The sequence below is a fragment of the Trifolium pratense genome, linkage group LG4, assembly GCF_020283565.1.
Source record: "Trifolium pratense cultivar HEN17-A07 linkage group LG4, ARS_RC_1.1, whole genome shotgun sequence".
NCBI classification, from domain to species: Eukaryota; Viridiplantae; Streptophyta; class Magnoliopsida; order Fabales; family Fabaceae; genus Trifolium; species Trifolium pratense.
This window is the reverse complement of record NC_060062.1, coordinates 25543053-25663071: the sequence shown is the minus strand read 5'-3', so window position 1 is coordinate 25663071 and position 120019 is coordinate 25543053. Positions and strand designations below refer to the sequence as shown.

At 33.0% G+C, this 120019-nt stretch overlaps 9 protein-coding genes, 1 long non-coding RNA gene and 2 pseudogenes across 15 annotated transcripts; all 12 read left to right on the top strand.

Moving 5' to 3' along the window:
* The first annotated feature begins 4197 nt into the window (after positions 1-4197).
* On the top strand, positions 4198-44626 carry LOC123921127 (probable LRR receptor-like serine/threonine-protein kinase At3g47570). 3 transcript variants are annotated; one of them, XM_045973542.1, is made up of 2 exons: positions 4198-7010; positions 7300-8002. In XM_045973542.1, the coding sequence occupies exons 1-2, from the start codon at positions 4334-4336 to the stop codon at positions 7653-7655; spliced, it is 3033 nt and encodes a 1010-aa protein (XP_045829498.1). In that variant the 5' UTR covers positions 4198-4333; the 3' UTR covers positions 7656-8002. The 3 variants fall into 3 exon arrangements, with proteins under 3 accessions (XP_045829498.1, XP_045829499.1, XP_045829497.1); XM_045973543.1 differs by lacking the exon at positions 7300-8002 and adding an exon at positions 44133-44626 and having other exon boundaries at positions 4299-7010; XM_045973541.1 differs by lacking the exons at positions 4198-7010; positions 7300-8002 and adding exons at positions 41172-43989; positions 44133-44626.
* LOC123921129 (probable LRR receptor-like serine/threonine-protein kinase At3g47570) lies at positions 22232-26208 on the top strand. 2 transcript variants are annotated; one of them, XM_045973546.1, is made up of 3 exons: positions 22393-23157; positions 24601-25134; positions 25450-26074. In XM_045973546.1, the coding sequence occupies exons 1-3, from the start codon at positions 22452-22454 to the stop codon at positions 25803-25805; spliced, it is 1596 nt and encodes a 531-aa protein (XP_045829502.1). In that variant the 5' UTR covers positions 22393-22451; the 3' UTR covers positions 25806-26074. The 2 variants fall into 2 exon arrangements, with proteins under 2 accessions (XP_045829501.1, XP_045829502.1); XM_045973545.1 differs by having other exon boundaries at positions 22232-25134; positions 25450-26208.
* On the top strand, positions 38389-40314 carry LOC123921136. Its single transcript, XR_006813965.1, has 3 exons — positions 38389-39210; positions 39298-39435; positions 39901-40314. It is a non-coding gene; the product is annotated as an uncharacterized LOC123921136 (long non-coding RNA).
* A 3408-nt stretch (positions 44627-48034) lies between the features above and the next one.
* LOC123921126 (probable LRR receptor-like serine/threonine-protein kinase At3g47570) lies at positions 48035-51447 on the top strand. The gene is made up of 2 exons (XM_045973539.1): positions 48035-50724; positions 50840-51447. The coding sequence occupies exons 1-2, from the start codon at positions 48054-48056 to the stop codon at positions 51190-51192; spliced, it is 3024 nt and encodes a 1007-aa protein (XP_045829495.1). The 5' UTR covers positions 48035-48053; the 3' UTR covers positions 51193-51447.
* Positions 51448-54442: 2995 nt separating this feature from the next.
* LOC123921125 (probable LRR receptor-like serine/threonine-protein kinase At3g47570) lies at positions 54443-61508 on the top strand. The gene is made up of 4 exons (XM_045973538.1): positions 54443-56092; positions 56180-56317; positions 56783-60871; positions 61015-61508. Exons 3-4 carry the CDS (start codon positions 58189-58191, stop codon positions 61368-61370), a joined length of 3039 nt encoding a protein of 1012 aa, XP_045829494.1. The 5' UTR covers positions 54443-56092; positions 56180-56317; positions 56783-58188; the 3' UTR covers positions 61371-61508.
* LOC123922360 (LRR receptor-like serine/threonine-protein kinase EFR) lies at positions 54479-55909 on the top strand. The gene has a single exon (XM_045975084.1). The coding sequence runs from the start codon at positions 54479-54481 to the stop codon at positions 55907-55909; it is 1431 nt and encodes a 476-aa protein (XP_045831040.1).
* A 3679-nt stretch (positions 61509-65187) lies between the features above and the next one.
* On the top strand, positions 65188-68164 carry LOC123921124 (annotated as a pseudogene).
* A 3123-nt stretch (positions 68165-71287) lies between these two features.
* On the top strand, positions 71288-74920 carry LOC123921123 (probable LRR receptor-like serine/threonine-protein kinase At3g47570). Its single transcript, XM_045973537.1, has 2 exons — positions 71288-74128; positions 74371-74920. Exons 1-2 carry the CDS (start codon positions 71452-71454, stop codon positions 74724-74726), a joined length of 3033 nt encoding a protein of 1010 aa, XP_045829493.1. The 5' UTR covers positions 71288-71451; the 3' UTR covers positions 74727-74920.
* Positions 74921-76272: 1352 nt separating this feature from the next.
* On the top strand, positions 76273-80041 carry LOC123921121 (probable LRR receptor-like serine/threonine-protein kinase At3g47570). 2 transcript variants are annotated; one of them, XM_045973536.1, is made up of 3 exons: positions 76437-76929; positions 77037-79197; positions 79483-80041. In XM_045973536.1, the coding sequence occupies exons 1-3, from the start codon at positions 76927-76929 to the stop codon at positions 79836-79838; spliced, it is 2520 nt and encodes an 839-aa protein (XP_045829492.1). In that variant the 5' UTR covers positions 76437-76926; the 3' UTR covers positions 79839-80041. The 2 variants fall into 2 exon arrangements, with proteins under 2 accessions (XP_045829491.1, XP_045829492.1); XM_045973535.1 differs by having other exon boundaries at positions 76273-79197.
* A 16838-nt stretch (positions 80042-96879) lies between these two features.
* LOC123921122 lies at positions 96880-99882 on the top strand (annotated as a pseudogene).
* A 3097-nt stretch (positions 99883-102979) lies between these two features.
* LOC123921120 (probable LRR receptor-like serine/threonine-protein kinase At3g47570) lies at positions 102980-106612 on the top strand. Its single transcript, XM_045973533.1, has 2 exons — positions 102980-105820; positions 106063-106612. The coding sequence occupies exons 1-2, from the start codon at positions 103144-103146 to the stop codon at positions 106416-106418; spliced, it is 3033 nt and encodes a 1010-aa protein (XP_045829489.1). The 5' UTR covers positions 102980-103143; the 3' UTR covers positions 106419-106612.
* A 1352-nt stretch (positions 106613-107964) lies between these two features.
* On the top strand, positions 107965-111733 carry LOC123921119 (probable LRR receptor-like serine/threonine-protein kinase At3g47570). Of its 2 annotated transcripts, XM_045973532.1 has the most exons (3): positions 108129-108621; positions 108729-110889; positions 111175-111733. In XM_045973532.1, exons 1-3 carry the CDS (start codon positions 108619-108621, stop codon positions 111528-111530), a joined length of 2520 nt encoding a protein of 839 aa, XP_045829488.1. In that variant the 5' UTR covers positions 108129-108618; the 3' UTR covers positions 111531-111733. The 2 variants fall into 2 exon arrangements, with proteins under 2 accessions (XP_045829487.1, XP_045829488.1); XM_045973531.1 differs by having other exon boundaries at positions 107965-110889.
* The last annotated feature ends 8286 nt before the right edge of the window (positions 111734-120019 follow it).

Sequence of the window (120019 nt, the reverse complement as noted above, 5' to 3'; positions counted from 1 at the left end):
ATGAATAAAACACTCCATATTTATAGCAAAATATATGCCTAAACATTAGTAACAAATCTGTTTTTAAAATAAAACAAATCAAAGTCAGAATGTCCTCCAACAAAATTGAATACGTGCTCATAGGCGCGCCGTGCTCCCATGGAAGTGCGCCTGGCGCAGCAGGCAGTGAGTTCCTGCTCATAGGCGCGTCGTGCGCCCATGAGTCTACAGATCCAAAACTTACAAAAAAACCTGACTTCTTATAACCGAGATTTCAAGGCATACTCAATAGGCGACTGCTATGTTTTTTAAACAGTGTTGATCCACATAAACTCTTGTGCTCTATCAGGTTCGGTTTCACTTCTTAAGTGTATTTGTGACTTGTGAGTAGTCATTCAATTTTGAAATTGTTAGACTACATGAAAATATATAATTGGATTTTTGGTTGTAATGTTGAGAATAATGCCTAAATATTTTTTTGGAAATTTTATATTTAAATATGTTTTAGTTTTATATTTAAAATAAGATGATATTAGGATTTAAGATTTATATTTAGGAATTCTTTAGAATTTATAGGATTAGTTTGTTATTTAAATATATAATTTGTTTCTATGTATAGAGCCATATAGTTATGAATAATATATGAGAAAGAAAAAAAGAACATGAAAGTAATTCTCCATGTAACAATATATTTTCTCCGCATAAACATAAAAATATATCCACCAAATTACACAATACCAAAATCATAAAAAACCTTATTGGTAATTGGGTTTTGAGTTTAATAGTAATTTAGTCTGTTTAGTATTTAATATCATAGTAGTAGATGGTTATGTATAAAATAAAGCTTTGAATTTGTAAGGATGAAGAATCGGTACATTAGAAAAAGCCACCGCATAAAAAAAATTAAAAAAATTGTTTTGTGATATGGAGTTTGTTATTTGGCCACCGCCTGCTTATTGTACTTGGAGAAAGGATCATCTCAATTTTTTTTCCTCAATTTTCTTTAATTTTTACATCTTAACCATTTACCAACTTTACTTTAATTTTTTTTAATTAAAATATTATCACATGTTTTTATCTAAACATTGTTTCCTCAATTTTATTTCTAATGGAGAGAATTCATTCTCCTTAATTTGGTTTCTATTTTAATTAATTTATTGGAGGTTTATTTTGCTAAACACGGTTGCGGGCTATCCTTAGGGATTAGCCCATTTTGATGGCTATAGTCATGTGTGTGAATTTTTTTTTTTTATCCCTACATTTATCTCTTTATCCCAACATATTTTAAAATATTCCTATTATATCCTTATCTTACTTTAATATATTTTAAAATATTCCTATTATATCCTTATCTTATTTTAATATATTTTACTACACCCCTTCAAACACTGTTCCGATAAACTTTTTCTTTTCCGGTATGTTAAAAGTATTCCGGAGAAAAATTTGGAATCGTTCTCTTATTTACCAGAACACTTTAAAAAAGTGTTCAGGTGTGTATTAAAGTGTTTCAGAACCCTTCTATTTCCTTAATCTCCTCTTTCGCAATGTCTATTTCATCACTCACTATTCCTTTCTTCTCTTGTCTTGTTCCTCTCTTACCACCTTAGCCTTTCAATGTTTCTTGTTCACCTTTCTTCATAAATTTTCTTCAAAGATACCATTTTTATCATTGCAAAAAAAGTGGGTATGTTCAAAATTCAATTTTTGATTCTTGGGTAGTTTTGTTTTTGAGATGGGGTCAACAAAGCGGCATGTTGTGGGATGAACAAGAAAAATCCATGGTTGGAGCTGTTCTTGGTGGTCGAGCTTTCGATTTTTTTATAACAAACTGTTTATCAAATGAGACTGTTAATTGTTGTTAGTGCTACTGATGATTCTCTTCAAAACAAGCTCTCTGATCTCGTTGAAAATTCATCTAATTTCAACTGGAACTATTGTTGTGTGTTAATTGCTCTCAGAACTTTAATACAAACCGAAACACTTTTTAAAATGTTCCGGTAAAAATAAAAACGATTCCAAATTTTTCTCCACACCGGAACACTTTTGAAAAAGTATTCCGGTAAAATTAACATGCCGGAAAAGAAAAAGCTTAACCGGAAGAGTGTTTGAAGGGGGTGTAGTAAAAAATAAAAAAATATACTAAAGTAAGATAAAGATATAATAGAAATATTTTAAAATATGTTGGGATAAAGGGATAAATGTAGGGTTAGGAAAAAAAAAAATTTCACGTGTGTCTAGCGAAACATGAAGGAGATTAAGCAAATGATACTTTTCCATTCCGTTTTCCACCATCTAAAATACACTTCAACCCTATCCTTTTTCCTCTCTTTAAAGGATGGATTTGTTTAACACCTTCTCACCAGGGGCCAAGCTCACCACAGAATGTTGCTTCCCATTGCTTCTATCAAGAGGTGGAATTTACATCAACTTGATGTAAATAATGTTTTTTGTAACACCTCGGACCTTTTTTCTACGTATTTAGTAAACAATCCCGGCGTTGTATCTCACAATCTTCGCTACCCCTCTTTAGCAGAGTTTTTATCTTCCGTGAGAGTTTTTAAATTCAAGTAAATGTTCAATCCATTCCCATGTACCTTAAGTTTTCACGGATCAACTTGCGGGGCAATTTGTAAGAAACTTCTTAAAAAGATTTGAAAGAAATTACGGAGTAACTTTCAGGGTAACTTGTAAGAAACTTCTTAAAAAGATTTGATAGAAAAGTTACACATGTATATTGTGTGATTATGGAATTTGGATCCTGTCATGAGTGGAATCTACTTTTGCATGGAAAATATATTCTTTTTTTGAGTGGAATCTACTTTTGGATGGAAAATTATATTCTCAGAGCATTCAGAATGGAGCTCCCTAAATTTGAGTACTTAATTGAGTCACACGTGTACACATTACTCATTTATTATTTTTTAATAATAGTACCTAGTAAGTACTCAATCCCTCCAACCCAGCGCCTCTTAAAAAGTTCTAAATGAGTCCCACTAATAACTTTATATCTCATCAATAATACTACATTTTTATAAGTAAGTCACACAAAAATATATTATAACGAGGAGAGAGAGGGTACCTATTTGAGAAGTAGTACCTATTAGAGCATCCACAATGGAGCACTTCATTTTTTAGTACTTAAATGGTCCCACATGGACACATCACCAATTTATTATTTTTTTAATAATAGTACCCAATAGGTACTCAACCCCTCCAATGGAGCATTTCTTAAAAAGTTCTAAAATGGGTCTCATCAATAACTTCACATCATTACAATATATTTAATTATCTATTTTATAATAGAAATTGATTGAATTAATGATAAAGTTACAAAATTAGTATGGACTATTTTTTTTTATAATTCGAAAAAATAATTAAAATTCGAAATTTAATTTAAAATAATATTACCAAATTTTAAGAATTGCATAATTAAAAAATAATTTAAAATAATTAATAAAATGGTAATTTTGAGAGGAGTAGAATCCTTCAATTTGGTTTTGATTTATATGATAGGAGTATTTATTTTTTTTCCAACGGTAAAAAGAAACAAACAATGACTACCAACGTCTATATATGGTACGTTGACATTAAATTTTTATGCCAATTTAAAAGTTGTGATTTTTTTATTTTTTGAATATATTAAATAAAATGGGTCCCATAAAAAGAAGAGAGAGAGAGTACTAAAATGTGTACCTATTAAGTACTAAAATGTGTTGTGCTCCAATGGTAGTACCTAATAAGTACCATGAGTACCTAATAGGTACTATACCATTGGAGATGGTCTTAGGTACTCAATGGGTTTTGCTCCAATGATAGTACCTAATAAGTACCTATATACCATTCGAGATAGTAATCTTGGAAGAAACTGATGTAATTACTTATTGAGAAGATCCAACTTCCTTATTTTTTTGAAGTAAATAAATAATACAATTTCTATTTTATTTTTTTGACTAAATAATACCATTCTAATAAATGACAAGTTATTGGAAATTCACAAATACAAATGGAAAACTGAAGTTCGAATTCAGGTTATCCGATCCAACAATTTCAGTATTTTCGTCGGTTGAGTTAAAATTTGTGAACAATTATGTATATTTCATTTCTACTAGTATAACTCTTTTCTGCATCTTAGGTAGTCAATTTGTGAGTCAATGATGGTGTGCTCTCCGCGTTAGTGGAATTAGCCATGAGGGTTTCACTTGTCATATTCGAGTCTACATTTTTGATAGGGTGAGCAAGTACTTTATATATCTAATAAAAATAAACTAATCTAGTAAAATAAACTAATCTTTATATATCTAATAAAAACTCAAAGCTGCATATTTCTAGTAAAATATCAAAGCTCCAATAGAAAATGAGGTCTTTTATGACGTTTCTTCTCTACTTTGGTTTCCAAATATTGGTGTATTGCATGCCATTTGCAACAGTTGCTCTTGCTTTGAGTTCAAAGACTGATAAGCTTGCTTTGCTTGCATTGAAAGAAAAGCTTACAAATGGTGCGCCGGATTCTCTTCCATCATGGAATGAGTCTCTACATTTCTGTGAATGGCAGGGTATTACATGTGGTCGTCGTCATATGAGAGTCGTTGCCTTGCATTTGGAAAATCAAACATTGGGTGGTACTCTTGGACCATCCGTGGGAAATCTAACATTTCTGAGAATGCTACAACTTACAAATGTTAACTTGTATGGTGAAATTCCAAGTCAAGTTGGTCGTTTAAAGCGATTGCAAGTTCTTAACTTAAACATCAACAATCTTCATGGTGAGGTTCCTATGGAGCTCACAAATTGCACGAATATCAAGGCAATTCTTTTGCGCAGCAACCGACTCAGTGGAAGAATCCCGACATGGTTTGACTCAATGATGCAACTTACTCTGTTGAATCTTGCTGCCAATAATCTAGTTGGTACTATTCCACCTTCGGTAGGAAATGTTTCATCACTCCAAAAATTATCATTTGCAGAAAATCACTTGAAAGGAAGCATACCTTATTCTTTGGGCATGTTGGCAGGTTTAAAAATACTACTTCTACGTTCAAATAATTTGACAGGTGAAATCCCTCATTCTCTTTACAACCTATCAAATATTCAAGTTTTGGATATTGGGGGAAACAAGTTATCTGGTAGTCTTCCATCAAATATGCATCTTGCTTTTCCCAATCTTAAAGAATTCTATATTGGAACGAACCAAATAAGTGGAACTTTTCCGTCTTCATTATTAAACCTCACTGAACTACAAGTGTTGGATATACCACACAATACTTTTGTTGGGTCAATACCTCTTACTTTGGGTCAATTAAATAAACTTGAATGGTTTAATATCGGAGGTAATAATTTTGGGAGTGGAGGAGCTCATGATTTAGATTTTCTTTCATCGTTAACCAACTGTACTCAATTGTCTGCGATATATATTTATCGCAATAGATTTGGTGGTGTGTTGCCAAACCTTATAGGAAACTTTTCCACCCATCTCGGTTTGCTTCATATGGAATATAATCAAATACATGGAGTGATACCAGAAAGAATTGGACAACTAATTGGTTTAACTGACTTAGAAATTGGACACAATTTCCTAGAGGGAACAATTCCAGATTCAATAGGAAAGCTTAAGGATATAGGATCATTGGGCTTTCATGATAACAAATTTTCCAGTAACATCCCTATAGTCATTGGTAATCTTACTATGTTATCCGAACTAGATCTATCTAGAAACAAATTGGAAGGAAGCATTCCAATTTCATTAAGAAATTGCACCCAAATGCAGAAGTTAAGTTTCTCTAGTAACAAATTGAGTGGTCATATTCCCGATCAAACATTTGGCTATCTAGATGGTTTAATTTATCTTGGCTTGTCCAACAACTCCTTCACCGGCCCTATTCCTTCAGAGTTTGGTAACTTGAAACATATTTCGCAATTGTATCTAAGCTTAAATAAATTGTCTGGTGAAATTCCTAAGGATTTAGCTTCTTGCATAGATTTGACACAACTTGTGTTGGGTGGAAACTTCTTCCATGGAACTATACCTTTGTTCTTGGGCTCCTCTTTAAGATCACTTGAAATCCTAGACCTTTCTAGCAATAATTTCTCAAGCATAATCCCATTTGAACTAGAAAATCTAACATTTTTGAATAAGTTGGACTTATCATTTAACAATCTCTATGGTGAGGTTCCCTTAGGAGGTGTCTTTAGGAATCTCACAACAATTTCACTAACTGGAAATAAGAATCTTTGTGGAGGGATACCTCAAATGAAGCTTCCTAAATGTTTTAGGGTGCCTTCCAAGAAACACAAAAAATCTCTCAAAAAGAAACTTATCCTCGTTAGTGTAATTGGTTGGATTTTGTTCTCTTTCATAGCTTTTATAACTGTCCATTTCCTTTTGAGAAAAACCAAAAGGTTACCTTCTTCACCATCTTTGCAAAACGGGAACTTGAGGGTTACTTATGGTGAATTACATGAAGCAACCAATGGTTTTTCTTCATCTAACTTGGTAGGAGCAGGAAGCTTTGGATCTGTTTACAAAGGATCACTTCTCCACTTTGAAAGACCTATTGTTGTAAAGGTGTTGAATCTTCAAACACGTGGAGCAGAAAAGAGTTTCATGGCAGAATGCAAAGCTCTAGCAAATATGAAGCACCGGAATCTTGTCAAGGTCCTAACTTGTTGTTCAAGTGTTGATTATAATGGTGAAGACTTCAAAGCTATAGTTTTCGAGTTCATGTCTAATGGGAGTCTAGAAAAGTGGTTGTACGATAGTGAAGCGTCTGGTAATCATAATCTCAGCTTCACACAAAGGGTAGACATTGCTATTGATGTAGCTCATGCTTTGGATTATCTTCACAATGACACAGAGCAAACTGTAGTTCACTGTGATGTTAAGCCAAGCAATGTTCTTCTTGATGATGACTTTGTAGCCCACTTGGGAGACTTTGGCTTAGCTAGGCTCATTCATGGAGGGATAGGACATTCAACTAATGATCAAGTTAGTTCCTCCACAGTAATTAAGGGAACTATAGGATATGTTCCTCCTGGTAAGTTCTTTCTATATTCATGTATATTCGAGGTTGAATATTCTAGTCAGTATGTGACAAAAAATTTGAGAGTATGATTGAAAAACACATCCTTTGTAGTATAATATTCGCAGTGAATTAATTCATTTTCATATCTCTATTTAGCTAAGAAGCTATATTATTTTAGCCTCACTATGATAATTGTCTCATTAAAATTTATTCTACAGAAAAAAGTATTTTTAGGATTGATATGCGATAGAATTTTATTGTACATTTTTGCCTGAATAGTTTTTATTCGTTGTTTGAAAAGAGTATGGAGCAGGTGGTCCAGTATCACCGGAGGGAGATATCTACAGCTATGGGATTCTGCTTTTGGAAATGCTCACCAGAAAGAGGCCAACAAATAACATGTTTTATGAGAATCTATGTCTACACAAATTCTGCAAGATAAAAATTTCAGAAGACATTCTTGACATAGTGGATTCATGTTTGCTTATTCCATTTGCCGAAGATCAGACACGGGTTGTGGAAAACAACACTAAACAATGTCTAATGATGTTTGCTGAAATAGGAGTTGCATGTTCTGAAGAATTTCCTTCTCAAAGAATGCTCATAAAAGATGTTATAGTGAAGTTGCTTGCTATTAAACAGAAGTTGTCCTGCTAATTAGCACTATTACTAATATGATAAGAAAATAATGGTGTTCACTTACTTGTATCATTGACAAGTTTTGTATTCCTCATGTGTGTTTTCATTTTATTCGGTTATTTCCCATTTCGGTTCCTATATATGTAATTAGTGGAATAAGAACTTATATGCTGGTATTATATTATACATATGGTAATGTTTTGAAATGTCATTAGCTATGTAAGGGATTGTGTGGGAACTTTGGTTCAAGAAAGCTTTTGAAACATATTTTTATTATTTTAATATAAAAAATTTAAAAATAAAATAATGTGATATTTTATTGTTATTGAAAATAAAAATAAATGTACAATACTTTCTCATTCTCATTAAAAGTGTGATGGTAAAATTAGTTGAGCTCATTTTAATGGTATAATTACTTTTTTTTTTTGTCAAGTTAATTAATGGGTCATGTTAAACAGTGCCCTCCAACACTTGTTAAACATACCAGAAAAATGAAATAAAAGATAAAATTAATGTGTTGAATGCACAAATTTTAAGATAGATCGACTACAAGAAAAACAGGGATTTGTGGCGGCCAAAAAACTTGGTAGGAAACGTTTGTGGCGGACATTTTCCGCCGGAAAAGACACAGTTAGTACGTTTGTGTGGGCCAAAAGCCGCCGCAAAATGCATTTTCTTTTAAAAAAAATGCATTTTTAAGAAATACGGATTTTTTGTTTTAAAAAAAATATATTTTTTTTTGCTAAACTTTTCAATTTTTATTTTAAAATTAGTGAGACAATTTATTTTTGCACTTTAATTTAGTTAGGAATTTTTGTTAAACTTTTCAATTTTTATTTTAAAATTAGTGAGACAATTTATTTTTGCATTTTAATTTAGTAAGGAATTTTTGATAAACTTTTCAATTTTTATTTTAAAATTAGTGAGACAATTTATTTTTGCATTTTAATTTAGTAAGGAATTATTGTTAAACTTTTCAGTTTTTATTTTAAAATTAGTGAGACAATTTATTTTTGCATTTTAATTTAGTAAGGAATTTTTTATAAACTTTTCAATTTTTATTTTAAAATTAGTGAGACAATTTATTTTTGCATTTTAATTTAGTAAGGAATTTTTTATAAACTTTTCAATTTTTATTTTAAAATTAGTGAGACAATTTATTTTTGCATTTTAATTTAGTAAGGAATTTTTGTTAAACTTTTCAGTTTTTATTTTAAAATTAGTGAGACAATTTATTTTTGCATTTTAATTTAGTAAGGAATTTGTAGAGGGAAGGGAGATATGGTAATTCTAGAGAGAAGAACAAATTGAGATGTGAAAGTTGTATGAACATTGAAAGGAGATTGTTTAGAAAAAATTTTCGTAAGAAATTTGTAGAGAGAAATGAGATATGATGATTGTAGTGAGAAGAAAAAATTGAGATGTGAAAGTTGTAAGAAGAATGAAAAGAGATTGTTTATATAGAAGAAAAAAATTGAATTTTGAATTTTACCGCTGTGTCATTTGCGTGAGCATAATTTCCGCCGCCAACGATATCACAACCTAGACTGGAATTTGCGTGGGACAATTTCCTTACTAAATGCTGCTTTCCGCCGGAAATACTGCTTTTTCCGCTGAAAATTTACAAAGTCCGCCGCAAATGTAAAATAGCCACCGCAAATTTACAAAGTCCGCCGGAAATGCTACCAAAAATTCAGATTTTCCCCCCTTTAATTTGCATGGGCTTTTTAGTCCGCCGAATTCTTGTAGTGAGAATTTTCTTGGGGAGGGCAAAATCGTCCCCGCCCCACCCTATTGCCATCCTTATTTGAGAGTATCTTTTTGTAGAGAATGAAGAGTGAAATTTTATAGTAATTAATTTAATTTTGAGAGTATTTCGTTGTAAAAAGGATTTCAAGAATCTTTATAGATCCTCCAAAATATTCCACCAATTTTTATATTTTGAGTTCCTTAATATTATATGAATTTTTTTGTCAAGTAGCCTAGTGCCTAGAAATTCCATCTTTAAGGTGGATAAGTGGGATGATCGCGATTCAAACCCCGGCCCCTTGCATATATAATGCAATGTCTCTACCAACTGAGCTAAGCTCACAGGGACAATATTATATGAACTTTATAGTATGAAAAATAAATTCCCCCACTAAAAATAAGTATCCTTATTTCTGTTTCTCTTTATCTCTTTCATTATTTTCTAAAGCCCTCTTCTTCTTCTTTTACTTTTGATAAAATTCTAAAGTCCTATTTTCTCCTCTAAACTTCCTAAAGCCTTAATCAACTTTGATAAAGAAACAAAAATGAGTGACTTTCAAATAATCACTTTCAAATTCAATGAAACGTCTAATTTTTAAAGTCAAGTCATTCCATGTCAGTCAACCGGTCAACCCAACAACACATGGCCCCTACGACTCCCCAACTTGTACATTGGGCTAAAGTTAGCTTCAGGATATATTATCCCGTACGTATACCTCCTATAAATTATGCACTATAAAGTATTATTAGTTGTCAAAATATATTTTTTATTCTTGAAATAAATTAACGTCTTCTTTTTATTTTTGTGTGATGATAGTTATGTTGGGGAATTAACCTAAAACAAAGAGCACAGAAAAATGAAAGATGAATGAAGAATGAAAAATCTGAGAGAAAACGACTTATTGAAAACTAAGCAGAAATTGAATAAAGGAAAAGTAAAAATCTTATTCTTTCACAAAGGGCCTTATTTGTTTTATATATAAGTTTGTTACTTCAACTAAAAATAACTGTCTAACTACCTAGGACAAACAAAAATAACTGAATTAAAGCCGTACAAAAGAAACTAGCTAATTACCTCTAAAAAGCTAAGAAAACAAAAACGTGCATCAGAACCAAAACAGAGTTTCAGAGCTTCATATGCTTCAGAACTTATATCAATCTTCAGAGGTTGCAAGATTGAGAGGTTGTGTTGCTTCAGAGTTTGATAAAATCTAGTGGTGCACAAAACTTCTCTTTATATATCTAATAAAATCTCAAAGCTGCATATATCTAGTAAAATATCAAAGCTCCAATACAAAAATGAGGTCTTTTATGACGTTTCTTCTCTACTTTTGTTTCCAAATATTCAAAAAAAAAATCAAAAAAAAAAATCTCTTCTGTTGGACTACAATCTCTTCAATTCAAAAAAAAAAAATCAAATCATATCATTTATGAAGTATTTTATCTAAACTAAATTTTTAAAGTAACATTTTTTATTTCTTAATAAATATTCTAAGGACAAATGTTAGCAAAATTCTTGTAATTATATCATTTTCTGTACATTGGAAAACAACATAAAAAGTGTCTTGTGATGTTTATTAAAATAGGAGTTGTGTGCTCCGAAGAATTTCCTACTCCGCAAATTAAACAGAAGTTGCACCTCCAGAAACTATTATTAGTGAGATAAGAAAATAATTGCGTAGTACCTATTAGGTACTCATGGTACTTATTAAATATCTATTAGGGCCCGTTTTGATCAGCTTATATTTGAGCTTATGCTACTCAAATAAATAAGTTTTCATATATTATTATAAGTTTGTCAATGTAGTTTATGAAAAAAATAGCTTATAAAAATTTAGTTTTTGTTAGTGGAAACATATAAATTAACATAAAACTTTATTTATTTGTATAAATTGTTTTGTACAAGTTCAAAAATAAGTTAATACAAACCGACCTGTAATAAACTTTGATAAAGAAACAAAGTAGCATTAACCATTTGTGTGTTGTCTTCCGATAATTATTATCAAGTCTTTCAATCCAAAGTCAGTCAACCCAAGTCATGGTCCCCAACGACTCCCAAACTTGTCCATTGGACTAAAGTTAGCTTGAGGATAGGTCAATTCTATCGTGAAAGACTTCACATGTACAGATTACGAATATTATTATAACGAAATTTATAAAATCTATTGTTATATTAGAAGTTTATTTGATCATATAGATCATCTATGGCTGGAAATGAGTCGAGCCGAATCGAACCTGTCTGAACTCGATTTGACTCAATAAGAATTAGTTTGACACGAACTCTTTTTTAAGCTCGAGTTTGGCTCGTTAAGAGTTCACAAGCAGTTTGCTTCGGCTCATTAATTAGGTTCAGTTCATGTTCAGTTCATTTTCAACTCGAAACTCAACTCAAGAGTTCGACATGAATTATTTTTCTATTTATTTTCCATTTTCTATTATTGTTAAGTGTTTGTCTTAGTTTCTTTAAAGTATTATATATATATTATCAATTATCTAAATATATAAAATTAATTATATATCTGTAAAAAAAAATCAATCCTATAAATATAAATGTATAAAATCAAATATATAAATTTAAAATCATTTTTGAAGGGTTATTTAAAAATATATTTTGAAGTGTTATATATATAATCAAGTCAGCTCGTGAACCACTTGATGTCAGATTGACTCTCTCGAACCAGATTAAATTGGTGGTGTAGCCCAGAAAAAAAAGTTAGTTCGTGAATCAAATGAGCTGAACTGAATTGGTTTGGATCGTCGGTTCAAGTGGATTTTTCTGATCCGCTTACACCCCTATGGAGCATGGAGTTTGGATTCTGTCATATCATATATGTGGAATCTAACTTTTGGTGGGGATCACCCTGTGCACGCGTATATTCTCGTAAGATAATTTCTCTTTAGGCCACCTGTGTTTCTTTTTAATCTCCGAAAATCCAATTTTGCTCTTAAAAAAAATCGGTTCGCAGAAATCGAAGTTTTTTGTAGTTCAAATTCAGGAAAAATTCGGTAAACACAAATCCAAATTTTTTTTATTGAAGGGCAAAAAAATAAATCCAAGGAGTGAAAAGCAAAAGACTGGGGCCTGAAGATAAATTATCTTCTCGTAACTAATGAATCTGTTCCGTGATGTCTAATGAATAGAAACTACTAATGAAGTAGTCTATTTAGGCCGGATACTATAATCGGAATTTTAATCCTGACTACTCTACTTATGTGTATGAATTTATAATAATTTTATCATTTCGTCTATTAAAAAAAAATCAAACTACTCTTTATTTATATTTCATTTCAAAAAATGAGGTCAATTTTTATTATAACTCATTCCGGTCAAGTAATTAAAATTTGTATAGAGAAAATAACAATTCATTATTCCCTTCAGTTGGAATTAACTACAATCTCTATATTTATTATAAATTTGAATAAAAAATAAAATCTAAAGATATATGAGGTGAGAAAAAGACCAAAAACTAAATATAATAGTACAAAAAATAAAATAAAATAATAGTTATTGGAAATTCATAACAAATGATAGGACCGAATTTCAAACTTCGGTTATTCGACCTAACGTACAATTTCAGCATTTTTGCTGGTTGAGTTAAAATTTGGGAACAATTATGTATATTTCATTTTTTTTTTTTTTGGTGAATATGTATATTTCATTTCTACTACTATATAACTCTTCCTACGGACGGAGTATAATTTTGTGGAAAAAAAAAAGTCATGGTCTATCATATATATATATATCCTCTGGCTTCTATTGATCAGGTTATCTATAAGTCATGTGGTCTCTAATTGCTACGTTTGGAGATATATGATTGGAAAGGTCTGTTTCATCTCAACCACATGTATAAATAATTAGAAACACAATTTTAATTTATTTTTACACATGTAAAATCTTGATGCATTCTATTTAAAACAATATGCAAGTTTTTGAAACAAATTGAGGTACGATATCATGTAACAAGATTGAGAGTACAAAATTCAAAATTCAAAATTCAAAATTCCAAGCCAAAATTAGTTCACTTCATTTTAGGGGGCGTTTGTTTCATCGATTCAAAATTTCTTTTAGGAAAATTATTTCTTGGAATATCATGGCCCGGGAATTTTATTCCCGGGCATTAATAAAAAAATGTGTTTGGATAGTATTTTAAATTCTTGGGAACATTTCATTTTTAATTTAATAAATATTTAATTAATTTTTTTTTTAAAGTAAATGCTATATGTGATAATCGTGCATGAGTAGTGGAGGGACATGCAGTTACACATAAAACTGATGGCACTAGTACAAATATGACATATTACACAAGTAGTTTATATCTGACGAGCATATGTCAGATGTAAAATGCTATATCGAGTAGTCTTTTCATCTGGTTTCAATGTCCACAGATGTGAAAAATAAATAGACAAGACTTTTTACATCTGGCTTAATTGTACCAGAAGCATAACTAAACGCGGTGACAATCTTGTAATTAGGATGTTGCCGATGATGAGGCTTAGGAGCTAGCTAGGTTAATTTGTGTGATGTTACAATGGATTCACATTAATTATGATGTTTTGAATTGTAATGACTTGTATTTTGCTTGAATGTTATAACATTTTGGATGAATGAGTTGGTATTTTGCTTGAATTGTAAGACTTGGTATTTTATTTGAATTGTAATGACTTGGTTGAATGTAATTGTATTTTGGTTGAATGTTGAATTGTAATGCTATTTTGGTTTTTTTTAATTACAAAATAGGATTTAAAATATATAAAAAAAAAAAAACCGCAGATTTTGAAAAAATAAAAAATTAAATAAAGTTACTATTTCACATCTTGTGACTTGGTCAGATGTAAAAGGTCTAATTTAATTTAAAAAAAAATTGGTCAGCTGAAACACGAGAACAGAGGTAAAAGGGGATAATTTTACATCTGGCGAATGTCAGATGTAAAAAGCGTAAACTTACTACATCTTGTACGTCTACCTCTGACTGGGTTCAGATGTAAAATTAGGTTTTGGCCAGATGTAAAAAGTGTTTTCTGTACTAGTGTGAGAATGAAAGATTCCCAAGCTAATAAGGGGAGAATTAAGTTGCTCGACACATAGGAATAAAATAATATTTATGTAAGGGTATAGAAGTAGTCACCTTTCAAAAATCTTTATAAATCCTCCAAAATCTTCCACCAATTTTTATATTTTGAGGTTCATAATATTATATGAATTTTATATTTTATGAAAAATAAATTCCCCCACTAGCTAAAATAAATATCCTTATTTCTATTTCTCTTTCATTATTTTCTAAAGCCTCTTCTTCTTCTTTTACTTTTGATAAGTCCTCTTCTCTCCTCTAAACTTCCTAAAGCCTTTATCAAATTTGATAAAGAAACAAAAATGAGTAACTAATAAGCTCATTAACAATTTGTGTGTTGTCCTCCAATAATCACTATCAAATTCAATGAAACATTTAATTTTTAAAGTCAAGTCTTTCATTCCAAGTCGGTCAACCCAACAACCCATGGCCCCAACGACTCCCCCAACTTGGATGTTTTTTCTCCCCACCCCCGTGATTCTCTTATCCTCTGAATTTCCAATTTTTTTCTTGCAAAAAACTTCGGTTTATAGAAATCAAAGTTTTTTTTTTCCTTGAAAACAAATTTCGGTTTATAAAAACCGAAATTTTCTCTGAATTTGTACTAGAAAAAATTTGGTTTCTGCGAACCGAAGTTTTTTGGAAGTGCAAAATTGGAATATTGGGGTATAAAAGAGTCACGGGGGTGGAGAGAGAAAACATCCCCAACTTGTCCATTGGGCTAGAGTTAGCTTGAGGATTAGAATTTTTCACTTGCCCATGTCTCTTTTCTCCTGCTGAATTTTATTTTTGCTTTTGAATTAAAATTTTGGAACGTGTTTTTTGAATTTCTTTTGCCTTGAATAAAACTTCAGAACGTCTTTTCCATGTTTGAACTACAAAAATTTCGGAAAATGCATTCCGGAATTTTTATTCACGGGCAAAAACTAAAATTCGGGGAAAAAAATCTCCTAAAAAAATACTTCTTCTATTCCTTTTTAAGTGCCGTTTTTTTACCACTTTGCATTATTCACATAATCTGTTTTGACCATAAATTTTTATTAATATATAAAAACAAATGTTAACAAATAAAATATTGTGATGATAAAAAAAAATATTGTTCAATTTGTCTCGATGAATATTTTCAAAATATAAATTTTTTATAATAAATAATTAAATATATTAGTTATCAAAATTGCACATTGACATGTGTGCAGTGGTCTATAAAGCACAGACACCTCTATGATTAGGCGTGTCGCGGTGTTGGACACGTGTCGGTGTTCGACACTCGTATGACACTCTTCCAACATGTCTCGGATCGCTCAAATAAGTGTCCCAAAAAAATTATTTTTTCCTTTACTCCGACACTCCTAATTAAGGTTGATGTTTGACACCTGTAAGACACTCATGCAACATGTGTCGGACAAGTGTTCTAAAAGAAATTATTTTTCTTTGTTTCTACTCTTCTTAGAAACATATAAGACATCTTATAAGGGTTATAAATGTGTCGAAACGACAATACTTATCAAATATAGATTACAGAGATTACATTTCGATTGCAATATTTTCAGTTTTTTTTCCATAGTAGATGAATAAATAAATGTTAAATACTAACGTATCTTGTTTTAAAACTTTTTCTGAATGAAATAATTTGCTCAACTTTGATGCACAAGTATATATTTTGATTATCAATTTGGATTTTTTATAAATATATAGCAGTGTCGTTGTCCTATGATTTTTACATTAACAGTGTCGGCGTGTCCGTGTTCGTACTTCATAGGGAGTGGTTAAAAGCAACACTTAAAAAGGGATGGTACTCATCTTTTATTTTTGGTTTAAATAATTTTTGGTGCCCTTATTTTCAGGAAAAAAAAAGTTCGGTCCCTTATTTTACAAATCAGTTTTTTTCCCCAATTTACCTTTATTCTAAATTTTGGTCCCTCATTTCATTTTTGAATTAATTTTTGGGTAAATAGGGTTTTACCCCCTGCAAAATAGGTCAGTTTTGCGTTATCCCCCTGCAAATTTTTTTTTTATGATTACCCCCTGTAAAATGAAGATTCCATCATTTACCCCCCTCAGTCGACAACATGGATGTTGACTGGACAAAATTGATGACGTGGGATGCATGTGTGGCTTTTCATTCATTTTTTATTAAAGTTTTTGTGCCATGTAGATAAATAACTTAATATAATTATTAATTTTTCAAAAAGAAAAAGAAATTAAAAAAAATTGTTAATAGAATTTATTTATAAACATTCTTCTTCTTCTTCTCAGTGTAATCACAAATCAAATCCCACACAATCAACAAAATCTTCTTACCCAAATTTCTCTCAAATTTCACATCTTATTAACAACCCTAAATTATTTCTCTTCTATAACCACAACTATATATACGATACAAAACTAAGCCAAAGTAACAAAAAATTTAAACTTTCCAAAGAGTGATGAAGATTTGGGTTTGAAGATGATGAATAAGTAAGTGATGAAGATTTAGGTGTTGAGTATATTGGTGTGTTGATTGATTTTTCTTTTCCTAGAGAGGGGATAACTTTTGTTGTTGTTGATTTTTTTGGAGAGAAGGATGAAATTATAGCAATATTGAAGAAGATGAACCTTCAACCCCAATTACTATCGTTTTTTTCTCTTTTTTTTCCAGTTTTTTTTAATTAAAAAAATAATAATTATACATTCATTAATGAATTGACAATAAAAAAATAAATATAAAATAAATTAATTCCACTTGTACGTGCCATGTCATCAATTTTGTCCAGTCAGCATCCATGTTATCGACTGAGGGGGGTAAATGATGGAATCTTCATTTTACAGGGGGTAATCACAAAAAAAAAATTGTAGAGGGGTAACGCAAAACTGACCTATTTTGCAGGGGGTAAAATCCTATTTACCCTTAATTTTTTATGTGACTTATTCATTTACGATGCAATATCGCCTATAGGTTACACTGAATTTATCTACTACTAGTCAACATGCCCGTGCGTTCGCACGGGTCAATAATTATAGATCAATAATATTATATCAATTTTGACTAATAAACAAAGTAATTCATACGCATAGAAATCGAAAATATTTATTGTCTAATTTATTTCTATCAACTTACATAAATATGAAAGTACAAACAATACTACAAATTACAGAAAATTTCCTTATAAACGACATTTGAAGTGATATTTAAGGTTGCCGTCATCATCAACGATTAAAATCTTCAAACCATTTCTCGATGTAACTCTTGACACACCAACGTATAACTGACCATGCAAAAATACTGATTGCGGAAGATACACTCCAACATTTTTCAGTGACTGACCCTGACTCTTGTTAATAGTCATGACAAATGAAACAGCGATAGGAAACTACCGACGTTGAAATTTGAAAGGGATTCTGACGTCAGATGGTGTTAAGGATAATCTGGAAATATAAATTTTGTCGCCTATGTTGCTTCCTTATATTATTTTTCCTTCTATAATAAATTGTCTCATCTTTGTAACAATCAACCGAGTTCCATTGCACAACCCATGAGCTGGATATCCATATTTCTCAACAACATAACATGAACTCCAACTTTCAATTTTAACCTATGATTTGGAAGGCTCGAACAGGTAATTGTATTTAAAAATTCGGGAATGTGTATATCATCCGGCCTGTCGAAACCAGAATTATAATTTTCTGGAGAATCGTAGCTCAAATATATACTTTCTCTTCACCGTCTATCAATGACAACATGTACTCATTAATCAAGTCAACAATAAATTTTTTTGGAGTAAATATGGCTCTATCATGAAAAAATATAGGATCTTTCATATTGTCAATTATAGATGGATATATGACAGTAACAATTAGATCATCTGAGCTTGATATCAGAATATCATCTGGAATACGCAGGTTAATGTCAACATCATCTATGTCTCCAATGTTTCTACCACCAATTCCCAAAATCCAATATGAGACCCTCCAACATTTTTGGAAGCATCACTGCACCCTATAAAACAACACATAATAGAAATTTTAGCAAAAGAGATTTTTGAGTTTCACCTGAAATTCTGGTTAAATTCATATAAGCAAAACCTAATTTATAGCAATGAACGGTAAAGTGCAACTGGATACATACCAATATCAATATGTAGCTACAATTTTTTTTCAAAAGTTCGTGTTTCTTCAATATAAAAGTACGCATAAATCAAAAGTTTTGTTGTCTCGTCTCTGATATTGCAGGGCAGTGGTTTGTATATACATTGTCGGTTTGGATATGACTTATTGGTATAGCTTTTTGAAATTTTAGTGGTTGATGCCCTTGATTTTGTATATCAGGTTTTTCAATTTTTTTTCTCCTCTGTAACCTATAGTGTTTTTAGCATCCCTTGTGCTACAACACTTTTCAGTTTATATAATATTAGCCATTTCAAAAAAAAAAAACATAAATAAAAAGTCATATTAAATGAAACACAAAGAGCTAATCACTAACTAAATACAAAATCATGAATTGTGTTGTGTGTGAAATTATTTGAAATATTCAGTATCACATTTTTATATGAATCGTATCAAAAGATAAAAACACGTAAACTGTATTGTTAGCATGCATGCACCCTATAAAAATAACACACAATAGAATTTAGAATAGAACAACATTGAGAATTATAGTAAAAAAAATCTAATAAAAAATTTAGAATTGTACTAACTTCGGTTACTCAAAACTCAACGCAGTAGGTCCGATATTTAACTTGTAATTCATTAACCAACTTCTCCTGATCAGATAAAGGATTGAGATTCAAAGAACCTGTTTAAATATATATAATAATCAATAAAGTTAGCATAAAATTTTGAAACAATATCGATTTCAGAAATAAAGATGATAAATCACAAAACAGAATGAAAATTGATGCACACATCTGAGTAAATTAAGTGTAAGTGTGATGAAGCTGTTAACATCAGTCATTGAAATGTGAAAAGAATTTTTTTTTTGATGTCAATATTGTAAAAGGTGTTAGTATGAATGATATTCTTTGATAATATATATAAGTGTGATGCTCCACAAAGAATTTTTACATCAATAGTTTTTTTTTTTTTTTCCTTTTCATTCTAATTGTGACTATAAATATGAGCTAAAATGATAAGGATACAATATGCTTCAAATTGTTTTCATCATCATTAATGTCTAATTATTATTTGAAACATAATAGCCATGGTATAAATGGAAATTGAAAATTTGGTTTTGCATTGCTAAAATTTGGTTTTACCAAGCAAACTTGACGCAGGAATTAAATCCAACATATAATTATTTATTGTGTCGACTATTGAATTTTTAGGAGCTAATATAGCTCTATTTTGGAAATACGTTATATCGTTCATGTTTTGTAAAAGTTGGGGATATGTGCTTTCGACGATAGAAGCAAGAGGACCACCTGAATTTGGAATCAATAAATCTGATGGAATGCCAAGTTCTAAATCATCTTCGTTGTCATCTTCAATTTCTCCATCGCCAACACCCAAAACCCATTCAGAAAAGAATTTTCTTTGATCCGGAAAGGTTAAGATACGTTGTTAGCAAAATAAACAAATGTGAATCAGTGATTTTTCGTAATTAATAATATAGTCACGTTGATATATATCTGGAGTCAACTACTATTTGCATAAATATCACATTTGATATATATTTGCAGTAATACGATCAACCATACTCCTCAACATGAACAAACTTTTAAGTTCAGAAAGACATAAAAAAAGAAATATTTTCCTTAGCATGTTTAGTTAAAAAAAATTATCTTTTAAGTCCAATAATTTTTTTATTTCCCTAAAAAAAGAAACTAATAAAATGGTTAACATGTTTAGTTAATTAGTAAAAAATATTGAATTAGGATAAAAAAATGTAAATTTTTTCAAAAAATAAAACACTAAGAAAATATATGATTTGATGATTTGCTAGATTTCTAATTATCGGTTTTTAATTGTTTAAACTGTGCAATATAATTTGATTGTGTTTAATTGTTGTATGAAATCTTTCCTATGAAAATCGATGGTGCTTATCAATTATTGCACATAATTTTAATCACAATTGGTATATTTGTCATAGTGGTTGAAAATATTGCCTTGCATTGGAGGAGCGGGGGTTCGAATCCTACTCAAGAGAAATTTGTATTATTTTTTAATAAAAATTGCAAGATAAAAGTGGAGGAAAAACAAATTAGGTTTAGGGTTTGCTTGTGTATACAAGCTTATAATACAATACATAAGATATAAGAAGATAAAAAGAGACATTTGATGACGTATCGTCACACTCTCATATCCATGCTTATTTAAGGAACATTAGACTTGTTTTATAGGTTTTTAATGAATAAACCAAGAGAAATCAACTCATAAGCAAGATTACTTGGATTACAAGAAAGCAGGAAATTATGCAGGAATTCATACATTTACACTACGCTGGGGGCGTCAAGCATCACGCGCGGTGTAGAAAGCTCACCAAGATAAGATTCCATCCTGCTTTAACTACGCGCGGCGTGGGGACCTGTCCACGCGCGGCGTATTTACCTGTTCAGAAGATGGTTGCCACTGTCAACATCACGCGCGGCGTGAGAAGAGCCACGCGCGGCGTGATAGGAGAATTGAACTACGCCGGGGGCGTGGTACCAATCACGTGCGGCGTAATTACTTGCTGAAGATCAAGTTCTCCTCTGACTTAATCACATGCGGCGTGAGGCAGTTACACGCGCGGCGTAGTGTGGAAGAAGCAACCACGCGTGGCGTGATGGATCTGACGCGCGGCGTGGTTGCAATCTGTATATATTGAAAAGCCATTTTATGGAAAAGGGTTCGAAATTTTGGAGTTCATCACTGATTTTCTGAGATCTTGTGCAACAAGTGGAGTCCGATCCTGCATTCGAGTGGATAGATTCAAGAGATTCAGCAGCATGGGAGCTTTCCTCATGAAGTTGAAGCTTGGATTTGCTCAAGAAACCATGAGGAGCTAAATCCCTCATAGATGTTGGATCTAAGGATGAACTAGGCTTTGTAATCCCATGTAATCTGTTCTATTGTATTGAATCTCTTGTACCAAAGTGTTATTTCATTAATTACTATTCTTAATGCATTCAATTTCTGATCAACTTTGCAATGATTTTAGATTCTAATTATGTATGAGAATATGAGTTAGAATCCGACATGAATTCATGAAGCATTTGAGTGTTTCCGGTCGAGAGATTGAAACATAGAGTGTAGCACACGATCAACGCGTTTTCAATTACTCCGTTGTCGGTAGATTTCATCCGAGAGATCGGAGAAGTATCGACAAAAGATAGGGTGAATTTATCAAGAGATTGAGATTCATCATATTGTTGATCTAGTTGTAACACTTGAGTGATTCAATACGATATAATTGATTGCATGCGATTATTATAGCTTAGGTAGTTCCGATGATCCAACCTCACTCGTCTACTATTTGAATTCCAGACGTTTTCTTACAAACCAAATTACTCAATCAAACCCCCAAAATGTGTTCTAATTTTAGTATGTTCATAGACACAGTGACTTTGATAGGATCACGCAATCCCTGAGGATCGATATCTTTTATTACTCAATTGACGAAATTGTACACTTACAAATAGTCAATCAACATCGTAACTTTAGTATCTTAACATGTGTGTAATCAATTTCTCATAAGGGTTTTTAAGAAGAAAAATTAACACAAATTTATATTTTTTTAATTCTTTAACTTGTCTACTTAAAACATTTGTTAGCAAAATCCATAGTTAGAAAATATATTTTTGATTCTTGCAAAAAATTAACGTCTTCTTTTTATTTTTGTGTGATGATAGTTAGTCCACAAAGACATTTCAAATCTTTATCAATTCCAAGTCAGTCAACTGGAATAGACATTGGTTCCCCAACTTGCCAAATTCACATACTTCTCCCTCTTTATAATTCATATCTCAAAGGTGCATATGAACAACAAGGTATTATTTGGTTACCGATAATACAAATTCAACAGTAGTATATATATAGCAAAATGATGACTTTTAAGTCGACCTTTCTACTATGCTTTGCTATCAAAATGTTGGTCTACAACTGCCTTCCAATAGCAACAACAGTTGCTCTTTCTTTGAGTTCAGAGACTGATAAGCTTGCTTTGCTTGCTTTAAAAGAAAAACTTACAAACGGTGTACCGGATGCTCTGCCATCATGGAATGAGTCTTTACATTTCTGTGAATGGCAGGGTGTTACATGTGGTCGCCGTCACATGAGAGTCTCTGCTTTGCGTTTGACAAATCAAACATTGGGTGGTATTCTTGGACCATCTTTGGGAAATCTAACATTTCTCAGGGAGCTCAACCTTACAAACATCAACTTGCATGGTGAAATTCCAAAGCAAATTGGTCGTTTGAAGCGGTTGCAACTTCTAAACTTAAAAAACAACAAGCTTCAAGGAGAGATTCCTATAGAGCTTAGTAACTGCACAAATATCAAGGTAATTAATTTGCTGCAAAATCAACTCACAGGAAGAGTTCCCACATGGTTTGAATCAATGAAGAAACTTACTAGATTGTTTCTTGGTACCAATAATCTAGTTGGTACTATTCCATCTTCCCTGAAAAATCTTTCATCACTCCAAAGGTTGTCACTTACAGAAAATCACTTGGAAGGAAGGATACCTTATTCATTGGGTAGGTTGTCGAGTTTGATACTATTGTATCTAGCTTCAAATGATTTGTCAGGTGAAATTCCTCATTCTCTTTACAACCTATCAAATATTAAATATTTTGATATCGGGGAAAACGAGTTATTTGGTAGTCTTCCATCAAATTTGAATCTTGTTTTTCCCAACCTTGTAGACTTCATGGTAGGAGAAAACCAAATAACTGGAAATTTTCCATCTTCAATATCCAACCTCACTAAAATCGAAAGAGTTTTTATAGGAGAAAATTATTTTCATGGGCCAATACCTATTACTTTGGGCCGATTAAATAAACTTGAATTGCTTATTATTAGCGTAAATAATTTTGGGAGTGGAGGGGTTCTCGATTTGGACTTTCTTTCCTCGTTAATCAATTGTACTCGATTGTCAAAACTAGAGTTTCATCAAAATAATTTAGGTGGTGAATTGCCGGAACTTATAGGAAACTTTTCTACCCAACTTAGTTGGCTTGACATGGGGGATAATCAAATATATGGAGTGATACCGGAAAGTATTGGACAACTTATCGGTTTAACTTACTTAGGCTTTGAAAACAATTCATTTGAGGGAATAATTCCATATTCAATTGGAAACCTTAATAATCTAGTAAGTTTGAGCTTTCAAGAAAACAAATTATCTGGTAATATTCCTATAAGTATAGGCAATCTTACTATGTTGTCTGAACTATATTTGAATAAAAATAAATTAGAAGGTAGCATTCCATTTAACCTGAGATATTGCACCCAACTACAAATATTAAGAATTTCTGATAACAAATTGAGTGGTGATATACCCAATCAAACATTTGGCTATCTAAGTGGTTTAATAGGTCTTGACCTGTCTAGCAACTCCTTAACTGGCACCATTCCTTCAGAGTTTAGTAGCTTGAAACATCTTTCAGTATTGTATTTACACTCAAATAAATTGTCTGGTGAAATACCAAATGAACTTGGCGCTTGTTTGTCAATAACAGATTTATATTTAGAGAGAAATTTCTTTCATGGAAATATACCTTTGTTCTTGGCCTCCTCTTTGAAGTCCCTTGAAAACTTAAACCTTTCTAGAAATAATCTCTCGAGCATAATCCCTCGTGACCTAGAAAATCTAACATTTTTGAATACCATGGACTTGTCGTTTAACAATCTATATGGAGAGGTTCCCTCAGGAGGTGTGTTTAGCAATGTATCAACCATTTTTCTAACTGGAAATAAGAACCTTTGTGGAGGAATACCTCAATTGAAGCTTCCTCCATGTTTTGATTTGCCCTCCAAGAAACACAGAAAACATCTCAAAAAGAAACTTATCATCATCGGTGTAATTGGTGTGGGTTTGATTTCTTTCATAGCTTTTATAATTGTCCATTTTCTCACGAGAAAGCCCAAAAGGTTACCGTCTTCACCATCTTTGCAAAATGAGAACTTGAGGGTTACTTATGGCGAACTACATGAAGCAACCAATGGATTTTCTGCATCTAACTTGGTAGGAACCGGAAGCTTTGGATCTGTTTACAAAGGATCACTTCTCCACTTTGAAAGACCTATTGTTGTAAAGGTGTTGAATCTTCAAACACGTGGAGCAGCAAAGAGTTTCATGGCAGAATGCAAGGCTCTAGGAAAGATGAAGCACCGAAATCTTCTAAAGATATTAACTTGTTGTTCAAGTATTGATTATAATGGCGAAGATTTCAAGGCTATTGTGTTTGACTTCATGCCTAATGGGAGTCTAGAAAACTTGTTGCATGATATTGAAGGGTCTGAAAATCATAATCTCAACTTCACACAAAGGGTAGACATTGCTCTTGATGTAGCCCATGCACTTGATTATCTTCACAATGGTACAGATCAAGTTCTAGTTCACTGTGATGTTAAGCCAAGCAATGTTCTTCTCGATGATGACATTGTAGCCCACTTGGGAGACTTTGGCTTAGCTAGGCTCATTCTTGGAGCCACGGGACATTCAAGTAAAGATCAAGTTAATTCATCTACAATTAAGGGAACTATAGGATACCTTCCTCCTGGTAAGTTCTTTCTATCCCTTACTTGTTACTTTTCTTCATAACGTTGACTTGTCATCCTATGATTAAAGGTTGATTAAATAGTCTAGTGATAATCAGTAATCTGACAAAATCTGAGAGTATGATTGAAAAACACATCCTTTGTAGTATAATATTCGCGTTGAATTAATTCATTGTCATATCTCTATTTAGCTATATGAAGCTAAATTTTTTTAGCCTCACTATAACAAATTGTCCCATTAATTCATTGTTATAGAATTTTATATATACACCTTTGTTCAATTTTGCCTAAATAGTCGTTATTTGTTGTTTGAAAAGAGTATGGAGCAGGTGGTCCAGTATCACCAGAGGGAGATATCTACAGCTATGGAATTTTGCTGTTGGAAATGCTCACTGGAAAGAAGCCAACAAATAACATGTTTTATGAGAATCTAAGTCTACATAAATTTTGTAAGATGAAAATTTCAGAAGACATTCTTGACATAGTGGATTCATGTTTGCTTATTCCATTTGCCGAAGATCAGACACGGGTTGTGGAAAACAACACTAAACAATGTCTAATGATGTTTGCTGAAATAGGAGTTGCATGTTCTGAAGAATTTCCTTCTCAAAGAATGCTCATAAAAGATGTTATAGTGAAGTTGCTTGCAATTAAACAGAAGTTGTCTTGCTAAGCACTATGTCTTACTAATGGTGTTCACGTATGTATGCTAGACAAGTCTTGTAGTCCTCACGTGTGTTTTCATTTTACTGTGATATATACGTAGTGGGATAATAATTTGTGTTTGTATTTGGTTGCATTATATAATACATATGGTATTGTATTAAAATGTCATTTGGTATACAAGAGATTGTGAGGGAACTTTGGTTCAAGAAATTAAAGCTTTAAAATAATATTTTTATCAATTTAATAAAAAAAAAATAAAGTGATATTTTATTGTTGTGAAATTATTATTTTTCAACAATATTTATACATAAAAAATAAATAGAGAAAATAATTTGATTAATACTCAACTTTTTTGACGCAATTAATACTCAACTTAAAAATATGAATGTAATAATCTACAAAAAAAAAAATGAATGTAATGTGAGTTTGTTTAAGGGTTTATAATTTATGAATAATAAAATGTAATTCGATATAAATGGGGCGGGTTCGGGGACGAATTCGGGGTGGGAATCAATATCCCCATTATCCGTCTCAAACCCATCTTTTAAAATCGCGGAAAACCCAAACCCGAACCCAAACTCAGTCAACTCGGATTTTACCCATCAAAATTGAGGCGAGGCGGACGAGTTATTTTGCCCTGCCTAATTAATAGACTTTATAAAATTGGGTTTTTAATGACATTTAGAACTAGGGTTTGGGCTGCCTATAACTTCGGCAGGTCCTTACTACACCTATGTAAATTAATGTCACATACACCTTCATAGATTACAGTCCACGGTAGATGAATTTACATATGAATTATAGAATTTATAAAGTTAAGTAGTTTATGGTGTATAAGCTTCTTCCTTAGATGTTTTCTTTCCCGACCCCCCTCATTTCTTTTATACCCCCCAAAAATTCAATTTTGCCCCTTGCGGTTTGAAACATTTTTGCCAAAAAACTTCGGTTTATATTCACCGAAGCCAAATATTAGACCATTTCGGTAACTGCGAACCGAACATTAGCGTTTTCGGTACACAGAAAACGAACGTCAGCTTGTTCGGTACCTGCGAACCGAAATGTCATAGATTTCGATACGTTGGTCGCTGAAATTAGGCCATTTTCGGTAGCAGTTTACCGAAATAATTGTTTCGGTACCTGCGAACCGAAATGTCCCAGATTTCGGTAAGTGGTTACCGAAATTTATCAGCATGTCATATTATTTCGGTTCGTATAAACCGCAGTACCCCCCAAGAACAAAAACGAAAATTCAGGGGGTAGAAAAGAATTGAGGGGGGTTGGGAGAGAAAACATCTCTTCCTTATGCTTCATGCATAAATAATGAAAATTACTCAACGCATCCCCCCATTTACTCCACGCACATCCATATGTTACCTCATTACTCGCACGCCCCCATTTACTCTGCGCGCCCCCATATGCTACCTCATTACTTTCGCGCCCCCCAAATTACTTGTGCGCCCCCCATTTGCTTAGCGCACTCAATTACTTGCGCGCACCCCCAATTTTTTTTTCTTTTTCTTCCCTAGATTTCTTACGAGCCCCCGGTTTTATTTCCTCACCAAGATTTCTAGCGCGCCCCCCAGTTTTTTTTCTCCTCTAGATTTCTAGCGCATCCCCAAATTTCTAACGCGCCCCCCATTTCCAATTAAATAATAACTTTTGTTTTTTTTTGAAGAAGCCAAAATGATATATATTAACAATAACAGTCTCCCTAGCACAAGACGTACCGAAAAAGACTAAAAAATTACAAAAGAGTCAGAGAAATACAATCGAAATAAAATCATACAAGGCCCAAACACAACAATGGACTAGACCACCAGCTATGGTAGTTCAAAGCTAACGTGATGTTCGTTGTCTTCAACCACCTAAAAGAGAAAAGCTTGATCTTGTCCAATAAAATATGAGGTGCGCCCGTTGAGCCCTTGAACAACCGATGATTTCTCTCTGTCCATAACACCCAAACACAAGCGAGTCAAACAAGCTGCAAAAAGGACCGTCTCGCCTGAGATCCACCTGATGAAGCCGTGAACTGAACAAAATGATCCCGCAGAGAGGTGGAATCCACCAAGGAACTGCCAATCCATGCGCGAACTAAATCCCAAAGCGATCCAGCAATACTACAAGATAGAAATAAATGATGAGCCGACTCAGCCGCTCCACATCCAAAAACACACGTGGCAACCGTAGGAGACAAAATGCCACGAGTAACCAGGTTTGCTCTCGTAGGCAACCTGTCCCGTAATAAACGCCATGCAAAGATGGAAACCTTCAAGGGAACCTGAGAGTGCCATATAAGATTATCTGCATCGTCCAAAGTAACTGAATCCTGAGACGTCAAAAGCTGATAAACTCCCCCGACCGTATAACCTGTGTCAGGGTCAAGTCTCCATTGCCACCTGTCAATTGTCTGATCCTGCAAAGAAATGTCATGAAGTAAAGACTGACACTCCCTCAACATCTCCTCCTCCCACGCCCACAACCGTCTCCGCCACTCCCATGCCCCACCATCTTCCCCCCAACCTAAAGCAAACATCTCTGCGACCGAGCGAGATTTGGTCACCGCCAACTCAAAAAGTCGTCCAAACCGCTCCCGTAACGAAATCCCCTCCAACCATGGATCGGTCCAAAAAAGAGTATCTGACCCATCCCCCACCCTCCTCGAAACATGCTCCCTAAACCAACTACCTCCTCGCTCACCAATACCTTCCCGAATCCGCATTATCTCCCTCCACCACACCGACGCTCTCTGACCATCCGCCCGAAGACTACCTCCCTCAAGCCCATACCTAGCTACCAGCACTCTAAACCACAACCCCTCTCTGTCCACCAGCATCCTCCAACACCACTTACCCAACAACGCTATGTTGAACTCACGGAACTGTCTAACCCCCAAACCTCCATACTCCTTACGTAAACAAACAGATTTCCAACTAACCCAAGAGATTTTCCTAGAATCCTCACAACCCCCCCCAAAAAATTTTTAATGAAAATAGATTCAATAGAGGAAATAATATCTGAGGGAGCTTTGAAGAAAGAAAGGGCATAGACAGGTAAAGAGGTCAAGACAGACTTTAACAGAACCAGACGACCACCAAAAGACAAAAAACGGCTCTTCCACCCAGACAATTTGTTCTTTAAACGAGTCAACATTGGTTCCCAAAACACCAAACGACGCGGATCACCCCCAATTTGAAGACCCAGATAAAGGAAAGGAATCTTTCCCACTTTACAACACAGAGAAGACGCAGCTTCGCATAACCAGGACTCAGGGATATTAACGCCAACCAACATACTTTTATTAAAGTTAACCTTCAAGCCAGACATAGTCTCAAAAAGCACTAAAACAACCCGCAAAGCCCGAACATTTGCCCAACTTTTTACCCCCATCAAGAGAGTATCATCAGCAAATTGAAGGTGCGACACCGAGACCGACCCCTGACCACCAATACTATAACCTGTAAACAAATTTCGAGCCACCATAGCTTCCATAAGCACGTTAAGGCCCTCAGCCGCTAGAAGAAAAAGGAAAGGAGAGAGCGGATCACCCTGCCGAAGCCCTCACCTAAGAGGGAATTCATCAGTCGGACTACCATTAACTAGCACCGAGGCCGTAGCCGTACAAACACACTCTCTAATCCACTTCCTCCACAAAGTCGGAAATGTCATTCTCCCCATAACAGCATCAAGATACCCCTAATCCACCGAATCATAAGCTTTCTCAAAATCAACCTTGAACAACAAAATATCCTTTTTAGACTTTCGCGCTTCATCCACCACCTCATTAGCTGTAAGAATACCATCAAGAATTTGTCTGTTCTTCACGAACGCAGTCTGGGACTCAGAGATAACACTACCAACCACTTGACGCAACCTATTAGCTAAAACCTTCGCCAAGATTTTATAGAGGCATCCGACAAGCGAAATAGGGCGAAAATCACTCAGCCTCTGAGGACTATCCGTTTTGGGGATCAGAGCAATGAAAATGGAGTTAATACCTTTCGTCAACTTGCCATTCCAGTGGAAATCAGAGATAAATCGCATTACGTCGCCTCGAAGTTCGAACCAGAAATCTTTAATAAAGCCGAAATTAATACCATCAGGGCCTGGACTTTTATAACTATCACAATCCCACACAGCTAGCTTCACCTCAGTCTCAGAAAAAGGTTTGGTTAAGCCACCAATCTCCATCGGATCTAACTTCTTAAACTGAAGGTCGTCAACCCCAGGCCTATCCACACTAGGAGCCTGAAAATGAGACTCAAAATGCGAAAACACCGCTTGCCTAATAGGATTAACACCCTCCAACGACACCCCATCTACCTGAATGACAGACAAAGCATTCCTTCGACGACGACTGGCCAAAACTGAATGAAAATACTTAGAATTAGCATCCCCTTCCTTGAGCCACAACGAACGAGATTGTTGCCAACTAATGCTAGCATGCAACCTAGAGAGCGAGTGAATGTCAGACGAAACCCCATGAAACTCAACGAGATCCTCCTCAGAAAGATCATCTTCCCCCCCCCCTTCTCATCAAGAGCTGAAAGCCTGATTTTCAAATTATCTATACGATTAGGAAGATTCTGAGCATGAGTCTTATGCCATTCTTTTAAAGCCGCCTTAATCATCTTAAGTTTTTCCTTTAAAACGTAACCACCCCAACCATCCACATGGAATGAATTCCACTTATCTTTGACAAACAAGTTATACCCAGGTATATCCTTCCAGCACTTAAGCATCTGCGACGGTCTTAGCCCCCAATCTTCCTCATTCGCAGACAAGACCAGGGGACAATGATCAGACAACCCTCTCAGTTTGGCCATTTGCTTACAATTAGGCCAATCCAAACACCACTCCTCGGAAAGAAGAAACCTATCAAGACGGCTCATCGAGTGACCATCCCCTTTGAACCAAGTAAACTTACGTCCAATTAGGGGAAGATCAATCAACGTGTTATCTTCAATAAACCGATTAAAAGGGATATGATCAGAGGAACGATGCCCATCCCTAACAGATCGTCTTTCATCAATGTGTTTGACCGCATTAAAGTCCCCCCACACACACACCCTCTTCCCCGCCAGCAATTGGAGCCGTGCGGAAAGAGAATCCCACAGCCCTTGCTTAGCCCCATCATCACAGGGCGCATAGACATTTGCCACATAAAATTCTTCCCCTGACTTCGAGAATCGACCGTGACACCACAACACATGCTCTCAGCTCTCAGTCGACCACACATCCACCTCAGAAGAATCCCACAAAGTTAGAAGCCCTCCAGATGCCCCAACCGATGGACGATAAGAAAAATCGTGCGAGGAGCTACCCCAAAGAGTCGAACTAAGAAAAGTATCACAATTTTGCAGCTTCGTTTCTTGAATACACAGAATGAAGGGTTTCAACTCCCCCACCATCTTACTTTTCTCAGGGCCTCCTAGCCCTCTAATATTCCAAGAGATAATCTTCATAAAAACTCTCTCCCCCCCTCCCCAACAAGAAGAAAGACACACCACTAACATCCAATATCCTTCCTCGACCCCCCCCCGCCTCGGCCATCAACCCTGAAGCCTTCCTCTTGCCTTTACTCGCCCTAGAAAGAATATTGAACATATTCACATTGTCTCCCTTAAACTTAACCCCGATAGCTTTCCCGATCCCCCACACATCATCCACCGCCATATGGTCGTTACCATGAACAGCCACCCAATTCATCCAATCGTTGTTTACAGACCCCGACGAACCTGAATCTCCGGAAGAAACATGACAGCTCATAGAGCAGGATCGATTAAGCCTATCTCCTCCCCTGCGCCGACGAACACTTTTCTTCAGGGCCTTTAACACCTCACCACGATCCTTGCTTGGCATCCTAGCCACCTTTTTGAGACTATGGATTGGATGACGAAGCACACCTCCTGCTTTGCGTCTCCTCGGATCCTGATCCACTTTCCGCTTAAGGCTAGGTCCGTGAGGAATCTCCTTTCTACTTTTCTTACTTGCAGAAAAAATCACTCCCACATCCCCATAATTCTGATCCTGTAACCACTCCAAACTCCAAGGCCCTGATATAACGGAACGCCTCACCTCCGGAGGATAAGAACTAGTACGTTTGCCACGAGGCGGCCGAAGAGCAGGTGGAACCAAAACATTCCCCGAGGGGGGGGAGACACCTCTTCCCGATCAGCTTGATTTCCTAACACTTCCTGATAGTCCATCCTTACAACTGAAATTGTCCCAACTCCCTTAGAACCTGGATTCGCTTTAAGCTTATCTAAAGACTCTTCACCCTGTTTGCCTTGGAATTCATTATGATCCTCCACCTCAAGTCCTTCCTTAACTTGATTGACTAGCATATCAATATTGCGATGAACCTCCGGATCATCATGACCCTCACCACAAGATGATTCTGCCTCGCTATCCTCTTCAAAGAGACAAGAATCCTCTCCCATAGCACACCCCACTCCTCCACAATCTTAATCTCTACTTGAATGCCATCTACCAAGACGGTCTCACTTCTTTTGATTAAGTTGAGTTCGGGAGTAGCGATCAGAACCCGCGCGAAATCAAGTCGATTCTTTTCAGCTGCACAGCAATCCGTTCGAAGAAACCCTCCACATTCCAAAACACACAACTTAAAGAATTGCTCGTTCCAAGCATGAAGAGGGACGCCATACAAACGCACCCAAGCCCCTCTCCGATAGGGTGAATTCTCCTTATCCCATCTCGTCCAACTCGAAAAAACAATTTTGAAAAAATCCTTAGCATTGTTGATCACAGACTTAACGTCGGCATTCTCTATGCTGCGAACGAAAACCTTATCGGCACCCATTGGTATGAGAACCAAATCATTAAAGCCCGCATCCAATATCCTATTTTGCACCACAGAGATCGCCTCACCATTGATAACTGTAGCCACTACCACATTGAGAGCACATTTAGAGTCGTCGGGTTTAGTTTGATAACTTCGCATAAAGACTCGACGCTCCTTAACAACATCAACTGGCTGCTCAACCTTGTTCGAAGCCCGCGCTACCACCTTTGTTGAACCAGCCTTTTTAAATGAATCCTCCTCCCTAACCCCTAACTTGATAACTATGTCCCCCACCTGCACCCCTTCAGGGGGAACACTACCTTCCTTTTCCGCCCTTAAATCTAAAGCACCAGCACAATTAGAATTTTGTCTCGGTGTCTTAAAGTTGTTAACGCTTCCTGTGGGTATTACTTGCCTCATCGAGCTTTGCTTCCCTGCTATCGACGATTGCACTTTATCACCTTTTTCCAGTCCAACCTTAATCCTCTCCGGGTTCCTTCTCAAATCAGAAGCGTTACGATCAAACATGGCTACACTAGCTTTGACGCGAAAGTAACCAAACCAGACATTATTGAGGGCATTCATCAATTTTGTCACATTTTTAACATTGGAAAATTTGACAAATCCATAGGGTTGACCGTATCTATTTCTTTTTTTTGCAACAAACACATCCTCCAGCACACCACAAACTTCGAAGCTCTTTCTCAAATAAAAATTCGACATTTGTGCTGGAAAATTTGTAAAGTAAAAAGAAACGTACCGTTTAAGGTCGGACCTCGTTACACCACCAACATCATTGTTATACTCATCAAGCACAACAACTTCTTTCCTCTGTTGACAATCCAAAATTGCAGCACCATCACTATTCTGCATCTTGTTCTTGCCATTATCACAACGAGCCCCTTCCTTCACAACACCTCTGTTAATCACCTCCCTCTGTTCATTTTCTTGCACAAGATCATGGCTGCCATCCACTCGATCTTCCTCCTCTACCCTTCCATCTTTGCGCCGACCTGCACCATCAATAGAACAATTAACGTCCTCCCTAACCACCGCCGTTAACCCTCGCCTTTCAGGCAACACCAGCCGTTGCCGTGCTCTTCTAGAAACGGATCATGAACGATGAAGGACGGATGAGGATCGCGCATTCCTTTTGCCTGATCGGTGAACCGCATTCATCGCTCTGTTGTACCGAGAACTGCTTCTTCCTAATCGGTGATGATCCTTCACATGGTAATTGAGATCGTGATGTTGATCGAAAGGGCTATCATGTCCAGGATTTGAGTGCAGATTGGTCTGGTGTCCTCTGTTCTGTCGATGTCTGTCAAGCCCCTCTTCGTCGTGTCGAAGCACTTTCCAACGTCGCCGTCTCACCTCGGTCCATTCTCCACTATCAGCTGAAACCCCATCCCTTTTCTGCCTCACTTTCGGTGAAGGCGGTGACCGGAACGGCCGCCCTAGGCTTGCCCTAGATGCGGCGTTGCTCTCTCTCTCTGCCTCTCTCTCTCTCTCTCATCGCATTTTTAGCCAAATTAATAATAACTTTTGTTCCTTTGAAGTACATATTGTAAGAATATATTTTCAATTAATTGTGTTGGATGATTATATAGTCATATTTTAATTTAAAATTACATACTAAAACATGTACTCTAATTATGGTTTAATTTATTACAATTAACATAAATCATTAGGCGAAACCATTGGTTTTCTGTTTTATTAAAAAACTATTAGACAATTATTTTGGTTTCACATATAAAACTATGTAAAACCATTAAACCATACTTATGGTTTCAGTAATAATCAGTATTTAAAATTATTAAACCATTTAGTGTAAAACATTTTACAATACAAATAGTTTCACTGTTTAACTCTCTGAAACCATTTAACCAGCATAATGGTTTCCAGAATAATATTTTGCACTGAAACCAGCATATATATATATATATATATATATATATATATATATATATATATATTTCTCACCTTAGTATTTATATAAAACCATTTAACAATACTAATGGTTTCAGTGTATAATATCTTGAAACTATTTAACATATCAAATAGGATGAGATTCCGAAAATACCAAATAGGATTAATATTAGTTTGTCTAGCTTTATCGTTCGATTATTCGAGGGATGAGCGAGGGACGAGCGGATGTAATCCCATCGGTCCCCTTTTTAATCCAATTTTATTTATTAATTTTATTTGCGGAAGACAAACAACCAGTAAGCAAAGCGTACGGCCAACATTCGGTCATTCGAGGGTTTAGCGGATGTAAACCCGCCGTTCCCATTTTAAATCCAAATTTCAGGGGAGTCTCTGCCACCACAGAGATAATGGACAGGCTTAGGCTAATGATCTGGTTTAAGTAACAGACCTGCAAAAAACTTAATACATGTTATCATGAATTCAATTCAAGAGGAAGCTAAAAAATTCAAGAATAAAGACATTATTTAGAAAAAATGTATATTTTAAGAAGAAGAAAAAATTAGATTATGAAATATGAACAACTTCATTTCATCTAACAGTGGAAGCAACACTGTGTGCCCATAATCTGAGACTATTCTTTATATCAATTTCATTGTTCAAAGAATGAACTTTTCAATTCATCATCAATTGTTTCTCTTTTTTTCTCCATTCATAAACCTCCCAAAGCTTCAGAAAGATAAGGTCTTTGAACAACAAATTCATCATAATCATCTTTTTCTTCTTCTGTTTCTTCATTTTTCTTCTAAGTCTTTGTAACCCAGGAATAATTTCAACCAAACTTGAATCTTTATCTTCCTCTGAGAAAACAAAACCCAGATCCATAAACCCTTTTAGGTCCTCAAATTCAAGGTCTGATAAACTTTCACATCATACCAAATCAGTACAAAAACGTCAAATTTGGTGTTGCGATATGCAGAATAATGTAACAATCTGTTAATTAAGACGAAACAGAGCAAGATCTGAGAGAAGAAGAAGGTGGAGAAGTAACCGGAGACAAACCTGACCGGGAGTAACAAGACTGGCAATAGCGATTTGACGGTGAGAAGAATGCGTTTGGGACAGCGAAGGTGAGCTGAATAATGCTAGGATCATAACAAGTGTAAATCAAATATAATGGTTGTGAAGGCCTTATGCATCATGCATAAGGAAATGCCTTATGCACCATAACTTTTTCCCATTCGCACGGGTCATTAACTTTTATTCGATATTTAAATTTGTCATTATTATGATAGAAAATTTATTTAGAATAAGATATTTAAAAATTGGTTATATAATATTGTCAAAATATAAGTGAAACTGTTGTGCTATTTTTTGTAAGACTTATTTAATGTATAAATTTGATTATAATTATCGATGATAAATTATCCAATTTTTATGTATCCGTCACAAATAACAGCCCAATTTTTTTCTAAAATAAATAAATAAATATTTTATAAATAATTTTAAGTCATTTTGTATATATATTCGCACAAATATTAATGTAAATAATAGTTTAGAGTTTATTATTGATGACTGTACGTCCCTAGTACATATATTAGTTTAAGTATTAGTGCAAATATTAGTTCATAATCTATTATTGATGATTTTAAGTATTTCATTATATGTAAAGTATTATTTTAAGCTATATATAGTTTAATTTTATAACAATTAACTTTAACTTTGTTTGGCAAAAAAAAAGGTGAATAACTAATTGAGTTTGTAGTATTGGGTAAAATTACCAATTCGTCTAGAATATAAATATGAAATGACATAATTAATATTTAATTTTTTGAAGTAAGATAATACGAGTAAAATTGAAATAAAAATTAATAAGTTATAAACTAATTGAATTAGTTTATCAAAATAAACTATATGCTAGTATAATTTTGTGTTCTATATATTTTGGTCCAAGGTAGTATCTTGTGAAGACTCTAACAATAGTGATATGCATGATTTAACAATTATAGTCTTTTTCTTATTCGAATAGAAATTTTGTGGTTTTTTTTTAGGTTTGTTTTTTTTTAATAGAAATTTTATAGTTTCTTGATTTATTGTTCTTTTTTTGGATATGCATGTTGTATTAGTAAATCTCACATATATTGTTTGTTGTTCAACTGAATTATCAATGATTTTTTTTTTCGAGTAGTGCCTAAATTTTTTAGCCCCACCAATTATTTGTGTCTGGGGCCGCACCTGCCTCCATCCCACAATGAGTGAGTCAATTGACTGCGTCACGCATGCCAATGCATAACTTTGGCGATTAATATTTTTAATTGTATAATAGTAAAAATTATAAAAATATGATATTTTGAAAATACTCATCGAGATGAATCTAACATCTTATATGTAATATTTGTTTTTATTTATTAGTAGAAAAATAAGGTCAAAGTAAGATATGTGAATAGTGTATATAGTCAAAATGGCTCACTCATTTTGTGACGGAGGAATATTTTTTAATAAAAAATTAGAAATTTGATTAGGAATATTTAGGAAGATTTAGTAAATTTGTTAGCAATTAACTTTATTGTATTATTCTATTATTATTATTATTAATAATAGTTAATAGTATATTGTTTTTATGAAAAATATTGTTTACGTTTCTATTTCTATATTCCTAATAGTTAATAGTAAATTTTTTTAGTGAAATTACAATGAAAGATATAAACACTACAAGAAAAGTTGCACATACCCACGACTTTTTTACCCAGGGCTTTTTTCCGTGGCTTGGCCATGGATAAGGTAAAAATAAGAAAACTATTCTTTCCCTCTCACTTTTTTACACGAAAATGTTGCTCCCACCCAAAATAAGGTTGACGTGAAAATAGACTTTTCGTTACCCACGGCATATCCATATGTAAGTATAAAATATAATTTTTGGTACCCACGACATATCCGTATGTATGTATAAAATATAATTTTATTTATTTTTTAACGGTTCCCACGGCATATCCGTGTGTATTGATAAAAAGTAATTTTCGTTACCCACGACATTTCCGTATATAATTATAATTATAATTATTTTTTTTTTATCTAAAACTTATTACTTTACCCTTGCCTTTCCTTTTCACTTTCCCATTGTAAATTTCTATTCAGGAAAGGAACGACGAACACACGCTCATCTCAGCAGCACCGCTAACACAATCGCTCTCTACTCCGGCTACCCACTCATCTCTGACGACGTCTCAGCTACGGAGACCTTCTCAGCAGCGCCGATAACCTCTTTGTTCTTCTCTCTCAACTGGAACGGTGAGTTTAATCCTTACTTGTCAATCTTCTTATTCTTATACTTTAATGATATAATGTTGTTTTGTGATGTTGAGAAACTTGAAATTTTATGGAATTTAGTCTTTGTTACTTAATTTATTGGAATTTTATTATAATTATAATCTTGCTGCCGTTTAGGTTTTTTTTTATTCGTTTTTCGGCCTGGGTGATGTGTGGTGTTTAAGTTCTGGTGTTGTCTTCTGGGTCTTAGACTTGATAGCTCTTCACCATCAAACTCGAACCCTTCACGTTCACTGCTCAAACCCAGAAATCAAACTCTACGAACTCGAAACTCTATTCTCGTCAAATCAAAATCTATTCTCCTCGGTACCAAACCACTCACTTTTGGGAGCCTCACAGCTTTGGCGTTTTTATCTGTGAACCCTAGAAAACTGGGTATTGCTACTGTAAACTTTGAACTTGCTACTTTAATCTGATTTTAATTCTTTGATTATGTTATTTTGTAATTTCTATTTGCTTTTGGCTTGACGAGTTTGTCAACCTTCATAATCTGTTTCAATTTCTCCCTTTTAAGCTTTGTTTTTGTTGATATTATAAAATAATGAAAGGTTACTGCTTTTGCCATAAATTAATTCCATCAAAGGTTGCTGATTTTGTTTGGCAGGTACTTTTGTGTCCCTTCTAGATTTAATCTTCACAAAAGACAAGGGGGATTATTTATCTTGATGCTTGCACTTGTTGTGGCAGTTGCGGAATGGCAAAATCGTCTCAATGTGTCTTCTTCGAATGCCCAATCTTTTCAAATGTTTAGTATGGAATTGCGAGATGGTTAGGATTAGCTGTGGCGTTTCACAATGAAGTGAAGCATCATTTCTTTAATTTCATTGGGGTGTTGAAGAAAGGGAGAGTATAGAAACAATGATTCAAATTTTCTATCTCTCAATGGTTTTCAAATCGTTTTTGTGCACCGGCCCTTAGTTCTGGTCAAGGTGCGCGTGTTGGTGTGTTGGCGAGTAAGGTGTCGCTGGGTTCGTCTACTGCATCATTATTTTCCTGTGGTTGCAGATTGAGATGTGTTGTTGTCTTCTCTGTGTTGTTTTAGAAGCATCGTGGACTAATCGTCTCGGAACTTTGAGCTAGTGCTTGGGCAGTGCAGAATTATTTGTCTCTCTTGCTTCAATTTCTGAATTAGACAAATGCAGGATTTGAAAATACTCATTATGGCATTAAATACTTACAAAGCAATCTAAGGCTCAAATACTTACAAAGGAAAATTATGTTTCACTACAATAGTTTTGGTCTATGGTGGCACCGCTTTTCTTCCATCTATGTTATTGAGGTTCACTAATCTAGAAACAATACTACATGTTCAACTTCATCAAAGGGAGTTCTATTTTCACCCTTATTGTCTTGATAGGTATTGGTTGGTACTTGTACTTTCCTCAGTCAAAATTTTCCATTTGGATATTTTAGTGTATATTTATTACTTGTTTTTCTTATGCAGTACTTTATAAGATGGAGGAGGAATGTGAAATGTATAGAGGGGAGGCTCACAAGGCACCCATTCTAGCAGCTATAAAGTTGGGAATGTTGTCCTTTTGTACTGATTTGCAAAAATGTGAGATTTCCATCGAGCAAAAGTGTAAGTGGTTCTTAATTATGTTTATTCATTGGTGTTGGTGTGAGATTTATGCTTCTGTTTAGCTTCTAGGTCTATTTGTATATCTTGCTTTAATTTGTTTTATTTGTATACTTGAAACCTTAATCATATGTTGATTTCATTGAGATGCATTAACTTTTACCTATCATTTTTTTTATTCCTTTTTTATATATCATCTTTAAGATGGCTTAAGTCATGATTTTATTTTGGTTTTTGGGTAGGTAGTGAATTTATAGAGCATAGTATTGTTATTTGCTAGTTCTACCTGCAACTCATGATAACAAGTAGATTATATTTACAATACTTGATATATTTCTAAGTCTACCGGGACATTGGCAAATTGTCTTGAATTTCTTTCTTTGCTTGCATTTTTCAAGTATCAATTGTCTAAGATTTCTATATTTGTGTTCTATATTTGTTTTGCTGATGAAGATTTCTTTGGAGCAGGAAGCTCTCTTTGGGAAATTGATACAGCTCGTCACCACTACTGTCCTCTTGTCTCACGACAAGTGTTTTGATCTTTGGCACATTACTCCTTGTTTTCCTTTTCTTCGGTTTTATATTTAATCTGTGTTTATGGATTTTGACATGCTTTTACATGTACTTTTAGGTCCGCTTTGTCTCCTGAAACTGATTTGACAGTCAAGGCCAAAACAAGTGATGTTAATGTAGGTGATTTTAGTGTTGGTAATGTTGATGATTTTGATGTTGCAAATTGATAGATGATTAGTTCTACTGCACTGATATTGATGTCCTGTGGTCATAATTTACATGTACGCAGTCAGACATGTACCTAAATTCAACACAAATAGCAGTTCAATGCTTATTTTATGGTATGGCCTCTTCTTAAGTATTTTATGAGTTGAATCCAAGACTTAGGTTCTTTTGAGTTTGTATGTATGCAATGTATCTTACTGTCTTTCTCAATTCTTCCTTTGTTAGTGTCTTATCTGTTTATTTTGACACTTGTAATAGTGTCAATTTGCTTAGTTTTTAGTTATTGTTTAGTTTGTGTTTGTTTGGTATTGGTTATCTTGTTGGATGAAATTGGAAGAAGTTACGTGATAGTAGCATAAAATTGCTACCAGCTATTTATGAATGTAAAAAAAAAATGACATTACCCACGGCAATACAGTAGGTAATACTTTCCTATGGCAAAACCGTGGGTAAGTATTAGAAATGTTTTCTATGGCAAAGCCGTGGGTAAAGTCCTCCTCATGGTATTGCCATGGGTGATTATCCACGGCAAAGTTTTGGATAATAACGTGGGAAAGGCCGTGAGTAACCTTATTCACGGCATTTTCTTGGGTAATGAGTTACCAACGAGGCAAAATGTCATGGACTCGTGCCGTGGGTAAATCTCATGTACTCATAGTGAAGCCGTGGGTAATGACAAAAATGGCCGTGGGTATAGACTGATTTTCTTGTAGTGAAAACTTGCAACGTGGTTAAAAGTAATAAGGATACATTAGTAAATTTGGTGGTAATCGATTTTAATATATTTGTAATAGATATGAAAAGGGCTGTTTCGGTATTATAAAAAAATTTAATGAAATTTTGGGTGTAATTAACAAAATTTCACTAAAAAGTAAGTGTTGAAGAGAATTAATTTGCACTTCCACCATCTTTCTTAGTCAACGATAGTGTGCTCTCCGCGTTGTTGGAATTAGTCATCACCTGTTTTCTTTTTGTGGAATATCTACGTTTTGAATTTTGATGGGAAAGTAGCTATAAGTCGTTTGTCAAAATAATTAATGCAACCATAAACCACTTGCCTAGTGCACATTCATCTCTTTATATATCTAATATAAAATTTCAAAGCTGCATATATATATCAAAGCTCCAATAGAAAAATGAGGTCTTTTATGACGTTTCATCTCTACTTTAATTTCCATATGTTGGTCTATTGCATTCCATTAGCAACAGTTGCTCTTTCCTTGAGTTCAAAGACTGATAAGCTTGCTTTGCTTGCATTGAAAGAAAAGCTTACAAATGGTGCACCGGATTCTCTTCCATCATGGAATGAGTCTCTACATTTTTGTGATTGGGAGGGTGTAACATGTGGTCGTCGTCATATGAGAGTCTCTGTCTTGCATTTGGAGAATCAAACATTTGGTGGTACTCTTGGACCATCTGTGGGAAATTTAACATTTCTAAGAATACTACAACTTAAAAATGTCAATTTGTATGGTAAAATTCCAAGTCAAATTGGTCGTTTAAAGCGATTGCAAGTTCTTAACTTAAACGATAACAATCTTGATGGCGAAATTCCTATGGAGCTCACAAATTGCACAGCTATCAAGGTAATTTTCTTGCGCAGCAACCGACTCTCTGGAAGAATTCCGACATGGTTTGAGTCAATGATGCAACTTACTCAGTTGAATCTCGGTGCCAATAATCTCTTTGGTACTATTCCATCTTCTCTGGGAAATGTTTCATCACTCCAAAATTTATCACTTGCACAAAATCACTTGAAAGGAAGCATACCTTATTCTTTGGGTATGTTGTCACGTTTAAAACTACTGATTCTAGGTTCAAATAATTTGTCAGGTGAAATCCCTCATTCTCTTTACAACCTATCAAATATTCAAGTTTTTGATCTTGGGTCGAACAAGCTTTTGGGTAGTCTTCCAAAAAATTTGAATGTTGTTTTTCCCAATCTTATAGCATTCTTGATAGGATACAACCAAAAAATAAGTGGAACTTTTCCGTCTTCATTATCCAACCTCACTGAACTCCAAATGTTGGATATATCATATAATGCTTTTTTTGGGTCAATACCTCTTACTTTGGGTCAATTAAATAAACTTGAATGGTTTAATATCGGAGGTAATAATTTTGGGAGTGGAGGAGCTCATGATTTAGATTTTTTTTCATCGTTAACCAATTGTACTCAATTGTCTATGATATATATTTTTAACAATAGTTTTAGTGGTGTGTTGCCAAATCTTATAGGAAACTTTTCCACCCATCTCCGTTTGCTTAATATGGAGAATAATAAAATATATGGAGTGATACCGGAAAGAATTGGACAACTTTTTGGTTTAACTGACTTAGAAATTAGAAACAATTTCCTTGAGGGAACAATTCCAGATTCAATAGGAAAACTTAAGAATATAGTATCATTGGGCTTTGCTGATAACAAATTTTCCGGTAACATCCCTATAGTCATTGGTAATCTTACTATGTTATCCGAACTAGATCTATCTAGAAACAAATTGGAAGGAAGCATTCCAATTTCAATAAGAAATTGCACCCAATTGCAGAAGTTAAGTTTATCTAGTAACAAATTGAGTGGTTATATTCCCAATCAAACATTTGGTTATCTAGATGGTTTAATATATCTTTACTTGTACAACAACTCGTTGTCTGGTCCCATTCCTTCAGAGTTTGGTAACTTAAACCATCTTTCACAACTGTATCTAAGCTTAAATAAATTGTCCGGTGAAATTCCTAACGACTTAGCATCTTGCATATCATTGACACAACTTGGGCTGGGTGGAAACTTCTTCCATGGAACTATACCATCGTTCTTGGGCTCCTCTTTAAGGTCCCTTGAAATTTTAGATCTTTCTAGAAATAATTTCTCAAGCACAATCCCTTATGAACTAGAAAATCTAACATATTTGCATAAGTTGGACTTGTCTTTTAATAATCTTTATGGTGAGGTTCCTATGGAAGGTGTCTTTAGCAATGTCTCGGCAATTTCACTAGCTAGAAACAGGAACCTTTGTGGAGGAATACCTCAATTGAAGCTTCCTCCATGTTCTAAAGTTTCTACCAAGAAACATAAAAGATCTCTCAAAAAGAAACTTATCATCATCATTAGTGTAATTGGCGGAGTTTTGATCTCTTTCATAGCATTTTTAATCGTCTATTTTGTCACGAGAAAGCCTAAAATGTTACTTTCTTCACCATCTTTGCAAAATGGGAGCTTAAGGGTTACTTATGGTGATCTACATGATGCAACCAATGGATTTTCTTCATCCAATTTGGTAGGAACGGGAAGTTCTGGTTCTGTTTATAAAGGGCATCTTCTTCATTTTGATAGAGTTATTGCTATAAAAGTGTTGAATCTTGAAACACATGGTGCTGCAAAGAGTTTCATGGCTGAATGTAAAGCTCTAGGAAAGATGAAGCATCGGAATCTTGTAAAGATCATAACTTGTTGTTCAAGTGCTGATTACAAGGGTGATGATTTCAAGGCTATTGTTTTTGAGTTCATGTCTAACGGGAGTTTGGAAAATTTGTTGCACAACAGTGAAGATGAGTCTAAAAATCTTAGTCTAAACTTCACACAAAGGGTAGACATTGCTCTTGATGTAGCTAATGCATTGGATTATCTTCATCATAACGTAGAGCAAGTTGTAGTTCATTGTGATGTTAAACCAAGCAATGTTCTTCTTGATGATACCCTTGTTGCCCACTTAGGAGACTTTGGCATAGCTAAACTCATTCACGGAGCCATGGAGAATTCCAGTAAAGCCCAAGTCATTTCTTCCGCAATTAAGGGAACTATTGGATATGTTCCTCCAGGTAAAGTGTTTTCTATCACGTAGTTCAAAGTGATTACTCTCTTTAGCTTTCACACAAATGCTTTCTTTATAACCATTATGCTTAAGAATTTCATATATCATTTCCTTAAATTTTTTAATAAAGAATTGTTGTTGTTTGTAAAGAGTATGGAGCAGGTGGTCAAGTATCACCACATGGAGATATCTACAGCTATGGCATTCTTCTGCTAGAGATGCTCACTGCAAAGAGACCAACAGATAGCATGTTTTATGATAATCTAAATCTACACAAATTCTGCAAGATGAAAATTCCAGAAGAAATTCTCAAGATAGTGGATTCAAGTTTGCTTATGCCATTTTCTGAAGATCAGAAATTTGTTGTGAAAAACAACATTAAAGAGTGTCTAGTGATGTTTGCTAAAATAGGAATTGCGTGTTCTGAAGAATTTCCTACTCAGCGAATGATCATAAAAGATGTTATAATGAAGTTGCTTGAAATTAAACAGAAGTTGACATGCTAGAAACTATTATTCAGCCAATGTTATTTTGGTTAGTCTTTTAGTTTTAGCTTTAAGTTTTATTGTGTTTATTTCTCTGCTTTTGCAGTGTATAGCTTGTAATCGAGTTTGCCTTGAGTTCAATAAAATTTTATGTGCAAATGCCTTTGGTTTACTGATGCTGCCTTTAATTTTACTTCTGTTCTGCCTTCAATTTCAAAAGCCATTTGGCTTTTGCTTAGGCTTTAAGGTACTTACTTGGTGTCATGCCAATATGGGTTGTAGGAGCACTTTAATTTAGTACTTCCTGAATTTTAGTAATTGAGTTTAAGATAATTAATTTATCTCCTCTAAAATGTAAAGTGAGGAGTTTACTTTAAATTGTGAAGTCAAGAGTAGGCGCGTTTCATTTCCTAAATAATAGTACTCCCTCCCTCTATCAAAATAACATGACACATTTTGACCATGTAGTGCACTATTCACATAACATGTGCGACTATATTTTTATACTGATATATATAATATAATGATAAATGGAAGTTGTCGAACTTTTCTGGATCAGTATTTTCTAAATATCAACTTCTTATAACATTGTTACTAGGAATTCGTTAGCATTTGCTTTTTTATTTTTCTCCCTTAAATTTGAAAGTTGAATTAATACTTTCGTCACACAAGAGATAAATATTAGACACTTTAGTCGTTATAGTGTCTATTTTATAAGTGCACAACCGGTTTATAATCTTTGTAATTTAAGGGATTAAATTGTTTAATATTCGTAATTTAAGAACCTAAAATATCTAATAATTATAACTTTACGAACTAACATGAGGGTAGTTTTGTAATTTCACCTATAGAAAAAAAATCAATTTCCGAAATTAAGAAGCTCCTCCTCCGCTGCATTTAATCATTGATAGCTTTTATCTGTTATTATTTGGCTAGTATGACCTTGTTATTTTATGGATAAATGGTCCTATCAAGATGGCGAATATTAATAATTCATAGCGAATATTTAAACAATTTGGCGTGATGATGGGCCACAATCACGATCATATCCCTCCCTCATGTGTTATTTTCACATGAGATGGCAATGTGTAATTTCCCACCGCCATTAACATTTATTTCATTTATTTTTTTACATGTTTCTCTTTTTTTTTTTAGCAGCAAAATAATTTTATTAAGCCCAAATCAAAACAAAAATCTGTTAAGGAGGGAGAATAAATACAACACCAGTACATGTACATTTACAACTAGATGTTTCTCTCTTATTTTGAATAAGATTCATTCTCGTGTAACAAGTAACAACTACCTTCATTAAATTTAATTTATTTTAGGGGTCACGAAGCGGGATTCCAGTTCCCACACCATTTATCAGTAAGTTGATGGGCCGGCTTACCAAACAATTTTGGTTTAAATGATATTTTGGTCCTTGTAAGTTGACGTGTTTTTACTTTTAGTTTTTGTATTTTATTTTTTTTGTTTTGAGGAATTCATTCTTGTAAATTGACGTGTTTTTGCTTTTAGTTCCTAAAGCTAAAATCCGTAGAAAAACCTGCAGGAAAATCCGGAGAAAACATGCAGATTTTAACAAAACTATTAATTATTTATTTCACCGATAAATTTACTACTTGAATTATTATTAAAAAGTTGACAATAAATATTTTTCAACAAAACAATGCATAACAGAATTTCAAGATGTTTTAATATCAATGTCAAATTCTTCTACATAAATTTGGTTTCAACCTATAAACTATTGTACTACGTAAACCCACTTGGGTTGGTCGAGTGGTGTTGGCTTGGGCCCTTGGAGTATGCTCCTCTCAAGGTCTCAGGTTCGATTCCCACTGGTGCCAATTTCGGTGGGCCAAGTCCATACAGAGCAAAAAAACTCTGGCTTTAAATGGGGCCCCCGCAAGTGGGCGGTGGGATTGGTCCCCTTGGATTAGTCGGTCCTAAGGCCGGATACCAAGTTTTCAAAAAAAAAAAAAAAAAAAAAACTATTGTACTACGTACGTTTCAAGAATTCACAATTTCAATGGTATTCTTTAATTTATAAGGGTTAAATATATTTTTACTTTTTTTAAATATAACAACTTTTAGTTTTAGTCCCTATAAAATTAATATTCCTTCAAATTTTGGTCCCTTTAAATTTTCAGATTTCAATTTTAGCCTCTGCTATTTAACACCCTTTCCTCCATTTTTTTCATCCCAAATATAAGAATAAAAAAAAAAAAAAAAAGCCCTCATCTTATCTTATCTTATTTGTTAAAAGAGTTAGGTGAGACAGAGCAATAGGTTTTGGAATTTTTTCTAGGTTTTGCCACCCCTAACTTAATTTGACTTGTAGATTGGAGTAATGGAGTAAACCCGCAACTTAATTGTTTGCTTTCTTGTTGGACTATTATCAAATATATCAACTACTACCAAAATCCTTAAAGGCCATTCAAAAAAAAAATATTACCTAAATCCTTAAATATAAAAAGAAAATACTAATTAGTACCTATGAAATACTTGTTAAGAAATTAAATTAGATAAAAAATATTTAAAATTTGGGTAATTTATCTTTTAAAAGTATACAAAATATATTTTTTAATGCAAAACTTATTATTTTAGTTTCTTTAGCTAGTGCTTTCACCCTAGGTGCACTAGTTAGTATAACCCATGTAAAAATCCACAACTAATAACAAATTTTATAGGTTTCCGTAAGTTTAACTCAGTTAGTACGAACATTAAATTATATATGTGGAGATTGGAGTTCGAACCTCGACATCCATCACTTATAAAATTTCTAATTAGCCATTAAACTATTTGAAAAAAAGATAATAACAAACTATAGTCAAGTCAATCAATTAAAGAACTCACTCTCATAACGTCACATATCAACTACGTACTACCAAAATCGTTGAATAAAATAATATAGTCCAAAAATAGTATCAATTTTTTCAATGTGTTATTTTAATTGATTTTTTCAAAGTTTTTATAATATTGATTTTTTTTTCAACCGTAGTAACCAAGGTTTTAAATTGCGGTCCGCATCCGCAATTGCGGCCGCAGTATTGCTGATGCGGTAGCCACCGCAACTGCATCACACCGCAAATTGCGGTGTGATCTTAATTCACATGTACGGCCGCATCACAACCGCATCGGAAGCCGCATCAGATGTTTTCGGCGATGTTCGTTCAAATTTTCTCACCAAAATATAAAATTTATCATCTTCAAATCCTAATTTGTGTCAAATTAATGAAAAATCTTACTTTTAACAATCTATCAACCGTGTATTTTCAATACATTCAAATTATTGTTTATGGAATAAACTAAATAGTGTAGTTACATACTAGTTTCATTTTATATAGCTTGTGAAATATCAAAATGATTTCACGCCGCAACAACCGCATTGCCGTTGCAGCAACCACAATGACCGCATTCGCAACAACTGTAACCGCAACCGCATCCACGACCGCAACCGCAATTTAAAACCTTGGTAGCAACTTAGTGTCAATTTTTCTAATGCATAATTTTCCTGCAGCAAATTCTTTATATAATTCTAATCATACCTCAAAAGTTACCAATAAACAAATTCTCCGGTAGCAAAATGATGACTTCTATGTCCATCTTTCTTCTCTGTTTTGCTTGCCAAATGTTGGTGTACTTCATTCCAACAGTTGCTCTTTCTTTGAGCTCAGAGACTGATAAAGTTGCTTTGCTTGCTTTGAAGGAAAAGCTTACAGACGGTTTACCAGATTCTCTGCCGTCATGGAATGAGTCTTTACATTTCTGCGAATGGCAGGGTGTTACATGTGGTCGTCGTCACATGAGAGTCTCTGCCTTACATTTGGAAAATCAAACATTGGGTGGTACTCTTGGACCATCTTTGGGAAATCTAACATTTCTCAGGATACTACAACTTCCAAATGTATTCTTGCATGGTAAAATTCCAAGTCAAGTTGGTCATTTAAAGCGACTGCAAATTCTTGACTTAAACAACAACAATCTTGACGGAGAGGTTCCTATGGAGCTCGCTAACTGCACAAGTATCAAGACAATTATTTTGTTCAAGAATCGACTCATCGGAAGAATTCCTACATGGTTTGAGTCGATGATGCAACTTACTGAGTTGAATCTTGGTGCCAATAATTTAGTTGGTACTATTCCATCTTCCTTGGGAAATGTTTCATCACTCCAGAAATTATACCTTGCTGATCAAAATCACTTGAATGGAGGCATACCTTATTCTTTGGGTATGTTGTCAAATTTGAAACAATTGACTCTTGGTTCAAATAATTTGTCAGGTGAGATCCCTCATTCTCTTTACAACTTATCAAATATTGAATATTTTGATCTCGGGGAAAACGAGTTATTCGGCAGTCTTCCATCAAATATGAATCTTATTTTTCCCAATCTTGTAGAGTTGTACGTTGGGGCCAACCAAATAACTGGGAATTTTCCTTCTTCAATATCGAACCTTACTGAATTGCAATATTTTGATATAGGAGAGAATTATTTCAATGGGCCAATACCTACTACTTTGGGTCGATTAGATAAACTTGAATTCTTTTATATTGGCACAAATAATTTTGGTAGTGGAAGGGCTCACGATTTGGACTTTATTTCCTCGTTAATCAATTGTACTCAATTGTCAACACTCATTTTTAGTGGAAACAGATTTGGAGGTGAATTGCCTGATCTTATAGGAAACTTTTCCAACCATCTTAGTTGGTTTGAGTTGGGACATAATCAAATATATGGAGAGATACCTGAGAGACTTGGACAACTTATAGGTTTAACTTACTTAGAGATTGGAAATAATTTTCTTGAGGGAACCATTCCACATTCAATCGGAAAGCTTAATAATCTCGTAGATTTGATCATGCAAAAAAACAACTTATCTGGTAATATTCCTACAAGTATTGGCAATCTTACTACCTTATCTGTACTATATCTACCCGGCAATAAATTGCAAGGAACCATTCCATTCACCCTTAGATATTGTACCAACTTACAAAAATTGAGCTTAGCTGATAACAAATTGAGTGGTGATATATCTAATCAAATATTTAGCTATCTAGACAGTTTAATATATATTTTCTTGGAAAACAACTCCTTGACCGGTCCCATTCCTTCAGAGTTTGGTAATTTGAAGCAACTTTCATTATTATATCTAAACTCAAATAAGTTGTCTGGTGAAATTCCTAAGGATCTGGCTAATTGTGTAACATTGATCGAACTTGGGTTGGCGAGAAACTTCTTGAATGGAAGTATACCTTTGTTCTTAGGCTCTTTAAGATCCCTTCAAATTTTAGACATTTCTAACAACAATTTCTCTAGCACAATACCCTTTGAACTAGAAAATCTAACATTCTTGAATACTCTAGACTTGTCTTTTAACAATTTATATGGCGAGGTTCCTAAAGGAGGTGTCTTTAGCAATGTCACGGCAATTTCACTAACTGGAAATAAGAATCTTTGTGGAGGGATACCTCAACTGAAGCTTCCTGTGTGTTTTAGGGCTCATTCTAAAAAACACAAAAGATCTCTGAAAAAGAAACTTATCGTCATCAGTGTAATTGGGGGGTTTTTGATATCTTTCATAGCCTTAACATTTGTCCATTTTCTCACGAGAAAGCCCAAAAGGTTACCTTATTCCACATCTTTGCAAAATGGGAACATGAGGGTTACTTATGGTGAGCTACATGAAGCAACCAATGGCTTTTCTTCATCCAATTTGATTGGAACAGGAAGCTTTGGTTCTGTTTATAAAGGGTCTCTTCCTTATTTTGAAAGACTTGTTGCTGTAAAGGTATTGAACCTTGAAGCACGTGGAGCAGCAAAAAGTTTCATGGCCGAATGTAATGCTCTTGGAAAGATGAAGCATCGGAATCTTGTCAAGATCCTAACTTGTTGCTCAAGTATTGATTATAATGGTGAAGATTTCAAGGCTATTGTTTTTGAGTTTATGCCTAATGGTAGTCTAGAAATGATGTTGCACAATATTGAAGGGTCTGAAAATCATAATCTCAACTTTAAACAAAGGATAGACATTGCTCTTGATGTAGCTCATGCAGTTGATTATCTTCACAATGATACAGAGCAACCCGTAGTTCATTGTGATATTAAGCCAAGCAATGTTCTCATTGATGATGATATTGTAGCCCACTTGGGAGACTTTGGCTTAGCTAGGCTCATTCATGGAGTCACAGGACATTCAAATAATGATCAAGTTATTTCCTCCACAATTATGGGAACTATAGGATATCTTCCTCCTGGTAAAGTTCTGTCTTTCACTTATTTGTTAACTTATATTTTCATGGCATACCAATTCAAAGTGTTTGCTCTCTTTATCTTTTTTCCTAAGCAATTGTTGTTTTTTTTCTTCTAAAGAATATGGAGCAGGTTGTCTAGTTTCCCCAGAGGGAGATATCTACAGTTATGGGATTCTACTATTGGAAATGGTCACTGGAAAGAGACCAATAGATACCATGTTTAATGAGAATCTAAATCTACACAAACTCTGTAAGATGAAAATTCACGAAGGAATTCTCGAGATAGTAGATTCACATTTGCTTATGCCATTTCTTGAAGATCAACGAGTTATGGAAAACAACATAAGGGAGTGTCTAGTGATGTTTGTTAAAATAGGAATAGCTTGTTCTGAAGAATTTCCTACTCAACGAATGCTCATTAAAGATGTTATAGTGAAGTTGCTTGAAATTAAACAAAAGTTGCACTGCTAGGCACTTTTACCACTATGATAAGAAAATAATGGTGTTCACATGATGGACAAGTCTTGTATTTGCCACGTATATAGTGGGAAAAAATTTGTGTTTTGTATTCAGTTAGTATGGTTTTGTTAAGAAATGTTGTTGGTTGTTGTCATTAACTTTACTCAGTTTATAAGAACATTATATTATATGTATAAGAGTTGTGATTAAAATTCCAAACACTCCAGTTATTCAGTTATAGAGTTACGATTTTTTGGTTTAAGAAAACTTTAAACTATTACTTTTATCATTTTAATATCAAATTTTTCAAAAATAAAATAAAGTGATATTTTATTCTTATTGAAAGCAAAAATATAGGTATAATGATGATATCTTTAAGTAAATCAAACATCAATCTTCATTAATAAAGTGTTAGAGAATTAAATATAAAAGTTTTGTATTAAAATTTTGCATTTAACAATGTTGCTAACATGTGCCTTCAGGGCACATGTTAAGGAACTCAAAAGTGAAAAACTTATATTGAAAAAAAGTAGTATTTTGATTTTTATCTAATTGAATGCACGAATTTTTAGACACATATTTCTATATTAAAGTTTCTTAGCATTTAATAAGAGATGTTTAAATTACTCTTTTTTTATATAGAAAATGAATAATAATGAAAGGACTTCTTTTTTTCTTAGAGAATGTATCACTTTGGGAATTCCAACTATTTCTTTAATCAATATAAATTTATGTCTTAAATACTCTAATACTATAATTAAAAAAGTATAAAATATATTTTTTCATATATTTTAAATAATTTCTTATTCAGTACTCCCTCCGGTCCTTTTTATAAGGAACACTTTAAAAAAATTACACAGACCAAAAAACCACATTGTAAATAGTTATTTTCATTTAAGACTCCTATAAGTTTAAACTTATTCCATATATACCCTTATTTAATTAATCTTAATTCAACTAACTTACTTATTTTTAATATTATCTCTCATAATAAATAAGGGCATAAGTGAAATCAAACATTTAAAACATTTGAAAATTGATCAAAGTTTCTTATAAAAAGATCAAATTTTTTTTCCAAAATGTTCCTTATATAAAGAACTGGAGGGAGTATTATAAAATTTTCCTTGCATTTAAATGAAATCTATAGTGTATTTCTTATTATATTTCCGAAAGCCTAGACCATAAAGTTTAATAGAAAATTATAAATTTATCCACATTTAATAACCTTTTTTAAATTTTTTTTTTGAAGAGAATCTTATTATATAATGAAGACCCAACATCATATATAATAAGAAATTAAGGAAAATACTAACTAATATTTCTGACATACTGGTTTAAGAAAAGTAAAGATACTAAAATTATTTTAGACCTTGTGGTAGTTAACATTTTAATTAATGCATGTTTATGAGGTTTTTGGGATGGATGTGGGGCGTCAAGTATGGTTAGGTATGGTTCTAATATGGTATGATGTTATGTGGTTTATTTGGACTTTTCGGAATGATATTATCTTTGTCGGTGAGTCTTCATCGGTTGATAATCTTGTGGATAAGGTGAAACTTTCCTCCGGAAAATGGTTTTTAGGTAAAAACCCTGATAGCCCATGTTCTTTCTACGAGTTAAGGTGCAATCTCTCTTATGCTCGTCCAATAAAGCGAGGTGAAGATGCGATGTCGGATGCTTCTGGTTCATGTTGAGTGGCATCTCTTGAGGTGTCCGCTCTTGAGGTAAAATAATCGTGTTCAATGGAAGATTGACAATGTCTTAGGGCCCGTTTTTCATCGGTTTATATTTGAGCTTATGCTACTCAAATAAATAAATTTTCATATATTATTATAAGTTTGTCAATGTAATTTATGAAAAAATAGTTTATAAAAATTCAGTTTTCGTTAGTAGAAACATATAAATTAACATAAAACCTTATTTATTTGCATAAGCTATTTTGTATAATTTTAAAAATAAGCTAATACAAACTTTGATAAAGAAACAAAGTGAGTAACAAATAAGCGCATTAATAATTATTATAAGTCTTTCATTCCTAGTCGGTCAACCCAACAAGCCATGGTCCCCAACGACTCCCCAACTTGTCCATTGGACTAAAGTTAGCTTGAGGATTATCTTCTAGGTCAAGTCTATTGTGAAAGACTTCACATGTACAAGTTACGAATACTACTATAACGAATTTTATAAAATCTACCGTTATATTAAAAGTTTATTTGATCATATAGATCATGTAGGTGTGGAAATGAGTCGAGTCGAATCGAACCTGTCTGAACTCGATTTGACTCAATAAGAATTAGTTCGACTCGAAACTTCGCTCGAGTTTGACACGAACATTTTTTTAAGCTCGAAACTCAACTCGAAACTCAACTCAAGAGTTCGACATGAATTTTTTTTCTATTATTTTCCATTTTCTATTATTGTTAAGTGTTTGTCTTAGAGCATCCACAATGGAGATACGCATTTTTTAGTACTTAACTGCACCCAACGTGTACACATCACTCATTTATAATTTTTTAATAATAGTACCTAATAAGTACTTAATCCCTCCGACTCAACATCTCTTAAAAAGTTCTAAACAGGCCCTACCAATAACACATCTCACCAATAACTATACATCATTATAAATGGGACCCACAAAAACAAAATAAGTACTAATACTTATTGTAGAACCAGTACCTATTAGCTACTCAAATGGATATTGCTCCAATGGTAGTACCTAATAAGTACCATAAGTACCTAATAGGTACTACACCATTGGAGATGGTCTTAGTTTCTTTAAAGTATTATATATATTATCAATTATCTAAATATATAAAATTAATTATATATCTGGAAAAAAAATATCAATCCTATAAATATAAATGTATAAAATCAAATATATAAATTTAAAATCATTTTTGAAGGGTTATTTAAAAATATATTTCGAAGGGTTATATATATAATCAAGTCAGCTCGTGAACCACTTGATGTTAGAACTGACCCTCTCGAACCATATAAATTGGTGGAGTAGCCCCAAAAAAAAGTTAGTTCGTGAATCAAATGAGCCGAACTGGATTGGTTTGGATCGACGGTTCAAGTGGATTTTTCTGATCCGATTACACCCATATGTGTGGAATCTAACTTTTAGGTAGTCAATGATGGTGTGCTCTCCACGTTCGTGGAATTAACCATGACGGTTTCATTTGTCACATTCGACCACAAAACACTTACCTAGTGGTGCACAAAACTTCTCTTTATATATCTAATAAAATCTCAAAGCTGCATATATCTAGTAAAATATCAAAGCTGCAATAGAAAAATGAGGTCTTTTATGACGTTTCTTCTCTACTTTTGTTTCCAAATATTGGTGTATTGCATGCCATTTGCAACAGTTGCTCTTGCTTTGAGTTCAGAGACTGATAAGCTTGCTTTGCTTACATTGAAAGAAAAGCTTACAAATGGTGCACCAGATTCTCTTCCATCATGGAATGAGTCTCAACATTTCTGTGAATGGCAGGGTGTTACATGTGGTCGTCGTCATATGAGAGTCGTTGCCTTGCATTTGGAAAATCAAATATTGAGTGGTACTCTTGGATCATCCGTGGGAAATCTAACATTTCTAAGAATGCTACAACTTACAAATGTTAACTTGTATGGTGAAATTCCAAGTCAAGTTGGTCGTTTAAAGCGATTGCAAGTTCTTAACTTAAAGGATAACAATCTTCATGGCGAAATTCCTATGGAGCTCACAAATTGCACGAATATCAAGGTAATTCTTTTGCGCAACAACCGACTCGGTGGAAGAATTCCGACATGGTTTGACTCAATGATGCAACTTACTCAGTTGAATCTTGCTGTCAATAATCTAGTTGGTACTATTCCGTCTTCCGTGGGAAATGTTTCATCACTCCAAAAATTATCATTTGGAGATAATAGCTTTAAAGGAAGCATACCTTATTCTTTGGGTATGTTGTCAAGTTTGAATCTACTGATTCTAAGTTCAAATAATTTGTCAGGTGAAATCCCTAATTCTCTTTACAACCTATCAAATATTCAAGATTTGGATATTGGGGGAAACATGTTATCTGGTAGTCTTCCATCAAATATGCATCTTGCTTTTCCCAATCTTAAACGATTCTATATTGGAGGCAACCAAATAAGTGGAACTTTTCCGTCTTCATTATTAAACCTCACTGAACTAATACTGTTGGATATACCATATAATACTTTTGTTGGGTCAATACCTCTTACTTTGGGTCAATTAAATAAACTTGAGTCGTTTAATATTGGAGGTAATAATTTTGGGAGTGGAGGAGCTCATGATTTGGATTTTCTTTCATCGCTAACCAACTGTACTCAATTGTCAAAGATATATATTTTTGACAATGGATTTGGTGGTGTGTTGCCGAACATTATAGGAAACTTTTCCACCCATCTCCGTTTGCTTCATATGGAATATAATCAAATACATGGAGTGATACCAGAAAGAATTGGACAACTAATTGGTTTAACTGACTTAGACATTGGATACAATTTTCTTGAGGGAACAATTCCAGGTTCCATTGGAATGCTCAAAAATATAGTAGCATTGGGCTTCGATTATAACAAATTATCTGGTAACATCCCTATGGTCATTGGTAATCTTACTGTGCTGTCTGCACTAGATATATCTAACAATAAATTGGAAGGAAACATTCCAGTTACCATAAGGAAAATACTTACAAAGGAAAATTATGTTTCACTACAATAGTTTCACTACAATCTAAGGCTCAAATACTTACAAAGGAAAATTATGTTTCACTACAATAGTTTTGGTCTATGGTGGCACCGCTTTTCTTCCATCTATGTTATTGAGGTTCACTAATCTAGAAACAATACTACATGTTCAACTTCATCAAAGGGAGTTCTATTTTCACCCTTATTGTCTTGATAGGTATTGGTTGGTACTTGTACTTTCCTCAGTCAAAATTTTCCATTTGGATATTTTAGTGTATATTTATTACTTGTTTTTCTTATGCAGTACTTTATAAGATGGAGGAGGAATGTGAAATGTATAGAGGGGAGGCTCACAAGGCACCCATTCTAGCAGCTATAAAGTTGGGAATGTTGTCCTTTTGTACTGATTTGCAAAAATGTGAGATTTCCATCGAGCAAAAGTGTAAGTGGTTCTTAATTATGTTTATTCATTGGTGTTGGTGTGAGATTTATGCTTCTGTTTAGCTTCTAGGTCTATTTGTATATCTTGCTTTAATTTGTTTTATTTGTATACTTGAAACCTTAATCATATGTTGATTTCATTGAGATGCATTAACTTTTACCTATCATTTTTTTTATTCCTTTTTTATATATCATCTTTAAGATGGCTTAAGTCATGATTTTATTTTGGTTTTTGGGTAGGTAGTGAATTTATAGAGCATAGTATTGTTATTTGCTAGTTCTACCTGCAACTCATGATAACAAGTAGATTATATTTACAATACTTGATATATTTCTAAGTCTACCGGGACATTGGCAAATTGTCTTGAATTTCTTTCTTTGCTTGCATTTTTCAAGTATCAATTGTCTAAGATTTCTATATTTGTGTTCTATATTTGTTTTGCTGATGAAGATTTCTTTGGAGCAGGAAGCTCTCTTTGGGAAATTGATACAGCTCGTCACCACTACTGTCCTCTTGTCTCACGACAAGTGTTTTGATCTTTGGCACATTACTCCTTGTTTTCCTTTTCTTCGGTTTTATATTTAATCTGTGTTTATGGATTTTGACATGCTTTTACATGTACTTTTAGGTCCGCTTTGTCTCCTGAAACTGATTTGACAGTCAAGGCCAAAACAAGTGATGTTAATGTAGGTGATTTTAGTGTTGGTAATGTTGATGATTTTGATGTTGCAAATTGATAGATGATTAGTTCTACTGCACTGATATTGATGTCCTGTGGTCATAATTTACATGTACGCAGTCAGACATGTACCTAAATTCAACACAAATAGCAGTTCAATGCTTATTTTATGGTATGGCCTCTTCTTAAGTATTTTATGAGTTGAATCCAAGACTTAGGTTCTTTTGAGTTTGTATGTATGCAATGTATCTTACTGTCTTTCTCAATTCTTCCTTTGTTAGTGTCTTATCTGTTTATTTTGACACTTGTAATAGTGTCAATTTGCTTAGTTTTTAGTTATTGTTTAGTTTGTGTTTGTTTGGTATTGGTTATCTTGTTGGATGAAATTGGAAGAAGTTACGTGATAGTAGCATAAAATTGCTACCAGCTATTTATGAATGTAAAAAAAAAATGACATTACCCACGGCAATACAGTAGGTAATACTTTCCTATGGCAAAACCGTGGGTAAGTATTAGAAATGTTTTCTATGGCAAAGCCGTGGGTAAAGTCCTCCTCATGGTATTGCCATGGGTGATTATCCACGGCAAAGTTTTGGATAATAACGTGGGAAAGGCCGTGAGTAACCTTATTCACGGCATTTTCTTGGGTAATGAGTTACCAACGAGGCAAAATGTCATGGACTCGTGCCGTGGGTAAATCTCATGTACTCATAGTGAAGCCGTGGGTAATGACAAAAATGGCCGTGGGTATAGACTGATTTTCTTGTAGTGAAAACTTGCAACGTGGTTAAAAGTAATAAGGATACATTAGTAAATTTGGTGGTAATCGATTTTAATATATTTGTAATAGATATGAAAAGGGCTGTTTCGGTATTATAAAAAAATTTAATGAAATTTTGGGTGTAATTAACAAAATTTCACTAAAAAGTAAGTGTTGAAGAGAATTAATTTGCACTTCCACCATCTTTCTTAGTCAACGATAGTGTGCTCTCCGCGTTGTTGGAATTAGTCATCACCTGTTTTCTTTTTGTGGAATATCTACGTTTTGAATTTTGATGGGAAAGTAGCTATAAGTCGTTTGTCAAAATAATTAATGCAACCATAAACCACTTGCCTAGTGCACATTCATCTCTTTATATATCTAATATAAAATTTCAAAGCTGCATATATATATCAAAGCTCCAATAGAAAAATGAGGTCTTTTATGACGTTTCATCTCTACTTTAATTTCCATATGTTGGTCTATTGCATTCCATTAGCAACAGTTGCTCTTTCCTTGAGTTCAAAGACTGATAAGCTTGCTTTGCTTGCATTGAAAGAAAAGCTTACAAATGGTGCACCGGATTCTCTTCCATCATGGAATGAGTCTCTACATTTTTGTGATTGGGAGGGTGTAACATGTGGTCGTCGTCATATGAGAGTCTCTGTCTTGCATTTGGAGAATCAAACATTTGGTGGTACTCTTGGACCATCTGTGGGAAATTTAACATTTCTAAGAATACTACAACTTAAAAATGTCAATTTGTATGGTAAAATTCCAAGTCAAATTGGTCGTTTAAAGCGATTGCAAGTTCTTAACTTAAACGATAACAATCTTGATGGCGAAATTCCTATGGAGCTCACAAATTGCACAGCTATCAAGGTAATTTTCTTGCGCAGCAACCGACTCTCTGGAAGAATTCCGACATGGTTTGAGTCAATGATGCAACTTACTCAGTTGAATCTCGGTGCCAATAATCTCTTTGGTACTATTCCATCTTCTCTGGGAAATGTTTCATCACTCCAAAATTTATCACTTGCACAAAATCACTTGAAAGGAAGCATACCTTATTCTTTGGGTATGTTGTCACGTTTAAAACTACTGATTCTAGGTTCAAATAATTTGTCAGGTGAAATCCCTCATTCTCTTTACAACCTATCAAATATTCAAGTTTTTGATCTTGGGTCGAACAAGCTTTTGGGTAGTCTTCCAAAAAATTTGAATGTTGTTTTTCCCAATCTTATAGCATTCTTGATAGGATACAACCAAAAAATAAGTGGAACTTTTCCGTCTTCATTATCCAACCTCACTGAACTCCAAATGTTGGATATATCATATAATGCTTTTTTTGGGTCAATACCTCTTACTTTGGGTCAATTAAATAAACTTGAATGGTTTAATATCGGAGGTAATAATTTTGGGAGTGGAGGAGCTCATGATTTAGATTTTTTTTCATCGTTAACCAATTGTACTCAATTGTCTATGATATATATTTTTAACAATAGTTTTAGTGGTGTGTTGCCAAATCTTATAGGAAACTTTTCCACCCATCTCCGTTTGCTTAATATGGAGAATAATAAAATATATGGAGTGATACCGGAAAGAATTGGACAACTTTTTGGTTTAACTGACTTAGAAATTAGAAACAATTTCCTTGAGGGAACAATTCCAGATTCAATAGGAAAACTTAAGAATATAGTATCATTGGGCTTTGCTGATAACAAATTTTCCGGTAACATCCCTATAGTCATTGGTAATCTTACTATGTTATCCGAACTAGATCTATCTAGAAACAAATTGGAAGGAAGCATTCCAATTTCAATAAGAAATTGCACCCAATTGCAGAAGTTAAGTTTATCTAGTAACAAATTGAGTGGTTATATTCCCAATCAAACATTTGGTTATCTAGATGGTTTAATATATCTTTACTTGTACAACAACTCGTTGTCTGGTCCCATTCCTTCAGAGTTTGGTAACTTAAACCATCTTTCACAACTGTATCTAAGCTTAAATAAATTGTCCGGTGAAATTCCTAACGACTTAGCATCTTGCATATCATTGACACAACTTGGGCTGGGTGGAAACTTCTTCCATGGAACTATACCATCGTTCTTGGGCTCCTCTTTAAGGTCCCTTGAAATTTTAGATCTTTCTAGAAATAATTTCTCAAGCACAATCCCTTATGAACTAGAAAATCTAACATATTTGCATAAGTTGGACTTGTCTTTTAATAATCTTTATGGTGAGGTTCCTATGGAAGGTGTCTTTAGCAATGTCTCGGCAATTTCACTAGCTAGAAACAGGAACCTTTGTGGAGGAATACCTCAATTGAAGCTTCCTCCATGTTCTAAAGTTTCTACCAAGAAACATAAAAGATCTCTCAAAAAGAAACTTATCATCATCATTAGTGTAATTGGCGGAGTTTTGATCTCTTTCATAGCATTTTTAATCGTCTATTTTGTCACGAGAAAGCCTAAAATGTTACTTTCTTCACCATCTTTGCAAAATGGGAGCTTAAGGGTTACTTATGGTGATCTACATGATGCAACCAATGGATTTTCTTCATCCAATTTGGTAGGAACGGGAAGTTCTGGTTCTGTTTATAAAGGGCATCTTCTTCATTTTGATAGAGTTATTGCTATAAAAGTGTTGAATCTTGAAACACATGGTGCTGCAAAGAGTTTCATGGCTGAATGTAAAGCTCTAGGAAAGATGAAGCATCGGAATCTTGTAAAGATCATAACTTGTTGTTCAAGTGCTGATTACAAGGGTGATGATTTCAAGGCTATTGTTTTTGAGTTCATGTCTAACGGGAGTTTGGAAAATTTGTTGCACAACAGTGAAGATGAGTCTAAAAATCTTAGTCTAAACTTCACACAAAGGGTAGACATTGCTCTTGATGTAGCTAATGCATTGGATTATCTTCATCATAACGTAGAGCAAGTTGTAGTTCATTGTGATGTTAAACCAAGCAATGTTCTTCTTGATGATACCCTTGTTGCCCACTTAGGAGACTTTGGCATAGCTAAACTCATTCACGGAGCCATGGAGAATTCCAGTAAAGCCCAAGTCATTTCTTCCGCAATTAAGGGAACTATTGGATATGTTCCTCCAGGTAAAGTGTTTTCTATCACGTAGTTCAAAGTGATTACTCTCTTTAGCTTTCACACAAATGCTTTCTTTATAACCATTATGCTTAAGAATTTCATATATCATTTCCTTAAATTTTTTAATAAAGAATTGTTGTTGTTTGTAAAGAGTATGGAGCAGGTGGTCAAGTATCACCACATGGAGATATCTACAGCTATGGCATTCTTCTGCTAGAGATGCTCACTGCAAAGAGACCAACAGATAGCATGTTTTATGATAATCTAAATCTACACAAATTCTGCAAGATGAAAATTCCAGAAGAAATTCTCAAGATAGTGGATTCAAGTTTGCTTATGCCATTTTCTGAAGATCAGAAATTTGTTGTGAAAAACAACATTAAAGAGTGTCTAGTGATGTTTGCTAAAATAGGAATTGCGTGTTCTGAAGAATTTCCTACTCAGCGAATGATCATAAAAGATGTTATAATGAAGTTGCTTGAAATTAAACAGAAGTTGACATGCTAGAAACTATTATTCAGCCAATGTTATTTTGGTTAGTCTTTTAGTTTTAGCTTTAAGTTTTATTGTGTTTATTTCTCTGCTTTTGCAGTGTATAGCTTGTAATCGAGTTTGCCTTGAGTTCAATAAAATTTTATGTGCAAATGCCTTTGGTTTACTGATGCTGCCTTTAATTTTACTTCTGTTCTGCCTTCAATTTCAAAAGCCATTTGGCTTTTGCTTAGGCTTTAAGGTACTTACTTGGTGTCATGCCAATATGGGTTGTAGGAGCACTTTAATTTAGTACTTCCTGAATTTTAGTAATTGAGTTTAAGATAATTAATTTATCTCCTCTAAAATGTAAAGTGAGGAGTTTACTTTAAATTGTGAAGTCAAGAGTAGGCGCGTTTCATTTCCTAAATAATAGTACTCCCTCCCTCTATCAAAATAACATGACACATTTTGACCATGTAGTGCACTATTCACATAACATGTGCGACTATATTTTTATACTGATATATATAATATAATGATAAATGGAAGTTGTCGAACTTTTCTGGATCAGTATTTTCTAAATATCAACTTCTTATAACATTGTTACTAGGAATTCGTTAGCATTTGCTTTTTTATTTTTCTCCCTTAAATTTGAAAGTTGAATTAATACTTTCGTCACACAAGAGATAAATATTAGACACTTTAGTCGTTATAGTGTCTATTTTATAAGTGCACAACCGGTTTATAATCTTTGTAATTTAAGGGATTAAATTGTTTAATATTCGTAATTTAAGAACCTAAAATATCTAATAATTATAACTTTACGAACTAACATGAGGGTAGTTTTGTAATTTCACCTATAGAAAAAAAATCAATTTCCGAAATTAAGAAGCTCCTCCTCCGCTGCATTTAATCATTGATAGCTTTTATCTGTTATTATTTGGCTAGTATGACCTTGTTATTTTATGGATAAATGGTCCTATCAAGATGGCGAATATTAATAATTCATAGCGAATATTTAAACAATTTGGCGTGATGATGGGCCACAATCACGATCATATCCCTCCCTCATGTGTTATTTTCACATGAGATGGCAATGTGTAATTTCCCACCGCCATTAACATTTATTTCATTTATTTTTTTACATGTTTCTCTTTTTTTTTTTAGCAGCAAAATAATTTTATTAAGCCCAAATCAAAACAAAAATCTGTTAAGGAGGGAGAATAAATACAACACCAGTACATGTACATTTACAACTAGATGTTTCTCTCTTATTTTGAATAAGATTCATTCTCGTGTAACAAGTAACAACTACCTTCATTAAATTTAATTTATTTTAGGGGTCACGAAGCGGGATTCCAGTTCCCACACCATTTATCAGTAAGTTGATGGGCCGGCTTACCAAACAATTTTGGTATAAATGATATTTTGGTCCTTGTAAGTTGACGTGTTTTTACTTTTAGTCTTTGTATTTTATTTTTTTTGTTTTGAGGAATTCATTCTTGTAAATTGACGTGTTTTTGCTTTTAGTTCTTAAAGCTAAAATCCGTAGAAAAATCTGCAGGAAAATCCGGAGAAAACATGCAGATTTTAACAAAACTATTAATTATTTATTTCGCCGATAAATTTACTACTTGAATTACAAAATTATTAATTATTACTAAAAAGTTGACAGTAAATATTTTTCAACAATGATAACAGAATTTCAAGAGGTTTTAATATCAATGTCAAATTCTTCTAAGGGTTAAATATATTTTTAATTTTTTTTAAATATATCAACTTTCAGTTTTAGTCCCTATAAAATTAATATTCCTTCAAATTTTGGTCCCTTTAAATTTTCAGATTTCAATTTTAGCCTCTGCTATTTAACACCCTTTCCTCCATTTTTTTCATCCCAAATATAAGAATAAAAAAAAAAAAAAAAGCCCTCATCTTATCTTATCTTATTTGTTAAAAGAGTTAGGTGAGACAGAGCAATAGGTTTTGCCACCCCTAACTTAATTTGATTTGTAGATTGGAGTAATGGAGTAAACCCGCAACTTAATTGTTTGCTTTCTTGTTGGACTATTATCAAATATATCAACTACTACCTAAATCCTTAAAGGCCATTCAAAAAAAAAACTAATTAGTACCTATGAAATACTTGTTAAGAAATTAAATTAGATAAAAAATATTTAAAATTTGGGTAATTTATCTTTTAAAAATATACAAAATAGTGGATTCTAGGGTGAGGGAGCAATTAAGTCTCTCACCGATGTACCACACTATTTCACCGTTAGATTAAATGGTCCATTTTTTTATTACCAGATCTTATATAACCTTCTTCCAAAAAAATAAACAAAAATAAAATGTTGTATCTCCTCTTTGCAAAACTGCTGCAACCATCCATTTTTCTCAGAATTTTCCATCACGGTATAAATTGCTCCTCAATTTGCACATTAATGAAAAAGAATATAGAAGGCCACCCCCCCCCCCCCCCCGCGTATTTGGATTGGATTTGAAATAGTAAACATTATTGTATTTCTCTTTAAATGAAAAATGAACACAAATGAGAAAATTGGACTTTTTCAACCATGGAGATTGGACATCGATTATTAAAAAGGGAATGGTTGAATAATACCTTGGTGTTAGGGGTGGCAGTTAGATGGAGAACCACCGTGACAAGAAAATAATTGGGTTCGGTGTTTTAGAAGAAGCTGATGAACATGGAGGTTGGATGGCTAATAATTATGTGTGATACTAAAAAATGTTATCATGTAACCTAATTTAATCTAATGGTTAATTTTAATTGTACACTGGTGAGGGACTTAATTGCTCTCTCATCCTAGAATCCACCATACAAAATATATTTTTTAATGTAAAACTTATTTTTTAGTTTCTTTAGCTAGTGCTTTCACCCTAGGTGCACTAGTTAGTATAACCCATGTAAAAATCCACAACTAATAACAAATTTTATAGGTTTCCGTAAGTTTAACTCAGTTAGTACGAACATTAAATAATATATGTGGAGATTGGAGTTCGAACCTCGACATCCATCACTTATAAAATTTCTAATTAGCCATTAAACTATTTGAAAAAAAGATAATAACAAACTATAGTCAAGTCAATCAATTAAAGAACTCACTCTCATAACGTCACATATCAACTACGTACTACCAAAATCGTTGAATAAAATAATATAGTCCAAAAATAGTATCAATTTTTTCAATGTGTTATTTTAATTGATTTTTTCAAAGTTTTTATAATATTGATTTTTTTTTTCAACCGTAGTAACCAAGGTTTTAAATTGCGGTCCGCATCCGCAATTGCGGTCGCAGTATTGCTGATGCGGTAGCCACCGCAACTGCATTACACCGCAAATTGCGGTGTGATCTTAATTCACATGTACGGCCGCATCACAACCGCATCGGAAGTCGCATCAGATGTTTTCGGCGATGTTCGTTCAAATTTTCTCACCAAAATATAAAATTTATCATCTTCAAATCCTAATTTGTGTCAAATTAATGAAAAATCTTACTTTAAACAATCTATCAACCGTGTATTTTCAATACATTCAAATTATTGTTTATGGAATAAACTAAATAGTGTAGTTACATACTAGTTTCATTTTATCTAGCTTGTGAAATATCAAAATGATTTCACGCCGCAACAACCGCATTGCCGTTGCAGCAACCACAATGACCGCATTCGCAATAACTGCAACTGCAACCACATCCACGACCGCAACCGCAATTTAAAACCTTGGTAGTAACGTAGTGTCAATTTTTCTAATGCATAATTTTCCTGCAGCAAATTCTTTATATAACTCTAATCATACCTCAAAATTTACCAATAAACAAATTCTCCGGTAGCAAAATGATGACTTCTATGTCCATCTTTCTTCTCTGTTTTGCTTGCCAAATGTTGGTGTACTTCATTCCCACAGTTGCTCTTTCTTTGAGCTCAGATACTGATAAAGTTGCTTTGCTTGCTTTGAAGGAAAAGCTTACAGACGGTTTACCAGATTCTCTGCCGTCATGGAATGAGTCTTTACATTTCTGCGAATGGCAGGGTGTTACATGTGGTCGTCGTCACATGAGAGTCTCTGCCTTACATTTGGAAAATCAAACATTGGGTGGTACTCTTGGACCATCTTTGGGAAATCTAACATTTCTCAGGATACTACAACTTAGAAATGTATTCTTGCATGGTAAAATTCCAAGTCAAGTTGGTCATTTAAAGCGACTGCAAATTCTTGACTTAAACAACAACAATCTTGACGGAGAGGTTCCTATGGAGCTCGCTAACTGCACAAGTATCAAGACAATTATTTTGTTCAAGAATCGACTCATCGGAAGAATTCCTACATGGTTTGAGTCGATGATGCAACTTACTGAGTTGAATCTTGGTGCCAATAATTTAGTTGGTACTATTCCATCTTCCTTGGGAAATGTTTCATCACTCCAGAAATTATACCTTGCTGATCAAAATCACTTGAATGGAGGCATACCTTATTCTTTGGGTATGTTGTCAAATTTGAAACAATTGACTCTTGGTTCAAATAATTTGTCAGGTGAGATCCCTCATTCTCTTTACAACTTATCAAATATTGAATATTTTGATCTCGGGGAAAACGAGTTATTCGGTAGTCTTCCATCAAATATGAATCTTATTTTTCCCAATCTTGTAGAGTTGTACGTTGGGGCCAACCAAATAACTGGGAATTTTCCTTCTTCAATATCGAACCTTACTGAATTGCAATATTTTGATATAGGAGAGAATTATTTCAATGGGCCAATACCTACTACTTTGGGTCGATTAGATAAACTTGAATTCTTTTATATTGGCACAAATAATATTGGTAGTGGAAGGGCTCACGATTTGGACTTTATTTCCTCATTCCACATTCAATCGGAAAGCTTAATAATCTCGTAGATTTGATCATGCAAAAAAACAACTTATCCGGTAATATTCCTACAAGTATTGGCAATCTTACTACCTTATCTGTACTATATCTACCCGGCAATAAATTGCAAGGAACCATTCCATTCACCCTTAGATATTGTACCAACTTACAAAAATTGAGCTTAGCTGATAACAAATTGAGTGGTGATATATCTAATCAAATATTTAGCTATCTAGACAGTTTAATATATATTTTCTTGGAAAACAACTCCTTGACCGGTCCCATTCCTTCAGAGTTTGGTAATTTGAAGCAACTTTCATTATTATATCTAAACTCAAATAAGTTGTCTGGTGAAATTCCTAAGGATCTGGCTAATTGTGTAACATTGATCGAACTTGGGTTGGCGAGAAACTTCTTGAATGGAAGTATACCTTTGTTCTTAGGCTCTTTAAGATCCCTTCAAATCTTAGACATTTCTAACAACAATTTCTCTAGCACAATACCCTTTGAACTAGAAAATCTAACATTCTTGAATACTCTAGACTTGTCTTTTAACAATTTATATGGCGAGGTTCCTAAAGGAGGTGTCTTTAGCAATGTCACGGCAATTTCACTAACTGGAAATAAGAATCTTTGTGGAGGGATACCTCAACTGAAGCTTCCTGTGTGTTTTAGGGCTCATTCTAAAAAACACAAAAGATCTCTCAAAAAGAAACTTATCGTCATCAGTGTAATTGGGGGGATTTTGATATCTTTCATAGCCTTAACATTTGTCCATTTTCTCACGAGAAAGCCCAAAAGGTTACCTTATTCCACATCTTTGCAAAATGGGAACATGAGGGTTACTTATGGTGAGCTACATGAAGCAACCAATGGCTTTTCTTCATCCAATTTGATTGGAACAGGAAGCTTTGGTTCTGTTTACAAAGGGTCTCTTCCTTATTTTGAAAGACTTGTTGCTGTAAAGTTTCATGGCCGAATGTAATGCTCTTGGAAAGATGAAGCATCGGAATCTTGTCAAGATCCTAACTTGTTGCTCAAGTATTGATTATAATGGTGAAGATTTCAAGGCTATTGTTTTTGAGTTTATGCCTAATGGTAGTCTAGAAATGATGTTGCACAATATTGAAGGGTCTGAAAATCATAATCTCAACTTTAAACAAAGGATAGACATTGCTCTTGATGTAGCTCATGCAGTTGATTATCTTCACAATGATACAGAGCAACCCGTAGTTCATTGTGATATTAAGCCAAGCAATGTTCTCATTGATGATGATATTGTAGCCCACTTGGGAGACTTTGGCTTAGCTAGGCTCATTCATGGAGTCACAGGACATTCAAATAATGATCAAGTTATTTCCTCCACAACTAAGGGAACTATAGGATATGTTCCTCCTGGTAAAGTTCTGTCTTTCACTTATTTGTTAACTTATATTTTCATGGCATACCAATTCAAAGTGTTTGCTATCTTTATCTTTTTTCCTAAGCAATTGTTGTTTTTTTTCTTCTAAAGAATATGGAGCAGGTTGTCTAGTTTCCCCAGAGGGAGATATCTACAGTTATGGGATTCTACTATTGGAAATGGTCACTGGAAAGAGACCAATAGATACCATGTTTAATGAGAATCTAAATCTACACAAACTCTGTAAGATGAAAATTCACGAAGGAATTCTCGAGATAGTAGATTCACATTTGCTTATGCCATTTCTTGAAGATCAACGAGTTATGGAAAACAACATAAGGGAGTGTCTAGTGATGTTTGTTAAAATAGGAATAGCTTGTTCTGAAGAATTTCCTACTCAACGAATGCTCATTAAAGATGTTATAGTGAAGTTGCTTGAAATTAAACAAAAGTTGCACTGCTAGGCACTTTTACCTTCACATGATGGACAAGTCTTGTATTTGCCACGTATATAGTGGGAAAAAATTTGTGTTTGTATTCAGTTAGTATGGTTTTGTTAAGAAATGTTGTTGGTTGTTGTCATTAACTTTACTCAGTTTATAAGAACCTTATATTATATGTATAAGAGTTGTGATTAAAATTCCAAATACTCCACTTATTCAGTTATAGAGTTACGATTTTTTGGTTTAAGAAAACTTTAAACTATTACTTTTATCATTTTAATATCAAATTTTTCAAAAATAAAATAAAGTGATATTTTATTCTTATTGAAAGCAAAAATATAGGTATAATGATGATATCTTTAAGTAAATCAAACATTGATCTTCATTAATAAAGTGTTAGAGAATTAAATATAAAAGTTTTGTATTAAAATTTTGCATTTAACAATGTTGCTAACATGTGCTTTCAGGGCACATGTTAAGGAACTCAAAAGTGAAAAACTTATATTGAAAAAAAGTAGTATTTTGATTTTTATCAAATTGAATACACGGATTTTTAGACACATATTTCTATATTAAAGTTTCTTAGCATTTAATAAGAGATGTTTAAATTACTTTTTTTTTATATAGAAAATGAATATTAATGAAAGGACTTCTATTTTTCTTAGAGAATGTATCACTTTGGGAATTCCAACTATTTCTTTAATCAATATAAATTTATGTCTTAAATACTCTAATACTATAATTAAAAAAGTATAAAATATATTTTTTCATATATTTTAAATAATTTCTTATTCAGTACTCCCTCCGGTCCTTTTTATAAGGAACACTTTAAAAAAATTACGCAGACCAAAAAACCACATTGTAAATAGTTATTTTCATTTAAGACTCCTATAAGTTTAAACTTATTCCATATATACCCTTATTTAATTAATCTTAATTCAACTAACTTACTTATTTTTAATATTATCTCTCATAATAAATAAGGGCATAAGTGAAATCAAACATTTAAAACATTTGAAAATTGATCAAAGTTTCTTATAAAAAGATCAATTTTTTTTTCCAAAATGTTCCTTATATAAAGAACTGGAGGGAGTATTATAAAATTTTCCTTGCATTTAAATGAAATCTATAGTGTATTTCTTATTATATTTCCGAAAGCCTAGACCATAAAGTTTAATAGAAAATTATAAATTTATCCACATTTAATAACCTTTTTTAAATTTTTTTTTTGAAGAGAATCTTATTATATAATGAAGACCCAACATCATATATAATAAGAAATTAAGGAAAATACTAACTAATATTTCTGACATACTGGTTAAGAAAAGTAAAGATACTAAAATTATTTTAGACCTTGTGGTAGTTAACATTTTAATTAATGCATGTTTATGAGGTTTTTGGGATGGATGTGGGGCGTCAAGTATGGTTAGGTATGGTTCTAATATGGTATGATGTTATGTGGTTTATTTGGACTTTTCGGAATGATATTATCTTTGTCGGTGAGTCTTCATCGGTTGATAATCTTGTGGATAAGGTGAAACTTTCCTCCGGAAAATGGTTTTTAGGTAAAAACCCTGATAGCCCATGCTCTTTCTACGAGTTAAGGTGCAATCTCTCTTATGCTCGTCCAATAAAGCGAGGTGAAGATGCGATGTCGGATGCTTCTGGTTCATGTTGAGTGGCATCTCTTGAGGTGTCCGCTCTTGAGGTAAAATAATCGTGTTCAATGGAAGATTGACAATGTCTTAGGGCCCGTTTTTCATCGGTTTATATTTGAGCTTATGCTACTCAAATAAATAAATTTTCATATATTATTATAAGTTTGTCAATGTAGTTTATGAAAAAATAGTTTATAAAAATTCAGTTTTCGTTAGTAGAAACATATAAATTAACATAAAACCTTATTTATTTGCATAAGCTATTTTGTATAATTTTAAAAATAAGCTAATACAAACTTTGATAAAGAAACAAAGTGAGTAACAAATAAGCGCATTAATAATTATTATAAGTCTTTCATTCCTAGTCGGTCAACCCAACAAGCCATGGTCCCCAACGACTCCCCAACTTGTCCATTGGACTAAAGTTAGCTTGAGGATTATCTTCTAGGTCAAGTCTATTGTGAAAGACTTCACATGTACAAGTTACAAATACTACTATAACGAATTTTATAAAATCTACCGTTATATTAAAAGTTTATTTGATCATATAGATCATGTAGGTGTGGAAATGAGTCGAGTCGAATCGAACCTGTCTGAACTCGATTTGACTCAATAAGAATTAGTTCGACTCGAAACTTCGCTCGAGTTTGATACGAACATTTTTTTAAGCTCGAGTTTGGCTCGTTTAGAGTTCACGAACAGTTCGCTTCGGCTCATTAGGTTCAGTTCATGTTCAGTTCATTTTCAACTCGAAACTCAACTCAAGAGTTCGACATGAATTTTTTTTCTATTATTTTCCATTTTCTATTATTGTTAAGTGTTTGTCTTAGAGCATCCACAATGGAGATACTCATTTTTTAGTACTTAACTGCACCCCGTGTACACATCACTCATTTATAATTTTTTAATAATAGTACCTAATAAGTACTCAATCCCTCCAACTCAACATCTCTTAAAAAGTTCTAAACAGGCCCTACCAATAACACATCTCACCAATAATTATACATCATTATAAATGGGACCCACAAAAACAAAATAAGTACTAATACTTATTGTAGAACCAGTACATATTAGCTACTCAAATGGATATTGCTCCAATGATAGTACCTAATAAGTACCATGAGTACCTAATAGGTACTACATCATTGGAGATGGTCTTAGTTTCTTTAAAGTATTATATATATTATCAATTATCTAAATATATAAAATTAATTATATATCTGAAGAAAAAAAAATATCAATCCTATAAATATAAATGTATAAAATCAAATATATAAATTTAAAATCATTTTTGAAGGGTTATTTAAAAATATATTTTTAAGGGTTATATATATAATCAAGTCAGCTTGTGAACCACTTGATGTTAGAACTGACCCTCTCGAACCATATAAATTGGTGGAGTAGCCCAAAAAAAAAAGTTAGTTCGTGAATCAAATGAGCCGAACTGGATTGGTTTGGATCGACGGTTCAAGTGGATTTTTCTGATCCGATTATACCCATATGTACTATGGAGTTTGGATTCTGTCATATCATATGTGTGGAATCTAACTTTTAGGTAGTCAATGATGGTGTGCTCTCCACGTTCGTGGAATTAGCCATGACGGTTTCATTTGTCACATTCGACCACAAAACACTTACCTAGTGGTGCACAAAACTTCTCTTTATATATCTAATAAAAACTCAAAGCTGCATATATCTAGTAAAATATCAAAGCTGCAATAGAAAAATGAGGTCTTTTATGACGTTTCTTCTCTACTTTTGTTTCCAAATATTGGTGTATTGCATGCCATTTGCAACAGTTGCTCTTGCTTTGAGTACAGAGACTGATAAGCTTGCTTTGCTTGCATTGAAAGAAAAGCTTATAAATGGTGCACCAGATTCTCTTCCATCATGGAATGAGTCTCAACATTTCTGTGAATGGCAGGGTGTTACATGTGGTCGTCGTCATATGAGAGTCGTTGCCTTGCATTTGGAAAATCAAATATTGAGTGGTACTCTTGGACCATCCGTGGGAAATCTAACATTTCTGAGAATACTACGACTTAAAAATGTCAATTTGTATGGTGAAATTCCAAGTCAAATTGGTCGTTTAAAGCGATTGCAAGTTCTTAACTTAAACGATAACAATCTTCATGGCGAAATTCCTATGGAGCTCACAAATTGCACAGCTATCAAGGTAATTTTCTTGCACAGCAACCAACTCTCTGGAAGAATTCCGACATGGTTTGAGTCAATGATGCAACTTACTCAGTTGAATCTCGGTGCCAATAATCTCTTTGGAACTATTCCATCTTCCCTGGGAAATGTTTCATCACTCGAAAATTTATCACTTGCACAAAATCACTTGAAAGGAAGCATACCTTATTCTTTGGATAGGTTGTCAAATTTGAAAATACTGAATTTAGATTCAAATAATTTGTTAGGTGAAATCCCTAATTCTCTTTACAACCTATCAAATATTCAAGTTTTGGATATTGGGGGAAACAATCTTTTCGATAGTCTTCCATCAAATATGCATCTTGCTTTTCCCAATCTTAATGAATTCATTATTGGAGGCAACCAAATAAGCGGAACTTTTCCGTCTTCATTATCCAACCTCACTGAACTCCAAATGTTGGATATATCATACAATACTTTTGTTGGGTCAATACCTCATACTTTGGGTCAATTAAATAAACTTGAATGGTTTAATATCGGAGGTAATAATTTTGGTAGTGGAGGAGCTCATGATTTGGATTTTCTTTCATCGCTAACCAACTCTACTCAATTGTCAAAGATATATATTTTTGACAATGGATTTGGTGGTGTGTTGCCGAACATTATAGGAAACTTTTCCACCCATCTCAGTTTGCTTCATATGGAATATAATCAAATACATGGAGTGATACCAGAAAGAATTGGACAACTAATTGGTTTAACTGACTTAGAAATTGGAAACAATTTCCTAGAGGGAACAATTCCAGATTCAATAAGAAAGCTTAAGGATATAGGATCATTGGGCTTTGAAGATAACAAATTATCTGGTTACATCCCTATAGTCATTGGTAATCTTACTATGTTATCCCAACTAGATCTATCTGGAAACAAATTGGAAGGAAGCATTCCAATTTCATTAAGAAATTGCACCCAAATGCAGGAGTTAAGTTTCTCTAGTAACAAATTGAGTGGTCATATTCCGGATCAAACATTTGGCTATCTAGATGGTTTAATTTATCTTGGCTTGTCCAACAACTCCTTCACCGGCCCTATTCCTTCAGAGTTTGGTAACTTGAAACATATTTCGCAATTGTATCTAAGCTTAAATAAATTGTCTGGTGAAATTCCTAACGATTTAGCTTCTTGCATAGATTTGACACAACTTGTGTTGGGTGGAAACTTCTTCCATGGAACTATACCTTTGTTCTTGGGCTCCTCTTTAAGATCACTTGAAATCCTAGACCTTTCTAACAATAATTTCTCAAGCATAATCCCATTTGAACTAGAAAATCTAACATTTTTGAATAAGTTGGACTTATCATTTAACAATCTCTATGGTGAGGTTCCCATAGGAGGTGTCTTTAGCAATGTCACAAGAATTTCACTAACTGGAAATAAGAATCTTTGTGGAGGGATACCTCAATTGAAGCTTCCTAAATGTTTTAGGGCGCCTTCCAAGAAACACAAAAAATCTCTCAAAAAGAAACTTATCCTCATTAGTGTAATTGGTGGGATTTTGTTCTCTTTCATAGCTTTTATAACTGTCCATTTCCTTACGAGAAAAACCAAAAGGTTACCTTCTTCACCATCTTTGCAAAACGGGAACTTGAGGGTTACTTATGGTGAATTACATGAAGCAACCAATGGTTTTTCTTCATCTAACTTGGTAGGAGCAGGAAGCTTTGGATCTGTTTACAAAGGATCACTTCTCCACTTTGAAAGACCTATCGTTGTAAAGGTGTTGAATCTTCAAACACGTGGAGCAGCAAAGAGTTTCATGGCAGAATGCAAAGCTCTAGCAAATATGAAGCACCGGAATCTTGTCAAGGTCCTAACTTGTTGTTCAAGTGTTGATTATAATGGTGAAGACTTTAAAGCTATAGTTTTCGAGTTCATGCCTAATGGGAGTCTAGAAAAGTTATTGTATGATAGTGAAGAGTCTGGCAATCATTATCTCAGCTTCAAACAAAGGGTAGACATTGCTCTTGATGTAGCTCATGCACTTGATTATCTACACAATGATACAGAGCAAGCCGTAGTTCACTGTGATATTAAGCCAAGCAATGTTCTTCTTGATGATGACTTTATAGCCCACTTGGGAGACTTTGGCTTAGCAAGGCTCATTCATGGAGGGATAGGACATTCAACTAATGATCAAATTAGTTCCTCCACAATAATTAAGGGAACTATAGGATATGTTCCTCCTGGTAAGTTCTTTATATCTCTTGCTTATTACTATCCATCAAATTGTTAGCCATGATAATTTATTCTTGTTTAGATTATATAGAAATTATTACAACGTGTACTATTTCAAAGTAATTACTTTTTTAGCAATGCCACTCAAATTTTTTAGTCCTGACTTTGACAATAATCTCATTCAAATTCTTTTAATTAAAGTGTTACATTTTGTTCAATTTTTCCTAAATATTTGAAATTGTTGGTTGAAAAGAGTATGGAGCAGGTGGTCAAGTATCACTCCAGGGAGATATCTACAGCTACGGGATTCTTCTTTTAGAAATGCTCACCGGAAAGAGGCCGATAAATAACATGTTTAATGAGAATCTAAGCCTACACAAATTTTGCAAGATGAAAATTCCAGAAGGAATCCTTGAGATAGTAGATTCACATTTGCTTTTACCATTTGTTGAAGATCAAACAGGAATTGTTGAAAACAAAATCAAAAAGTGTTTGGTGATGTTTGCTGGAATTGGAGTTGCATGTTCAGAAGAGTTTCCTACTCATCGAATGCTGATAAAAGATGTTATAGTTAAGCTAAATGAGATCAAATCAAAGTTTCCATGTTAGGAATAATTGATACTGTGATAAGAAAATTTATTTTCAATGTGTTTTTTTTTTAATCCATCAATTGCAATGTATTGTGATAACAATTTGTGTTTGTAGTTGGTTTCAATAAATGCATGGTATATTGTTTGAAAATGTTGTTGGTTAACATATATGCAAGTAATTATTGTTTGGCAATTTTGTTTTATGAAAACTAATATTGTTAAATCATTTTTAATATCAAACTTTGAAATAAAATAATAACTATGCGATATTTTTTTAATATTATTTATGATTGAAAGTAAAAGATCTGAGAATAAGTCATGAACGGAGTCGAACTTGCAGTAAATTTTTTTATAATACTATGTATTTATATTTGTCATTGATTACTATACTGTAATTGTTTTATTTGATTAAAATGTTAATTCGTGGTTTATTTGTTATATTTTTTAAAAAATAAAAAAAAAGTTTTTCTTGCTTAAAATTATAGTGAATTTTTTTATTTTAGTCTCTAAAAATAGAAATGGGATGTTTCATCTTCACAAACTTTTTTTTTTAATATTTTGTTCCTAATGATTGATTTATATTTATGTTTATGTCAAAGTTATGACCCTTTTATGTTCACAAGAATAATTTTGTCATTTAAATATAACATGTATTTTATCATGTCAATATCAAGTGTGCACTAAACACGGGATATGATAAAATAATGATATCATCTTTCTTATTCTATGTGCATCAAACACATGATAAGATATGTGTTTATCCTGTCACTATTCAATCATATTCTTATCCAACTTATTATCATATCTTATCTTTATCCTATCATGCACACTAAACGGGCCCTTAAAGTTCTAAAAATAATGAGACAATGGAAGAATTTGGCAACTAAATAATTTGACTTTTTTGCCATGTTCTTGAGATGAGATCTATCCAAACAAAGAGTAAGTAATATAATAAACGCATAACGCATTAACAATTATGTTATCTTCCGGTTATAATTATTATTACTCTTTAGTGAAACGTTTACTCTTTAAAGTCAAGTCTTCCATTCCAATTCAGTCACCCAACAATATGCCATAGTCCCCAACCGAACATGATTTGCTGTTGTCAAAATACACAGTTTTTTCAGACTGTTTTGTATCATGACCGTCTGATTTAAAATCTAAAGTCAAGATCGTTTAGAGCAATTTTAGAGTTGCATTAATCTGAACCGTCTAATTTATCATCAATAGCTACAATATAACGGTAAAAAGTTTTTTTACTGCAATAAATCGCTATCAGTGCCCAACTTGCATATTAGGCTATATGTATGGGGACCGACCTCGATTTGCTATTGTACAAGCAGCACGCAGTTTCACACTGTTTTAGATCTGGATCGTTGATTTTAAATCAGACGGTTCAGATCACACAATCGTAAAATCAATCATAAACAATCTCGATCGTCGGTTCCAGATCAGACGACTAGGACAGTTATTGCGTGACAATCCAATCCCATATGTGTGGTACCAAATCGTGTACTCAATGATGATTTTAATATAATAATTTTGATTATTGCTATCCATATAATACTTCTATTCCTTCCTAGTGAACCTTAGCCCCCAATTCACACGTCCATGTTATTTTCAAGCGTACCATTTACCACAAAAACAAACATTTTCACGCGGATTCATACTGTACTAAAGCAACATTTTTAAAATATAAATTAAGGAGGACAATATATCAATTTTCTTATTACATATACTTTTGTTTTATATCGATAAATTATAGCTCAAAACAAGCACTAGAATATTGTTTTCTACTTCTAATACACATTCACTAGCTAATTGCAAAATGAGGACATATATCATGTTTCTTCTCTATTTTGCTACGTTGTCAACAACAGTTGCTCTTGCTTTGAGTTTGAGTTCAGTGACTGACAAACATGCTTTGCTTTCTTTGAAAGTAAAGCTTACTAATGGTGAACCTGATTATCTTCCATCATGGAATGAATCTCTTCATTTTTGTGAATGGGAGGGTGTTACATGTGGTCGACGCCACATGAGAGTCTTTGTCTTGCAGTTGGAAAATCAAAATTTGGGCGGTACTCTTGAACCGGCCTTGGGAAATTTAACATTTCTCAAAAAACTCAAACTTTCCAACATCAATTTGCATGGTGAAATTCCAAGAGAAGTTGGTCGTTTGAAAAGGTTGCAAGTTCTTGACTTGAGCAAGAACAAGTTTCATGGTAAGATTCCTATTGAACTAAGCAATTGTACCAATATTAAGGAAATTATCTTGTTGTACAATCAGCTCACTGGACATATTCCATCATGGTTTGGTTCTATGATGCAGCTTAATAAGTTGCTTCTTGGAGCAAATAATTTAGTGGGTACTATTCCACCTTCTCTAGGAAATATTTCATCACTCCAAAACATAACACTTGCAAGAAATCAATTGGAAGGAAGCATACCTCGTGTCTTGGGTAAGTTGTCAAATTTGAAAGACCTAAATTTGGGTTCAAATAACTTTTCTGGAGAAATTCCTTATTCTCTTTACAATCTGTCAAATATTCAAGTTTTTGTCCTTGGAGAAAACCAGTTTTCCGGTTATCTTCCATCAAATATACATGTTGCTTTCCCCAGCCTTCGAGCCTTCTTGGTCGGAGGGAACCACTTTGTCGGAACTTTTCCATGTTCAATATCCAACCTCACTAAATTGCGATGGTTTGATATATCATGGAATGGTTTTAATGGGCTAATACCTCCAACTTTGGGATCCTTAAGCAAACTTCACAGGTTTCACATTGGAAATAATAATTTTGGGAATGGAGGAGCTCCCGATTTGGATTTCCTTTACTCGCTAACCAATTGTACAGTATTGCAAGAACTAATGTTGGATGACAATAGATTTGGTGGCGTATTGCAAGAGCGTATAGGCAACTTTTCCAACCATCTCACTTTTCTTAGTATGGCAAGTAACCAAATATCTGGAAGAATACCAGAAGGAATTGGACAACTGATAGGTCTAACAGGTTTTATCATGAGCAAAAATTTCCTTGAGGGAACAATTCCATATTCTATTGGAATGTTGAAGAATATAGTAGTATTGGTCTTACAAGAAAATAATTTATTTGGTAACATCCCTATTGTAATTGGCAATCTTACTGTGTTGTCTGATCTTTACTTGCATTCCAATGAATTAGAAGGAAGCATTCCATTTACTCTTAGATATTGCACAAAGTTGCAATCATTTGGTGCTTCTGACAACAACTTGAGTGGCAATATACCTAATCAAACATTTTCCTATCTAAAAGATTTAATAAATCTTGACTTGTCCAATAACTCGTTAACCGGTCTCATTCCTTCAGATTTTGGTAACTTGAAGCAATTTTCCGTATTGTATCTGTATGCAAACAAGTTGTCAGGTGAAATTCCTGATGCACTTGCTGCTTGTTTGACACTAACAGAGCTTGTGTTGCAGAGAAACTTTTTTCATGGAAGTATACCTTCCTTTTTGGCCTCCTCATTAAGATCACTTGAAATCCTAGACCTTTCTAGCAATAATTTCTCAAGCATAATCCCATTTGAACTAGAAAATCTAACATATTTGTATAAGTTGAACTTATCATTTAACAATCTCTATGGTGAGGTTCCCTTAGGAGGTGTCTTTAGCAATGTCACAACAATTTCACTAACTGGAAATAAGAATCTTTGTGGAGGGATACCTCAATTGAAGCTTCCTAAATGTTTTAGGGCGCCTTCCAAGAAACACAAAAAATCTCTCAAAAAGAAACTTATCCTCATTAGTGTAATTGGTGGGATTTTGTTCTCTTTCATAGCTTTTATAACTGTCCATTTCCTTACGAGAAAAACCAAAAGGTTACCTTCTTCACCATCTTTGCAAAACGGGAACTTGAGGGTTACTTATGGTGAATTACATGAAGCAACCAATGGTTTTTCTTCATCTAACTTGGTAGGAGCAGGAAGCTTTGGATCTGTTTACAAAGGATCACTTCTCCACTTTGAAAGACCTATCGTTGTAAAGGTGTTGAATCTTCAAACACGTGGAGCAGCAAAGAGTTTCATGGCAGAATGCAAAGCTCTAGCAAATATGAAGCACCGGAATCTTGTCAAGGTCCTAACTTGTTGTTCAAGTGTTGATTATAATGGTGAAGACTTTAAAGCTATAGTTTTCGAGTTCATGCCTAATGGGAGTCTAGAAAAGTTATTGTATGATAGTGAAGGGTCTGGCAATCATAATCTCAGCTTCAAACAAAGGGTAGACATTGCTATTGATGTAGCTCATGCACTTGATTATCTACACGATGATACAGAGCAAGCCGTAGTTCACTGTGATATTAAGCCAAGCAATGTTCTTCTTGATGATGACTTTGTAGCCCACTTGGGAGACTTTGGCTTAGCAAGGCTCATTCATGGAGGGATAGGACATTCAAATAATGATCAAGTTAGTTCCTCCACAATAATTAAGGGAACTATAGGATATGTTCCTCCTGGTAAGTTCTTTCTATCCCTTACTTGTCATTTTATCCGAGGTTGATTAAATAGTCTAGTGATGATCAGTAATCTGACAAAATCTGAGAGTATGATTGAAAAACACATCCTTTGTAGTATAATATTCGCGTTGAATTAAATCATTGTCATATCTCTATTTAGCTATATGAAGCTAAATTTTTTTAGCCTCACTATAACAATTGTCCCATTAATTCATTGTTATAGAATTTTATATATACACCTTCGTTCAATTTTGCCTAAACAGTCGTTATTTGTTGTTTGAAAAGAGTATGGAGCAGGTGGTCCAGTATCACCAGAGGGAGATATCTACAGTTATGGGATTCTGTTGTTGGAAATGCTCACTGGAAAGAAGCCAACAAATAACATGTTTTATGAGAATCTAAGTCTACATAAATTTTGTAAGATGAAAATTTCAGAAGACATTCTTGACATAGTGGATTCATGTTTGCTTATTCCATTTGCCGAAGATCAGACACGGGTTGTCGAAAACAATATTAAACAGTGTCTAATGATGTTTGCTGAAACTGGAGTTGCATGTTCTGAAGAATTTCCTTCTCAAAGAATGCTCATAAAAGATGTTATATTGAAGTTGCTTGCAATTAAACAGAAGTTGTCTTGCTAAGCACTATGTCTTACTAATGGTGTTCCCGTATGTATGCTAGACAAGTCTTGTAGTCCTCACGTGTGTTTTTATTTTACTGTGATATATATGTAGTGGGATAATAATTTGTGTTTGTATTTGGTTGCATTATATTATACATATGGTATTGTATTAAAATGTCATTTGGTATACAAGAGATTGTGAGGGAACTTTGGTTCAAGAAATTAAAGCTTTAAAATAAATTTTTTATCATTTTAATAAAAAATAAAATGTGATATTTTATTGTTAGAAAATTATTATTTTTCAACAATATTTATACTTGAAAATAAATAGAGAAAATAATTTTATTAATACTCAACTTAAAAAAATGAATGTAATAATCTACAAAAAAAAAAAATGAATGTAATGTGAGTTTGTTTAAGGGTTTCTAATTTATGAATGATAAAATGTAATTCGATATAAGCGGGGCGGGTTCGAGGACGGATTCGGGGTGGGTATCAATATCTCTATTACCCGCCCCAAACCCATCTTTTAAAATCGAGGAAAATCTAAACCCGAACTCAAACTCAGTCAACTCGAATTTTGCCCATCAAAATCGGGGCGGGGCGGGTACGAGTTATTTTGCCCTGCCTAATTAATAGACTTTATAAAATTGGTTTTCTAATGACACTTAGAACTAGAGTTTGGGCTGCCTATAACTTCGGCAGGTCCTTACTACACCTATGTAAATTAATGTCACGTACACCTTCATAGATTGCAGTCCACGTTAGATGAATTTACATATGAATTATAGAATTTATAGAGTTAAGTAGTTTAAAAGATTCGTGCATTCGTACGGGTAACTAACTTTTATTCGATATTACAGTTTGTCATTATCATGGTAGAAAATTTATTTAGAATAAAATATTTAAAAATTGATTATATAATATTGTCAAAATATAAGTGAAACTATTGTGCTATTTTTTGTAAGACTTATTTAATGTATAAATTTGATTATAATTATCGATGATAAATTATCCAATTTTTATGTATCCGTCACAAATAATAGTTTCGTGTATACTCCCTCCGTCCAGGGGCGGACCTCTTCAAGGCGGATATTTCAATTTTCCATCTGTTTCGTTTGAGGTGAGAATTCTTACTGATTTATGTAGTTTAAGATATTCAATGTAAACTGTTTTGTGAAATGTTCTTGATGCTTGTCCCTAAATGAAAATACATGAAGATAATTTAATGAGTTAGTTGCATGTTCCCTAGATGCTAGATGTTCATGTCCTGTTACATATTTCATCAAAGTAATCCCCTCTATATAATATTGATTACCTTCACAATTTAATTTTTCTTGTTCTGTTTTTTTTTTTAGTTTCATGATAGTCTTATGCCTACTAGTATAATTTTGTACCAGTCTATGAACAAAAACATCTAGTTTCTGATTTATAATGAGGTTATTACATCTAATTTTGTACTGAAGGTTTTCTTCAATAGGATTGGTAGTTATAGGGTTAATTTTCCTAATTAGCTCTAATTTTCTCTTTGATAGTATCTTAAGATTCCTGATTATTTGTAATGCTGTCCTATTTCCATGTTATTTTTCTTATCAGTCAAATCCATGCTCTAATATAGTCCGATCCAATTTATTTTACCTTTTTTTAATGTAGGTTTAATAGAACCTTTTCTTATATGTAAAAATGTTTCTTGGCTTCCAGCTGCACATATATAAGAAGTTTAGTTCTGTTCATATTAGCTAGAACTTATGTATATAAGAAGTATGAAATACCTAATTCTTCATGGTCATCTAGTTTCTTTTAATGGTCTTAATGCTATGAAACCTTAAGGTGCTTCTGCTTGTGTGCCCCAGATAGAATTTGTATTGAATATAAACTCAGAAAATTGTCCCAAATTGTGTTGTTTAATTTGGAACCTATTAATTTGAAAGAAAATTATTTACATTTTCCTATTACTTTTTGAAAAGGATATGCTAAAGCTTCTTTGTACAAATCATGTTTGTCTGTTATGGTTGTTCCTATGTAGTTTTTAAATACCTATGCCAACGTTGTACAAATCATGATTTGAACTAGATAAATGCACGTGCCACAACCACACCTGCTGAAGATCTTAAGGAGTACCACGCTTTGATTCATTGTTTTGGCCAAAATCCTAAGGTAAACTTTCTTTCATGTATATTAATATAGTATGATTTGCAATTAGTTTGCGGTTTGTTCCTTGGCATAAGTCTGCATAATTATGCAGCAATGTGATAATGATATCTAAAACAAATGCACAAGTTAATAAGAGTGATTTTATGAGTATTGTTCTGTTTTGTTCCAATCTATAATCTGTTTTGTTTCTATTTTTAAGCATATCATTTTATTTTATTTTTATATTTATCTTATATTTATTCTATATTTTTTTTAGTGAAATTATAATGAAGGATATAAAACTTGCAACGTGGTTAAAAGTAACAAGGATAAATTAGTAAATTTGGTGGTAATCGATTTTAATATATTTGTAATATATATGAAAAGGGCTGTTTCGGTATTATAAAAAAATATAATGAAATTTTGGGTGTAATTAAAAAATTTCCACTTAAAAAGTAAGTGTTGAAGAGAATTAATTTGCACTTCCACCATCTTTCTTAGTCAACGATAGTGTGCTCTCCGCGTTGTTGGAATTAGTCATCACCTGTTTCTTTTGGTGGAATATCTACTTTTTGAATTTTGATGGGAAAGTAGCTATAAGTCGTTTGTCAAAATAATTAATGCAACCATAAACCACTTGCCTAGTGCACATTCATCTCTTTATATATCTAATATAAAATTTCAAAGCTGCATATGTTGGAATATTTTATAATATTCCAATAATATTATGTGGGCAAATATCATTATATATAATTATACTAGACTCTTACTCGTGCGATGCACGGGTGTGATGCAATTATTTTTATTTTACAATTGCATAAAACTGAAACATTACATATTATCAAAATAATAATAATAATAAAATAGAGAATCCGAAATTCAAAAGATTTATTATCTAAGGAGAAGTGGTGTGGCATTGTAAGTGAGTGGTTAAATGAAGAAATATTATTGGTTTAAGGATTATGGTTTACTTTACATGAGTAACAGAATGACTATCTAAAATTTATATATACAGGAGTAATATGATATATCTCCGCACAACATATAAATCTATTTCAAAACACACAAAGGATTGGATGAAAAGATATGTGACAAAATCTAAGTCACACAATTGGCATATAAATAGTGACAGAATTAGAAAAACTCAAATAAAACAAATAAAATTAAAGGGTACATACCTTTTAAAAATATTCCAAAGGGACATATATGTGAAGAGCATCAACCTCACAGTTCAGTTCGTTTGAGTAAGAGATGATGACCCAAAGCCTAAAATAAAAAATTATAAAAATAAGTATATCAATAAAAAAAATGAATAAATAAAAAAAATAAAGGAAAGGAAAGTAAAACAACTATTACATAATTCAATTAAAAATAAAGTATATATTATTTAATTTGTATCATAATAGAATATAAACACACATATACAGTAACAATTAACTAAACCTATAAATGATCTGCAACACAAAAGTTGAATGTATGATCTGCAACAAACAAAAAATGTCAAATTCTCTTAATTTTATTTGTTATGCAAAAAGTTAATTTTTGCAAAAAATAAAATAACTACAACAAATCATGGTTTTAGAAAATAACATAAGTATTTATACCTGATGCACAGAAGATGAAGAGGCAAGATAATGGAAAGAGAAATTGCATATTATAAGATATGAAAAAATCTATTCTCACATTCAACCGGAAAAACAAATGGTAATCTTATTAAGCACATGACTAAGCACCAGGGGATGAAAATATTTGTTTCTAACATTCGTAATGGTTAGTTAGGAAAATATGAATAGGATACAAATTAAAATAGTTGTAAGCTATATATTAAAATATTGGTAGAAAAGTCCAATGGATGAAAATTGAATTGTGACTTAAGAGATGAAAAATATATTACCGAGAGTTACAAAGTTAATTAGTGTGTATTTTTGTATTCTCCTTATTATAATATAGTAAGCAGAAATTATTATATTCACCAAAAAAAGTAAAGGCTAAGTAAAAGCTTGAGTGAGTGTATATTAAAAAGCCATAAGTATATAAATGTAGAATATGAAAACTATAGAGATGACAATAATAATAATAATAACTAATAATAATAATAATAATAATAATAATAATATAGATGATGTGGCTAAATGAAACAATTTGATTGGTCTAAGTGGATTAGGGTTAGGAGAACTATTTAGGAATTATATATATAGATTAGCTATTTATCAATTGAGAGCCTTAATTGATTAAGTGATCAAATGAAGTAAAAGACTAATTAGATTTCTATTTATAATTAATTAATTAATTGGATATGGGCTCAATATGAGTGGATGTCAGGATGGCCCATTTCGGAATAATGGGAATCCTAATTGGCCATCACACTATATATAGGCTATGGTCCCCAATATACCGGACACACTGCATATTGACTCTTCTCCCCATCAGAAGAGTCCTAAAGGCATAAGGAGTCCTGGTTGAGGAAGAACCACAAGCCAGCGGATGCTCGTCGTCCGTCTCTCTTTGTGTTTCAGGATTATAACGGTTAGTTCATCTAATGGATTCGTCATCCAGGTATTCCTATTACTATGATCTTTGATAAATCAACATGTCGTAGATCCTGTTTTATATACATGCTTGTGTTTATTTGGCTTCCGCACTAAAGTAAGATTATAGATTTAATCTTTGTTATTAAGAGCATGTATATGATTAAATTATTAAGTTAATTCTAACAATTGGTATCAGAGCCGGTCTTCATGTTGTTTTATTGGGATTGGATTTCGCTTCTATAATATGAACCCTAATTTGAATTAGGTAAAATAAAGTTTCGGTGGCTTTGTATATATTTGGGCGATCATGTACTTATTTGTTACTCTACCCAGATTTATAGTTTAATTACTGGAATATACTATTTAGTAGGCATTGCAGTGATTTCTCGTTGATTATCTATTACTATAATTTTGACAAGTAAAACCAAGATCAATGGGCTTAGGTGATAAGTGAAAGAATGAATGCTTTTTAATTTTCTTTTGCTGGAAACGTGAATATAGTGTATCATTGTTTGTTATATATATTGAATGTATGTATATATAAACGCATGATATAAGGTTTTTTTTTTTTTTTGGATTTTTTATTCAGTTGGTACATGATACGGAACTTGAACCAGTAATTAAGGATCATTGTATAGTAATGCAAATTAAGAAAATTAAGGTCAGAGGAATGTTCTTTCGGTTTTGGAACGTGATACTGATATTGCCTTTGCTTCATTCTGGTTCAGTGTTAAAATAAAATCAATTCTTTCAATTTAATTTATCTATAAAGTTGCTATTGTTATAGCAAATAAAGATTTAAAGTTGATTTGATTTATTCTGAAAATAAAATTAAAGTTTTCGGTGTTTTTAACTAATTTTTCTAAATTAGATATTTGGTTTTCCTTATTTATAAAGTTTATTGTCTAAAAATAAGGAATTAGAGTTAATTTTGGCAATTAAGTTTTTCAAATCAAATTTTCGGATACTCATTTATAAAGTTTGTTGCCTAAAATTAAGGGTTTGGCTTTTAGGCAATTATGATTTGTTTTGAAATTGGAAAGATTTAATTTTTTAAATAAGGATTTTAATTTAATGGTTATTCGGTTTTTCAAATCAAATTTTCGGTTTGACTTCAGCTATGAAGTTGTTGTTTTGGGTTTAACTATTTGGCCACTGTTATTGCAACTACAAATATGTTGTTAGCAAATAAAGATATTTGATTTGAAATTATGAATTGATTCATCTTGTACTTAAGATTTATTTTGAGAAGGCATATAAAGATTCAATATATACATATATATTTGGTTATTATATATATTTTTTAGAAAATCAATTGCCGTTAAATAGCAATTAATAAGGATTCTCAAAATATTTTGATCCAGTTTGTTATGTACAGAAAATAAAGTGTTTGATTCTTTAAATTTTGGGAAAATATAGATTCTATAGTTATTTGTTTATTTATAGAATTTAAAGTTTTGTTTTCCTCTATTTTGGAAAATATCATTCTAGAATTATTTGTCTATTTGTTTAAAGAATCATTGAGTATGTGAATCAATTGTGGCATGAATTAATTAATTTTTTTTTGTTATATATAAAGATTTAATTTTTATTTAAAATTAAATATTTGGTTTATAGCATGATTATGATGTTTGAGTTTATTGTTATTATGTTACTACAATAATTTCCTTTTATCATGCTCTTTGGACATATCTCATATCAATTTCAGTTTGCTTGTGAGTTTGTTCTCACATTAAGGGATGCCGAATAATCTTATGATTATTATGCGGTGTCATAAAGGAATACAGCCTACATTTTTGTGGGTAGTGCCTTGTAAATTTAAGATTTTCCCATTTGATTTAATAAATTGTCAGGTGATTTTGAATGAGTTGGTTGAAACAACAAGTTGCAAAAGTAACCTCTGTTGCGTAGATTTGATTCAATTAGAATCACATAAGGATGTATAAAATTATTCATACAAACTATTTTGGTCTACCAAAAGGTAGACACAGTTCGGTCGAATAATTACATGCATATATATTCAATTTATTAAATTGTCTAGTAATTTTGATTGAGTTTGTCGAAACAAAAAGTTGCATAAAGCAACCTCCAGTGCGTAGACTATATTCAATTGAAATTATAAAAGATGTAGTATGAGATTATTCATGCGAGCTGTTACAGTCGGCCAAAAGGAAGACGTGCAGTTTGGCCGAATAATATACATACCTGTGATGGTAAATGTGTGGTAATTATTAAGTTTATCCATGTGGGTAATGGCTGGTGTCAAAGGCGCACATTATCTGACAGGACTTATTACCAACATTTGATCATTACGTTGAGAGTACCGCTTGCAGTTAATTCTTACAATCAAAGATTGGGGATTGATGGTGCGTTTGGTATCTTGTTTGTCTTATAATTTACAAATAAAGTTGAGCATGTCTCTATCATAATTTATTGATGTGCCTAATAAAGACGTGTTAGTGTAAATCCACATAAGTATTTAGTGAATTGCATTCACACTTATAATGGTAAACATGTGACGATTATAAGGATTTATTATTTTTTAATATTGATCGTCAGTGTTTGATCATTGTCATGAAATACCACTAGCAATTGATGTTATTTTTTAAGGGCTTGACATCAATGGTGTATTAGGTATTTTGGTGAGTAATTTTTTAGTTCTATATAAACTAATATAGTTTATGTATCTGCAAAATCATGTTAGAATTTTAAATTCTTAAAATTCTAGCGCTTAGAAATAAAGGAAGAATATTGTGTTCTTGGATCTAAACTTATGTCAAGATGGAGAAACTCAAATTCTCTCACTATTCGGTAACTTTAAAGTGAGACTCAAGTATAAAAGGCGAGTATACTCCGAATGATATAGGTCATGATCATAAAGTTTTGAATCCCAGAGACATTTGAGGTATTATTTAAGATGACACAATTTTTTGTCATATTTTCTTTGCTTAAATTAAAGTGCTTCTAAAGCAATAAAGCGAAAAATAAGCTCTCGTCGGAGAGATAATATTTCATTCGGATTATTAAGCAAAGAAAATCTCAAGAGCACATTAGGTAACTATTTAATCTTGATAAAGCGATATAATTTTGACAATCAAGTTACTTTGTCAAAATTTTAGCATATAGTGTTCTATTTGCACAATTAGTCTTATAACTATTAAATTTAGAAATGATTCTTTAATAGAATCATTTCATAAAGTGTGCAATAAAGAAACAGTTGAAACAAGAGAAAATAAAATAGTGCTCATTATGTAAATACCACAAAGGATAAAGGCAAATAAAGAATAATAAGAAAATTTTATCTAAACTGACAAATTTCCAATGATGTTGAAAGACACATCAATCTGGCGAGGAAATAAGTCGGTGAAGATTGATGGTTTTTCAACTATTTGTTAGATTTTGTTATTAAGTTATATTTGTATTTAAGAGACAATTTGGTGAATCATCATGTGAATTAAGTTTTGTTTTAATGTTATAAATTCTTTATTATTATTTTAAACTAGAGATTCAATTTGTTTTTTAAATACAAATATTATTATAGTCAATTCAGTTATGACTTGTGACAATCTAAAATTGTTGAAAATTTTGAGAAATATAAACTTTGGTCCCATGTTAATGAACATTATGAGATGGAAATTGCAAAGTCTCTTGAAGATATTGAGTTTGGGGGAGAGATATGGTAAAAGAACAAAATTGAGTGGGGAAGAATTGGTTATAAATCAATTCATATAGTTACTATTTATATAGTGAATTTGGATCCTCATAAGGACATTAGTGTTCTTTCTCTCAATTAAGTTAAGAGATTAATTCATGAAGATCAAACTCAATACCTTCAAGAATTAAAGTATGAAGTGTCATAAAAGTATTGACTGAAAAGAGAATTCATGTTCGTTTTGCTTTGAAAACTCTATTAGGACAGTCACGACACTTATTACTTATTATGATTTTTTGGAGCTAAATAAGATGGATATCAAGATAGTGTTTCTTAATGGCAACATAAAGAAACACAATAAAGTGCAATCAGATGAAACTTTATGTCAATAGACACAAAGTAGATAATGTGCAAACAAAATAAATTCATTTATTTGTTAAGAAAGTTGTCTCATTATTGATACCACAAAAGTCTCATAAGGTGACTGTCTCATTTGGTTTTGAGATGTATATTATGGAGAATTCTGGATTATACAGGTTCAGTGGGAGTATGTTTATATTCTAAATTTATTGTGTCGAATTTATTTCATTTAGTCAATAATGATATATGATTATTGTGCAAAATCAAGAAATCACTAACAAAAGTTTAGTGACAAAAGATCTTGGGCACATCTCTTTTGTATTAGGCATTTTGATACTTAGAGATTATTCTCAATGTATCATTTGGGTATAACAAAAGAGTCGTATCAATAAAGTTGAAAGTAAATTCGACATGAAAGTCAATAAACTAAGGAATTGCCTTAATCATAAAGGGAGACTGTCTAGTCTCAATCATTGTCCAAAAGAAAATCTGGAAATTTAGAAAATAAAATATTTTCCCATATGCTTTAGCATTGAGAAACTTATGTATGATCTTACTTATACGCATCCGGAAATAGTGTATACGATAAGATCATTTGGCAGGTACTTGAGCAATTCAAGATTTGAATTGTTAAAATGAGGCAACCATAAAGATTGTTATAGAGAACAATAATTTGTGCTCACATATCGGAGATCTAACAATTTGGAGATCATCAGGATGTTTGACTCTGATCCTTTTGGATGTCTATATATAATGGACATTTTAACTCAAGAACTGACTGTAAGTATTTATGTCACTTGGTTGCATAAAGTAAAAGTTTTTGAAAGACAACTCAAGTTATATTGTGACATAAGTCAGTCGGATAATGTTTCAACAACTATTTTATAAAGTTTGTCGACTTATTAGTTGTTGTTGGATGATAGAACATATAGAGACAAAGTTTATGCTAGCTGACTCACTAATCAAAGACGTGACACCTAAGGTCTTTCATATTATTTTTGTCACTAAGGATGTCTTGGATTAGTGGGAGTCTCTAATTTGTTATGTTCTAACTTTGGTTTTGATACTGATACAGATTTTGTTAAGGTTTTCAGTTGGACCAGTTGGAAATAGACATGATTTAGAGATCACATTGCATGAAATTTTCATGCCACTCATCCATATCAGATCTATGTCGTCAAGTACATTGATGTGGCGGTCGTCGGGGTTCCGTCACGTTATACGTCAGTGACGACAGCCGCGGTGGTCCCATTATTGGTGTATGAGATGGACCGGATTGTAAGGTTGAAATCTAAAGATAAATAGCATTCGGATGCGCGCCTAAGGAACACTGATATAATTATAACGATATGTAGCCCAACTGGGAGATTGTTGGAATATTTTATAATATTCCAATAATATTATGTGGGCAAATATCTTTATATATAATTATATTAGCTATTTATCAATTGAGAGCCTTAATTGATTAAGTGATCAAATGAAGTAAAAGACTAATTAGATTTCTATTTATAATTAATTAATTAATTGGATATGGGCTCAATATGAGTGGATGTCAGGATGGCCCATTTCGGAATAATGGGAATCCTAATTGGCCATCACACTATATATAGGCTATGGTCCCCAATATACCGGACACACTGCATATTGACTCTTCTCCCCATCAGAAGAGTCCTAAAGGCATAAGGAGTCCTGGTTGAGGAAGAACCACAAGCCAGCGGATGCTCGTCGTCCGTCTCTCTTTGTGTTTCAGGATTATAACGGTTAGTTCATCTAATGGATTCGTCATCCAGGTATTCCTATTACTATGATCTTTGATAAATCAACATGTCGTAGATCCTGTTGTAAAACGGTTTACTGAGTTTAATAAAAAACAGAAAAACGAATTTTTCAAAAAATGGCAACGAAACTATTATTGGCTGAGTCGCGTACTAGGTCGCTTTCTTTAAGACGTTTCGCGGAACTACTCGAAATAGTGCACTGTAGTATATCAACCGCGAAGTCCCAAGGATAAAACAGCCGTTTTCAATGAAAATACCAATAAACTACTGCACTGTAGTATCGGCCAGAATAACACCAAGTATGGTCGAAAATTTCGAACCACTCTAATTGATATACGAATATCAATTCTACGGAAACAACCGTTCAAATTTTGAAACAACAAAAATTAATTTCGAAGAAGAAATGAGAGAAGGAAAGAAGCAGTTTTCTCAGAATGCAGAGAAAAAGAAGTGAGTAAAAACTGAAGAAAATAAGTGGTATTTATAGGCAAGTATGGAGCTGGAGGCACACGTTTTTGACCGTTAGTGCTCAGTCAAATTTCAAAACGTGGCATAAAAATAGGGACACGTCATTTGACCGTTTAACAGATACAAATCTGTTCAGACTTGGTCTTAGCACATTTAACATGTGCGAATTAAGGGACACACATAAAAGAAATTTAAAATTCAAAAATTTCTTTTTTCTTAGTATTAAAAAATTAATATATCACCCAAGCCCAAGCCCAGCCCGAACCGGCCGGACGGACGGCGGCGGCGGCGCGCGCGCGTGTGATATTCGACATTGTGTGTGGTCTCCCTTTCTTACAAAAGTGGGTACCCCAAGGGCACACCCTTGGTTGCCAACTTGTGATATATAAACACTACCAAGTGGTGTGATTTTTCCAATGTGGGACTCAAAGAGTCTTTTTTCAATTCACACTACACATGGTTCTTGCACTTGTGTTTATTTCAATACCAAGTTCCCTCCAAATTCCTTCATCATGTTCCAACAATCCCCCACTTGAATTTAAAAAAGTTGTTTCAGTCATAACGTTAAACGTTTCAGTAAGATTGTGCATAAGCGAAGGTGAGCTAAGTCTTGGAACCTTCACGTAGCCAGTAAGAGCCTGATTAAGCAAGAGTGACGTTTAGTCTTGGAACTCTATCTCAGATTTTCCTCAAACCAGCACACAACCTTTCTTAAGGTGTTTTCTAAGGCCCGTGCATTAATGGCCCTGCACGTCTATCCCAGTTTCATGAATGCTCTAGGAATTCGCCCCGATAATCCAGAGGAACCGGCCTCAGTTCCACATTCATATAGGTGATTCTATCAAGAGTACTCCTGATGTACTCCACTCCTATAGAGTATAGATTTCATTAAGAGTTTTGCTAACTCAACCTTTCTTATTTCAGGATTCATGCTTCTTAATTTGCATGTTCATCTCACATTACTCACAACTTGTTGTTTACCCATTGGAACCTAATTCTTGGGATCTCCAGTCTTTTAGGTTGGGTTACCATCATAAGTAACTCACTTCATAGGCATTAGTCCCATCTTGACAGATGTATTATGGACTTAGGCATGGCAACGGAACCCGTACCCGCGGGTACCCGCCCGAACCCACCCCGAGTTTGACGGGGAAAAATCGATTTGACTGGGTTTGGGTTCGGGTTCGGGTTTTCCCCGATTTCAAAACATGGGGATGGGGCGGGTAACGGAGATATTGGTACCCACCCCGAACCCGTCCCCGAACCCGCCCGTTTATATAAAATTACTATATTACCCCTATTTATTTATTTATAATGTCACAGATCATATAATTTATCTACTTGAGTTAGGATTTTTAATGAACAATGGTTCTTAGTTATTTGTTTTTTTAGCAATTTCAGTGAACAATGATGTAGAACATTCTTGGTTATGTGGTTGTTATGACGGTATTTTGGAATATTGGTTTGTACCGGTACTATTTTATGGTTTTGATAATTTTGGTTTGATATTTTGGAATATCATTTCATTTGTATGTTTAATGCATTGAAATTTTGGTTTGTACTTTATTATTTGAAATTTTTTGTATTGTATGTATGTCAGTGTTCGGGAAAATTTTGGGTTCGGATAAGGTTCAGCAGGGCAGGGCAAGGTTCGGGGATACCCGAACCCATTTGGGTATACCCGAACCCATTTGGGACGGGGATTGGGTTCAATTTTTCATCCCCGTCGGGTAATGGGCGGGGAACGGGTATTTATCAATGATTCGGGTATGGGGAACGGGGAAGGTAAAAACCGTACCCGCGGGTACCCATTGCCATGCCTATATGGACTTTCTCTCTAGCCAGTCCTTTCGTCAAAGGATCTGCTAGGTTATCATTAGTGCGTACATGATCCACTCTCACAGCACCTGTAGTGATGAGCTCTCTCACTGTGCTGTGCTTTCTTCTAATTTGACGTCTTTTACCGTTATAAAAACGATTCTCAATTTTAGCGATAGCTGCAGTACTATCACAATGGATCAAGACAGCAGGCATAGGTTTTTCCCATAAGGGAATCTCAGATAACAAGCATCTCAACCAGCTTGCTTCTTCACTAGCAGTTGCTAGTGCTATCATTTCAGATTCCATAGTGGACTGTGCCAAAATGGTCTGTTTCTTAGACTTCCATGATACAGCTCCACCGGCTATACTAAATATAAAGCCACTAGTTGCTTTGGAATCATCTGACAAGGTGTTCCAATCAGCATCACTGTACCCTTCAAGTACAGCTGGAAATCTCTGATAGTGTAATCCGAGATTCATGGTCCTTTTCAGGTATCTCATGACTATCTCAATAGCGTGCCAATGCTCATCACTGGGTCTGCTGGTAAACCTACACAAGAGTCCCACGACATAGGCGATGTCGGGTCTAGTACAATCAGTGGCATACCTAAGACTACCAATGATGCTCGCGTATTCTGTTTGTCTTACGCTATCACCAGTGTTCTTAAACAGTTTTACACTGGGATCATAAGGTGTGCAGGCAGGTTTACAGTTAAAGTAACCGTATTTCTTTATGATCTTTTCCACATAATGTGATTGATCTAGGGATATCCCCTTCTCAGACCTAGTGATTTTTATTCCAAGAATCACACTTGCTTCTCCGAGGTCTTTCATATCAAAGTTGTTACTCAACAGTGATTTCACATTATTTATGGCAGAAAGGTTTGAGCCAAATATCAACATGTCATCTACATAGAGACATATTATAGTGCAAATGTTGCCATCACATTTATAGTAAATGCATTTGTCACTCTCATTGAGTCTGAACCCATTCAATATCATTAAGTTATCAAACTTTTCATGCCATTGTTTCGGAGCTTGTTTAAGACCATACAGAGATTTATCTAACTTGCAGACCTTAGTTTCTTGTCCATGTATAACAAACCCTTCGGGTTGTTCCATATAGATTTCTTCTTCTAAGTCACCATTTAAAAAAGCAGTTTTAACGTCCATTTGGTGTACAATTAAGTTATAAATAGCTGCTATTGAAATAAGTACTCGAATGGACGTTATTCTAGTGACAGGTGAAAATGTGTCGAAGAAATCTATATTTTCTCTTTGTCTAAAACCTTTGGCTACAAGGCGAGCCTTGTATTTTTCAACCGTGCTGTCGGGTTTTAGTTTCTTTTTCAAAATCCATTTGCAACCAATTGGTTTGCAACCGGGAGGTAAGTCTACTAAGTGCCATGTTTTGTTAGATTCTAGAGAATCCATCTCATCATTAATAGCTTCTTGCCAAAGATCTGCATCCATCGATGACAAGGCTTCTTGAAGATTTGCCAGATCTTCATTCAATGTAAAGGTCGCATAGTCTGGACCATAGTCTTTAGCAACTCTTACACGTTTGCTTCTACGAAGTTCATTTTCTACTTCGTCATTGCTATCCGTATTTGGTATCACTGGTACGTGACTCGACTCAGGAATATTATCCTGTTCAGTGCCCCCACTATTTCTTGATTTAAAGGGAAATTTATTTTCATAGAAATCTGCATCATTAGATTCTATGATCACTTTTTCATTTAGGTCGAAGAACCTATATGCTTTACTGTTTGCTGCGTAACCAATGATTACACATTCATAGGCTCTACTAGCGAGTTTAACTCGCTTCGGGTCCGGTTTACGGACATAGGCTAGACATCCCCAAGTTCTTAAATAAGACAAGTTTGGTTGTCTTTTCTTTAATATTTCATAAGCAGATTCGCTTCTTTTAGATTTGGGAATTCTATTCAAAACAAAGCAGACAGTCAAAATTATTTCCCCCCACCAATGTTTGGCGGCACCAGAATTTAACATAATAGCAACAACTAATTCAGTAAGAGTTCTATTCTTTCTTTCTGCTTTACCATTCATTTCAGGGGAATATGGTGCAGTCGTTTCATGTATAATTCCGTGTTGTTTATAAAAATCATTAAATAAACTAGAATTATATTCGGTTCCCCTATCACTACGAAGTCTCTTGATTTTCGTATTAAATTGATTTTCTATTTCTTTCACAGAGATTTTGAACATATCAAAAGCATCACTTTTATTTTTCATTAAATAAACAAAAGTATAATCTGAACAATCATCAATAAAAGTGATAAAATAACGTTTGTTATTCCTAGTCATGGTTCCATCTAGTTCACATATATCAGAATGTATAAGGTCCATTGGTTCAGATTCTCGTATTACTGATTTATGTTTGCTCTTTGTTATTTTAGCTTGACTACAAAATTCACATTTTTCTATGTCATTAAAACTAAGTTTAGGAATTAATCCTAAGTTACTAATATTCAAAATAGATCGTTTATTAACATGACAAAGTCTAGAATGCCAAATATTAAAATCACACAAAGAGTAAACAGAAGGAGAAATTTTATTAATAATCATTTCATCAACATTAAGCTTAAACATGCCATCAGAGGCGTACCCTTTCCCAATAAAAATACCATTCTTAGTGATGGTGTACATATCAGCCCCAATAGTTTGATTAAACCCAGCCTTATTTAAGAGGAAACCAGAAACAAGATTCTTCTTCATCTCAGGAACATGAAGGACTTCCTTCAGGATAAGAGTCTTTCCAGAGGTGAACTTCAGAACAACCTCTCCAACACCAGCAACATCAGATGTATGAGCATTACCCATCTGCACCTTCTTATTTTCAGCATTCGCGTATGTTTTAAACATAGCACGATCATAACAGACATGGTGGGTAGCGCCAGTATCTATCCACCATCCATCAGTACCACCGACCATATTAATTTCGGTGATCATAGCAGCATATGGCTCATCAGCCACATTCACATTAATATGTGCAAGATTAGCCGGTTTAGGCCTCTTTGGATTTCTGCACTTCTTTGATATATGACCTGTTTTCCAGCAATTGAAGCAGTAAAATGGCTCAACAGCGTCATTTCTAGGAGGTGGTTGTTGCTGTTGTTGCTTAGCGTCATTTTAGAAGAAGCTGATGAACATGGAGGTTGGATGGCTAATAATTATGTGTGATACTAAAAAATGTTATCATGTAACCTAATTTAATCTAATGGTTAATTTTAATTGTACACTGGTGAGGGACTTAATTGCTCTCTCATCCTAGAATCCACCATACAAAATATATTTTTTAATGTAAAACTTATTTTTTAGTTTCTTTAGCTAGTGCTTTCACCCTAGGTGCACTAGTTAGTATAACCCATGTAAAAATCCACAACTAATAACAAATTTTATAGGTTTCCGTAAGTTTAACTCAGTTAGTACGAACATTAAATAATATATGTGGAGATTGGAGTTCGAACCTCGACATCCATCACTTATAAAATTTCTAATTAGCCATTAAACTATTTGAAAAAAAGATAATAACAAACTATAGTCAAGTCAATCAATTAAAGAACTCACTCTCATAACGTCACATATCAACTACGTACTACCAAAATCGTTGAATAAAATAATATAGTCCAAAAATAGTATCAATTTTTTCAATGTGTTATTTTAATTGATTTTTTCAAAGTTTTTATAATATTGATTTTTTTTTTCAACCGTAGTAACCAAGGTTTTAAATTGCGGTCCGCATCCGCAATTGCGGTCGCAGTATTGCTGATGCGGTAGCCACCGCAACTGCATTACACCGCAAATTGCGGTGTGATCTTAATTCACATGTACGGCCGCATCACAACCGCATCGGAAGTCGCATCAGATGTTTTCGGCGATGTTCGTTCAAATTTTCTCACCAAAATATAAAATTTATCATCTTCAAATCCTAATTTGTGTCAAATTAATGAAAAATCTTACTTTAAACAATCTATCAACCGTGTATTTTCAATACATTCAAATTATTGTTTATGGAATAAACTAAATAGTGTAGTTACATACTAGTTTCATTTTATCTAGCTTGTGAAATATCAAAATGATTTCACGCCGCAACAACCGCATTGCCGTTGCAGCAACCACAATGACCGCATTCGCAATAACTGCAACTGCAACCACATCCACGACCGCAACCGCAATTTAAAACCTTGGTAGTAACGTAGTGTCAATTTTTCTAATGCATAATTTTCCTGCAGCAAATTCTTTATATAACTCTAATCATACCTCAAAATTTACCAATAAACAAATTCTCCGGTAGCAAAATGATGACTTCTATGTCCATCTTTCTTCTCTGTTTTGCTTGCCAAATGTTGGTGTACTTCATTCCCACAGTTGCTCTTTCTTTGAGCTCAGATACTGATAAAGTTGCTTTGCTTGCTTTGAAGGAAAAGCTTACAGACGGTTTACCAGATTCTCTGCCGTCATGGAATGAGTCTTTACATTTCTGCGAATGGCAGGGTGTTACATGTGGTCGTCGTCACATGAGAGTCTCTGCCTTACATTTGGAAAATCAAACATTGGGTGGTACTCTTGGACCATCTTTGGGAAATCTAACATTTCTCAGGATACTACAACTTAGAAATGTATTCTTGCATGGTAAAATTCCAAGTCAAGTTGGTCATTTAAAGCGACTGCAAATTCTTGACTTAAACAACAACAATCTTGACGGAGAGGTTCCTATGGAGCTCGCTAACTGCACAAGTATCAAGACAATTATTTTGTTCAAGAATCGACTCATCGGAAGAATTCCTACATGGTTTGAGTCGATGATGCAACTTACTGAGTTGAATCTTGGTGCCAATAATTTAGTTGGTACTATTCCATCTTCCTTGGGAAATGTTTCATCACTCCAGAAATTATACCTTGCTGATCAAAATCACTTGAATGGAGGCATACCTTATTCTTTGGGTATGTTGTCAAATTTGAAACAATTGACTCTTGGTTCAAATAATTTGTCAGGTGAGATCCCTCATTCTCTTTACAACTTATCAAATATTGAATATTTTGATCTCGGGGAAAACGAGTTATTCGGTAGTCTTCCATCAAATATGAATCTTATTTTTCCCAATCTTGTAGAGTTGTACGTTGGGGCCAACCAAATAACTGGGAATTTTCCTTCTTCAATATCGAACCTTACTGAATTGCAATATTTTGATATAGGAGAGAATTATTTCAATGGGCCAATACCTACTACTTTGGGTCGATTAGATAAACTTGAATTCTTTTATATTGGCACAAATAATATTGGTAGTGGAAGGGCTCACGATTTGGACTTTATTTCCTCATTCCACATTCAATCGGAAAGCTTAATAATCTCGTAGATTTGATCATGCAAAAAAACAACTTATCCGGTAATATTCCTACAAGTATTGGCAATCTTACTACCTTATCTGTACTATATCTACCCGGCAATAAATTGCAAGGAACCATTCCATTCACCCTTAGATATTGTACCAACTTACAAAAATTGAGCTTAGCTGATAACAAATTGAGTGGTGATATATCTAATCAAATATTTAGCTATCTAGACAGTTTAATATATATTTTCTTGGAAAACAACTCCTTGACCGGTCCCATTCCTTCAGAGTTTGGTAATTTGAAGCAACTTTCATTATTATATCTAAACTCAAATAAGTTGTCTGGTGAAATTCCTAAGGATCTGGCTAATTGTGTAACATTGATCGAACTTGGGTTGGCGAGAAACTTCTTGAATGGAAGTATACCTTTGTTCTTAGGCTCTTTAAGATCCCTTCAAATCTTAGACATTTCTAACAACAATTTCTCTAGCACAATACCCTTTGAACTAGAAAATCTAACATTCTTGAATACTCTAGACTTGTCTTTTAACAATTTATATGGCGAGGTTCCTAAAGGAGGTGTCTTTAGCAATGTCACGGCAATTTCACTAACTGGAAATAAGAATCTTTGTGGAGGGATACCTCAACTGAAGCTTCCTGTGTGTTTTAGGGCTCATTCTAAAAAACACAAAAGATCTCTCAAAAAGAAACTTATCGTCATCAGTGTAATTGGGGGGATTTTGATATCTTTCATAGCCTTAACATTTGTCCATTTTCTCACGAGAAAGCCCAAAAGGTTACCTTATTCCACATCTTTGCAAAATGGGAACATGAGGGTTACTTATGGTGAGCTACATGAAGCAACCAATGGCTTTTCTTCATCCAATTTGATTGGAACAGGAAGCTTTGGTTCTGTTTACAAAGGGTCTCTTCCTTATTTTGAAAGACTTGTTGCTGTAAAGTTTCATGGCCGAATGTAATGCTCTTGGAAAGATGAAGCATCGGAATCTTGTCAAGATCCTAACTTGTTGCTCAAGTATTGATTATAATGGTGAAGATTTCAAGGCTATTGTTTTTGAGTTTATGCCTAATGGTAGTCTAGAAATGATGTTGCACAATATTGAAGGGTCTGAAAATCATAATCTCAACTTTAAACAAAGGATAGACATTGCTCTTGATGTAGCTCATGCAGTTGATTATCTTCACAATGATACAGAGCAACCCGTAGTTCATTGTGATATTAAGCCAAGCAATGTTCTCATTGATGATGATATTGTAGCCCACTTGGGAGACTTTGGCTTAGCTAGGCTCATTCATGGAGTCACAGGACATTCAAATAATGATCAAGTTATTTCCTCCACAACTAAGGGAACTATAGGATATGTTCCTCCTGGTAAAGTTCTGTCTTTCACTTATTTGTTAACTTATATTTTCATGGCATACCAATTCAAAGTGTTTGCTATCTTTATCTTTTTTCCTAAGCAATTGTTGTTTTTTTTCTTCTAAAGAATATGGAGCAGGTTGTCTAGTTTCCCCAGAGGGAGATATCTACAGTTATGGGATTCTACTATTGGAAATGGTCACTGGAAAGAGACCAATAGATACCATGTTTAATGAGAATCTAAATCTACACAAACTCTGTAAGATGAAAATTCACGAAGGAATTCTCGAGATAGTAGATTCACATTTGCTTATGCCATTTCTTGAAGATCAACGAGTTATGGAAAACAACATAAGGGAGTGTCTAGTGATGTTTGTTAAAATAGGAATAGCTTGTTCTGAAGAATTTCCTACTCAACGAATGCTCATTAAAGATGTTATAGTGAAGTTGCTTGAAATTAAACAAAAGTTGCACTGCTAGGCACTTTTACCTTCACATGATGGACAAGTCTTGTATTTGCCACGTATATAGTGGGAAAAAATTTGTGTTTGTATTCAGTTAGTATGGTTTTGTTAAGAAATGTTGTTGGTTGTTGTCATTAACTTTACTCAGTTTATAAGAACCTTATATTATATGTATAAGAGTTGTGATTAAAATTCCAAATACTCCACTTATTCAGTTATAGAGTTACGATTTTTTGGTTTAAGAAAACTTTAAACTATTACTTTTATCATTTTAATATCAAATTTTTCAAAAATAAAATAAAGTGATATTTTATTCTTATTGAAAGCAAAAATATAGGTATAATGATGATATCTTTAAGTAAATCAAACATTGATCTTCATTAATAAAGTGTTAGAGAATTAAATATAAAAGTTTTGTATTAAAATTTTGCATTTAACAATGTTGCTAACATGTGCTTTCAGGGCACATGTTAAGGAACTCAAAAGTGAAAAACTTATATTGAAAAAAAGTAGTATTTTGATTTTTATCAAATTGAATACACGGATTTTTAGACACATATTTCTATATTAAAGTTTCTTAGCATTTAATAAGAGATGTTTAAATTACTTTTTTTTTATATAGAAAATGAATATTAATGAAAGGACTTCTATTTTTCTTAGAGAATGTATCACTTTGGGAATTCCAACTATTTCTTTAATCAATATAAATTTATGTCTTAAATACTCTAATACTATAATTAAAAAAGTATAAAATATATTTTTTCATATATTTTAAATAATTTCTTATTCAGTACTCCCTCCGGTCCTTTTTATAAGGAACACTTTAAAAAAATTACGCAGACCAAAAAACCACATTGTAAATAGTTATTTTCATTTAAGACTCCTATAAGTTTAAACTTATTCCATATATACCCTTATTTAATTAATCTTAATTCAACTAACTTACTTATTTTTAATATTATCTCTCATAATAAATAAGGGCATAAGTGAAATCAAACATTTAAAACATTTGAAAATTGATCAAAGTTTCTTATAAAAAGATCAATTTTTTTTTCCAAAATGTTCCTTATATAAAGAACTGGAGGGAGTATTATAAAATTTTCCTTGCATTTAAATGAAATCTATAGTGTATTTCTTATTATATTTCCGAAAGCCTAGACCATAAAGTTTAATAGAAAATTATAAATTTATCCACATTTAATAACCTTTTTTAAATTTTTTTTTTGAAGAGAATCTTATTATATAATGAAGACCCAACATCATATATAATAAGAAATTAAGGAAAATACTAACTAATATTTCTGACATACTGGTTAAGAAAAGTAAAGATACTAAAATTATTTTAGACCTTGTGGTAGTTAACATTTTAATTAATGCATGTTTATGAGGTTTTTGGGATGGATGTGGGGCGTCAAGTATGGTTAGGTATGGTTCTAATATGGTATGATGTTATGTGGTTTATTTGGACTTTTCGGAATGATATTATCTTTGTCGGTGAGTCTTCATCGGTTGATAATCTTGTGGATAAGGTGAAACTTTCCTCCGGAAAATGGTTTTTAGGTAAAAACCCTGATAGCCCATGCTCTTTCTACGAGTTAAGGTGCAATCTCTCTTATGCTCGTCCAATAAAGCGAGGTGAAGATGCGATGTCGGATGCTTCTGGTTCATGTTGAGTGGCATCTCTTGAGGTGTCCGCTCTTGAGGTAAAATAATCGTGTTCAATGGAAGATTGACAATGTCTTAGGGCCCGTTTTTCATCGGTTTATATTTGAGCTTATGCTACTCAAATAAATAAATTTTCATATATTATTATAAGTTTGTCAATGTAGTTTATGAAAAAATAGTTTATAAAAATTCAGTTTTCGTTAGTAGAAACATATAAATTAACATAAAACCTTATTTATTTGCATAAGCTATTTTGTATAATTTTAAAAATAAGCTAATACAAACTTTGATAAAGAAACAAAGTGAGTAACAAATAAGCGCATTAATAATTATTATAAGTCTTTCATTCCTAGTCGGTCAACCCAACAAGCCATGGTCCCCAACGACTCCCCAACTTGTCCATTGGACTAAAGTTAGCTTGAGGATTATCTTCTAGGTCAAGTCTATTGTGAAAGACTTCACATGTACAAGTTACAAATACTACTATAACGAATTTTATAAAATCTACCGTTATATTAAAAGTTTATTTGATCATATAGATCATGTAGGTGTGGAAATGAGTCGAGTCGAATCGAACCTGTCTGAACTCGATTTGACTCAATAAGAATTAGTTCGACTCGAAACTTCGCTCGAGTTTGATACGAACATTTTTTTAAGCTCGAGTTTGGCTCGTTTAGAGTTCACGAACAGTTCGCTTCGGCTCATTAGGTTCAGTTCATGTTCAGTTCATTTTCAACTCGAAACTCAACTCAAGAGTTCGACATGAATTTTTTTTCTATTATTTTCCATTTTCTATTATTGTTAAGTGTTTGTCTTAGAGCATCCACAATGGAGATACTCATTTTTTAGTACTTAACTGCACCCCGTGTACACATCACTCATTTATAATTTTTTAATAATAGTACCTAATAAGTACTCAATCCCTCCAACTCAACATCTCTTAAAAAGTTCTAAACAGGCCCTACCAATAACACATCTCACCAATAATTATACATCATTATAAATGGGACCCACAAAAACAAAATAAGTACTAATACTTATTGTAGAACCAGTACATATTAGCTACTCAAATGGATATTGCTCCAATGATAGTACCTAATAAGTACCATGAGTACCTAATAGGTACTACATCATTGGAGATGGTCTTAGTTTCTTTAAAGTATTATATATATTATCAATTATCTAAATATATAAAATTAATTATATATCTGAAGAAAAAAAAATATCAATCCTATAAATATAAATGTATAAAATCAAATATATAAATTTAAAATCATTTTTGAAGGGTTATTTAAAAATATATTTTTAAGGGTTATATATATAATCAAGTCAGCTTGTGAACCACTTGATGTTAGAACTGACCCTCTCGAACCATATAAATTGGTGGAGTAGCCCAAAAAAAAAAGTTAGTTCGTGAATCAAATGAGCCGAACTGGATTGGTTTGGATCGACGGTTCAAGTGGATTTTTCTGATCCGATTATACCCATATGTACTATGGAGTTTGGATTCTGTCATATCATATGTGTGGAATCTAACTTTTAGGTAGTCAATGATGGTGTGCTCTCCACGTTCGTGGAATTAGCCATGACGGTTTCATTTGTCACATTCGACCACAAAACACTTACCTAGTGGTGCACAAAACTTCTCTTTATATATCTAATAAAAACTCAAAGCTGCATATATCTAGTAAAATATCAAAGCTGCAATAGAAAAATGAGGTCTTTTATGACGTTTCTTCTCTACTTTTGTTTCCAAATATTGGTGTATTGCATGCCATTTGCAACAGTTGCTCTTGCTTTGAGTACAGAGACTGATAAGCTTGCTTTGCTTGCATTGAAAGAAAAGCTTATAAATGGTGCACCAGATTCTCTTCCATCATGGAATGAGTCTCAACATTTCTGTGAATGGCAGGGTGTTACATGTGGTCGTCGTCATATGAGAGTCGTTGCCTTGCATTTGGAAAATCAAATATTGAGTGGTACTCTTGGACCATCCGTGGGAAATCTAACATTTCTGAGAATACTACGACTTAAAAATGTCAATTTGTATGGTGAAATTCCAAGTCAAATTGGTCGTTTAAAGCGATTGCAAGTTCTTAACTTAAACGATAACAATCTTCATGGCGAAATTCCTATGGAGCTCACAAATTGCACAGCTATCAAGGTAATTTTCTTGCACAGCAACCAACTCTCTGGAAGAATTCCGACATGGTTTGAGTCAATGATGCAACTTACTCAGTTGAATCTCGGTGCCAATAATCTCTTTGGAACTATTCCATCTTCCCTGGGAAATGTTTCATCACTCGAAAATTTATCACTTGCACAAAATCACTTGAAAGGAAGCATACCTTATTCTTTGGATAGGTTGTCAAATTTGAAAATACTGAATTTAGATTCAAATAATTTGTTAGGTGAAATCCCTAATTCTCTTTACAACCTATCAAATATTCAAGTTTTGGATATTGGGGGAAACAATCTTTTCGATAGTCTTCCATCAAATATGCATCTTGCTTTTCCCAATCTTAATGAATTCATTATTGGAGGCAACCAAATAAGCGGAACTTTTCCGTCTTCATTATCCAACCTCACTGAACTCCAAATGTTGGATATATCATACAATACTTTTGTTGGGTCAATACCTCATACTTTGGGTCAATTAAATAAACTTGAATGGTTTAATATCGGAGGTAATAATTTTGGTAGTGGAGGAGCTCATGATTTGGATTTTCTTTCATCGCTAACCAACTCTACTCAATTGTCAAAGATATATATTTTTGACAATGGATTTGGTGGTGTGTTGCCGAACATTATAGGAAACTTTTCCACCCATCTCAGTTTGCTTCATATGGAATATAATCAAATACATGGAGTGATACCAGAAAGAATTGGACAACTAATTGGTTTAACTGACTTAGAAATTGGAAACAATTTCCTAGAGGGAACAATTCCAGATTCAATAAGAAAGCTTAAGGATATAGGATCATTGGGCTTTGAAGATAACAAATTATCTGGTTACATCCCTATAGTCATTGGTAATCTTACTATGTTATCCCAACTAGATCTATCTGGAAACAAATTGGAAGGAAGCATTCCAATTTCATTAAGAAATTGCACCCAAATGCAGGAGTTAAGTTTCTCTAGTAACAAATTGAGTGGTCATATTCCGGATCAAACATTTGGCTATCTAGATGGTTTAATTTATCTTGGCTTGTCCAACAACTCCTTCACCGGCCCTATTCCTTCAGAGTTTGGTAACTTGAAACATATTTCGCAATTGTATCTAAGCTTAAATAAATTGTCTGGTGAAATTCCTAACGATTTAGCTTCTTGCATAGATTTGACACAACTTGTGTTGGGTGGAAACTTCTTCCATGGAACTATACCTTTGTTCTTGGGCTCCTCTTTAAGATCACTTGAAATCCTAGACCTTTCTAACAATAATTTCTCAAGCATAATCCCATTTGAACTAGAAAATCTAACATTTTTGAATAAGTTGGACTTATCATTTAACAATCTCTATGGTGAGGTTCCCATAGGAGGTGTCTTTAGCAATGTCACAAGAATTTCACTAACTGGAAATAAGAATCTTTGTGGAGGGATACCTCAATTGAAGCTTCCTAAATGTTTTAGGGCGCCTTCCAAGAAACACAAAAAATCTCTCAAAAAGAAACTTATCCTCATTAGTGTAATTGGTGGGATTTTGTTCTCTTTCATAGCTTTTATAACTGTCCATTTCCTTACGAGAAAAACCAAAAGGTTACCTTCTTCACCATCTTTGCAAAACGGGAACTTGAGGGTTACTTATGGTGAATTACATGAAGCAACCAATGGTTTTTCTTCATCTAACTTGGTAGGAGCAGGAAGCTTTGGATCTGTTTACAAAGGATCACTTCTCCACTTTGAAAGACCTATCGTTGTAAAGGTGTTGAATCTTCAAACACGTGGAGCAGCAAAGAGTTTCATGGCAGAATGCAAAGCTCTAGCAAATATGAAGCACCGGAATCTTGTCAAGGTCCTAACTTGTTGTTCAAGTGTTGATTATAATGGTGAAGACTTTAAAGCTATAGTTTTCGAGTTCATGCCTAATGGGAGTCTAGAAAAGTTATTGTATGATAGTGAAGAGTCTGGCAATCATTATCTCAGCTTCAAACAAAGGGTAGACATTGCTCTTGATGTAGCTCATGCACTTGATTATCTACACAATGATACAGAGCAAGCCGTAGTTCACTGTGATATTAAGCCAAGCAATGTTCTTCTTGATGATGACTTTATAGCCCACTTGGGAGACTTTGGCTTAGCAAGGCTCATTCATGGAGGGATAGGACATTCAACTAATGATCAAATTAGTTCCTCCACAATAATTAAGGGAACTATAGGATATGTTCCTCCTGGTAAGTTCTTTATATCTCTTGCTTATTACTATCCATCAAATTGTTAGCCATGATAATTTATTCTTGTTTAGATTATATAGAAATTATTACAACGTGTACTATTTCAAAGTAATTACTTTTTTAGCAATGCCACTCAAATTTTTTAGTCCTGACTTTGACAATAATCTCATTCAAATTCTTTTAATTAAAGTGTTACATTTTGTTCAATTTTTCCTAAATATTTGAAATTGTTGGTTGAAAAGAGTATGGAGCAGGTGGTCAAGTATCACTCCAGGGAGATATCTACAGCTACGGGATTCTTCTTTTAGAAATGCTCACCGGAAAGAGGCCGATAAATAACATGTTTAATGAGAATCTAAGCCTACACAAATTTTGCAAGATGAAAATTCCAGAAGGAATCCTTGAGATAGTAGATTCACATTTGCTTTTACCATTTGTTGAAGATCAAACAGGAATTGTTGAAAACAAAATCAAAAAGTGTTTGGTGATGTTTGCTGGAATTGGAGTTGCATGTTCAGAAGAGTTTCCTACTCATCGAATGCTGATAAAAGATGTTATAGTTAAGCTAAATGAGATCAAATCAAAGTTTCCATGTTAGGAATAATTGATACTGTGATAAGAAAATTTATTTTCAATGTGTTTTTTTTTTAATCCATCAATTGCAATGTATTGTGATAACAATTTGTGTTTGTAGTTGGTTTCAATAAATGCATGGTATATTGTTTGAAAATGTTGTTGGTTAACATATATGCAAGTAATTATTGTTTGGCAATTTTGTTTTATGAAAACTAATATTGTTAAATCATTTTTAATATCAAACTTTGAAATAAAATAATAACTATGCGATATTTTTTTAATATTATTTATGATTGAAAGTAAAAGATCTGAGAATAAGTCATGAACGGAGTCGAACTTGCAGTAAATTTTTTTATAATACTATGTATTTATATTTGTCATTGATTACTATACTGTAATTGTTTTATTTGATTAAAATGTTAATTCGTGGTTTATTTGTTATATTTTTTAAAAAATAAAAAAAAAGTTTTTCTTGCTTAAAATTATAGTGAATTTTTTTATTTTAGTCTCTAAAAATAGAAATGGGATGTTTCATCTTCACAAACTTTTTTTTTTAATATTTTGTTCCTAATGATTGATTTATATTTATGTTTATGTCAAAGTTATGACCCTTTTATGTTCACAAGAATAATTTTGTCATTTAAATATAACATGTATTTTATCATGTCAATATCAAGTGTGCACTAAACACGGGATATGATAAAATAATGATATCATCTTTCTTATTCTATGTGCATCAAACACATGATAAGATATGTGTTTATCCTGTCACTATTCAATCATATTCTTATCCAACTTATTATCATATCTTATCTTTATCCTATCATGCACACTAAACGGGCCCTTAAAGTTCTAAAAATAATGAGACAATGGAAGAATTTGGCAACTAAATAATTTGACTTTTTTGCCATGTTCTTGAGATGAGATCTATCCAAACAAAGAGTAAGTAATATAATAAACGCATAACGCATTAACAATTATGTTATCTTCCGGTTATAATTATTATTACTCTTTAGTGAAACGTTTACTCTTTAAAGTCAAGTCTTCCATTCCAATTCAGTCACCCAACAATATGCCATAGTCCCCAACCGAACATGATTTGCTGTTGTCAAAATACACAGTTTTTTCAGACTGTTTTGTATCATGACCGTCTGATTTAAAATCTAAAGTCAAGATCGTTTAGAGCAATTTTAGAGTTGCATTAATCTGAACCGTCTAATTTATCATCAATAGCTACAATATAACGGTAAAAAGTTTTTTTACTGCAATAAATCGCTATCAGTGCCCAACTTGCATATTAGGCTATATGTATGGGGACCGACCTCGATTTGCTATTGTACAAGCAGCACGCAGTTTCACACTGTTTTAGATCTGGATCGTTGATTTTAAATCAGACGGTTCAGATCACACAATCGTAAAATCAATCATAAACAATCTCGATCGTCGGTTCCAGATCAGACGACTAGGACAGTTATTGCGTGACAATCCAATCCCATATGTGTGGTACCAAATCGTGTACTCAATGATGATTTTAATATAATAATTTTGATTATTGCTATCCATATAATACTTCTATTCCTTCCTAGTGAACCTTAGCCCCCAATTCACACGTCCATGTTATTTTCAAGCGTACCATTTACCACAAAAACAAACATTTTCACGCGGATTCATACTGTACTAAAGCAACATTTTTAAAATATAAATTAAGGAGGACAATATATCAATTTTCTTATTACATATACTTTTGTTTTATATCGATAAATTATAGCTCAAAACAAGCACTAGAATATTGTTTTCTACTTCTAATACACATTCACTAGCTAATTGCAAAATGAGGACATATATCATGTTTCTTCTCTATTTTGCTACGTTGTCAACAACAGTTGCTCTTGCTTTGAGTTTGAGTTCAGTGACTGACAAACATGCTTTGCTTTCTTTGAAAGTAAAGCTTACTAATGGTGAACCTGATTATCTTCCATCATGGAATGAATCTCTTCATTTTTGTGAATGGGAGGGTGTTACATGTGGTCGACGCCACATGAGAGTCTTTGTCTTGCAGTTGGAAAATCAAAATTTGGGCGGTACTCTTGAACCGGCCTTGGGAAATTTAACATTTCTCAAAAAACTCAAACTTTCCAACATCAATTTGCATGGTGAAATTCCAAGAGAAGTTGGTCGTTTGAAAAGGTTGCAAGTTCTTGACTTGAGCAAGAACAAGTTTCATGGTAAGATTCCTATTGAACTAAGCAATTGTACCAATATTAAGGAAATTATCTTGTTGTACAATCAGCTCACTGGACATATTCCATCATGGTTTGGTTCTATGATGCAGCTTAATAAGTTGCTTCTTGGAGCAAATAATTTAGTGGGTACTATTCCACCTTCTCTAGGAAATATTTCATCACTCCAAAACATAACACTTGCAAGAAATCAATTGGAAGGAAGCATACCTCGTGTCTTGGGTAAGTTGTCAAATTTGAAAGACCTAAATTTGGGTTCAAATAACTTTTCTGGAGAAATTCCTTATTCTCTTTACAATCTGTCAAATATTCAAGTTTTTGTCCTTGGAGAAAACCAGTTTTCCGGTTATCTTCCATCAAATATACATGTTGCTTTCCCCAGCCTTCGAGCCTTCTTGGTCGGAGGGAACCACTTTGTCGGAACTTTTCCATGTTCAATATCCAACCTCACTAAATTGCGATGGTTTGATATATCATGGAATGGTTTTAATGGGCTAATACCTCCAACTTTGGGATCCTTAAGCAAACTTCACAGGTTTCACATTGGAAATAATAATTTTGGGAATGGAGGAGCTCCCGATTTGGATTTCCTTTACTCGCTAACCAATTGTACAGTATTGCAAGAACTAATGTTGGATGACAATAGATTTGGTGGCGTATTGCAAGAGCGTATAGGCAACTTTTCCAACCATCTCACTTTTCTTAGTATGGCAAGTAACCAAATATCTGGAAGAATACCAGAAGGAATTGGACAACTGATAGGTCTAACAGGTTTTATCATGAGCAAAAATTTCCTTGAGGGAACAATTCCATATTCTATTGGAATGTTGAAGAATATAGTAGTATTGGTCTTACAAGAAAATAATTTATTTGGTAACATCCCTATTGTAATTGGCAATCTTACTGTGTTGTCTGATCTTTACTTGCATTCCAATGAATTAGAAGGAAGCATTCCATTTACTCTTAGATATTGCACAAAGTTGCAATCATTTGGTGCTTCTGACAACAACTTGAGTGGCAATATACCTAATCAAACATTTTCCTATCTAAAAGATTTAATAAATCTTGACTTGTCCAATAACTCGTTAACCGGTCTCATTCCTTCAGATTTTGGTAACTTGAAGCAATTTTCCGTATTGTATCTGTATGCAAACAAGTTGTCAGGTGAAATTCCTGATGCACTTGCTGCTTGTTTGACACTAACAGAGCTTGTGTTGCAGAGAAACTTTTTTCATGGAAGTATACCTTCCTTTTTGGCCTCCTCATTAAGATCACTTGAAATCCTAGACCTTTCTAGCAATAATTTCTCAAGCATAATCCCATTTGAACTAGAAAATCTAACATATTTGTATAAGTTGAACTTATCATTTAACAATCTCTATGGTGAGGTTCCCTTAGGAGGTGTCTTTAGCAATGTCACAACAATTTCACTAACTGGAAATAAGAATCTTTGTGGAGGGATACCTCAATTGAAGCTTCCTAAATGTTTTAGGGCGCCTTCCAAGAAACACAAAAAATCTCTCAAAAAGAAACTTATCCTCATTAGTGTAATTGGTGGGATTTTGTTCTCTTTCATAGCTTTTATAACTGTCCATTTCCTTACGAGAAAAACCAAAAGGTTACCTTCTTCACCATCTTTGCAAAACGGGAACTTGAGGGTTACTTATGGTGAATTACATGAAGCAACCAATGGTTTTTCTTCATCTAACTTGGTAGGAGCAGGAAGCTTTGGATCTGTTTACAAAGGATCACTTCTCCACTTTGAAAGACCTATCGTTGTAAAGGTGTTGAATCTTCAAACACGTGGAGCAGCAAAGAGTTTCATGGCAGAATGCAAAGCTCTAGCAAATATGAAGCACCGGAATCTTGTCAAGGTCCTAACTTGTTGTTCAAGTGTTGATTATAATGGTGAAGACTTTAAAGCTATAGTTTTCGAGTTCATGCCTAATGGGAGTCTAGAAAAGTTATTGTATGATAGTGAAGGGTCTGGCAATCATAATCTCAGCTTCAAACAAAGGGTAGACATTGCTATTGATGTAGCTCATGCACTTGATTATCTACACGATGATACAGAGCAAGCCGTAGTTCACTGTGATATTAAGCCAAGCAATGTTCTTCTTGATGATGACTTTGTAGCCCACTTGGGAGACTTTGGCTTAGCAAGGCTCATTCATGGAGGGATAGGACATTCAAATAATGATCAAGTTAGTTCCTCCACAATAATTAAGGGAACTATAGGATATGTTCCTCCTGGTAAGTTCTTTCTATCCCTTACTTGTCATTTTATCCGAGGTTGATTAAATAGTCTAGTGATGATCAGTAATCTGACAAAATCTGAGAGTATGATTGAAAAACACATCCTTTGTAGTATAATATTCGCGTTGAATTAAATCATTGTCATATCTCTATTTAGCTATATGAAGCTAAATTTTTTTAGCCTCACTATAACAATTGTCCCATTAATTCATTGTTATAGAATTTTATATATACACCTTCGTTCAATTTTGCCTAAACAGTCGTTATTTGTTGTTTGAAAAGAGTATGGAGCAGGTGGTCCAGTATCACCAGAGGGAGATATCTACAGTTATGGGATTCTGTTGTTGGAAATGCTCACTGGAAAGAAGCCAACAAATAACATGTTTTATGAGAATCTAAGTCTACATAAATTTTGTAAGATGAAAATTTCAGAAGACATTCTTGACATAGTGGATTCATGTTTGCTTATTCCATTTGCCGAAGATCAGACACGGGTTGTCGAAAACAATATTAAACAGTGTCTAATGATGTTTGCTGAAACTGGAGTTGCATGTTCTGAAGAATTTCCTTCTCAAAGAATGCTCATAAAAGATGTTATATTGAAGTTGCTTGCAATTAAACAGAAGTTGTCTTGCTAAGCACTATGTCTTACTAATGGTGTTCCCGTATGTATGCTAGACAAGTCTTGTAGTCCTCACGTGTGTTTTTATTTTACTGTGATATATATGTAGTGGGATAATAATTTGTGTTTGTATTTGGTTGCATTATATTATACATATGGTATTGTATTAAAATGTCATTTGGTATACAAGAGATTGTGAGGGAACTTTGGTTCAAGAAATTAAAGCTTTAAAATAAATTTTTTATCATTTTAATAAAAAATAAAATGTGATATTTTATTGTTAGAAAATTATTATTTTTCAACAATATTTATACTTGAAAATAAATAGAGAAAATAATTTTATTAATACTCAACTTAAAAAAATGAATGTAATAATCTACAAAAAAAAAAAAATGAATGTAATGTGAGTTTGTTTAAGGGTTTCTAATTTATGAATGATAAAATGTAATTCGATATAAGCGGGGCGGGTTCGAGGACGGATTCGGGGTGGGTATCAATATCTCTATTACCCGCCCCAAACCCATCTTTTAAAATCGAGGAAAATCTAAACCCGAACTCAAACTCAGTCAACTCGAATTTTGCCCATCAAAATCGGGGCGGGGCGGGTACGAGTTATTTTGCCCTGCCTAATTAATAGACTTTATAAAATTGGTTTTCTAATGACACTTAGAACTAGAGTTTGGGCTGCCTATAACTTCGGCAGGTCCTTACTACACCTATGTAAATTAATGTCACGTACACCTTCATAGATTGCAGTCCACGTTAGATGAATTTACATATGAATTATAGAATTTATAGAGTTAAGTAGTTTAAAAGATTCGTGCATTCGTACGGGTAACTAACTTTTATTCGATATTACAGTTTGTCATTATCATGGTAGAAAATTTATTTAGAATAAAATATTTAAAAATTGATTATATAATATTGTCAAAATATAAGTGAAACTATTGTGCTATTTTTTGTAAGACTTATTTAATGTATAAATTTGATTATAATTATCGATGATAAATTATCCAATTTTTATGTATCCGTCACAAATAATAGTTTCGTGTATACTCCCTCCGTCCAGGGGCGGACCTCTTCAAGGCGGATATTTCAATTTTCCATCTGTTTCGTTTGAGGTGAGAATTCTTACTGATTTATGTAGTTTAAGATATTCAATGTAAACTGTTTTGTGAAATGTTCTTGATGCTTGTCCCTAAATGAAAATACATGAAGATAATTTAATGAGTTAGTTGCATGTTCCCTAGATGCTAGATGTTCATGTCCTGTTACATATTTCATCAAAGTAATCCCCTCTATATAATATTGATTACCTTCACAATTTAATTTTTCTTGTTCTGTTTTTTTTTTTAGTTTCATGATAGTCTTATGCCTACTAGTATAATTTTGTACCAGTCTATGAACAAAAACATCTAGTTTCTGATTTATAATGAGGTTATTACATCTAATTTTGTACTGAAGGTTTTCTTCAATAGGATTGGTAGTTATAGGGTTAATTTTCCTAATTAGCTCTAATTTTCTCTTTGATAGTATCTTAAGATTCCTGATTATTTGTAATGCTGTCCTATTTCCATGTTATTTTTCTTATCAGTCAAATCCATGCTCTAATATAGTCCGATCCAATTTATTTTACCTTTTTTTAATGTAGGTTTAATAGAACCTTTTCTTATATGTAAAAATGTTTCTTGGCTTCCAGCTGCACATATATAAGAAGTTTAGTTCTGTTCATATTAGCTAGAACTTATGTATATAAGAAGTATGAAATACCTAATTCTTCATGGTCATCTAGTTTCTTTTAATGGTCTTAATGCTATGAAACCTTAAGGTGCTTCTGCTTGTGTGCCCCAGATAGAATTTGTATTGAATATAAACTCAGAAAATTGTCCCAAATTGTGTTGTTTAATTTGGAACCTATTAATTTGAAAGAAAATTATTTACATTTTCCTATTACTTTTTGAAAAGGATATGCTAAAGCTTCTTTGTACAAATCATGTTTGTCTGTTATGGTTGTTCCTATGTAGTTTTTAAATACCTATGCCAACGTTGTACAAATCATGATTTGAACTAGATAAATGCACGTGCCACAACCACACCTGCTGAAGATCTTAAGGAGTACCACGCTTTGATTCATTGTTTTGGCCAAAATCCTAAGGTAAACTTTCTTTCATGTATATTAATATAGTATGATTTGCAATTAGTTTGCGGTTTGTTCCTTGGCATAAGTCTGCATAATTATGCAGCAATGTGATAATGATATCTAAAACAAATGCACAAGTTAATAAGAGTGATTTTATGAGTATTGTTCTGTTTTGTTCCAATCTATAATCTGTTTTGTTTCTATTTTTAAGCATATCATTTTATTTTATTTTTATATTTATCTTATATTTATTCTATATTTTTTTTAGTGAAATTATAATGAAGGATATAAAACTTGCAACGTGGTTAAAAGTAACAAGGATAAATTAGTAAATTTGGTGGTAATCGATTTTAATATATTTGTAATATATATGAAAAGGGCTGTTTCGGTATTATAAAAAAATATAATGAAATTTTGGGTGTAATTAAAAAATTTCCACTTAAAAAGTAAGTGTTGAAGAGAATTAATTTGCACTTCCACCATCTTTCTTAGTCAACGATAGTGTGCTCTCCGCGTTGTTGGAATTAGTCATCACCTGTTTCTTTTGGTGGAATATCTACTTTTTGAATTTTGATGGGAAAGTAGCTATAAGTCGTTTGTCAAAATAATTAATGCAACCATAAACCACTTGCCTAGTGCACATTCATCTCTTTATATATCTAATATAAAATTTCAAAGCTGCATATGTTGGAATATTTTATAATATTCCAATAATATTATGTGGGCAAATATCATTATATATAATTATACTAGACTCTTACTCGTGCGATGCACGGGCACGGGTGTGATGCAATTATTTTTATTTTACAATTGCATAAAACTGAAACATTACATATTATCAAAATAATAATAATAATAAAATAGAGAATCCGAAATTCAAAAGATTTATTATCTAAGGAGAAGTGGTGTGGCATTGTAAGTGAGTGGTTAAATGAAGAAATATTATTGGTTTAAGGATTATGGTTTACTTTACATGAGTAACAGAATGACTATCTAAAATTTATATATACAGGAGTAATATGATATATCTCCGCACAACATATAAATCTATTTCAAAACACACAAAGGATTGGATGAAAAGATATGTGACAAAATCTAAGTCACACAATTGGCATATAAATAGTGACAGAATTAGAAAAACTCAAATAAAACAAATAAAATTAAAGGGTACATACCTTTTAAAAATATTCCAAAGGGACATATATGTGAAGAGCATCAACCTCACAGTTCAGTTCGTTTGAGTAAGAGATGATGACCCAAAGCCTAAAATAAAAAATTATAAAAATAAGTATATCAATAAAAAAAATGAATAAATAAAAAAAATAAAGGAAAGGAAAGTAAAACAACTATTACATAATTCAATTAAAAATAAAGTATATATTATTTAATTTGTATCATAATAGAATATAAACACACATATACAGTAACAATTAACTAAACCTATAAATGATCTGCAACACAAAAGTTGAATGTATGATCTGCAACAAACAAAAAATGTCAAATTCTCTTAATTTTATTTGTTATGCAAAAAGTTAATTTTTGCAAAAAATAAAATAACTACAACAAATCATGGTTTTAGAAAATAACATAAGTATTTATACCTGATGCACAGAAGATGAAGAGGCAAGATAATGGAAAGAGAAATTGCATATTATAAGATATGAAAAAATCTATTCTCACATTCAACCGGAAAAACAAATGGTAATCTTATTAAGCACATGACTAAGCACCAGGGGATGAAAATATTTGTTTCTAACATTCGTAATGGTTAGTTAGGAAAATATGAATAGGATACAAATTAAAATAGTTGTAAGCTATATATTAAAATATTGGTAGAAAAGTCCAATGGATGAAAATTGAATTGTGACTTAAGAGATGAAAAATATATTACCGAGAGTTACAAAGTTAATTAGTGTGTATTTTTGTATTCTCCTTATTATAATATAGTAAGCAGAAATTATTATATTCACCAAAAAAAGTAAAGGCTAAGTAAAAGCTTGAGTGAGTGTATATTAAAAAGCCATAAGTATATAAATGTAGAATATGAAAACTATAGAGATGACAATAATAATAATAATAACTAATAATAATAATAATAATAATAATAATATAGATGATGTGGCTAAATGAAACAATTTGATTGGTCTAAGTGGATTAGGGTTAGGAGAACTATTTAGGAATTATATATATAGATTAGCTATTTATCAATTGAGAGCCTTAATTGATTAAGTGATCAAATGAAGTAAAAGACTAATTAGATTTCTATTTATAATTAATTAATTAATTGGATATGGGCTCAATATGAGTGGATGTCAGGATGGCCCATTTCGGAATAATGGGAATCCTAATTGGCCATCACACTATATATAGGCTATGGTCCCCAATATACCGGACACACTGCATATTGACTCTTCTCCCCATCAGAAGAGTCCTAAAGGCATAAGGAGTCCTGGTTGAGGAAGAACCACAAGCCAGCGGATGCTCGTCGTCCGTCTCTCTTTGTGTTTCAGGATTATAACGGTTAGTTCATCTAATGGATTCGTCATCCAGGTATTCCTATTACTATGATCTTTGATAAATCAACATGTCGTAGATCCTGTTTTATATACATGCTTGTGTTTATTTGGCTTCCGCACTAAAGTAAGATTATAGATTTAATCTTTGTTATTAAGAGCATGTATATGATTAAATTATTAAGTTAATTCTAACAATTGGTATCAGAGCCGGTCTTCATGTTGTTTTATTGGGATTGGATTTCGCTTCTATAATATGAACCCTAATTTGAATTAGGTAAAATAAAGTTTCGGTGGCTTTGTATATATTTGGGCGATCATGTACTTATTTGTTACTCTACCCAGATTTATAGTTTAATTACTGGAATATACTATTTAGTAGGCATTGCAGTGATTTCTCGTTGATTATCTATTACTATAATTTTGACAAGTAAAACCAAGATCAATGGGCTTAGGTGATAAGTGAAAGAATGAATGCTTTTTAATTTTCTTTTGCTGGAAACGTGAATATAGTGTATCATTGTTTGTTATATATATTGAATGTATGTATATATAAACGCATGATATAAGGTTTTTTTTTTTTTTTGGATTTTTTATTCAGTTGGTACATGATACGGAACTTGAACCAGTAATTAAGGATCATTGTATAGTAATGCAAATTAAGAAAATTAAGGTCAGAGGAATGTTCTTTCGGTTTTGGAACGTGATACTGATATTGCCTTTGCTTCATTCTGGTTCAGTGTTAAAATAAAATCAATTCTTTCAATTTAATTTATCTATAAAGTTGCTATTGTTATAGCAAATAAAGATTTAAAGTTGATTTGATTTATTCTGAAAATAAAATTAAAGTTTTCGGTGTTTTTAACTAATTTTTCTAAATTAGATATTTGGTTTTCCTTATTTATAAAGTTTATTGTCTAAAAATAAGGAATTAGAGTTAATTTTGGCAATTAAGTTTTTCAAATCAAATTTTCGGATACTCATTTATAAAGTTTGTTGCCTAAAATTAAGGGTTTGGCTTTTAGGCAATTATGATTTGTTTTGAAATTGGAAAGATTTAATTTTTTAAATAAGGATTTTAATTTAATGGTTATTCGGTTTTTCAAATCAAATTTTCGGTTTGACTTCAGCTATGAAGTTGTTGTTTTGGGTTTAACTATTTGGCCACTGTTATTGCAACTACAAATATGTTGTTAGCAAATAAAGATATTTGATTTGAAATTATGAATTGATTCATCTTGTACTTAAGATTTATTTTGAGAAGGCATATAAAGATTCAATATATACATATATATTTGGTTATTATATATATTTTTTAGAAAATCAATTGCCGTTAAATAGCAATTAATAAGGATTCTCAAAATATTTTGATCCAGTTTGTTATGTACAGAAAATAAAGTGTTTGATTCTTTAAATTTTGGGAAAATATAGATTCTATAGTTATTTGTTTATTTATAGAATTTAAAGTTTTGTTTTCCTCTATTTTGGAAAATATCATTCTAGAATTATTTGTCTATTTGTTTAAAGAATCATTGAGTATGTGAATCAATTGTGGCATGAATTAATTAATTTTTTTTTGTTATATATAAAGATTTAATTTTTATTTAAAATTAAATATTTGGTTTATAGCATGATTATGATGTTTGAGTTTATTGTTATTATGTTACTACAATAATTTCCTTTTATCATGCTCTTTGGACATATCTCATATCAATTTCAGTTTGCTTGTGAGTTTGTTCTCACATTAAGGGATGCCGAATAATCTTATGATTATTATGCGGTGTCATAAAGGAATACAGCCTACATTTTTGTGGGTAGTGCCTTGTAAATTTAAGATTTTCCCATTTGATTTAATAAATTGTCAGGTGATTTTGAATGAGTTGGTTGAAACAACAAGTTGCAAAAGTAACCTCTGTTGCGTAGATTTGATTCAATTAGAATCACATAAGGATGTATAAAATTATTCATACAAACTATTTTGGTCTACCAAAAGGTAGACACAGTTCGGTCGAATAATTACATGCATATATATTCAATTTATTAAATTGTCTAGTAATTTTGATTGAGTTTGTCGAAACAAAAAGTTGCATAAAGCAACCTCCAGTGCGTAGACTATATTCAATTGAAATTATAAAAGATGTAGTATGAGATTATTCATGCGAGCTGTTACAGTCGGCCAAAAGGAAGACGTGCAGTTTGGCCGAATAATATACATACCTGTGATGGTAAATGTGTGGTAATTATTAAGTTTATCCATGTGGGTAATGGCTGGTGTCAAAGGCGCACATTATCTGACAGGACTTATTACCAACATTTGATCATTACGTTGAGAGTACCGCTTGCAGTTAATTCTTACAATCAAAGATTGGGGATTGATGGTGCGTTTGGTATCTTGTTTGTCTTATAATTTACAAATAAAGTTGAGCATGTCTCTATCATAATTTATTGATGTGCCTAATAAAGACGTGTTAGTGTAAATCCACATAAGTATTTAGTGAATTGCATTCACACTTATAATGGTAAACATGTGACGATTATAAGGATTTATTATTTTTTAATATTGATCGTCAGTGTTTGATCATTGTCATGAAATACCACTAGCAATTGATGTTATTTTTTAAGGGCTTGACATCAATGGTGTATTAGGTATTTTGGTGAGTAATTTTTTAGTTCTATATAAACTAATATAGTTTATGTATCTGCAAAATCATGTTAGAATTTTAAATTCTTAAAATTCTAGCGCTTAGAAATAAAGGAAGAATATTGTGTTCTTGGATCTAAACTTATGTCAAGATGGAGAAACTCAAATTCTCTCACTATTCGGTAACTTTAAAGTGAGACTCAAGTATAAAAGGCGAGTATACTCCGAATGATATAGGTCATGATCATAAAGTTTTGAATCCCAGAGACATTTGAGGTATTATTTAAGATGACACAATTTTTTGTCATATTTTCTTTGCTTAAATTAAAGTGCTTCTAAAGCAATAAAGCGAAAAATAAGCTCTCGTCGGAGAGATAATATTTCATTCGGATTATTAAGCAAAGAAAATCTCAAGAGCACATTAGGTAACTATTTAATCTTGATAAAGCGATATAATTTTGACAATCAAGTTACTTTGTCAAAATTTTAGCATATAGTGTTCTATTTGCACAATTAGTCTTATAACTATTAAATTTAGAAATGATTCTTTAATAGAATCATTTCATAAAGTGTGCAATAAAGAAACAGTTGAAACAAGAGAAAATAAAATAGTGCTCATTATGTAAATACCACAAAGGATAAAGGCAAATAAAGAATAATAAGAAAATTTTATCTAAACTGACAAATTTCCAATGATGTTGAAAGACACATCAATCTGGCGAGGAAATAAGTCGGTGAAGATTGATGGTTTTTCAACTATTTGTTAGATTTTGTTATTAAGTTATATTTGTATTTAAGAGACAATTTGGTGAATCATCATGTGAATTAAGTTTTGTTTTAATGTTATAAATTCTTTATTATTATTTTAAACTAGAGATTCAATTTGTTTTTTAAATACAAATATTATTATAGTCAATTCAGTTATGACTTGTGACAATCTAAAATTGTTGAAAATTTTGAGAAATATAAACTTTGGTCCCATGTTAATGAACATTATGAGATGGAAATTGCAAAGTCTCTTGAAGATATTGAGTTTGGGGGAGAGATATGGTAAAAGAACAAAATTGAGTGGGGAAGAATTGGTTATAAATCAATTCATATAGTTACTATTTATATAGTGAATTTGGATCCTCATAAGGACATTAGTGTTCTTTCTCTCAATTAAGTTAAGAGATTAATTCATGAAGATCAAACTCAATACCTTCAAGAAT

Excerpts from the sequence above, each read along its gene's own strand:
- LOC123921129 (XM_045973545.1), top strand. The coding sequence starts at position 22,452 with ATGATGACTTTTAAGTCGACCTTTCTACTATGCTTTGCTATCAAAATG. Across the intron at positions 25,135-25,449 it reads TATAGGATACCTTCCTCCTG|AGTATGGAGCAGGTGGTCCA; the intron begins GTAAGTTCTTTC and ends TTGTTTGAAAAG.
- LOC123921127 (XM_045973541.1), top strand. The coding sequence starts at position 41,307 with ATGAGGTCTTTTATGACGTTTCATCTCTACTTTAATTTCCATATGTTG. Across the intron at positions 43,990-44,132 it reads TATTGGATATGTTCCTCCAG|AGTATGGAGCAGGTGGTCAA; the intron begins GTAAAGTGTTTT and ends TTGTTTGTAAAG.
- LOC123921126 (XM_045973539.1), top strand. The coding sequence starts at position 48,054 with ATGATGACTTCTATGTCCATCTTTCTTCTCTGTTTTGCTTGCCAAATG. Across the intron at positions 50,725-50,839 it reads TATAGGATATCTTCCTCCTG|AATATGGAGCAGGTTGTCTA; the intron begins GTAAAGTTCTGT and ends TTTCTTCTAAAG.
- LOC123922360 (XM_045975084.1), top strand. The coding sequence starts at position 54,479 with ATGAGGTCTTTTATGACGTTTCTTCTCTACTTTTGTTTCCAAATATTG.
- LOC123921125 (XM_045973538.1), top strand. The coding sequence starts at position 58,189 with ATGAGGTCTTTTATGACGTTTCATCTCTACTTTAATTTCCATATGTTG. Across the intron at positions 60,872-61,014 it reads TATTGGATATGTTCCTCCAG|AGTATGGAGCAGGTGGTCAA; the intron begins GTAAAGTGTTTT and ends TTGTTTGTAAAG.
- LOC123921123 (XM_045973537.1), top strand. The coding sequence starts at position 71,452 with ATGAGGTCTTTTATGACGTTTCTTCTCTACTTTTGTTTCCAAATATTG. Across the intron at positions 74,129-74,370 it reads TATAGGATATGTTCCTCCTG|AGTATGGAGCAGGTGGTCAA; the intron begins GTAAGTTCTTTA and ends TTGGTTGAAAAG.
- LOC123921121 (XM_045973535.1), top strand. The coding sequence starts at position 76,536 with ATGAGGACATATATCATGTTTCTTCTCTATTTTGCTACGTTGTCAACA. Across the intron at positions 79,198-79,482 it reads TATAGGATATGTTCCTCCTG|AGTATGGAGCAGGTGGTCCA; the intron begins GTAAGTTCTTTC and ends TTGTTTGAAAAG.
- LOC123921120 (XM_045973533.1), top strand. The coding sequence starts at position 103,144 with ATGAGGTCTTTTATGACGTTTCTTCTCTACTTTTGTTTCCAAATATTG. Across the intron at positions 105,821-106,062 it reads TATAGGATATGTTCCTCCTG|AGTATGGAGCAGGTGGTCAA; the intron begins GTAAGTTCTTTA and ends TTGGTTGAAAAG.
- LOC123921119 (XM_045973531.1), top strand. The coding sequence starts at position 108,228 with ATGAGGACATATATCATGTTTCTTCTCTATTTTGCTACGTTGTCAACA. Across the intron at positions 110,890-111,174 it reads TATAGGATATGTTCCTCCTG|AGTATGGAGCAGGTGGTCCA; the intron begins GTAAGTTCTTTC and ends TTGTTTGAAAAG.